We start from the raw sequence: 144,179 nt of genomic DNA, 5'->3' as shown, positions 1-144,179 counted from the left end.
TTGAAAAGAATGCATTCTTGGGGAACATGTTGGTCAGTATGTGCGGTGCACCTGCTATGGTGCAACAAGTCTTGTGCGTGATGTTTTCTGATTACAGGATATGCCCAACAGGGGTAGGGCCAGGAAACGAGTATTTCTTTTGTGAGATCACTTGAAGACTGTGCTGAGAAGAAGGATTTGTACCAAGGGAGTAAAATTCAGTCTGATATTTGCAATAGTGGATTACTTGAAAAGAGTACATACTTGGAGAACATGTTGGTCAGTATGTATGCCAAGTGCAGTGCACCTGTCATGGTGCAACAAGTCATTGACAAGATTCCTGTGCAGGATGTCGTCTCTGATTGTAGGATATGCCCAACAAGGGCAGGGCCAAGAAACGAGTATTTCTTTTGTGAGCTCACTTAAAGACTGTGCTGAGAAGAAGGATGTGTACCAAGGTAGTAGGGTTCATGATGATATTCGAGATAGTGGGTTGCTTGAAAAGAACGCATACTTGGGGAACATGTTTGTCAGTATGTATGCCAAGTGCCGTGCATCTGTCATGGCGCAACAAGTCCAGCTTCCTATGCGGGATGTTGTCTCTGATTGTCTATCTTCATATGCAACCAGGTGAATTTTGAAGGCATGTGGCTTTATGCAAGATGCTGATATGGGCATAAAAATTCACGCTGATATTGTTAGTCAAGGGTTGTTGAAAAAGATGTCGTACTTGGAAAATGTTGTGGTTGACATGTTTGATGAATGTGGTGCACTTCAAAGAGCACCAGAACTTCTCAAAAAGCTTTGTGTCCGCAGTGTGGACTCTTGGAACGCATTGATTTGCAGGATTTGGCCCACAAGGGCAGGGCTAGAAAGCTCTGGTCTATTTTCAGCAAATGCGAAGCGATGGCCTCTCTCTTAATTACAGGATTTTCTCTAAAAGGCGTTGGAAAACTCTAGGTTATTTTTAGCAAATGCGAAGCAAGGACTCTTGGAGAAAGATCTCATTCTTGGCCGTGTCTTGATTGATATGTATGCCAGATGGGGTGCCCCAAAGTTTGCAACTTTGTGTATGTGTGTGTGTGAGGCTATGAATGGACAGTAAGGAAGATTCAACAGTCCCTAAAACTAAGAATATCAGAAGTATTGCAGGTAATGGTAGGCATGATAGAAAAAGTGAATGCGACAGTCGACATGTTTGCAGAAGTCACAGACTGGATGACGATGGTAGAACTTATACTGGTGGCAAGGTGACGAAACAATGTAAGGAAGATCTAGAAGCTGATCCATCCAAGATTTTGTGTCAATTTACCCGACCAATACCAAAGATACACTTATATTCTGACTCTGATTTCCTCTAGGTGATCTCAAAAGTATTTAGATTACATCATGTACTAATTAAAGCAATTAATTTACATCATTTCCATTCTAAAGGTTGTAGATGAAGATGACAAGGGCTGAAGAATTTTTGTGATGCCCAACAAAGAGACACATAGACGATACACCACAGCATGGCAATGTGGAATGATACATGTCTTTATAAAACATCGGTAATGAGTTCTTCCTTGTACATTTGTAGTATTTTTACGATAAGAGAGCCCATCCAACATTGGACGAGAAGCATAAGTCCCCCTTCAGCACTTGAGGGGATAAAAGTGGCGGGGAAAGGGCACGTTCCCTAAGGTATTATTATAAATGTGGAGAAGGTGCCAACTCCACACCATACATACGTATGGTTTTTTTTTTTTTTTAATGGGCACAAGCATAACAAATACAAAATGCATCTCTCTCCATCTTTATCATAGTGTGTATATTTTCACCTCCATACATCTATTTAATGCAAAATCTCATTTGTGATGCGAGGTCATAGAGTTTTTGGCGAAAGCTTAGAGGAGAGATGCTACAAAGCCTCGATCAAGGCATACTAGCTCTAAAAATGACTATACTAGTGAGAGAAAGCACAAGAAAGCAAGTGTTGAATGAAAATAAGGCATGCAAGAAAGTGCACTCGTGGCAAAGGAACAGCCACAAGATGAATGCCACTTTATAAGTGAATGGAATTTTTTTCTAAGATCTCACAAGAATTTTAGAAAGCTCAAATAAGTTTTCAATCAACCCAAAATAGAAAAATACGGCTTACAATGGGTAGAAATGACATGCAAATTGTGTAGAAGGGCATGTGGATGGGCATAAGGGTGTAAAATATTCATTTGTCTCTTCAAAAATCCCAAAGAGGCTAAATCTTCACATTCATACTCCCAAACTTTGAACTCTTCCACCTCCTCTTAAAAATTCAAAGTTATTATTTTTAAGAAGGTAGGGATTAGTCTTCACTATATAACTCACTCATCCAAGGTTGGATTGCAAAACTTGTTTGATCAAAATTATCTCTTTTTAAGTTATTTGATAAAAATTAGCCGTTTTCAAGCTCTACACCTTTGTAGAAGAAGTCGAAAGCTAATTTGGGGAATATAGAGGTCATCTGATAGGATTATCAAAGACAATGAGAAATTTTTGAAGCCTTTATTAGTCTTCCATATACTACTCTGCTATGGAGATTCTTCTTATCAAGCTCATAACAAAAGCCTTATGGATTTCACTCATTTTGTCTACGATATACTTTTATTGATTTTCCTTGATGCTTTGAAGAAGAGGAGAATGACAAATGATTATCAAAGAATCCATTAAGTTGCTTGGGTTATGGAAAGCTTAGCGTCCATGGTCCTTTGTATACAAAAGCTACTTATTGCTATAAAGAGCTCCAAGAACATGAGTAATGAAAATCCTTTTGAGGGGTCAACTTTATGAAATCTGCCCCTCAATCTTGTAGCATCTCGTGTTAATAATCTTTTCTTTAATTTTGGTTATGAGAAGGCTATTATTATGTATGTGGAAATGATGTTTTGTTATTCACCCAAAAATCTAATCTATGCTAAGGTGAACTTATACCTAAGGCAAGCTAAAACTAATCAAGATTTCAGTGATACCACAAAATAAGTTTTTTCTCTCTTACACAAGGTAGAGAAGGGTCCTAGCATAAAGTTTTTGGGAGTAGTACACTCTTTTATTTAGCTTCTAATCTATTTTATTAAAGGAAAAAAACAAAGGTACTTAAAGATAACCATGGAGAATAATCCACCTAATGAGATTAATTGGCATAAAAACAATTTGAAGGAAGACAAAGCTTCAACACAAGGAACTCATGTGATAAGACATTTAGTCCAAAGGGTGGTTGAAGCACAATATAATCCCTCTTTATGCAAGGGTTGATGTTTGCACATGACATGGTTCTTACCACAAGGACTCCTCCTAAAGAACAAGGTTCTCCACAAGGGAGTGAGCATGTTGAGAGGCTTGTTGAATGAGAGAAACCGCCTTCTCAAGAATGACATTCTAATCGCTCTCCTAACTGCACCACAAAGAAGTGAAGATCTTCGTCAACAAGTGACAATTCTTCTTACAAGAGTGGGAGAAGTGAAAGAGGTCACTTCCATCAAAGGAGGAGAAAATATCCCTCGCCATCATTAAGTCCTCCTCCTTCCCACTCCCAAAAAGCTATCTCTCATGAAGCTATGTCAAGCGCAATGAAATGTCCTTCACGATGATGGGAAATGACATATCATGCATGGAAACAAGCAAAAAAAGTTCAAAAGTTCAAGGAGGCAAGAGCAACATCTTCCTTTCCTTTGATGGCACTCATGGTCATAAGGATGAGGCGCTCAACTTCATCGATGCCAGGCCTTTCGAGGAGAGACATTCACTAAGAAATCTAAGCTACACCATGTAGCTATGTACCTCCAAAAGTTTGCTCATCAATAGTGAGCCAGTATGCAAACCCAAGGGACCAATCCAAAGACTTGGAAGGAATATAGAATTGCTATTATGCAAGAATTCATGACAATCAAAATCAAAGACGATGTGCTTACAACTTGGCATTGTCTTAAGCTCAAAAAGGGGGAGGTGATTCAAAAGCATGTGGACAAGTTTTGGGATTTCCATCTCTCTCTGCCACAAATTTGAACAGGGCATGACCATGCTCGATTTGCATTATCAATAAGAAGAAATAATTAGCATTGATGAAGGTGATTCAAGAGCATGTGGACAAGTTTTGGAATTTCCATCTCCCTCTGCCACAATTTTGAACAGGGCATGACTGTTAGAAGCTGGACACACCCCACGGAAACTGAGTACTCGGAAGATTATCATTTTTTGTAATTATTCATTTATTGAGGAAACCCGATTTTTCACCTTGTAAATATTGGGGCTTAATAGAAGTTTCCAGATTGTATCCCAGTTTTGGTAGTTAGATTGAGTAGTTGGTTAATTTGGAACTTTAGGGTTTGAGAATTGTAAGGTATATATACCACTTTTTGACCTTAATGAAAAACCTTTTGTCATTTTGAAAAATATAATGTCTGTGAGTGAGCGTATTGTGTACGAGAGAGAGTGAGAGCTTCTTCTTGATGCTACGTGAGCATCGGTGGTCGGAATCGAGTGCAGAGAAGTGCAACGTGTTGCTCCCGACGAGAGCTACGCACCAATACTTACATTGCGCGCGTACTATCCGGTTTTGCGAGCTCCTTCTACGAGCTTCATCTGGTTATTTGGTGAGCATACGTTGTCCGATTTTGCATTGCAGCATATCCACGCGTTCACATTGAGTAGAGCTACACATTAGGCACTTTAGATTTTGGAAACAGAGACCTAAAAATTTCGGCCAGACATCCTATGTGATTTTGCACCGGGTGTTTTGGGTTGGAGTTTTAGTTCATAGACCTTAGGGAGAGCGACCTATTGGAGTGAGTAGGGTCTCCTTCAAGTTCTGTGGTGTTTCGAGATTGTTTGATGGGTGTTAGGCTCTAGAAAGCGTTGTAGGAAGTTTCCTCTTATGCACTCTTGAAGGCTGTGACTTAGACATTGGGTAGAGACCTCTGTAGGAATTAGCTAGGAGTCAGTCGAGTGTAGGTTGACACCTTGTACTTGCTTCTACGCGCCTATGGGTCGAGCTTCATCCTTAGCTGACAAATCTTGTTAGGTGAGTTCTCGTTGTGCTGACGTTCGTCGCGGAGTATCCGTCCAACATTGGCACCGCTGCCGGGGACGAAAACCTTAGGTAGGTGACCGAGACTAGTAGTCCTTGAGGATAGGGATTTTTGGCTTGCCAAGAGTCTCGTTTTGCATTTAGATAGGATCAGAGGGTGGAGGACTCTCTAGGTCTTAGAGGGAGTCTAGGGAGCGTGTGTCTGGCCTAGATCCTTCGACTTAGGTAGATTTAGGTAGACTAAGATAGTTTTAGGTATTAGTTGAGTTCTTGAATAGGAGTTGGAGTGGTAGAAGCGGTGAGAGGAGAGCTTGAGAGTCTGGAGAGGCCAGAAAGCAACCAAAACACCATTATCACCATTTCACATCATGAGTAGGAGTAGAGTAAGTAGGACATCATGATTCAGGATCTAGAGCACTTCATGCATATATACTTGCTCGGTAAATTCATCACAAGTTTGTAAAAGACGCAAAAAGACGCAAAAGTGTGTTTGAAAGCTGAAGTGAAGTCCAAAAGTTACTGCAAGAGTTTCTGATAGAGCTGCAAAGCATCAGGAGCATTTCTATCAGGAAAAAAATTAATTTCAAGCCAGGAGACATCCTACGCATTGTCTATAGGCTAATCTGGTGAGAATTTTGGGATTTTGAGTTGACCAGTGTGTTCAGAAGGTGGGGTTTACCCTATTTTCAACTAGAAAGTGAAAATTTGACCATATCTTGATAGGATAAGGCCAGATAGACTGAAACTGCCAGACATCCTACCCAAATTGTGCCAAAGCATTATTTTAAGACCAAAACCATATGATGGCTGCATGAGCATAACCTGCATGAAATATTGAGTGACTGAGAGGGGTTTCATCTCATTTGGGTGAGAAAATTTGGGTTCAAAGCGGACTTTAGCACTTTTGACTGAAAAAGGCAAGAACAGCTAAAATTGGGAACTTTTGAAATCCAAACCAAAATCCAAGCATACCACTGGGTTGCTGACATCAAGGGGAAGCTGTGGGTCAAGTCGGGGTCAAACAAGCCAAAAAGACATCCTCCTACACGTAGGATGTCTTCTGTGTGATTTTTCACTCCAAATCCAGATTTGAGCATACCAAAGTGATCAGCAACTCAACGGGAGCTTGGGTTTTGAATTTGAAGCCATTCTGATGAAAAAGACATCCTACGCGTAGGATGTCTAATGCAAGAAATTGAAGCCAGAGACTAACTGTGGGCATAGCAAGGTGTTCTATAGCCTGAGGCAAGCCTCCTAGTCAATTTTGGTCCAAATTGGAGTTAATTAGACTGATCAAGATCAGCACAACAGGCTGTCGGAACAGATTTCTGATCCATTGACCAGCTTATAGGTGTCCAAATCAAAAAGTAAAAATAGCTGTGGACTCATCACATCAAGGGGAATCCATAGTGCAAAACTCCAGGCAAAACAAAGTAGGAGACATCCTATGCGTAGTATGTCTATTGGGGCCTACGGAAGATAAAATTTGACTGAGCTTAGATAGTGAGATTCCATTTGGCTTAAGGGTTCCAGAACTTCTTTCAGAAGTGAATTTGGACCTTGTTTGTACATTTGACGGAGCAAAGACTGAATTCAGACTTTTTCACGTAAACTGACCAACATCCGAGGGAAGTACAATTCCAGATTAGCAGACCTAATCCAGAACATCAGCAATGTATAAAATACAGTAGTGGTTGAGATTAACTCTCCAGTTGTACCAATCATTACTAAGATAACCTCTATCAGATAAATGCTCTGATTCGATTGCCGAAATTAAACTCTTGTGTACAAGTATATTTGGCAACAAAGCAAGAAGTCGTGCGGAGACTGGTCCTTTGCCAAGTGAGTGGTTGGATTTGTGGTAAATGGCATTGATAAGTTTGATGAATTTAAGATCAGGAAGATAATTTTTTAGAGACCAAAAGGTGGCGGGTGACCAAGGTAGCTTAGTGTCCACCGAGGAGAGTGTAACTCAAGCAAGGCTAGATCCACTAGCACCGATTATTGAGGAAGGTAGTGATATTGATACTTCGTCAGACAAATCTTTCTTCATGATGGGTAGTCAACAGCCAGGAGGTTTCACCTATGACGGACCAATGCCAAGAGGAAGCACCTCCCTAAATCCTTTGATTGATTCCAAGCTCACTGTGATCTTCTTAGAGGGAACAAACTCAAGGGGAGCCCTAGTCTATTCTAACTATCGAGGACGCAAGTGCATTTGTATCGAAGAGAGGCCGGCACAGAGATTGGAGATAATTCGAGTCTATGATGATGGAGAGAGATTCCGAGACAAAAAGGGGAACCACTATCTGATAGTCAGTAACCCTGAAGATTACAACAGATATGGAGATAACGTGGCGAAAGGGGAAATGGTTTCAGAAGCTCAAGAACCACCACCAAACATTGATCGGCCTGGAGCTATTTTTATGTATGATAAGAAAACAACCAGGGTTCCAACTTATAATGAGAACGTGGGAATCTACAAGCATGAGAGTGAGGGTATAGTCGCTTACTTTTGCAGCAAAGAACCATACTTAAACGAATTGAGCAAAGACAAGGTTTTTTTACTTATTCTCTTATGAAACTTCTATGGGGAAGGATATAGTTTTTGTTGACAGGTACGGGCGAGAATACCAACGTATTCTACCAGAGGAGGTAGAAAAGGCAGCAATTCCAGGAGCATCAACATATGCCTCAGATGAAGTGCCAAGAGCCACCTACACCCCTAGCAAGTCGACGAATCTCTTTTCAGAAGATTATGACGCCACCTCACATTCTACCCGACCGCAGACGTTCAACAATCAAAACCAACCAGCAACTCAGCCATCATTGCAGGCATGGCTTCGAGAGAGTGCAACATTGGAACAAGACCGAAACCGAGATGGTTATCAAGCCGCACAAGGGCTAAGGGATTTGCAAGAACCACCACTCTATTCAAGGTATCAAGGAGAGAGTAAGCCAAAGACTCAAGGGTCAACAGAGCCTGGAAGACCGCCCATGGAACGAGTTTGAAGAGATGAACCATCTCTGGCAAGAACTGTTAGAAATTATGGCTTAGGATCACCATTGGGAGAGGAACCAGCCTACTACAGAAGACCTGAGGAGGTATATCGATTAGGACGTGGAGATCCAATGATGAGGTTTGTAGACCATCATAGAATTAGACATTCTCAAGTGCAAAAATAGGTAAACAAGAAAATACACAGGAAACAGAGACCCAAGAGATCATGTAGCAGTCTTTGTGCGTGTAATTAGAGCCAAAGAGGTGTTAGACTTCCCTACCCAATTTGCAGGGTTTGCACTAACCCTAGAGGATGACACTGCTACTTGGTTTGACTCTGTAGAGCGTAGAGACTTTGAGTCTATGGAGGAATTCTCACAAAGGGGGATAGCTCATAATACCGTCTCACAAATCCATAAATTCAAACAGAAAGATGGGGAATCTGTACGAAAGGCAGCCCTAAGACTAAAAAGATATGTTAAGTTCTATCATGTGGAAGAACTGCCAACTCAGTCCAGACTTATGCTTATATTCATCCAAGGACTAAGGAATGCGGATCTCCAGAAAGACTTACATATGAAGAGGAGCACGACGTTGAATGAGTTGACCAAGGAGGCTCTTTACCTTGTGGACAATTGTGCGGTCTACAAAGAGGGGGAGTTCAAGGATCTTGACGACGATTCATCTTCACAACAAAGTGGAAGCAAGTCTTCTAAGTCAGCACCAAAAGGAGAAGTAGATGTAAACCAAGAGCTGCTTGTAGATGAAGTGCTAAAAAAATTAACTTCTACGCCAAACCCTAGGCTAAACAGCCCAAGTGGTGTGCTATTGAACAAAAATGGACAAACCATGGAACAGAGGAATGTTATTATAACAAGGGATATGTGAGAGAGAGACCTTATGCTCCCCAAGCTCAGGTAGCGTCTCCTCAAGTTCCACCCATGCCTAGGTATCAAGCAGGCAACCTACCAGGACCTGTAGATGTAGAAAGACCACAGCCGGTGTTGGGGCAACAACCACCCCTACCAGGATTACGACCAGTCGGTATGAGATACACACCAACTATAATTGAATCAGAGGAAAAGGCTTTGGTACCTATGCATGCATATTATGAAGATCCCAACGGATATGCGACAAACTCTGCATATTATCCACCGGAAGAACCCTCGACACCAGAACCATGGAGCATGATAGGAAGTACAGGACCACCAACAACTGCACAGGCAGCAGGAGAAGGAAGATATAGATTAGATGAACGAACATTGTTGTTCATAGCCAATGGAGGCATGGGCAGACAGAGACATGCATACCAACAAAGGGGAGCTCAAGGAGCACCTCAACAACCCACGGGACCGTGCTACAAGTGTGGTGGAGACCATTGGCTAAGAGACTATCCTCATGATGAAATCATTAGAGTCAACGCATATTGCACCGAGTGTGGAGTTACTCATCTGATTCCCAATTGCCCTAAAAACCCGAGCAAAGGAGCAAAAACCACTTTGAATATGCTGGAAGCAGTGCCTTCCAGTGGAGGGTCAGAAAATGAAACAATCATACCTATTCAAGCGGTGGCACGAGCCCAACCCCAAAGAATGACGAACAAACCCATAATGGAAGAGCCAAAAACCGATGCCCAAAGTTTAGAAACGAAAAATCAGAGAAGCACTTGGAAAGCTAGAAAGGCGCGTATGAAAGCCAGGAAAGAACGAGAGCAAACAGCTCTATCCGAGGAGTTAAAACATACAAAGGATAGATTAAAGCGGTTAGAGGATCTAGTTAGCTTAAGTTCACACACCACGACAACCATAGCACCCAAGGAAATAGCAGAGCCCAAAAGTGCAGGATCAGGAGGATCTGTACTGGGCAGACAAGGTAAATGAGCAGTTGGATGCGCTTCTAAAAGCTTATGAAGCCAGACTCAAAAAGAACCAAACCCAAGAGCAAAGATGGATGGCTTATCCATATGCTGAAATAGAAAAACATAGGTTGGAAATGTGTAGAAGGATGATTGAAACAGCTCAATCTTTGATAGAAAACCCGCTTGGTAAACCTGCAAATTGGCATGAAGTACCAGCACCAACCCCTATCAAACCAACTTTAGAGGGACAAGTAGAGACGAAGGAAAGAATTGCGAATGCTTATGAGTCCGGGGGAGAACCTATCATAATGCCAAATACAACAGATGAGGCAAGTGACGGGTTCCAACATAAAACATTGACAGAAATGGGTAAGGACTGTAACGGTCTAGACGATCTGTGGAAGCAAATCCGTGAGGCCAACGAGGCTAACAGGATGAGTAACCACATGAATAGCACGAAAAAAGAGAAGAATGTGATCTTACCTCCTATTGAAGAATTTGAGGCAAGGTCACAAATGAACTTTGAGATACATTCACAAGGGGGAGACCAGGGATCAATTAGTTCGGGGCACAGCCAACCAGACTCGCTGAAAACTTTACCCTCTTACCTAAGAGAGTATGAAGCCAAGTCTGAAGTGAGAGCAATCCCATCTCAAAGACTTTCTTCTAACAAAGTGATGGATTCACAAGGATTGATTGAGTTATGTCCACCCCGGTGGCATGCACAATCACATTAGCCGAACTCCTAAGGTTACAACCAAACATGTGGACCACAGTAGGTAAATGCCTAGAAAAATTTGGAGTGAAAGACCCCACCTTGAGGCCACAGGAAGGGATCAAAGAGTTGGACAGGCCTCTACTAAACACTAGGCCAGTACCATTAAACAAGGTTGGAGAGTATTGCGAGGGAGAAGATGGAAACAACACGCTACCAATAGAATTCCAAGGAGTAGTTTCCAAAGCTATTCTTGACAGTGGAGCGGGAGTTGCTATCGCCACCAAGGAAATCTGAAAAAAATAGGGAAAACCAGCTTTAAGAGCTACCAGAATGAAATTGCAATTGGCAGATGGATTCATAGAGAAGCCTCTAGGACTCTTAGAAAAAGTGATTGTCACTTCGTGTGGAATCGAGTATGAGCATACATTTGCAATAGTCGATTTCCACAAAAAAAACAATTATGACATCATCTTGGGAAGACCATTCATGCGACAATTGAAGATGGTCCAAGATTGGGGTTACGACCACATATAGCTCAGACATGACGAGACAACAACTAAAATACACCTGAAAGACCATAGTTACAAAGATGTGAACCAAACACCTGTGGAAGAGTTTGATTCAGGTACAGTAGCAGGATCGCAACTCCCAGGATGGTTAGGGCAACAAAAAGAGCTATGGATGTGCGGAGCTTCACATTCTGGAAGCTTAAGAAGGGAGGAATGCGTCTTAGAAAGAGCGATTGAGGACAAGGAGTATATTCCGGAACCTTTCCCTGAAGATGCCTTGGAACCTCTAGAATGGGAACACATACTAACAACTTTTCCCTGAAGATGTCTTGGAACCTCTAGAATGGGAACACATACTAGCAACATTGGATGTCTGTACCATTACAGATAGTCCAACAATAAAATTTTGCGATAAGGATGGCTATGATGTGCTACCCTACTACATGGTAAGCATTATACCAGGAGGAGATGAGACGATAGAACCACAAGAAGGAGAAGAGTTTTATAACTCATCTGGACATCTGGAAGTAAATAACGATGCAGATAATGAGTGTTCAGACAACTCAAGTCAGCATGGGGAGAAAACAGAGAACATCAAGTTCTATGATTTTGCTAATTAGCACCATAGACGCCAATAACGCTATAGGAGAAAACGAGCAGGAACTAAAGCAAGAGAGAGCCTGATGCCTAGGATAAAAGGTAAAACTCACTATCTGATGCTTGTAAAAGCAGAGGATTGTGTAAAAGATCAAATATCAGGGAGATTCTCAAAAGTTTGAAGGGAAGGAATGCGAGAGGAAATAAGACAAGTACGAAAATCTAAAACAGAAACAAAATCATAAAAATCTCAAAAATTAAACAAAGAAACAACAAAAGGCCAAGAGCGGACCAAACTGGAGCGTAAACAGAAATACCAAGAACTAAAACGATCTTTACGTGAGATATGGACTACTAAAGAAGATAGTGATGGTAAAGGGGAGTCAGAAAAGGGAAACATGAATGTACCATCACACTATCAGAAATTTACCATCCAGGACAGAAAAATCATCATGACACCACCAGTCAAGGAAAGAACTAACCAAGAATCTTACGATAGGCCTGAAAATGCAAAAAGGATAAACCTCGCGGAACCGGGTAAAAAGCCTCAACCGGTCTATATAGCAAACGATTTAGAGCCTGAAGAAGAAGAACGGCTAAAACGACTTCTCAACAAATTTAAAGATGTGTTTGCATGGTCCTATAAAGACCTCAAAGGAGTTGATCCATCGATATGCCAACATAGAATTCCTTTGAAATCGGATGCAAAACCTAGCAAACAACGTCCTTATACATATAATGACACATTTGCTAAACAAATCAAAGAGGAGATTGTAAGGTCTCTGACCCCGATCAAAAAGAGCACCCTTGTACCATGAACTGAATATAATGGAATAAGTTACTATTTTTAGCAGTTTTCCAAATTCTGTCAGTGCCATGATGTTTAGAATGTTTTAAAGCTTTGAAATGTGAATTAAAATAATTTTTGTAAAAAAAATTCCAAAAATAGCAAGTTTTTGGTCACCCGACCCGTCCAGTTTTGATCGTCTCGAAAAACTGCACCCGTACCCTGAATTTAAAAAAAATGCATTTTCGAACCCCGGGGGCTGCTAAATATGGCAGGTACTCGGGCCAGTACGCCTTAGTTAGAGCTTGCTATAGCAATTTTCGGCATCAAAATCCGACTCGTATGACCCATTTTGACCTAGAATCAAATTTTCTCAAAATTGCCCGGGGAGGTACCGGGGGCCCGAGACTGTGTGGGAATAGGTTCCAGCCCACTCCGGATCAGCTTTAGCAGCTAGGGGGCGCCCTCTTGTTTTGTGGGAGTCCTGGGAGAGTTTCCAAGCCAGCAGCTCAGTCTTAGAACCAGTTAACCAAGCCAACTTGACACTTGGTGGGCAGGGAACTGGACTTGCCATGCTTAACTGGAGAAGCTCCTAAATGCATTTAGCAACCCAGATCGATTTTCAGCTTGAGGAGACCTATTTAAAGACCTGCACACACACACACACACACACACACACACACACACACACACACACACACACACACACACACACATATGCTCACACACACACACAGTGCACACACTCATACACCTACACACACTCTGGGAAGGTGCTGTCGGAACACACACCTTTTGAAGGAGAAGCAAGGAGGGAGGTGCTGTCGAATTCTCGCCTCAAGAAGCTCGATTAGATCAGAGAATCGAGAGGATTATTAGCCCTCAATCACGGTAACCACGATTTAATTAATGCTTTCTGCAAATCCTTTTTCATTACCATCTAAATTTCTCATCTATTATGCTTATTCCTAGTCGTAATTCTCTATGATTACTCTCTAAATTCTCCTTATCCATATTCTATTATATAATCATCATTCCATAGCTGAATTATCAGCCATTCATCACTCTCGATTAATGATTAGAACATAATTATCAGAATTTTCTCTCTCTAGGTAGCATAGTAATTAATCGGTAAGCTAGTAATTGTGTAGATTGGAGAGAATCACTCATTAACAATGAAGCTTAATTAAATTCATTCTCTTATGAATTAAGATGTAATTAAGGAGGAATTAATATGTCATTAAGACTCTAAGAATTGGTTTTCCTCACACATATGCCTAAGGTAAATCTGCATCGTCTATTTGCCAGGAAATAGTTTAATCATACTTAATTCAATTCTATAGTAATTCCAATAGTGAAATCCTAATTATTCTTAATCATGTAAGCCGAATAATTATCTTAGAGCCGGTTCCCATAGGATTATGTGCCATCCTTAATGATTGTTTTATGAAAGAAATCTAGATCTCTCATATAGGAGAAATTAATTGATGTCACTAATCTACCCATTGGACTGTTATGATGCTTGCGAACCTTAGCTCTTTCTTCAAGCTAATCATTTAAAGTAGTGAGAAATGGCCCCGGTTAAGAGGACGCGCTTCGGTGGTGCCCACGATCGCGAGGCAGGAACGAGTAATGTCAACGGAAAGGGGAAAGCTCCTATGGAGGAACAAATACCGGCCATCTCACGGGCCATCGATGAGGAAGTGGAAGAGGTAGATTATATTTTTATTCAAGTTGTTTAAATTAACATTGCATACGCTAGTTAGGAATGCTCATACCCCCAAACATGTTGGAGAAATCCGACGGAAACCTCGGCATTGAAATCATTGTACATTAAGTTCTAAAGTAGGAAGGTAATGTTGATGGGTATGCTGTTTGCAATAGGAAAGAATGTCTGCTAGGGAAAATTTAGCTCGACATGTTCATTTTATTTCCAATGTTGAATCAGTCCTGACCCCCCTACTAATCACAGCGGGCAGAGTTCCTCGTTAAGGACTCTTGAATCCACGACTTGCTTTCTATGCGGTGGATACACACGACTTGCTTTCTATGCGGTGGGAACCCACGTCTTGCTTTCTATGCGGTGGGAGTGTCCATGACGTGCTTTCTATGTGGTGGACATACCTAGTTGTATGGGCAGCTATGCGACAACGGGAGGAGTGAACTCTCGCTGGAGGGGGGATGTTGTACCTCCAGAACATTGGAACTTTTATGAATAAGTTTGAGTAGAATTTTTACTACAATTCCGTCTTGGTGTTGTTTGCAATACTGGTTGAAGGGCTGTATTAACGAACAATGTGATTCGGAATTAAACAAGGAATCTTTATGTTGAACAACCTTTGTGGTAGTAATTAGGTCACACAAAGAAGTGTGAGTGTGGGGGTGGAAAGTGGGGGCTTGGCTCAGGTTGCCAATGCCTACGAGATGGGTGGTCCTGATTGGTCGGGAACTCTCTGTCCCCATAGTGCTTACTTCGATATTAGTAATACTCATTGCCCCTAGAGAGGTGAAATCTCGAGAGTACGTGCCTCTGAAACATGGGGAAAAAGGCACTCGAGGTTTCTCTCCTCTTGGAAGGTGGGTCTTAGGATCGCTACATAGGTTAAATCACGCTTCCCCTGCGAGGTGGAGCTAGATCTCCTTGCTAGTAGGCTCGAACTCAATTCACTTTGTGATGAGAGATCGTCCGCTAGATGAACCCAGATCACTTTGTTTGCTTCCGCTATAGATCTAGTGGCCACCAGGTTTACCATCAGATGCGTTGGTGTGACGACGGGGTGGGGACCTCACAGAGATTGACAAGCTGATGGAAGCTGAATTCATCTATGAAATTGAACATACAGATATGGTGTCACCCATTGTGGTAGTTCCCAAAAAGAACGGATAACTATGAGTGTGTGTAAACCTCAAAAAGGTAAATGCAGCCACCATAAGGGATAATTATCCCTTGCCAATCACAGAACATGTACTTGAGCGGGTGGCTGGAAAACGGGCTTATTCCTTTCTAGACGGGTTTTCAGGATACAACCAACTGGCAATTGCAAGGGAGGATCAACACAAAACAGCGTTTGCCACAGAATGGGGAATTTATGCGTATCGAGTTATGCCGTTTGGCTTAATGCCCCAGCTACCTTCCAAAGGTTAATGACGCACGCGTTCAAAGAATACCTGAGAATATTCTTAGAAATATGCATGGATGATCTTTGTGTACACTATCTACTACGAGAGGAACATATTGACCATTTGCAAAAGGTCTTTGAAAAATGCAGGACATATCGAATCTGTCATAACCCGGAAAAGTGTATCTTTATGGTTAAGCAAGGCCGCATCTTAGGACACATTGTCTCAAGAAATGGCATAACCACTAACCTAGACAAAGTCAAAGTCATAGTAGACCTACCCAGGCCCACTAATGCCAAACAAGTGCAATCCTTCATGGGACACTGCGGATATTATCGAAGATTCATATACATGTATGCGGTCATCGTACAACCTCTGTATTGTTTGCTAGTCAATTTCGATTGGACCGAGGAGTGTGAAACTTCATTCCAAAAGCTGAAGGAAAACCTTATATCAACACCTGTACTTAAAGCACCGGATTGGGAAAAGATATTCCATGTTCACATTGATGCTTCTGCATATGCAATCGGGAGTATTTTGGCTCAACCTGGAGACGAAACAATGGATTTTCCAGTCTGTTATGCAAGCCGACAGTTAAACAGTGCGGAAAAGAACTACACAACCACCAAACGAGAAGGGTTAGGAATGATTTATGCTGTGAAGAAATTTCGGCATTATTTGCTCGCAAACAAATTTGTGTTCTTTACAGATCATCAAGCTCTTTTGTATCTGGTAAATAAACCATGCAATATAGGGAGAATTGTACGCTAGTTTATTATATTGCTAGAATTTGATTTCACAGTGGTGGTCAAAAAGGGTAAAACCCATCTACGAGCGGACCATCTTTCAAGGATACACAATGGGGAAGCTCCTGAAGGAGTAGATGTTGACATATCAGATGCTTATATTTTCAATATTGAATGATACCCAAATGGTCTCAGGAAATTGTTAGCATCCTTTCCTATGGAAGTAGGTTTGATAATACGAAATACAGATCCAAACAACAAACAATTCGACAAACAAAATACTTTCAGTTGATAGCAGGACGGCTGTATCATCTAGGATCAAACCAAACCCTACGATTATGTATAAATCCGGAAGAATGCGAGTGTTACCTTGAAGAAGCACATGTCCAGGATTGTGCATTTCATTGTTCAACAATGAAAACACACCAGAGACTGAAACAGTTAGGGGTTTATTGGCCAACTATGTATGCGGACACACATTCTTATGTTACCAATTGTACTATATGTAGTGCCAAACGACCAGTGGATCACGCGACATTGTTTCAGGTAAACATTGCACCTACATGGATTCAATATATCATTGATTTCTTAACCACCAGGATGTTTCCTGAGAACATAACAAGAGCACGGAAAAAATCTATAGAGCTGGAAGCTCACGACTTTCAGTTAATTGGGAACCAACTCTATAAGCGAGGAAAGGACAATCAACTTAGAATCTGTGCAAGTGAAAACGAATACCTGCTGATTCTAGAACATGCACACAGCAGAATAAGTGGAGGCCATTTTTCGGACAATAAGACAGCAAAAATTGTCTTAACCGCCGCAGGAATATGGTGGCCTACATTGCATATGGATGCTGACGAGTTTGTAAAGCGCTGTGACACTTGTCAACGAACAAAGGTGCCAATAAAGAGAGATGAGATGCCACTACCACCAATGATGGGAGCAAGGGCATTTGCAAAATGGGGAATTGATTTTGTGGGACCTATTTCACCTCCTGCATATCGCACCCATACCCAATATATCATTGTGGCTACGGACTATCTCACAAAATGGGAGGAAGCCAAGGCAACGCAAAAAGCAGATGCACGGACCACTGCACAATTTTTGTATGAGAATTTTTTTGTACGATACGGTTTACCAATAGATATTGTCAGTGATCGTGGGACACATTTTCTTAATGAAGTCACTGAATATCTGCTAGAGGAATTCATGGTCATACATAGGAAATCTGCTCCATACCATCCACAGGAAAATGGACAAGCTGAGGCCACAAATAAAACACTATGCACGGTTCTCACTAAAATGTTGTCAGAGTCAAGAACAGATTGGGATCAGCAACTTCACTCAACACTGTGGGCGTACAAGGTAGCTTACAAAACATCGATAGAAGCAAAACCGTACAATATGGTGTTTGGCCTAAATGTTATACTACCCATAGAGTTTTTAATTCCAACTCTACGAGTAGCGAAACACTTAGAATGGATAGGGCATGAGCTCTCTTCAAGAATAGATGATCTTAAAAAGCTAGATGAACTCTGCTTGAGAGCTGTAGCTTCAATCTATGCTAAAAAGAGAAGACAAAAAGAGTTTTTTGACAAGCATGTGCCCACTAAAGAATTCAAAACAGGTGATTATGTACTTGTTTATACTTTGAAGCAACATGCCAAGAAACTTAAAAAGCGAGGGATGGGACCCTTTGTGATTAGTGATCTATCACAAAGCGGAGCTGTCAAGCTTGCTACATTAGCAGGTGGAGAAATGCCCAATTGGATTAGTGGATGTCGATTGAAGAAATATCATTTACCACTCACACAGGAGATGCTTCAACAAATCCATCAAGGAAAACAACGAATGAAGGAGAAACAGAGAGTACGAGAAGAAGCTCAAGCGAAAGCCAAAGAACGCATTGCGAAACGAAGACTTCTATGACAACAACAACAAGGTGAAGCACCATTGTGAATCAATGCCATTCGACTAACAAAGTTGGATGAAGACACAGTGGAGCCCATAATTGTAGTCAAAGTAGGGAGCAATAAATTTGAAATCGACGGCATTGCTTGATTCTGGAGCTCAAGAAAATTTGATCTCTTACGGATTATACCAACAGCTCAAGTCCAAAGGTCAACTTCATCCTACTCCTCAAATGCTAGAAAGTAGTACATCACACTCGTTGAAAACATTGGGCTGGACTATATTGCATGTACAAGTACATCAATATATTTACCCACACAAATTTTATGTAGTCGAGGATGAATGCACACAACACCCAATGTTGTTGGGACAACCTTGGCAAAAAGAGTACAATGTCCAGATAGATTGGAACGTGAATGCAGTCAAAATTCAGCATGCACAAGAACAACAGGTAATAGCCTTTGCTCAGCAATACCGGACTAATCAGTTGCCAGCAATGCAATCACAGGAAAAAGAGCCAAAAGCACGAGTGTCACTAAAGAACAACATGATACCAAAGGTTAACAAACAGATAAAAGCCAACCATGCTAACTACATACATATGAAGTCATCGATTGCAATGCAAAGATCTAGGTTACCTAAACAAGGGAAACAAGTATGGATGCGGAAGGATAGAAATGCCATGGCAAACCAAAAACAATGCAACGAAAGAATTCAACCGAAGCAGATAGTTCAACCAAAAACCAAGGACATAAAACAGATATGGATCCCAAAGAAAAGGCTCAGTAATAACCCAAATGTTACTCACATTTGGATACCAAAACAAAAGCAAAAGGAACTCCCTTCAATACAAGAAACAACAGAAGGCAGACAGCTGCAGTTGAAAAAGGACAACCGACTTATGTGGATACCAATCCGCAACAACACAGTGGCAACAAAGGAAGTAGCAAAACACCTACACAAACCGGCAAAAACAAGCTACATGGAAAGCAAAATAAATACGGTCCACGGCCATTCCGGCCAAGCCAATCCTCTCCACAGAAACAACTACGGCTATATCAATAGTAGCAGCAAAGCAAGGGGCTTTTGAGAACAAGACGATCAAACAAAGAGCGGTGGAGTTACAACTCTTGCTGGCAAAGAAACTCTGCCAAACAAATCAACCAAAAATAGGAAACCTTGACGGCGAATGCCAATAAGCATCTTGCTTATACCCTTCTCTTACACATCATTAATTTTTTCATGCATTGACCGAGTATGCATTGTATAGGGCCATAGTAAACGGCCAAGCATTAGCACAATTGTTTCAACCCATGCACGGCACATACCCCATGGCGATAACTTGTCATCCGAGAGGACTCCGGCTAGGAGGGGGGGAGGCATTCTCAAATGCAGACTCAATGGCAGAAAAAGCAAAAAAGGGCATGATTTTTGACTATTTTAAGGGTTGTTGTTTGATTGCAAAACTTTTTGGACTAACCCAAGTACATATGCCCTTATACAGCATGTATCTATAAGTATATGGGGCCAAACGCCAAATCAAGCCCCTAGGTGTGTGTATATAAGTAGAAATAGCCAGTTTTCGGGCAAAATATTGGTAAAACAGAGAATAAAAATTGCAGGTGAGTGTATATAATGTTTGGCGGTGATGTTTGTGATTTATTATGATTTTTGGGGATTTTCTGGGTTTGATTTGCTATTTTCCTTTTAGTTTTGCTAATTTTCGGCAGAAAAACTTCAAAAATACAAAAAGCAGGTGAAAAACGGTCGTAATGATAAACAAAAAATATGGGGATGATCAGTGACTATAGGACAACCTATGGTACAGTGGGGGTGCAATTATGAGACTAGAGTGGAAAGCGTGTTTTAGCCAGGTTTTGACCGAAATGCCAATTTTTTGGTAAACAGAGCAAATGGAGTCCAAATCAAGAAATTGTTGAGCCTAAACCGCATCTCGCAAGAAGTTGGGAGCACGTGTCAAATTTCATGAAAAATGGTTCGGGGACCTCCATTATAAGAAATTTTCACCTCATTTTTAGCTCATTTTCACTGATTGACATTTGAGAGATAGCTTCTGCCACCTAGAGTGAGCGGAACTTTCAGCAGCTTCTACGACGCGCATGACTACCCGAAGGGCTTCAGACATGAGAGGTAGGCTCACCACCTTGAGCTTTTCGCGCATGTTTGTCGTTTTGTTGCGAAAACTAGCGTAGGGTTCACACACAAAGCGGGCGGTAGAGACCTACAAGTAGAAGCGGCCACCTAACGGCTAACCCAAAAGCAACGAGACTTCCTCGGCAGCTTACCCTAGCATAGGAGACTAGTCTTGGATGTCCAAAGGCAGTAGAAAACCATCGGAAAAAACCCTAATTCCTAAAATCCCGCAAGAGGCCACCAAATGGAAAATCGGCGAAAAGGCGCCCAAATGCTACCAAAATTCATGAGTAGGAGCATCTCGACATGCTCAACAAGTCTATGTGGCCCACATGACCAAAAAGTGACCTGAAGCGGCACTAAACTTCAGAAACGGCATCAGACACACAAAGCGTCAAATAGCTCTCGCAGCCAAAACGCATGTCCGTTTGCCACCAAACTTCACGAGCGACTTTCCTATACCATCAACAACCAAGTCCTATGGTGGTAGACCACCACAAATCATCGAAGATATGTAAACACAATCACGGGTGCTTCTAGAGCGACAAATTGCCAAAAGGAGCTCCGGTGAAGCCAAAGTCGACAAAAACCATACAGCAAGGATCCCCAAGGGATCGGGAAGCTATGAAGACCAATATCAAGAAATTTCATCATCGAAAAGTACTTAAAAAGTCAGAAAACGGCTCGAAGGCTTTGAAGTCCACACAGGGAGTTACTTTCTATCCATTTGACTTTTTTGTTGAAATTAGGCTTAAAAGGGACTCAAGGGGACTAAGGGCAGGCACTAGTGGCACATTCCATGAAAAAAATCACCAGGAGACATCCTACGCGTAGGATGTCTCAAGGGAATTTTTGGGCACAAATCCCAACTTTTTTCATCATACACATTTTCTGAATAGCCTTTACATGCTAGCCACCAAGCTTCATCCCATTTGGACCAACATTAACCTCATATACATGAAAAAACGCAAAGTTAGGGCATAGAGGCAATAATGGGCCATAGACCTACCAAATCTTGTTCAAATCACATGAAACTTGCACAACACAATCACAAGCACATAACCAATCCATCTGTGTACTCACCTACAAAATTTGGTGAAGTAGACATCCTACGCGTAGGATGTCTATTTGACATTTTTGGCCTGCAAAGGATGTTTGTCCATTCCAGATCCAATCACATCATCTTCAAGAGCTCATATACCAATTTTGAAGCCATTCTAATCATTTTTTACCCCAACACCTTCAAGATACACTTTTGGAGTCCAAAAACACTACACAGGCTCTTACAAGCATCAATTCTTGTTCAAATCAAAATCCAAGAGCATGGCCATGTTCCATAGGCCAAGGACTACCCACAGAACAAATCCCATGCCATTTTGATGAAATAGACATCCTACGTGTAGGATGTCTCCAGCATAATTTAGACCTTCTGTGCAAAGAGTGACATCATGGGAGCCAATACCATGGTGCAATGAGCCCATATATCAATTTTCAACCCATTTGGACATCACTTGCTACCTGTTATGGAATTTCTACCCAATTTGTGACCTAAAGCCTGAATTAGCCCAAAAAAATCCACTTTTTGATGCCCAAATCCATATCCAAGCACATAGCCATGTTCCATAGGCCAAGAACTACCAGCATGTCAAGTATCACCCAATTCTGATGAAAAAGACATCCTACGCGTAGGATGTCTAAATGGAAATTTTTGGCCAGAATTACACTGTGAGCACATGCACAAGAGTTTCTTTTAAGCTTTATTTTCAATTTTCAAGTCATTTGGATAGTTAAACTCAGTTTCTTAGCTAAGATGGAAAAAACGTTAACTTCGGACTACTGAGTGCAACAGGATCTATGGTAGCCGCGAAGTCACCGGCAAAGAAGAAAAGAATGACCATTAAGGATTACCTAGAAGAAGTGGAGCCCTTCATCATACCAGAAGAAACACTAAAGCCCACCAGCACATGGATCCAAGAAGATCTGCTAGAGTCCAACGACCTAAAGATCTACCAAGGAGTGTTCAAAGACACTGAAGGGAATGTGATCGAGCTACCAATGCTACTGTGGGAACTCAATGAGTTCGTAAGAAAACAAGATGGCCGGGTACTTGGAGAAGATTGATCTCCACAACTATTTTGAAGCTGTACTACCTGCCGGAATTGACATAAAGAGAGTGTGGGAGTTTGTGACGACCATCAAAGAGAATGGCGTGGCCAAAGTTACAGATCTGCAAGGCAGGCCAGAGAAAGAAATAGTCATCACCGAGAAAGTTGTAGCAGATGCACTAGACCTCTCCAACAAGGGGGATAGTGTAACTAAAAGAAGGGATGATGTCAAGGTGTACATCGAGAAGAAAAGTAACTACACTTTTGAAGATATTTCCAACCCAAAAGTGGCAATCATGAGTCAGTTGTACAACCAATACTTCCATATGCGTACGAAGGCCACAAAAGTACAGAATGCCGCCAGGAGCAATTGCAACGACATTCACTTGGGCAATGATGAAGAGCACTCCAAAGCTAATCAATTATGCAGCATATATACATGACAACCTAGTGAAGATGGGTAACAAGAAGCCCACATATATTGTGCCAGGAGAACTAATTAGTAAGGTGATTTATGGGGCATTGCACGCAAAAGGAAGATGGCCTGACCCCCCATCATAGAACGACTGGCTGAGGCTCAAAGAAGATAAGGAGGAGGAACAGCCCAAAGCACCAAGGGTTGCCACAAGGTTGAAAAGACGGCTAGAGCCTGCTGTTCAAGAAGAGCAGCCATATCAAAAGAAGGGAAAGAAATAATTTGTCCAAGTGTCGGAAAAAGAGACAAAGTCACAAAAAGCGGCAAGACTAGAGCGGCTGATGGAAAGCTTCAGAGCAGAAAGGGCCCTTAAAGGTGATTTGAGTGAACTCTGGAAGCCGTCTCTGGAAGCAATGTCGGGATCATCCCGAAGGGTGCAAAGGGACAGATTCGAAGATTACATTAACAATTTTGAGATGCTTGATGTCACATCAGAAAATATTCCACATGTACCTTTTACAGAAGAGGAAGTGGAGCAAGTACTACAGAAACTGCTAGACGAGCAGGAGGGCCAAGAGAGAGAAAGGAAGACAAAGGCAGACCGAGATTTAAAGAAAAAGCCTACATCTCTACCGGCCAACCAGCCCATCGCCCTCACCACTCCTTGCAGCCCTCCACAAGAAGATAAAGAGAAGGAAGACAAACACGAAGGCGAGGAAGAGTCCAAGAAAGAACAAAGCCAGGAGTGGGAAGAGGTTAAACCCAAGAGTGAGAAGCCAAAGCCACATGAAGCATATAGCACATTTCTGGACCTGCTAGCTGTAGGATACACATAAGAAGAGGCTGCCACAGCCGCATTCGACTTGGCAAGCACAGGGCCTAAGGAGCAAATGCAAAGCATCAGGTTAGTAGAACTAAAGGAGATGGCCACAGATACAGTGGACCTGCACCCGCCGTCCAACGATTGGGATGTGGTGATGACAAAGTTAACCGGGTTAAGAGCGCAGTCCATGGCCTCAAAAAGTGAGATGGCAACTCTCAAGGCCATTGAAGTGAAGATAAAGCTGGAAGTAGACTCTTTACAAAGACAAAGTCAAAGGCAGAAAGAGAGAGAAGCAGAGCTACAGGCCAGTCTGGCAAAGGCATTGCAAAGATGCCAGGAAATGGAAAAAGAAAATCAGGCACACCAGCCCAAAGAATGCAAGGAGTCGAAGAGGAGTGTAAGCAACTCAGAAAATCATTGATAGATGCAGAGACGGAAAGGGATAATCTGACCCTACAGCTGGCTGAGGAGTCCAAAGAAGTTGAAGCAATGAGAAACGCCAAAGAAAAGGTGGAGTTAGATCAAGAAGCTGGCCAGGATGAGGTCCTTGAGCTCAAGGACCGGCTTGAAGTGAAAGATCAAACCATCCAAAGGCTACGGGGCATCTCCTGACAGAGTCAGACTACTAGCTCGACTCACATCACTACGAAAAGCCAAATTTATGAAGAACAAATGAAAGAACTTCAGAAAGAGTTGACTCTAGAGAAAAAGCAACGATTGATGATGGCAGAAGGGGCAATTGTTATGCAAACACGAATGGAAGAAGAACAAAAATCCAAGCAAGAGGAATTAGAAAGTATCAAAAGAAAGCTCGAGGAGGCGGAGAAGATAAACGCCGAGTTGAACGACCTCCTCGTGAACATGGGAGAAGAAGCTGAAACAGAAAAATAGAAACTCCTAAAGCAGATTGAGGAGCTGAGAGGACAGGAAGCTTGAGAGCAAGAAGACACAGGGCCAGCGGCCACTAAGGGCATAGATTTAGAAAATGTGGCAGATCCAGTGGACACACCTATGCAAGAGGAAATCCTAGTAGGATCCTCTCAAGAGCCACAAGATCTGACACAGGAAGAGGAAGAAAAGCTGTGTAAAGCAATAGAGGTGGAGACCAGAGAGACGACTAAGGAAGCCTTGGAATGGGAGCAGAGGGTTTTCAAATCCATGACCATCTAGAAGATTGACGCCAGCAACCTCATGCGCGAATGGCTACAGCCCTCTCTCCCATATCCTTTGCTAAAGTATGAAGCTGCCACCATCAATAAGAGGATTAGAGAAGAGCCGACAGTGACGCTCTACAACGCAGATATCTCCCAACCAAAAGGGGCCAGGTTAATAGTTGACTCTCATCCAAAATGGAGGAAGGCGTGGCTGACTAAGTACCCACTGTACCTAATCCATTTGGTAGAGGCACCCAAAAACATCAGAGACAACCTAAGCTTTTGTCCTCTACCAAGGATCGAGACGTGGAAGGCCCAAGAGATATTACAAAGGAGCCAACCCACTTGGCTGAATTATCCTAAGTTGTCGGGCTTGAAGGCAAGTGAGAGAAGTGTCCAATACATGGTGAAAACCCTAACGGGCGCCATCAAATTGTTTATTGGCTCACCTGACCTTACGTGCATCATGATGAGAAAAATATGCTAAACTCTTTTAGCAGTATTTGAGATATTCAAGCAAGGCCAGGTGACAGACAGTATCTTCTTCTTCCAAAATACTTACAGATGTGCCTATGATCTGTCTGGTCAGCTTTCCAAGGAGATGATACGTGCGTTGTATCAAAGGATAATGTTTCTGCCATCCTATCACCTCCAGGCCTTTGAAGAAGCGTTCTACACCGGCTTCTTCACCGTAAACACTGATATTTTCGGCCCAACAATGATGAATCTACATGCAAGATATGAATCGCTGATCAAGATGTGCGAAACCATACAATGAAGAAGCAGCTCAATGGCCATGTCGGGGACGACATAAGCAAGGAGGGGAGGAGTGTTAGAAGCTGGACACACCCCACGAAAACTGAGCACTCGAAAGATTATCATTTTTTGTAATTATTCATTTATTCAGGAAACCCGATTTTTCACCTTGTAAATATTGGGGCTTTATAGAAGTTTCCAGATTGTATCCCAGGTTTGGTAGTTAGATTGAGTAGTTCGTTAATTTGGAACTTTAGGGTTTGAGAATTGTAAGGTATATTTATCACTTTTTGACCTTAATGAAAAACCTTTTGTCATTTTGAAAAATATAATGTCTGTGAGTGAGCGTATTGTGTACGAGAGAGAGTGAGAGCTTCTTCTTGGCGCTACGCGAGCATCGGTGGTCGGAATCGAGTGCGAAGAAGTGCAACGTGTTGCTCCCGACGAGAGCTACGCACCAATACTTACATTGCGCGCGTACCGTCCGGTTTTGCGAGCTCCTTCTACGAGCTTCATCTAGTTATTTGGTGAGCATACGTTGTCCGATTTTGCATTGCAGCATATCCACGCATTCAGTAGAGCTACACATTAGGCACTTTAGATTTTGGAAACAGAGACCTGCAAATTTCGGCCAAACATCCTACGTGATTTTGCACCGGGTGTTTTGGGTTGGAGTTTTGGTTCATAGACCTTAGAGAGAGCGACCTATTGGAGTGAGTAGGGTCTCCTTCAAGTTCTGTGGTGTTTCGAGATTGTTTGATGGGTGTTAGGCTCTAGAAAGCGTTGTAGGAAGTTTCCTCTTATGCACTCTTGAAGGCTATGACTTAGACATTGGGTAGAGACCTCTGTAGGAATTAGTTAGGAGTCGGTCGAGTGTAGGTTGACACCTTATATTTGCTTCCACGCACCTGTGGGTCGAGCTTCGTCCTTAGCTGACAAATCTTGTTAGGTGAGTTCTCGCTGTGCTAACATCCGTCGCGTCCAACAATGACCATGCCCGATTTGCACTATGAGATAAGTAGAAATAATTAGCATTGATGAAGGTGAGTTGACTGATGATTTATTAGCATCTTTTTGGTTAGCAAAGATAAGACAACGTCGATGAATGTGAGTGGGATATTGAGAAAAAGATATCTCGTATATGATAAAAAATGAGAGGTGGATAGAGTGTTTATGGTATCAAATGTTTTGATCACAAGTGAGATTTCATTTTCCCAATTGATACTACAAAGTTTGAATGTAAAAAATTAAAAGGTTTTTTTTAGGCATTTTGCATGAAAAGAGTTACCAAGATCAAGAAACTTGCGGCATCAATAAAAGATCATCAAGGACACCATGTTTTCCACCTCAATATCTATTGGCCATGGAGAAGGTTGCCAAAGGTGATGAAGAAAAATTGTGAGTTCTACACAAGATCATGTATCATCTCTAAATTGCACTACTTGGCCATGAACTAGCAAGAAATCCGTCTCTTTCCCAAGGCCTCCTAACATGGGCTTGCCACTTTTTGCGCCTTCCTTCTTATGGTACCTTAGCTTATCTTGGTGAATTGGTGTTTACTAATAAGCTTTAGAAATATACCAAGTTGTGACCCCGTACAAAGTTGCAAAGCTGGCCAATAATGCAATAAATTGTTTATAATATAATAATATGTATATTCTACACATAAACCACTTGATTTATAATAATGCAAATTGATTGAGATTCCCAATGGGGATCATGCAAAGGACGTGTAAAATCAGGGGGTATTTTTTTTAGTACTCCCAAAGGTGATTGACTCTCTCTCTCTCTCTCTCTCTCTCTCTCTCTCTCTCTCTCTCTCTCTCTCTCTCTCTCTCTCTCTCTCTCTAGAGAGAGAGAGACATCTCGCATGAGCTATCTCAAAGAGGAGGGGAGGAGGAAGGTAGTTGCATGCAGTGGTGTGCAAAAAATTGTTTCTAAAATTGTAGAGAGGAGCCGAGCAGAGGGCCACTACGAGCTGTAGGAGTAGCTTGGTGAGGAAAAAGTACAACACTAGCAAGAAATTAATGAGGGAATAACGATGTATGCAACAAAATAGTGTAGAGGGTTGATGGGCAACTAGAAGAGGAGAGAGGTGACAAGAACCGGTCAGAGGTCGCTACTAGAAGAAGGGGGTTGATGAGGGTGGATTTTGTAGAAGAAAACCAACAAGCAGAAAGGGGACATAATGGCATGTTGAGAGCAAAGAGGCATATGTTGTACAAAATCTAGCAGAAAGAGAACAAGCGGCTATTGAAGGGAATCGACGATCAGCATCAGCCTGTGTAGAGCGACGACGCCAACAAGTATGGTGAGATGAGGGAGCCCTGTGCAATATGGTGCAAGGCAACGGAGAGACATACTATGCACATGCATGAACGTAGCTGATTGATCCAAAAAGTGAGCACATGCAATCTGATGGGATCGTATAAGCACCTGACATAGTCCTCAGAAAGCTACAAGGGACATAGAGAAACATGCAAATCAAGATGATACAGAGGGCTACCAGCTAGTGAGGACTGTTAGGAATTGGATCGTGCTAGCTATGGTGGATGAAAGAGAAACATAGCTTCAATGTGTGAGTGCGTGTGCAAGCAAGGTTATCACTCAAGTGAATTAGGTTCCAAAATAGAATTAGCTTGGACTCATAAACACAATCTTGAGTATTGACTTAGCTTAGCACAAGCTCACCATAGACAAGTATGTAGTGCAAAATGAAGTTGTTGTTTATTCATTCATGAAATGAGCTTTAAGTAGCTCTACAGCCTTGCTCCATAGTATGTGGGATAAATCCACTCTCCTCTCCTTGACTCACACCTTAGGACAAAGCTCACACTTTACAAGGACAACTCTTGCCATCAACGTAGGCATTCCCAAACATTGACAAGCAACAAAACATGGGACTCGAGAGTTTCTTTGCATCAATAACATGGATTCTTTGTAATTATTAGGAGATGAGACTCATGAAGAAGAGAATCTTTTCAAGAACGAGCGCAAGGTAGTCAAGCTTGTGTACTTCGTTGCTCAAATTTTCAAAACATAAAGTGTCTAGACAAGTCAAAGGCATATTGATGATTATCAATTGTTTATTGCATGTGCATGACCGAATATGTGCATCTCTTCTATTGGTTGTGTTTGTGAATGTGGCTAGCTAAGGATCGGGTCATGGTAGGCTGCCCAAAATGCTGTAGAGCAGTGCACCTGCTTCCCCTCATCCTCATGGCTGTCCAAGCATTGGTGTCAACGGCAAAGCACAAAGTAGCAACATCGCTTTCAAAGCCCAACTTCTTGTGTCAACATTGTAGCAAGCCACAATCTTGGGATCCTGTCATCCTCTCCACGTGTGGCCATGTCTATTGCTAGCCTTGTCCCTATCCGCTCCTCTCCACAACTAGCTATTCTTTGTCCAAGTATTGCATCCCCTTTTGTTCCAACTCTTCTTGCAAGGCAATTCCCATCTTCCACGCAGGAGAAGGTGATGATGATGATCAAGGTGAGGATGAAGATACCCATCTTAAAGCTCCACTTAGATTAACCTCTCACACCCTCCTCTTTAACTCACTTCTCCCCAAGTTCTCCCCTTATTAATTTGGAAAAAGATAGAGAAAACAGTAGCAAACCTCTGTAGCATGGAGGGAAGTAGCTGAAGGGCTACAAAACGATGTTGAACATGAGCCTAAGTTGGAAAAAGAGGAACAACATAGAAGAATTGGTAATGATAGACATGATAGTATAAGGTAATGCAAAAATCAACACGATGAAAATATTTTTTAGCAAACAATGAAGCAATACCTGTGCGCATCTACCGCATGTGTCGAGCTAGGGACTTGACTAGCACCGTGTGCGAGCCACAAAGAGCTGCAACAACTCAACTAGGCTAACCTAGTAATCTCAAAGGGAGCAAGGGTGTGTCACTCATCACTCTATGCTCACCACAGTGAAGGATTCCTTGCCGCAAAGAAGAGTGAGCCGCCTCCACCGCGCTCAACCGCCTTGCCGCCACAATGCTCAATCACTCTCTCTCTCTCTCTCTCTCTCTCTCTCTCTCTCTCTCTCTCTCTCTCTCTCTCTCTCTCTCTCTCTCTCTCTCTCTCTCTCTCTCTCTCTCTCTCTCAAGCATACACACACACTCGTGAGCATACAACGGTGAAGGAGATGGAGATAAGGCAATAGCACTCTTCTTTAGATTGCACCCTTTAGAACGGATTTAGGTTACAATGGCCCTTTTATATGCGTTTGGCCCATTCACACATAGGCGCCCACACTGGCCGGTCAAAGTAGAAATACTATCAAATGAGATATGTGGTGCGCCTCTCATCGGAGATCACCCAAGCACCTATAGGATTGACAAGCCCGGCCCCTGACTCCAAACAATGTGATATGGCATCCGTGGGTGTTAACTGAGCTGACGTCCATTTGCAAAGGTCCGAACCAAGCAATGGGGATTGTTGGACAGTCACCAAGCCTCCTATTCGTCCGGTGCTGACTTCACTGAGTGGACGTTTGCTTGTGATGACTTTAACACCAAGGTCAACACCAAGCGATGGGGAGCATTTGGCAAGCCTCATATTCGCCCGGTGCTGACTCCACTGCATGACCTGTAATCACAGCAACACAAGGGTCTCCATGGTTGGTTAACAATACCCAAGGGCCCTTGGAGTAACATGTTGTGCTTGGAAATTCTTTGTTCGATATGTATGCCAACTTTAATGGTGCCCTTAAAAAAGCACAAAGTGTGTACCTTGGCACATGCTCCCCAGATAAGAACTTCATGATGCATCAGAGAGAAACTTTAATGGTGCCCTTAGAATACAAAGTTAATATTGATTGAGCCATTCTATTGTAGTGATTGTGTTGGAGCTTATGAACTGAGAACTCTTCACTACAATAAACCTTACATTGTCTATAACATAAAACATAAAGTTACCTTTTCTTCTTTTTAAGTTGAATCTATCTGTTGCATCTCTACTTGGTAAGCCTAAGGAGGTTTTTTTGTATTTGTCTTCATGCATGTTCTGTGTCTGGCAGAGATGACATATATTCACAATAGTGGATGTTTCAATTTCACAAGCACGAATCCGTTATCTGCATTCAATTCCACATGCCTATGTGTTTGCTTGGTGCAACACATAAATGCTACAGGGCAGGGCATGACTTTCGTTTCTTATAATTTTTGGAGAGACCATATTGCCAACTCTCCACCATACTTTTGTATGGTACTTATGCATGAGGTGCACTGTATATTTAGCATTTTCACTATATATTGTAAGACAAAATGTTTAACTATTCACATTGCTTTTATGTAGCTTATAGTATGTTGATGCTTTTTGTGTTTTTTGAGTTTGTCAATGCTTCCTTAAGTTTAGTTTAGCTACTTGTTTTCCTCAATAGTACATGCTCAATCTCGATCATCATATCTATATATCAAATAGGCTATACATCTTCTTTTCTCATAGTTGGACAATTCAACTTATGTACTGCAATACTCGATGCACTATGTCATGTTCACTTATTATTCCTAGGTGGTTGATGTAAATCTACATATGTCCTTGTTTAGAAATGCATCATATATATTGTAGGGCAACATTCTCATCTGCATAATTGTTCTGTAGCACAAAGACAACCTTTTATCCCAACGTTTTCCTCCTCATATGTGTTTTGCACCATGGTTTGTGATCGACAACCAAGACCCTCCAACTATGACAAGACATAACTCTCTCTCTCTCTCTCTCTCTCTCTCTCTCTCTCTCTCTCTCTCTCTCTCTCTCTCTCTCTCTCTCTCAAGTTCTACGAGAAATAAGACAAAATTGAGTGTGCTTGATTTAGAGTAATAAATACACATGCAATTCTTTTTTAAAAGTTCACAAATTGGACCATTTTACGAACAACTATAGAGGTAATCAATCATCATACATGTGATTCTTTTTTTAAAATTTACCAATGCATTTTTACTTGTTTATTCAGTGCTAGATGCTTGATGTTAATCTGCACATGTCCTGTTATGTTTTATAAATGTTCTATAGCAACTCCCTCCAAGCAAGACTAGTTACTTCATTAGCATGCATGCACATTCAAATCTCTGTCTCATCCTGCATCCACGTTTTCAAACGGGAAAAAAAAAGTCTTCGTTAACAGCAACTCGTCTATACCAATAAAAATGCATCGTCATTGTCATCGCAAACAACTTTTTAAACAATTTGGATTTTCAGCAATGTGAAGCGAGAGCCTCTCTCCAGATGCAATCACTTATGCATGCATCTTGAAGGCATGTGGCTCTACGCAAGATGCTGATATGGGCACAAAAATTTACTAGTATATTGTTAGCCAGAGGCTGTTGAAAAAAGATGTCGTGATTAGCACTGTCTTGGTCAATATGTATGCAAAGAGAGGGCCTCTCTTCAGATGCAATCACCTATGCTTAACAAAAACTCACTATTATATTGTTAGTCAAAGGCTGCTAAAAAAAGATGTCGAGCTTGGCGTCTTGGTTGGTATGTATGCAAAGAGAGGGCCTCTCTCTAGATGAAATCACCTACACTGATATGGGCTCAAAAATTTACCATTATATTGTTAGTCAGAGGCTCTTGAAAAGAGATGTCATGCTTGACATTGCCTTGGTCTATATGTATGCCAAATGTGGAATGATTGAGAAAGCACAAAAAGGGCATGAGGATTCCAATGCTTCATATTTGACATGAGGACAAACATGGTCTCTTGCATTCACACAAGCCTTTCATCTGTCCAAGTTCTCTTCACAGATAATTTTTCCACTTTGTTGGCACTTCTCCCTCTCAATTGCAGTTGTCTATCTGGAATGTCTCCTAGAGTGCTATTACAGGATGATATGCTCAGCAAGAAGAATTTCAACCCAGTCAGTAGGATATACAATGAGCTCCATGAAAGCATAGGAAATTCTTGACGGGCTTCCTATCCTAACGTCATCACTTGAAACACCTTGATTGCGGAATATGCTCGATGTGGCTGTGGCCAAATGCATTCACCTATGCTTGTACCTTGAAGCTCTATGGCCTTATGAAAAATATGTAGTGTGTGGCAGTGCTTTGATCAATATGTATGGCAAATTTAATGCCCTTAAGAAGTACAAAAGGTTCTTCATGACCTCTCTGTCCAAAATGTGATTTGTTGAAATGCGTTGATTGTTGGATGTGCCCAACATGGCTATGGCAAGAGCTTGTTTTCAATGGATGCGAAGGGGAGGCCTCTCTCTAGATGTAATCACCGGTTATGCTTGCACCTTGAAGGCATGTGGCCTTCTAACATGGGTGACAAAATTCACAATGAGATTGCAAGTTGGAGAAATATGTTGTTCTTGGCTGTGCTTTGGTTGATATGTATGCCAAATGTGATGCCCTTACAAAAGGACAAAAAGTTTTCTCTAGAATGTTGTCTCTTGGGGAGCGCAGATATGCCCAACATTTCTTTAGCAAAAAATCTATGGGCTGATTTAACTTAATGCAAAGGGAAGGCCTTTCTCCAAGTGCATTCACCTAGGCTTGCCCCTTGAAAGCCAATGGCCTTAAGCAAGACGTTGACATGGGTGAGAGAATTCACTATGAGATTGTTGGTCGGGGGTTGTTGGCAAAAGATGTCATGCTTGGCAATGGTCCAATGTATCCCAAATGTGGAGCCATCATAAAAGCATAAAAGTTCTTGATGGAAATCCTCTTTGGGATGTCATCTCTTAGAGCTCGTTGATTGCAGGAGATGCACAACATGGCTCTTGCAAGGAAATCTCTTGTCTGTTTTAACCATATGAAATTGAGGTTCCCACTAGACGAAGTCCCTTGAGTGCTCCATAGGAGGATATGCCCAACAAGGTCGAGGAAGCTCTAAACTATATTTGTGGGATGCAACACGAGGGCAACTCCCAAATTGCAATCACTTCTCTCAGTGTGCTCAATGTGTGTAGTCACTTGGGCCTGTTAAATGAGGTCCATTGATTTGTTATTCCCAACATGGTTGTGGCAAGAAAGCTCTGGGCTTTTCAAACCTGATACGAGGGGAAGGCCTTTCTCCGGATGCAAGCACGTATGCTTGCACCATCTCGAGAGTGTGTGGCCTCACACAAGACCTTCACCTGGGTGAAATAATTCACGGTGAGATTCCTACTCAAGGGCTCTTGGAGAAATTCTTTGGCTGATATATATGGTGCCTTTGTGAAAGCAAAAAAATTTCTCGATGAGATTTTTGTGCGAAGTGTCGTCTATTGGAGTGCGTTGATGCAAGATATGTGCAACATGGTTGTGGCAACAAAGCACTGAGATGTTTTCACTAGATGCAAAGATAGGCCTTCTTCATGGCTAAGATGTTTTTGCCAGATATGTCCCACATGACTTTTGCAAGCAAGCATTGAGATGTTTTCGCCAGATGCAAAGGAAAGGACTTTCTTCAAACGCAATCACCTATGCAGTCATGGGGGGCTGTTGAAGAAGCATGGCAATGTGTTGGTTGATATGTATGCCAAATGTGGTGCTATTATGAAAGCACAAAAAGAATTTCTTGATGGGATTTCTCTCTTAAATGTTGTCTCTTGGGACAGGTTGATTGTAGGATATGCCTAACTTGGATGTGGCAAGGATGTGGTCTCCTAGAGTGACTTGGTTGTAGGATATGCCGAGCAAGAGGAAGGTGTGAACTTGTTGGATGCAACATGAGGTTGTGCTTGGAATTGGTTTGGTGGTGCTTTGGTAGATTTGTATGTCAAATGGAAACATGAAAAGTTCTTGATGGGCATAATATCGGGAATGTCATCACTTGCAGTGTGTTGATTACAGGATATACACAACAAGAGGAAGCTTTGAACTGTTTTTGTTGGATGCAAGCGGGTTTTGCTCGACATCGCTTTGGTGGTGCTTTGGTTGATATGTATGCCAAATGTGGTTCCCTCATGAAAACATGAAAAGTCCTTGATGGGCATAATCTCCAGAATGTCATCACTTGACTGCAGGATATGCACAACATGGTTGTGGCAAGGAAGCTATGCGCTATTTTAACTAGACGTGAACTAAGGGATTCTCACCATACAAAGTCTCTTGGGGTCCTCTTGTAGAGGATATGCCTAGCAAGAGGAAGCTTTGAACTGTTTTTGTTGGATGCAAGAGGAGGTTCTGCTCGGCACTACTTTGGCGGTGCTTTGGTTGATATGTATGCCAAATGTGGTGCCCTTACGAAAACATGAAAAGTTCTTAATGGGCATAATATCCAAAATGTCATCACTCAACATCGTTGTGGAAAGGAAGCTATGGATATATAACTAGACGTGAACTAAGGGTTTCTTGCCATGGAAAGTTCTCTTGTAGAGGATATGCCCCGTAAGTTGAACTCTTTTAGTTGGATGCAACACAAGGGTACCTCACAACTACAATAAATTTTCTTATTTTGCTCAATGCACATTGTCACTTACCTCTGCTCCATTTGGAGCCAAATGCTTTTTGATAGCATGAGAAAAAATATGGTGTCATACTTTCCAGAGAGCTCTACAGTTGCATGGTTGACCTTTTCAACATTGTTCGTGGTTGTTTGAGTACTCTAGACAATGCCATCATCCAATTATTCTCTAGTTTGGATGGCCCTTATAGGTGCTTGTAAAAAATGGGGAAATGTGGAGCTTGGGTGATTGGCCTTTGAGCATGCAATAGAACTAGAGGTATGTAAAGCTGCATCATATGTGTTAATGAGTAACAATTATGCATCTATGGGCATGCAAGAGGTGGCACAAGACATTGAATGCATGAGCATTACGAGTGGTGTTCAAAAGCAGCTAGATTGTAGCTAGTGGACTGATGTAGTGGAAAGGATCATTGATTTGTTGACGGAGATACCAAGAATATGCAAAACAAGGGCATGCTGAGGGAGCTCTAAACTGATTTTGTGGGAGGTGCCCTCAGTGTGATCAATGCGTGTAGTCACTTGGGTCTATTAATGAGATGCTTTTGGATAGCATGCATGAAAAATATGGCAATGTACCATACAAAGAACACTACATTGGCATGGTTGACCATTTCAGGCAGCAAGACATTTTGACAAAGCCACGAGAGTAATCACGTCAATTGACCTTTAATCATTCAATAGAATTAGAAAAATGTAATGTTGCAACATATGTGCTAATGACTAATACTTATGCAGTTGTTGGCATGTAGAAGACGACACAAAACATTGAACGCACAAGGATTAGAAATGGTACTCGAAAACAACAAGGACATAGTTGTCGGACTATTGCAAGTGAAAAGGCTCATTGATTTGTTGTTGGACATACCGAGTATTCAGAGGCAGACAAATCTAGTTCCACGAGGCAACGGTCATGTTGGTCCTCCACCAGTGCAAAAGAGCCCTCTCAAGTTCACCCTATCATAGTAGAGGAAAAGCTCACACATCTCTCTGGCTCGAGCTTCACAACTGCAAAAGATCATTGCAAAAGAGCCCTCTCATGTTCATGGTGTCGCAGTAGAGGAAAATCTCACATCTCTCTCAGGCTCGCAGCTTCACAGTAGCATAAGCTCACGACTTTCTCGAACAAAAAAGAATTTTGTTTTTGTCATATGCAATCTGAGACCATTGTTGAGCTTCCCTTTTATTAGTGTGTGATTTATGCTTCAAATTTTACTAACAACTTTGAAACTTGTAAGGACATTAAAGAGGAACTCATTGCCAAAACATGGGGAACAACTTGGTTACCCTATGCAGAAGTAGCTATAACACACGCAAGGAATTGGTGCTTGACGGTGCTTTGATTAATATGTATGTCAAAATTGAGACCCTAATGAAAGCACAAAAAATTCTTGATGGGAATCCTTTTTGAGATGTTGTCTCTTGAAGCCTCTTGATTGCAGGATAGGCCCAACATGGCTGTGGAAAGAAAGCTGAGGGTTGTTTTGACAAAATGCACAAAAAATGCCTTTCTTCAAACACGACCACCTATGCTTGCAACTTGAAGCCGTGTGGCTTGTGGCGTTGTGTGAGGCTTGGTGAGAGAATTCATGATGAGATTGCTTCTCAGGAGCTGTTGGAGAAACATGTTCTAGTTGGCAGTGCTTTCGTCGATACACATCCCAAATGTGGGGCCCTTATGAAGCACAAGAATCTCTTGATGATAATTTTGTCTGAAATGTCATCTCTTGGAATGTGTTGATTACAGAATATGCCCAACATGGGTATGGCAAAGAGACTCCGTGTTGTTTTCCCGCGATGCTTAGGGAAGGCCTCTCTTTAAATTCAATTACCTATGCTTGCAGTTACAAGACCACCTATGCTTGCACCTTGAAGGCCTGTGACCTATGCAAGATGTTGACATGACTGAAGAATTCACGATGAGATTGATGCTGGAAAAAAATGTCATTCTTAGCCGTGCTTTGGTCAGTCATCGGGTTTGTGTATTCGTCTTTTCTTTGCATCTCTTAGACTCATGTTGTCACAGCAAAGGAAAAGCTCACACCTCTCAGTCTCTTGGGTTGTTGCCACAAAGTTTTGGGTTGGTTTAAGGGAACGCCTCTCTCCAAACACTTCCTCCAGTATGGTTAGCTCTTTGATAGTATGTTGCCTTACACAACACCTTCACACAAATGAAAATCCATGATGAGATTGCAAGATGTACTAATAGGAGCAGACAAACGGCATGTCGACACTCATTAGAGCTTCAACCAACAACATCATGTTGGTTACGATGAATGACAAATAAATGTCAAAATAGAAAGGTATGTAAAATACTCTAAATTCTTTACTCATTACTAATGACGTGGTGAAATGAATGCACTAAAAATTGCACGTTGCTGTGGGAATGGCACGTTCCTAAAAATTGGGGAAGACTGTGCAATGCAAGGAGGCTTGCATGTTTTCTTTTTTTGAACATCATCTAAAAGCAAACATATTTCAAATGATACATGTCATCACTTTATATAAATTCTAATCCTTCTTATGGTCCTTTGTGTGAGGTACATGGCTTAGGGCATCACGATCATAGTGTACTATAGACGCTACCAATTAAGAAACAAGAAAACATGCTTTGAAAGGTAATAAGCTCTCTCTCTCTCTCTCTCTCTCTCTCTCTCTCTCTCTCTCTCTCTCGCTTTCTTTTCTTCTCCAAGGAAGTTTACTCTTGTTGAACACACAATAAAGCAAGATTGAATCAAAGAATTAATACAATCTAAAAACCAAGGAAAATTTTATACATATAAAAAATGGGACATGAAGATTGTGGCGTTCTAAACAAAGCACAAGCTATCTCTCTCTCTCTCTCTCTCTCTCTCTCTCTCCAAGCTCTTCTCTTCTAGGTTCTTGTTTACGGATGTGTACTCTTGACGTATACTCTTGTTAATTGTTTGGATGAAAACAAAATGGTAAGTACAATCTTGTATGTATGACAACTATGTACACGATAGTGAGATTGAATTAAACAAGTGATGAAATCACGAGGCCTGCCTGTAAATGGCCATCTACAATAAACTAACTATATATATTGTATTGATGACTCGTGATTATAAGTCTCCTTCCCATGATTCAATGCCAATCCTAGCTAGTGACGGGTATGTGCTATTATCCTCAATGGTCATGGGTATTTTCAAAATAAAAATCTCTAGACTAAAGGTTCAATAGTCCCTCCAAGGTTGCACGCATACTATGCACAAGCTCAAGTGTCAAGGCCTTTAATCTTGCAAGCAACACCACGTTCAATCCCATCCTCTCTTTCCTCCACTGGGAACGGCCTCTTTTGTTCTCCACCCACACACACTCTGCGCTTTGCCTCTCGAAGCCGCTCCTTGACACAACCTAAAACTGCCACAACCTCAAACTGCAACCATTCGTCCAACAAAAGACCTCCTACGTGGGTTTGTAGGAGGGAGAAGGTTGGGCTCTAGGGTAGGTCAAAAAACCATAACCGTGGCCATATGCAGCCAAGAGTGAGAGGCATGTACTTACCATGCCCACACATGGGAGATCAACAAGAGAAGGGGTGCCATGAGCACCCCTCCTTTCCCTATTGTCTGAGTTAGTTTTGACAAAAGAGAGCAAGAAAAGCGTGAACATCTGTGTCCTTGTGACGAGAGAGAGAGAGAGAGAGAGAGAGAGAGAGAGAGAGAGAGAGAGAGAGAGAGAGAGAGAGAGAGAGAGAGAGAGAGAGAGAGGATATGAGCACTTTCACCCATTTTTCGCTACCCACGTGAGAGAAATTAGCCATATGTGGTTGTAAAGGACGTGGCAAGAATTGATTCATGAGGAAAAAATGAAAAGTTTTCGAGCCCACCTTCTATGCAGGTGGCCTCACCCCCCCGAACGCTGAAAGCGTTCACTCACTTTTCAGTGTGAGTTACGGGGAAGGTATGAGCGTAGGACCAAACGAGCTCTCTGATGTTCGATCTAACCCCCAGCGGGACCGTCTTGCTTGCTGTTTCAGTAGCAGTGAATATGTATTCTTTTTGTAGTGTGAATTTGAGTGTTTGAGGACAAAGCTCAACTCAGGGTAGGCCTTGAGCAGTCTGAACTCGCCCTGAGTGCTCCCTATTTTCAACTTTCTAAACATCTAGCAGATTAATACATCAGCAAGGCCGATTGCATAGAACTTTACAAGCAAAAAATCAATAGAATAAAAACCTCTCTCTCTCTCTCTCTCTCTCTCTCTCTCTCTCTTTGTGGAAGCAACACACAGAGAGAGTGGTACGATAAGTGTAGTCAGAGGCTCTTAGAGAGACACATTTTGCTTGGTGGTGCTTTTCGTTGACACGAGGGAAGCATAAGTGATAGCCTTTTGACATGTGTCCCCCTTTCCCCTTTTGTGAGAGCTTTAGATATTTAATTAATGCAATTAAACTCTCATTAGACCCCTTTGTCTTTTGGCCAATAGGAATCAGGCAAGCCATTGGGATGCTGAATGCTCATTGGACCCCTTGGGAGACTGTCCAGTCTTCTAAAGAGCTTAATTTCTATTGGTTCTTTTATCAAGTGTTTTAAAATGAATTAAACTAAATGTACTCTAGCCTAATTCTCATTGGTCCACCTCTATGGCCATCCAATAGGAATTGAATGCATCTTGGGGGCAACTGGCTTAGGGAGTTGACATGTGTCCCCTATTCCCTTTGTGTAAAGGGAGCCTGTGAGTGTGTGTGTGTGTGTGTGTGTGTGTTTCTCTCTCATCCCCTATTAAAAGGGCTCACCCCCTCCTCTTTAGGAGTCTTTGAAGACTTTGTATACACTACCAAGTATCCAATTTTCCTAAGCAATGACCATTGGACTTAACCTTTGAATTTTGGAACCTTAGCATTTTGGAAGTCTTAATGGGTTGAACCTTAGGTCTTTGAAGCCCATTGCTTGCACATTGCTCTTCTGCAAATGGTCCCCCTTTGGATCCCTACTGTGACCAGTCTGCTAGCCTTACCAATAATGTAGCTTTTTCTCCCCTGGTACTTCCCCATATTAAATGATCAATTTAACATGAGAAAATCATTTAAGAGAATTAGATATTAGTTATTATGACAATGTGTCTCAGCTTAATATTGTGTCCTTTTTAATTTCAAAAATGTCGATTAAGGGCAAGGGGAAAAGGAGAAATTCCATCCCAAAATAGTGTAAAAATAACCTAATTTTCTAAAATATCCTCTTGACAAAATCAAGGAAAGGAATTTTGTATGTGATTTTTCTCGAACAATGATGGCAAGGGAAATTGAAGGGGTGCAGCCTGCAAGACATGCACGCTAGCAAGGAATATGGATTCTGGAACGAATCCCAACGTACATCGATCTCAATCCATGTGCTATGTTGCATCTCTCTCTCTCTCTCTCTCTCTCTCTCTCTCTCTCTCTCTCTCTCAGGAGGGCATACATTTGGGAGTCGACAGGCTTGAGGGGTAGCTAGGTGAGGCATGTTTTGCGTAGAGGAAGTGGTATCGGTAGACAGAGGTTGAAAATTAGATGCGGGAGCATCTTTGTAGAAAGCAAGGCCCCGATGACATTATCAAGGCGGTAGTGAGGGTGTGTCCTCATTGCCTTGCCTACATCAAGAACATATCCTTTGCTCTCTCTCTCTAGACTCTGGCCAAAAGCAGTGAGTCCTCTTTTGATCACAGAGTAGGGTTAAACGCCTTGGCCCTTACCTCACAATTTTACACTCTACTCGTCGTTGGCTGCAATACACTGAAGACCACCTTCTTGTCAATGGGATCATGTGTGCGTTATTGAGCAGGGTAGAGAGCTTGCACTATTGAGCATTTCCCTTTCCTGAGCCATTTGGGGCCACTAAGAAATCTCATAGGCCGAAGATCTACACTGTACATATTCATATATTATTTTGATACCATTTATTTTCGAAATCATAACTCTACTCATGGTTCTCAACAGGCCATATTTTCTTGTCTTTGTAATAAGTATCTTGCATCTCTTGTAGCCAATAAAGAATCATTTATTTTTTTGAAAAGAACCTCCTCTTTTTCATTAGCAAAAAGGGGAGGCATCACTAAGGCTTCACCCCTTTGGGGTTGGCTAAAAATAGTAGATCCACATTTGAATACACATGCAGCTAACGAAGCACTCTAGTTTCTCCTTCTCCTTTCGAATCGAATCTCGTAAGAAACCATGAGCGTTGGGACAACGTTGAGAAGCTCACAATCACCCGTGACACTGACCAGCTCTCCGTCTGTTTATGTTGAGAGCCGCAAGCGAAGCTACTTGCCGGGTTCCTCTTGTGACAGCCTTAGACTAGTAACCCATGGCACCTGCAATCGCATTTACTCATCATTACGTGAGCCGTTCAGCCGTAGCTCACACTCAGCGGATGGTGCACCTTTCTCGTCAGGACTTCCAGCAGCAGGTCTCCTACAAGGGGCTGCTGGATTGTTGCTAATTGCAGGCACGTTGGGAATGGCAGCTAAAATCATGTGGCAAAAAGCAGCGCAGGTCGCTTCGTTGCCGCCAACTTATGAGGCTATCTTGGAGTTCCCATTCGCATCTGGTATTACGATTGGTACTGTGGTTCGCATCAGAGGTGTGGATGTGGGTTCTGTCATCAATGTGAGACCTTGCTTGGAAAGGATAGATGCCAAAATACAGGTTGGTTCCTTGTATGATAAGTATCAACAAGAATTTAGGGGCCCTGATTGATGTTGGTCATGAAGGTAATTGGCTTCATTTGTGTCAAATAATTTAATCATGCAATCCAGATATTTCCTCTGCAATTAAATGTTGCAATGCATTTTAAAACAAAATCTTTATATATCTCCCGATTGCTTGTTCACCCCCTCCTGAATTTTTTTACTTGTTGCTGTTTCAAGCCAATGTTAAGTAATCAATGAATTTTAGAATGAGGTCTTTTGAACACTAAGATAGTTCACTAATCTGGTGTGATAACACAAGCACAATGTGCCTTGTTGCTAAATTTAGAGAAATTAGCACAGACACACGAAACGCTTGCTTGTGGAAGTAAGAGCTCGGTGTTCTCAGAATTTCATTCTGAGGTCATCTCGGCCACCGTTCGGTTTCGACAAAGGTCTGCGCAGGCCATTTTCGACTACGTGGTCTCGACGGGTGCAGATCCGACTCTGCAAATTTGGAGTTTTTCGGCCTACGACTGCAAGTGCTGAGGATATCGACACTCCCAGAGTGTTGATTTGTGGCTGTCTACACATCGAAGGACGGTTCACAGTTCTTGGAGGCGTGTCACATACGACACGGGCGCATCTACACACAGACTGTAGGCGATATCCACTAGTTCATCAGGTAGCTTGTGTTTGTTGTTTGATATTCCAGATTTCATCCTGACATTGCAGGTACTTCCACATGGGATGTATTGTCAGAGATGATGTATGTCTGTTGAGGGTTTGCTGGCTGTGAGTCACGCAGCAAACAACCGCCGCAGCGGTTACAGCATACAGTGGGAAATTTGTGGATGTATGACTTTGTGGGAAATCTATGTACTGTCAAATTTACTGCAGCCTTTGTTGAGGGTCGAGTGAGGTTTTATTGAGCTGGGGGATTCTTGAATGTTGAGATCCTTTCGGTGATACAGGTCTTGGAGCGATCCCTCGAGCACCCTTAGATAGGCAGCTAGGATGTATTGACTGTGAGTTAGACAGTTGGGATTGCATCTTTGCTTTACTGCCATTGAGGCATTGTCGCAGTCTATGCTTATAGGACAGTGACAGGATAGTGAGAGACAGTACAGGTGCAGGACAGGTTTACCCGCAGCTTACAGTGTCAAAGAGACAGTGTTTTTTGAGTTGTTTTTTGGTCTGTTTTTAGTACACTAGAGCCATTTTACAAAGGAGATTGTCAAAATTTCTGCAGAATCTGAAGCTTTCTTGGTTCAATGACAGGTTGATATTGGTTCAGAGGTCAGTTTACAGGGGAAACTCTGCCGAATTTTTCCTAGAAAAGTAAACTACTGTGAAGCGTAGCTATGGCTGGATCACAGGACACTGCTCTTTACAATATCAAGAAGCTGGATGGAACCAATTTCCCATTGTGGAAGAAGCAGATTTGGCACGTGTTGGTACAAAAGAACTAGATAAAACCTATAAAGCTCAAGGGGATAAAACCAGAAGATATGGACGAAGATGAATGGAGCGAAATGGATGAATTGACACTTTCTACCATTATGCTGACTTTGGCAGAAAGCGTTTACTTCAATGTAGCAGACGAGATGTCGGCTTATCAAGCGTGGTTAAAGCTGAGTGATCTTTATGAGAAGCAGAGTGCAGCTTCACAGGTATACTGGCTTAAGAAGCTTGTTGACTTGAAGATGAAAGAAGGGACACCTATGTTCAATCATCTGAATGAATTCAACACAATCTATAGTCAGTTGTCAGCTCAAGGTGTCAAGTTTGATGAACCTGTTAGAGCAATGTTCCTGTTGATCACATTGCCGAAAAGTTGGGACACTTTTCGCACAGCTTTGAGTAATTCTGCATCTCCAGATGGTTTGAACATAGCAGGTGTAGAAGGAAGTCTGCTTACTGAAGAAACCAATAGAAAGACAATGGACAAAGGCAAAGGAACAACCTTAGTTGTCAGGGAAAGGACCAAAGAAAAGTATAAAGGTGGAAAGAGGAATCAGTCTCGTAGCAAGTCCCGCATTGCTAAAGGCAAGAGTGACATAGAATGCTACCATTGTGGCAAGAAGGGTCACATGAAAAGAGACTGCAGAGAATGGAAAGCAGAAAAAGGCAAAGAGAAAGCTGAAGACCATGGTGAGAAGAACAAGTCCTCAGTGAAGATTCAAGAAATAAATGTGACAAACACTGTTGCAGAGGATAATAGTCTAGTGTCAGGAGACATCTACTTCTTGAAGAATACAATGGACTCAGCTCTTCTTACAGCATCTGATGGAAATGCACTGAGTGACTGGATTATAGACTCATGGGCATCACTTCATGTGTCTCCAAACAAAGAGTGATTTACTTCTTATGTGACCACTAAAGATCATGTTCGGCTAGGCAATGGGCAGACATGTGAGATCTTAGGTGTTGGAGATGTTCAATTGAAGTTTCAGAATGGCTCTTCTTTCACGCTGAAGAATGTGAGAGATGTTCCCGTAATTACAAAGAGCTTGATCAGCACAGGTTTACTTGATGATGCTGGCTACGTCACCACTTTTGGAACGAACATGTGGAAGATATCCAAGGATTCTATGACAGTAGCACATGGAGTAAAGTCTGGAGGACTTTACATGATTTATGTATCAAATGTCTCTAAAAATGTAATCAATGTAACCGAGCAGCCGAACGTTTCTTTGTGGCATAGCCGGTTAGGACATATGTCCAAGAAGGGAATGGAAATCTTGTCTCGTTCTGGTTATTTGCCTGGCTTTTCATTTAATGATTTTGAATTCTGTGAACATTGTCTGTATGGTAAGCAAACATAGCAGCCACATAAGCATAGAAGCAGTAGAAGAGATACACAGTTGGCACTTGTTCATAGTGATTTGTGTGGACCTATGTCTAACCTATCTCTAGGAGGAGCTTTTTACTTTATGACATTTATAGATGATTACTCGAGGAAAGTATGGGTTTACTTTCTCAAGCACAAGGATGAAGAGTTTAGTGTTTTCAAAACGTTTGTGACACTTGTGGAGAATCAGAGTGACAAGAAGCTTAAATGCTTACGCACCGACAATGGTGGAGAGTATGTTTCAAAGGCCTTTCAGGACTTTTGTGAGTCAAAAGGTATAAAACGTGAACCTACTGCTCCTTACAATCCTCCTCAAAATGGTGTTGCTGAGAGGATGAATAAGACCATACAAGAGAAGGTCAGAAGTATGTTGTCTAATGCACAACTGCCAAATGGGTTTTGGGCTGAAGCTGTATCAACAGTTGTTCATCTTGTAAATAGATCTCTTAGCAAGGTTTTGCAGAAGGATTCAGTGCCAGAGATGGTATGGTCAGGCAAAATGCCCTCATACAAGCATCTCAGAGTCTTTGGCTGTGAGGCATATACTCACGTTCCAAAGGAATTTAGGAACAAACTTGAGCCAAAGAGTAGAAAGTGTATCTTTCTAGGCTATGGTAATTCTGGTGAGATGGGGTACAGACTTTGGGATCCCGAATCCAGAAAGGTTATCCGCAGCAATGATGTTCACTTTAATGAATCCAAATATCATTCTAAACTAGAGAGGGTTGAGGAGATTAGAAGAGTTGTCTTTCAAGAAGATGAACCTGCACGTGCAAGACAAAATGTCAGGGCTCAAGAGGAGCAAGGACAGGATAGAGTGGAACCACAGGTTGTGGCTGAGCCTGAGCCACCTATTGTGCGTAGATCTGGACGTGTCACGCGACCTCCTGATAGGTTTGTTCCATCTATGAACTATGTCATGTTGACTGATTGCAATGAGCCTTCATGTTACAAGGAAGCAGTGCAAATGAAGGACTCCGGGAATTGGCAATTGGCCATGCAGTCAGAGATGACAGCTCTGCATAAAAACCAGACATGGAAGCTAGTTAAATTACCACGGGGCAAAAAGGCTCTACCCTGTAAATGTGTTTACAGGTATAAGATCACCGCTCATGATAGTCAGCCAAAGTACAAAGCAAGGCTTGTTGCCAAGGGCTTTAAGCAAGAACAAGGCATTGACTTTGATGAAGTCTTCTCTCCGGTGGTCAAGATGACTACATTGAGATGCTTTCTTGCATTGGTTGTCATTTTAGATTTGGTGTTGCACCAAATGGATGTCAAGACAGCGTTCTTGCATGGTGATGTAGATGTGGAAATTTACATGCAGCAGCCAGAAGGGTTTGTTGAGAAAGGCAAGGAAGATTGGGTATGCCAGTTGTTAAAGAGTCTTTATGGCTTAAAACAATCACCGAGGGCATGGTACCATAAATTCCACAAGTTTATGCTTTCTCAAGGCTACAAACGTAGTGAGTTCGATCACTGTCTATATACAAAGAAGGCTAAGGATGGCAGTTGGCTGATCCTTATTTTGTATGTGGATGACATGTTGATTGCTGGCAAGTACTTGGAAAAAATTTCAGTTTTGAAGTCAAAGATGGCAAAATCGTTTGACATGAAAGACATGGGTGAGGCAAGTCATATACTTGGTATGCGCATTGAGAGAGACAGATCAAAGAAGTTGATTTGGTTATCTCAAACAGAGTATATTGACAAGGTTTTGCAACGTTTCAATATGGAGAAGGGAAAGGCATTGAGTGTTCCATTGCCACCATATGTGAAACTTAGCAAACAAGATTGTCCTGTGTCTGAGGAAGAACAGGCTGAAATGGATAAGATTCCATATGCGTCTGCAGTGTGTAGTTTGATGTATGCAATGATTGCTACTCGCCCAGACATTGCATTTGCAGTGGGAGTAGTAAGTCGATACATGTCAAACCCAGGCAAGCAACATTGGGAGGCAGTGAAAGGAATATTGAGATACCTGAAAGCTACAAAGAGTATGCGTATATGCTATGGGAGTCAGGAGCTAAGTGTAAAGGGTTTTACAGACTCAGATTATGCAAGTGACTTAGACAACCGAAGGTCTACGTCAGGGTGTCTTTACATTGGCTGGTGGAGCAGTATCATGGCGTTCTAGATTACAAGATTGTGTTACTCAGTCTACTACAGAGGCTGAATATGTTGCAGCATCAGAGGCATGCAAAGAATCAATTTGGCTTAATCGACTAGTAACAGATTTGGGAATCAAAGAAGAGATGCCTGTGTTATATTGTGATAGTCAAAGTGCTATACAATTGGCTCGCAATCCAGTTTATCACTCAAAGACAAAGCATGTGGATGTGAAGTATCATTTCATCAGGGAAATGCTCGAGGATAAGCAACTTCAGCTTGTCAAAGTTCACGCCACAGAAAATCCTGCTGATCTACTTACAAAAGGACTTCCCTCAGAGAGCTTTGCGCATTTTCGCAAGCAGTTAGGTGTAGGGTAGTACATCACTCCTCTACATCTCTTGTATATTAGCTTGTATAGTAGCTTCTCTCACACTTAAAGTACCACATTGGACTTTAAGTGGGAGGTTGTTGGGGTATAAAGCCCAATGTGGTCGCCCAGGTAAGTGGGCGGGCCGTTAGGTATGTACACATATTCTTTTGTAAAAACCTAATAAGAACTCACTATGCTCTACACATTACAGTAGAGCGAGTTCACCATATCGTCGTGCTCTTCTTCTCGCACTCTCTCTCGCGTCGCACTTCCGCTCGTTCTCCTTCAGTAAGCTCAATTGGTAAAAGATACCAGAAAGAAGCGTTGTTTTTTGACTCTCTTTTTCTGTTAAATTCAAGATGATCAGTGGATGGCAGGCACACAACATATGTGGCTGACCATTTGGCAAAAAACACTAATAAATCTAGGATTGCAATCACTGGCCTGTGGACCTAAGAGATGTGGGCCTAGAACAGGCTAGACCTTGGCTAGACAACATTTGGCGGGAGCACCCTTGGCGTTGTAGCTTCCCACTCTCCACATACCGGCTTATCACTAATGGGAGATCTTATCTTGTACTTGGAGGATATTTAGTATGGTATCAGTTTTCATGTTTCATCTTCAGCTTAGAGTCTAGCAGTCTAGTATAGCACTTGTATAACCAGTTAATTAGTCTTGACATAACATACTTACCCTTGCAACATCTAGCCTCGGTATCCCTTTGTATCTGAGTCACAATCCTTGGTTTGGAGCTGAGCATGCTGTCAGCCAATCTCTTGTACTTGGTTCTGTGGAGAGATCTAGATTGGCTTGTGCATCTGTAGTGCGTGTGTAAACTGAGTTGCTTCCGTTCATCTCTGTTGTTGTATGGCCTCATCAGTCTATTCTGTTTTGTTGATTGCTGTCATGCCAGTGTGAGACTTTGAGTTTACTGCTATGAGGTTACTGTTAGAGTTACATCTTCAAGCTGGTGGTGACTCTAGTATCTTCTAAGAGCAGTTTAAGGAGTGAGCTGTTTTGTGGTTATAAGGCCATATCTATATCTTTTGTCATGATCCCCGGCCGTATCTGAGGTAGATGTACCTTTTTAGCGGTATCAGTCACGTGTTGTGCCCACCGAGTAGGCTGGCATGAGGTGCCCCCTGTTCCTAGGGTTTCCTGGGTCAGAGTCTCTTAGTTTTGCAGTTTTTCCATGATGTGTCCGGCCAAAGACCAGATTTGGTCCTCGGAGCCTGGTTTGTCAGTTTATCACTTATAGTGATGAGGTGGATATTTATCAGTGGGCGCTCCCATTTATCTGGGTGGTGGGATATTATACCTGAGTAGGGAAGATTTGTGGGGCCCTATGAAGGGACCCTTGCATCTTGAATTTTTTCTTATTCAGTCACTAGCAGATATTGCCAGCGTTATGGGCTTACTAATGTGCCTCTCTCTCTCTCTCTCTCTCTCTCTCTCTCTCTCTCTCTCTCTCTCGACTTTTACACAGTCCGAGATCACTAGGCTCATCCGTCCAGCTCACAGAGGATGGTTTTGTGACAAGGCCCAGATACATGGAGACCCACTTATCTCATGGGATACAATGCGCTATTGGCCAGATACGCACTTCTTCACACTAGCTTCGGATGGAGATTGGTAGATATAGCGGAGTACCAACAGAGGCCAGGACATGCTCCTTGTGTCACATGGAGCCCGAGACAGAGTTGCACTACACATGCCACTGCCTAGTATACTATGAGATACGAGAACGCTTCCACTGCCTGTTCAGAGAGGGCTTGATGTGAGGAGAGGCCAGCGAGTCTGAGACTCGACATCCGGAGGAGCTACTACCACAACAGAGCCCACATTCTCCTCGCACCAGAGGCACGCTGATCAACCGAGCGACCGAGCTAGGGAGATCCAGACGCCCACGACTACGGAGGACTACACGGAGGCTGCATTAGAGGATTCATCACTTTGGCCCGACATGCACGACGCCAAGGTAGACTACTGACCATGGAAGAGATTGATGAGATCCGCCAGCGACCGATGCTCGATTTCGTGTGATTTAGCTCTTTCTGAGGATACACCCACACTGTGTTATCTTAGCCCCCCCATTCACTTCACCCCCTACCCCCTACTCATATCCTACACAAGCCCAGCTAGCTGCTTAGCTCACATCTAGCAGCTTAGGATTCTATAGTATTTTATTTTGTTAATCAGACTTTTGTATCAGATCCACCACATTGTGACTTTCTAGTCTTGTAAGTCACTTTGGCCTTTTGAAGACGTTAATATAACATTTTATTTCATTTCATCTCTCTCTCTCTCTCTCTCTCTCTCTCTCTCTCTCTCTCTCTCTCTCACAGACGTTAATATAACATTACCTCGTCTACTACGAGATACGAGGCCGCTTCCATTGCTTGTTCAGAGAGGGCTTTGGACCACTCTCCAGAGTCATGCGGTACGAGGATCAGAGATGCTTGGGTTTGTTTTTGCTCGAGCTGCACAGACATAGAGAGAGCCTGATGAGAGGAGAGGCTAGCCAGTCTAAGAGACAGATCACAGACTTCTTTAGAGCTGCCACTGGACACCCGGAGGAGTTACTACCACAGCAAAGCTCGTTGCCTCACACCAGAGGCACACTGATTGACCGAGCGATTGAGCCGGGGAGATCCAAACGCCCACGACTGCGGAGGACTACACAGCATCGATGTAGGCTGCATCAATCACTTTGGCCCGACATGCATTACGCCCGGTCAGACTATTGACCATGGAGGAGATTGATGAGATCCGCCAGCGACCAATGCTGGATCTCTTGTGATCTAGCTATCCCAGCTAGCTGCTTAGTTCACACCTAGCAATTTAGTTTAGGATTCCATAGTATTTTATTTTGTCATTCTGTCATTTTGTCATCTTGTTACTCTGACTTTGTACATTCACCACATTGTAACTTTCTGGTCTCATAGGTCACTGTGGCCTTTTGAAGACGTTAATATAACATTACATTTCTCTCTCTCTCTCTCTCTCTCTCTCTCTCTCTCTCTCTCTCATTGTCACAATTTTGATGACATGGAAACTTGCCAGGGTTTTGGATATAGAAATAACCTCCAGGCGGCCAGAAATTGAGGATTTAATGGCTGATGATGTGGCAGCTACTGCCGCAATTTGTGCTGCAATTTGTGGAGCTGCCACGTGACAGGCTGTACGGACAGCAGGTGCACATTTCGGGCAGCTTTTCATGTGGCTGTTTTTAGAAAGTAGTAGTGCTTTTGGGGGCGCCCAGTGTAGGGGCCCCTTGAGTGCCTAGAGGGAGAGTCTTGCCAGGTCATTGCATGGTTGTAGATTGCAAAGCTCATCCCTTTGGCTTTTGTACTCTGTGATTATCAATAAAGAAAGAAATATTGAAAGGGACGCTTGATTATGGGGCCAACGCACCCGGAAGTGGAACTCGGTCGCTTCGTATCGACCCTTCTCTCTCTCTCTCTCTCTCTCTCTCTCTCTCTCTTCAGTTCCAGTGTTCAGTTTGTTGCAGTTTCCATTCATCTGCTGCTGTTGATTTCTCGATTGGGTGTCCAAGCGGGTTTAGCTGCGCACTTTGTTTGCAAGTGTTGCTGCCCGAGGCTTGTGTTGGGCAGGTGTTGCGCGGAGGCCGATACGGAGGAGATCTGTCTCGGAGATGTGAGATCTAGTGGCTGCCCATTCTCCAGAGGATGTTTGCAGACTTGATTATCATCCCATTCACCTTTTCCATTGCACCTTTGACATGGCATCAGAGCTATGGTTTGCTCTTGAGTCGGAATTGTAATATATGCGAGTTTGTTGTGCTGATTTTGCATGTTGAAAAGAGGCATATTGTTGGCTGCTGCTGTTTTTCACTCTCCTAGGGCTAATCCGGAGCAGTTGTGGGCTGATTTGAGAATTCCTCTTCATCCCAACCCGTCCTAGCCTCGTCACATGCCCAAGTTTTCATCACAAAGTTGAGGGGTGATGATTCTATCTTGAACTCGGTCTAAGATGAAGTACGAGAAGAGGAAGTCAATGATGGAAGGACAAGTCTCGAGGAGTGGGAAGATTCGTCCGAGTTCTACTCTAGCGTAGGTGATTAATCAATCAAGATCCCTACCCTTTCTACCTTCCCTAGTGATTGGCAATGGCATGGAGACAAGCGTTCCATCCGGAGAGCGACTATGACGGCAATCTTCGACTCTTATGAGTTTGGAGGGTTTGTTAGAAGCAACTTTAAAAAGCCAAAGGATTCAACATGATCAAAGCTATGGGATTGTGTATTATCCTTAATAGTACATCATCTGTCATAGTCACATCCGAGTGATGGAGGACGCGAAGCAGATTTGTGTTCTGCCTCATTATATGATCGAGTTTCTTTGATGAAGTGGATTGCTTTGGAGGAGGTGTTGCAGACCTTGGATGAGAAATAGACATCCATGAGGGACCATATCACCAAGATGCAGGAACTTGGATATTCCAACTTTTATTCTTCGTTGATTATGAGTGGCCGATTGAACACTATCACGTGGGACGAGATATTTCCAATGGTATTGGAATAGGAGGAGCAATTCAATGGAGGGAAGAAGCCAAGCTTTGGAGTGTTGTTGGCTCACTGCTCAGTGCTACAGCACCCCTCCCTCGCCATCCCCCCCCCCCCCCCCGCGCATCCTCCCCGCCCCCTGCTCTGTCTGCCACTTGCCCCCCTGCATTATCTCCCCCTTCCTTGCTCGCTCCCTCCCCCTTGTGTAGGGTGCAACGGAAGTGTTTAAGGATTTAATTCGGATCCAGTTCTCCGCACAAACACAAGGGACACTTTACTTCACTTGAAAGAATTGAACCGAACTGAATGAAAGAGAGAGATAGGCAAAGAGAGAGAAAAGAGAGACGACACCGAATGTCGGGTCTCAAACCCTCAAGGTCCCCTTGCTCTGTTTCCAAAGCAAGTACTTTCTTTATTCTTGCACAATTCTAGTACAATGACTAAATGCTGAGATGTTGATGCTAATGGGTATTGATGCTACTAATGCTGAGTACTGCTGAAATACTGAAGGGTACTAAAGGTACTGGGGTAGTGCGGGTACTGAGGGGTACTGCGGGGTGCTGAAGGTACTGATGGGTACTGAGGTGCTGATGGGTTCTGTGTGGACGACAATGACGAGGAGGAGGAGGAGGTATTGATGGGTTCTATTTCGATGACGATGATGCCGACGACGAGGTACCGTTGGGTTCTATGTGGACGACGACGACGACAACAAGGTACTGCTGGGTTCTATGTCGACGATGGTGACGAGGTACGGCTGGGTTCTATGTCGATGAGGATGACGACGACGACGAGGTACTACTGGGTCTTGCGGATCCTTATGCTGAGCTAGGCGAGGGCCGAGCCAAGGCACAAGGGGTGCTAGATGCTGGGGTACTGTGTTGACGATGACGAGGCTACGGTTGAATGCCAAACTGCTAGCGATGTCGATGGCTAGGATCTGCAAACATGACAAGGCCAGGGCTGAAGTCTGTTGGCACTTCAAAGCTGAAAACGCTGGCCGTCTTGGTTGAAAAATGTTGGCCTTTCTGGGCTGAAGCGCCGAGGTAAGTCCGAGGGAAAAACGATGGCCTTTCTCCTCCTTTTGCTTCCTGCTTCTCTAGTGCTCCCCATGGGCTGCCCTATTAGGTGCCAAAAGATGGGTCCAGCAAGCATAAGGCCAGCCCTCACGCCTTGCTAAATGAAATGCTGAAAATCACTTAATAAATCAAGTGCCATGCTAGGGGTGGTTCACACGCGGCAACACACCTACATGCTAAAATGCGGTACTGTGCAAGAGAGGGTATGCAACTATGATCGGCCTGCTAGAGGCTCACAAGGGTGCTAGGCTAGGTCCTCAGCTAAGACTCATGCTAGACTGTAGTAGAAGCATTTCCACGTAGCGCAAGTGAAGTGCGCACGTGACATCCCCCCCCGGTTAAAGGTGAGGCACAATTTCCGAACTTCTATCTTTGGATTCTTTCTGTACTGTTGATGCTGACTGCTTCTGATGCTTGTGGATGCATAACCGATGAAGATTCCTCCAAATGGGTGGATAGTGCGGATGTAGATTGGCTGCGATGTAAACACCGTCCACACGAGTTACTAGGTAGCCTTACTACTATCGCAAAATACCAGCCTTGGTGCTGACTGCCTTGCGAGCAAGTACGACCGCTTGAATAGTCTTGTCGTGAAAACATTGCGGGTGAAGCTGAAAGGTAAGGGTGCTCGGAGGTATTTCCAAGGGTTTCTTGTCGACGGAAGTGAATGTACGCTACATGCGAATGTGAATGCGAATGCGAAAGAGGGTTAGGGATCCTGTCTCCAACTCCTTCCATATCCACATAAGAGGCAAGTAGATCCTGGTACTCAAGATCTAGGTTTTGTGTATCCGATGTCGATCTTCCTTCAAAGACATGGCAATGAAGAGGGGAGCTGGTACTGGATGCTTGATACTGAGGGTGTTTGAGAGGCTAATAAGTCCGGGGTAGGGAGGTGAAGCTTCTTTAAGGAAAAAAACTGGGAGAGGTTCTTTGGGTTCTTGGTTTTGCTTGGGTTCATTGGGTTCTTGGTACTTCCCTTGAGTTCGTGAAGCCGAAGCACATAGAGCTGTGATACCAATGTCAGGTGCAATGGAAGTGTTTAAGGAGTTAGCTCGGATCTAGTACCCCGCACAAACACAAGGGATACTTTACTTTATGCCACAAGATTGTGACAACCACTATATATATTTGCTGGTTTCTTTTCCTTGATTTTTATTTAATTTTGGGATCCTTTTGTTAAAATCACAAATGCTCGGACATTGCATGGCCAGTGTGAAACGGCCGTTGGTCGAGAGATTCAACCGTAGTCAGGAAGGGCAGGAGATGGTCGGGCCAAGCGGCATTGAAATCCGAACAACAAAAGGTTGGCTAGGCTCAGTTCAGAGTCATTTAGGCCCCTCGGCAAGACTTTTAAGTTGGTGGGTACAAGGAAATTAAACCAAAAGGAGTCAAAATGGACACTTGGCAGTAGGGAAGCTGCATGCAAGCCAACACACACTTTTCCAGAAGCCTTATCGAAGAGGGGGTGCCCAAATTTGAGTTGGGGGCTGATTTTTGGACTACAGAAGTGTGCTACACAGTGTGGTGAGTAGTGGGTGTAGGTGATCATAACTTTAATGAAAAGCTTGCCTTCTCCCTTGCTCTATGTAGCGCGATGATTTGCTCTCGCACATCTCTCTCTCCCTTTTGCACATTCGGTAATGCCCCACTAGTTGGGCTTCTCAGATGACCATGTACGGTTCTGGGGATTTTATGCGTGTTTGCCAAGGCAAGAGTCTTCTGTACAGGAACCGGATTAGCTAATTGCTAATCCCCTTCAGGTACGCACAGTACCATCGCGAAGAAACGCGAAAACAGAGACTTTTCTCGCGTGAATACTCGTCCAATTTACAGGGGAACTGTCCCATTGAAGATGCGAAACAGAAAATTACAGCCTGCTGTGTTTTTCTACAGGTGTAGGGTTTCACACCTAAACTGCAAGGTGATGCCAGGGGAGCCTTGGAAGAGCCTTGGGTGCTTGTACAAGAAAATTTAGAGAGATTTCCCACTAGGAATCTCGTCTAATACAAGGGGTAAGTGACCCTACAGGTGCGGGAGCTCGAGGGCTACCCACAAAAGTGACCGGCACGCGAATTGAAGCCCAAAACAGAGAATTACAGCTTGCTGTAATTTTTTGCAGGTTTAGGGTTTTGGCCAATTTTGATGCCTACAAGTCCCAGGAGCTTCAAGGAAGCTAGGGAATCACCGTACATGTGTTTTGGTGCAAATATGCATGGACATGGTGGTCCACTCTCCTATTAAGAAAAGAAGCACCGACAAAGTGGCTGAAGTTCAAGAGACTCTTTATTTCTTCGTGGCTCACTCAAGAATACACATGAGAGGTAATTACTGACTGGAGTCAATTTCAGATAGTCAAGGTAGAAGCTTTGGTTACCTACTGTGAAATATTATGGGATTTTTTTCTACGTGCTTCATCCTTTAAGAAGATCAGTTTCAAGCAGCAAATCGAGCGATTCTGCTGTGGATTGCCTAAAGAGATACGAGACTTGTATGTTACAGAAATTTGAGTCCATACAACAGTTGATGGGACATGCTAAGCAAGGTTTTGCTATGCATTCGGGTAACTTGACTTATCCATCAGAGGAACCTTCAACAAGTCATTTCAGAAGAAGAGGACAGAAAGATACATGACCTCGACTGACAGAAGAGCAGAAAGATGAATATTTCAAAACAAGAAAGTGTTTTGAATGTGGGGAACAAGAACATATATCTGCACGGTGCCCCAAAAAGGCACAAGAATGAGAATGACTCACATATTAAAAATAGAACTGGGCGAGGAGATACTCGTTCTAGGAGAGATATTAGATAGAACATTACGGATGAATTGGCATTATTTTACTTTGTGAATTTATGAATGATTAATTTTTAAGTAGGACTTTTTGAAGATGACTTTGATTTATGTATGAAACTAATGTTTTATGGAAGATCCTCCTATTTGTGAACAGATAACAGGATCGAGAATGAGATGATGATGAATTCGGAGCAATGACAGCTCCAAAATGAACCTGATAACAATAAGAATCATGATAAGTGATTGAATGGAATTGTCGTGAGCGCATCAAGAGTTCCCGAGGGATGAGATGGCTACACAACTAGAACTAAATGATTGAAACACTCTGTTTAGTATGAACTGAGTGTCCGATTGATGGATTGGAACTCTCGAAAATGATTACTCACACATGACTGTGTTTGAGTGAAGATGGAATGATTGACGAAATGACAGCAACATTTCGGTCTCGAGAAATCTATGAACATGATCGCAATATGGGAATAGTTAATCTGACATCAATGAGGTTGTCACAAACTGGTGACGTGGCAGCCATTTGGGCCGGACAAGGTATTGTGGCTTGGCCCTGGACATGGGGGGCTGCCCAGCGCGCGCGCGCGCACACACACACACACACACACACCCTCTTCTAGGAACCCCCCCCCCCCGCTAAATGATGACGTGGCTGCTCAGTACACACATACACCCACCTTGTTGGTCACAGACTGAATGCTGACGTGGCCTGTTGTACTGACAGCTCCGGAAAACGCGGCGCCATTTGCGGGTAGGCACCATGTGGCAGGGCGTGCGGACAGCTTTTGGGACAGCTTTTGGCTACGTAGAAATTGAAGGCTGAAATCTATGCAAAGCCTTCTTTATTTTATGCAAGGCAGTATAGAGAGGGCCTTTGCTTTAATTTACTAAGCCTTGTGAGAGACTAGCTTTTAAAAATTTACAGCTTTTGATTTTTAAAGCTTTTGGGATTTGCTTTAGCATCCCTTGTAAACTCTTTAAATACGTGGGCAGGCTTCCCACTTCTCAGAGTATCTGGACGCAGAGTCTGAGAGTGAGAGCCTCCCACTCGCATTGTACTTTGAGTTGCAGATTAATACAAAAAGAAATACCGAAAGGGGCGCCAGTCTTTGGGGCCAATATCTCTAGGCACGGAACTCTGCCGGGCCAGTGTCGAATCAATTGTGAACTGTGAAATGTTTTGAAGTAAACTCTTGTAGTGTCGTGGTAGATTCTCGACTTGGAGTGTTCAAGTCTGTTACAGTGGTATCAGAGCACGGCCGATTTCTCTTCTACGGGAAATCCGACCCCTTTTACGCGGCACTTATGGCTTCAGATAGAGAACAGTCGACTTCCTCTGCATCCGGAGATGCGGGAAGAGATCACAACGAAGATTCAGGCGAGGAGTACGGCCCGCCTCGGCCTACTCAGGTGGAGATCGAAGAGATGGAGCGTCGACGAATTATCGGCGATGCAACAAAGATGATGCTAAATTTTGCGAAGGACCTGAAATTTGCAAAATTTATGAGCCAGACCTCCTTCGACGAGGTGCATGCACAGTGGCGGCAGACCACATAACCACCCCTCAAACCGGCTCTCAAGAAACCTCCTACTCTCAGGATGTACACAGAGCAAGAATTAGAAGAGGTGGTTGATACGAATTGCTCAGTTTTTTGAGGTGCAGAACAAAGCTAAAAAGCATGACAAAAAGCAAAAGAAAGGCGTTGACTTCCCGGATTATTTGGGTCGTCAGTCTACATTTGAGTTGGCAAGAAAACAGAAGAAGCATGTTCGATTTGAAGGAGTACCCAGTTCTTCTTCTTCTTCTTCTAACTGTTCTTCTAGCTCTCCTAACTCGAGCGAAGAAGACAGAAAAGGCAAAAAGCGAAGCAAAAAGCAAAGCTTCGGAAAGGGCAAGAAAAAGGCAAAGAAGCCTAAATCTCACCCAGTGGTTGACAGTTCTACAGAGGACTCGTCTTTAGATAGTTCGGACTATGATGACAACAGCTTTTACGCAAAGAAGAAGAATTTTTATGAAGCCAACCAGTATGATTTTTTGGAAGATAAAAGCAAGAAAGTCTGAGAGTTTAAGGAAGGTGGGTAGTCAATAAAATTTGACACGTTTTCTGGTTATAGAGATGCTTCGAAGGCTTTGTCTTTTATACAGCAGTTTGACATAGCTTTCTTAAGAGGGCGTTACTTAGAGCACTCCAAGATTTGGAGGGCTGCCTCTTACTCTAAGGGGAATGCTCGAACTTGGTGGTCCACGCTTCTATTAAACAAGACAGCGCTAGTTAAATGGCTGGAATTCAAAAGGATTTTTATTTCTTCTTGGCTGACTCGAGAGTATGAACGTGACATAGGAACTGCTTGGAACCACCTTCGGATGACCAAGAAGGATACAGTGGATGCTTATAGCGAGAGATTCTGGAGCTCTCTCTACTCGCCTCTTCATTTAAGAAGATCTCGTTCAAAGAACAGATTGAGCGGGTTACCTTGGGTCTTCCTACAGAGATCCGAGATCACTGCTTAGAACAAAAGTCAGCTTCCATTCAGGAGCTGATGAGTCATGCGAAACGGGTTTTGCCATTCACTTAGGCAGTTTGACCTACCCCACATATGAGATCATAACGCAAAGGGCCGAACAGACTTCGAAAAATGAAAGTAGAAAGAGGAAGAGCAACCCAGAAAAGAAAGAAAAGGATGCACGATCCAGACTCACTTGTCAAGAGAGGGCTCTCTACATCTAGGAGGGGAAGTGCTTTGGATGCGGGGAAACGGGGCATATCTCCGTGAAGTGCCCTAAAAAGGCATAGAAAGAACAGAACGACAAGGACGTTGAGAGGCCTGAGAGTTCGAGAGCAGCTGAGGAACGTGGAAGAAAAGGCAAGATGAAAACGGGACTGGTTCCAGACTGCGTGGGTACTGATCCCAGCACGATGGACGAGAGTACAGAACTTTGCCGAGCTTGGGGCAAAGTGAAAGACCAAGAAGCCTTGATCTTCTTTGATGGAGGAGCCAAGGCCAACTTCATTTCATCGGAATTGGTGGCGCGGCTCGAGATCACACCCGATCGGATGGGACCACTTGTAGAGGCAGTTCTAGCAGCACCCGGCAGGGACGTAGCCATTACACGTGTCATTGGCAAACTTCGGTTGCATTGTCAGGGGTATTTGGGGCATGAGGACTTCTACATAATGCCTTTGGAAGGTTGTGATGTCCTCTTGGGAATTCCCTGGTACCACAGCTGTGGTCGACTATCGGGCGAGGAAAGCGACTTTAACCGCAGAGAAGGGCAGAACCATTGTACTCAATGTAAAACTTAAGGGCGAGTCTGTCCCTATTGTCTCAGCTTCGGCTATTTCAAAATTAATGAAATCCAGTCTGTTTGTTTACTTGATCTTTTTGAAAGAGTTGAATGATGAGGATAGGACAAATATGTCTGAACTTAATAAAGAACGCCAAGATTTTCTCCGCACTCATGCCGATTGCTTCTCAGAGGGCTTGCCAGGCGAGTTACCACCCGCTCGTCCTGAAGATCATACTATTGATATGATACCTGGAAGCACACCACCGAACCGACCACCTTACCGTGTGAGCCGAGCCCAGAACGAAGAAATTACGAACCAAGTGAAAGACCTCTTGGAAAAGGGTCTTGTCCAGCCTAGTATTTGCAAGCGTAATCGAGGGCGATTACAATGCTTTTAAGAGGGGGGTATGTCACAAACTGGTGACGTGGCAACCATTTGGGCCGGACAAGGTGTTGTGGCTTGGCCTTGGATATGGGGGGCTGCCCAGTACACACACACACACACACACTCTCTTCCAGGAAACCCCCCCGCCAAATGATGACGTGGCTGCTTAGTACACACATATACCCGCCTTGCTGGTCACGGACTGAATGCTGACGTGGCCTACTGTTGATGTGGCCTGCTGTACGGACAGCTCCGGAAAACGCGGCGCCATTTGCGGGTAGGCAGTCACATGGCAGGGCATATGGACAGCTTTTGGCTACGTAAAAATTGAAGGCTGAAATCTACGCAAAGCCTTCTTTATTTTACGCAAGGCAGTAGAGAGAGAGCCTTTGCTTTAATTTACTAAGCCTTGTGAGAGGCTAGCTTTTAAAAATTTACAGCTTTTGATTTTTAAAGCTTTTGGGCTTTGCTTTAGCATCCCTTGTAAACTCTTTAAATACGTGGGCAGGCTTCCCACTTCTCAGAGTATCTGGACGCAGAGTCTGAGAGTGAGAGCCTCCCACTCGCATTGTACTTTGAGTTGTAGATTAATACAAAAAGAAATATCGAAAGGGGCGCCAGTCTTTGGGTCAATATCTCTAGGCACGGAACTCCGTCGGGCCAGTGTCGAATCAATTGTGAATTGTGAACTGTTTTGAAGTAAACTCTTGTGGTGTGGCGGTAGATTCTCGACTTGAGTGTCCAAGTCTGTTACAGAGGTCCAGTGTGGATCTAGATGCGATTGCTAAATACGTTGCCAGGAATCATGGTCCTAGATCAGAATGGATTCTATTTGATATGATCTGAATGTGATGTGACGGTCGTCTTTGTACAAGTGCTGGATTTGTGTCGTCTAGTGGCTTATGTCTGATTTTGCAGGCATAATCGAGGGCTATTACAATTCTTTCAAGAGGGGGGTATGTCACAAAAGGATGACGTGGCAATAGGCTGTACAGACAGGGCTGGAATTTACACTGACTGGTGCCACGTGGCAGCAATACCTATTTCTGCATTATGCGCTGACATGCTGACGTGGCTGTTGTACGGATTTCCGCAAATTGCGTTGATTGCTTTTGGCAGTTTTTGGGACTAGATGCTTTTGGATCAAGTTGCTTTTGAGTTTAACTGCTTTTGGGACATCCCTTCTAAGAATATATAGAACTCTTGGGGCCTCACTCTGCAGAGCATATGGACGCAGAGTGTGAGAGCAGAGGTCCTACGGGTGTTGTAATTTGCTCAAGCATTAATATAACAATAAATACCGAAAGGGGCGCCAGACTTTGAGGCGAATGCCTCTGGGCACGGAACTACGCCGGGCCGTGTCGACTCAAGAGTCAGGATCTTGCATGTTGTTGGAGGTTCAGGGAGAGGGTCGTCTTCATAGAGTCTCCGTAGAGGCACCACAGGTGTCTGAGTGCTGTTTTCAGAGAATATGAGATGTGTAAATCTGTGGGAGGACTTGTGTCATAGATCCCGACCCGGCAGATATTGAGTCAGGACATTGGCAGCTTTGGACTTGGGAGAGCCGTCCTTTGGTACGAGTGCAGTGGGACCCGAGGGAGTGGTTTTGGCGGGATCCTTTCTCTTCAGCCGATCACCCAGGGATCCCTTTCTTCCAATACACAACTCATTGGGGCACCACACATTGACAGCACAGAGAGGCTCGCCGCGTTGCAGCACTTCATTGGCAGGAGGAGGGTCTCACAATAGAGTTCTTGTCAGGGTTCTGGGAGCGCTTGTGGGACAGCAGACATCCAAGGAGAGTCACCAAGGTTTAAGTGGCTAGTTGTGCATAGAGCTACTGCAATTGGGAGTTGGTTGGTACACAACGGTTTCTTGGCAGTATGTGCATCCTGTGGCCACCCATTGGAGAGTCAATGTCAATTGTCTGTGGGACTGTTACACGGCACAGCAGGATTGGCTTCGGATTCTTTGGCTGATGCCAGCCATTTCCACAGCCAGCCAGTACACTTGGGGTGCTGCAGCTTGGTCCACACTCACGGACCAACGCTTCGTTTTGAGATGGCTTCCATCAGTAGGATGATAGTGATTTAGGAGGGCCGGACTTCAGCCTGTCACAGAGCTCATCCCCCAAGAGTGGTGCAGTGATAGAGAGTGGTGTTGGGAGCTCGTCTGACACTTTGGTTCATCTGGCGGGCCCGTTGCTTTCGCATTTTCGAGGCTCAACTTGTTCCACCAGTAGAGACTGTTCGTGATATCTGGCTGGAGCTGATCCATACACTCAGAGGTCAGTTTGAGAGACTTCAGGCCAGGTCCGACCGCATGCGGGAGCGCCGCGAGGCCTTCCTACAACTTTGGCGCCCAAGGCTCTTCTTCACCATGGTCCATGGCGTGCCTAGATGGCATTATCGGCCATCAATGTGGCTGTTCCCTCCTCCCATCTCGTGATTTAACCTTCATTGTACATATCTTGTCTTTTCAGTGGGAGAGTCTCCCCACGTTTTGATGTAGCCCTCTATAGCAGAGGCCGTTTGTAGCCCTTTGGGCAGTATTCTTAGTAATGAAAGGATCTTTTTCTTGGAATACAAAAGAAAGAAGTCAGGCTCCGAAGTCTTGGCCGGTTCTTCCAACAACAACAAGAAGCAGAAGGGTAAGAAAAAAGCAACAACAATACCAAGAAGACGGATGCTAAAAAGAGGCTTTGAAAGATGAGAAGCATTGCAACCATTGTGGAGAAAAAGGTCATTATTGGCGGAAGTGTCCAAAGCAAGTTGGACAGGGTTCTACTCCTTCGGCTGCATGATGTGGGGTTTTGTTCTTGGTGGACATTGTTCTGTTTACTTAAGTTGTCTGTCTTATCTCTCACTTTATAGGATTGGTGCTATTAATCATGGTAATTATATGTTTGGCTTTGCAGGTCATGGACTCAACATCATACATTCCTCGCAATGCACTAGTTGAGGTTAATCAGTCTGGGCTTGTGGGTGAAACTATAATCGACATCACACCTGTAAGCCCTGTTCCACGACCATCCGTTGGACCATTGGACCCTGGTTGTCCTTCTGAAGGCCTTATTGTATGCGATAAGGAAAGAGTAAAAGGACAACAAGGGGTAAGCATGGATGATCTCATGCGCTTGTGTGGGAAAATGGCCAAGAATACCAAAGAATCTGATGTCAGGGACTTTATAAAAACTGCTGAACATTTAGGAGATGTTGTTGGCAGCTCAAAGCTGCTGCTTGAGAAGGTATGCCTCAGTTTACAAAAGCTCTTTAAGGAAAATTGTTATGTTTCTGTGAGAAAATCATGCTGAATATGTTTTTCCTGCCGAATAATTTTGTGTTTGGTGTTTACTATAGCTGGAGAATTTTGCAGAGAATGTTGAGCCTGTTGTGAAGGATCTACAGGATCGCAGACTTTTCAATAGTTTAACTGAGCTACTCAAGCAGGCATCCGCAACCGTGCACAACTTGAGGTAATGGTGAAATTTGGCTGCCAACTTTAAGTTTGATTTCTGCAAATGAATAAAGACAAACTTATCTGAGTGCATAGACAAGTTTCTATTTTAAATATGGACTTCGCTGTCCCCACTCCCTTTCAAGATAATGTAGAGAAAATTAGTTCAAAGTCGTGCATGTCTTTTAGTGGTCTGCAGACCATGGTATATTTTTTCCTTAAAAAAAGAAAAAAGGAGCTGTATTCTGGTACACACAGACCTCGAGCATCACCCGGAGGAAGTACAGGGCTATAAGAACTTGCAGTGTGTGGAAATCAAAGGAATGAAGAGAGGAGAGCAGATATAGGAGACAAACAAAGAGAGCGATGGCAAGATGATCCAAAATATGTTGGAAGCCATAAAGCTTCAGTGGTTGTATCAAGATAAGCTTGATACTCAGCTTCGATAGAAGAAGTGGTAATTGTGTTTTGCTTTTGACATTTCCATGATATAAGACCACCAAAGACAAAGCAATAACCAGTAATGGATTTCCTTGTGTCAACACCAACCCAATCAGTATCGCAGTATCCAACAAGAATATCACCTCCATAATAATGAATAACATAGTCAATAGTGCCACGAATATATTGAAGTACTTAATGAGCTCCTTGTCAATGAGAGAGAGAAAGAAACAAGAAATGTTTATTAATGTCTCTCAAAGGCCAAGGTGGCCCATGAGACAATCAAGGTAAGACATCTCCTCATAAAAGGTACAAATATGAAATCATCATCCGAATTAATGAAAAAACTCCTCATGGGCATAAGCTTTGTGAGTCCAACTCATTCCAATATCTTCATCAGTGTGTGCCTTGAGAGGGAGAGATACACCAGAAGACGTCGTGCATTGCTCTCGCGATGACATGCGATGATGGCTCAAATTTTCTGGTGGTGACGAAGTTGTGCATGTCATCCTTGTGGTTGTGGACGTCTCAATCTGCAAATAGCAATAGCCCTGTCCACTATCATCCTTCTGGTGGGGCGTCTCTTGCGTTGCAAATTTTGGGTAGGCAAGTGGACTCTGCTGGAACTTCTAGAGCTGCTGGAGTGACACCAAAAAAGTCTGTGAGGGTGTTGGTGGTCTAAGCTGTGCTGCTCTCTTATCTCAGAGATCGTACTTTTCTTTTGACAAATAAATGGAAGTCTTAGCAGTGAGTGGACTATGTTGAAGCCAAAGAAAGGACTTGAGAACATATGACACAGCATTCAAAACTCAACACTGCTATCCCTTCCTTTTCTATACCTAACAAAAATACATAAGAACCACAAGCTCCTCATCAATGAAGCCTTGACAGCTTGCTGCCTCTCCCCATCCCCTGCAGCCCCCGCCTCCGCCTCCGCCGCACCCCCCCCCTTCCTCGTGCTACTCCCCGTCTCCCCCCTTCGTGTTTCGCGTTCCCCCACCCCTGATACGCGGCTTCCTTATCCTTTAGCTCCCATCCCCCCTTCGCCCTCGCAAGTTGTTTGTGGCTGTTTTCAGCCCGCTGGTGGCCTACATTGATGCCTCCGTCCCCTTCTTTGTAGAAGACACAAAATGGCGGCCCCTACTCCATCTCAGAGGGACTCTACTAAAGCCCCCTCGTTCGACACCACGGAGCTGACTCTTCGGCTCTCTTTCGCCATAAGAGCAAGCGACCTTGATGGCCGAGGCAGAACGACTCCAAGCCACCTCAGTCATTTGCAAGATTGTTGGCACACGGCCTAGCAGAGGTGAGGTTTGGGAGTTGCTCCAAGCCCGACTCCTCACCGAAGTGGGCAAGATCATGGACATGCAGATTCTCGGGAGGGGCTATTACCAGATAGAGTTTGAGTCTCAAGAGATGGCAGTCAAAGTGATATTGATGAGCCCGCTAGGTATCTAGGCAGCTCGAGCTTACTTCAGAGTGGCACCACGGCTTCAACCCGACTTTAGATGTGCTTGAGCAGGAAACAAATCTTCCTATCTCAGTCTGCTTCCTAGGCCTGAGGCATGAATATCTTCCTTTACTTTCTGGGATTGATTGGGACGGTCTTGGAGACCCCGCTCACTTCAGCATTAGTTGTGGCCAAGGCGGCAAGGTTACCCATTGTGCAGGTTCTTGTTCGAGACACACATACACTCCCGAAGGTGGTTTTACTGCCTTGGGTGAGTGGTGGTTGGATCAGATAGAGTGTCGAGTATTTGGACCTCCCGAGCGAGTGTTTTCATTTGCAAACAGATGGGCCATCTTGCCAGGGCCTGTCCATGCAAGAGAGCTCGACCAACTCCACAGCCTTAGGCCGCTAGGGCTGGCCCTCCACGGAGTTCCGAGGTCCCTCAAGCCAGGGTTCCAGAGACCCCCAGAGATCCAGCTTCAGCAGCCACAGATAGCAGATCGAGGAGGGATGACACCAGGTCTGTGGCCGCCATCGACTAGGCAAGGCACCTCGCCTGGGTGGTTGTCATACTGTTCCTCGACAGGAGTGGGTTTCTACGTGAAACCGCTTCGGACCTCTCCAGCAGGACTGCACAGTCCCCCTCCACCTCTTGTGTGTAGGAGGACCCGCCCATCTCTTCCATCCCCCCACCCCCCCACCCCCCCTTCCCCCAGCCTTCTCTTGCCCACCGCCACCTCCCCAAGCTTTCCCACACTTGACATCCCCCTTCCCCCAATCCCCCCTTCACCACCAGTCTCACCCTCATCACCATCAGCCTCCCCTTGCTCTCCTTCAACCGATGGATCGGAGTGCATCCCTGCTGCACGCTGCTCCTTGGGTAGCTCTTTTGTTGCGAGTAAGCTAGACCGGGAGAGGAAACCCTTCCTTCGACCTTCCCTCTTGGTTGAGACCTCGGCCTTTGGGGCTATTCTAGGGGGTCCTCTCCAATTTCGGCATTAGCAAACGGTGGAACCTCTTCAGCTACGCCTTCACTCATTTTCTTGGCGACCCCCATGCTGACTTAGAGGTGGCTTGCTTTCGGGTTCATGTCCAGTTTCTTGCGGCACGTGGTACAGATGCTCTAGACTCTGCAGTGGGATACTCTTTTCCACTTTGTGGTTGGGATCAACAAGATTGGACCTTGAATTCGACACTTGGTTGGTTGTAGACTCAGGTCCTTAAGCTCTCCTATCACACAAGGGACCTTGGGATCACTAATTTGGTACAGACCTTATGGCCGCTGGCCAAGTTCACAGTGACATTGCCCAATGCCACAGGGTGCAGACACATTATTGTTCACTTTTTTGTAGATGGGCAGAGGATGTGGCTCAGAGGATTAGGCAATCATCTTGGGCCTTTGTGGGGCATGTCGTTTGTCTCGGGGCTGTTCGGATACGGATTACTCCCCATCCAAACCGGCCTTGAAGAGTGCTCGCTTGGGTGCTGCAACAACATCGGTTTCTCTCACTGACCCTATGAGGATTGTCTCATGGAATATCTAGGGCCTTGGAGGCCCACAGTTTGTGTGCCATCGGGGTCAGTTTAGACAAGAGCTTCAGAGATGCCTTGTGGGTGGACCTATTGATACTCTTATGCCACAGGAGCATCATTTGTGTGAGAGCCGCATTCATTGTTGTGGACATGTTTTGTGAGGCCGCTATAAGACATTTTGGTCAGTTGCCTTTGGAAATGGCACTCAGGGAGGTGTATGTATGACTATTGTGGGCTCATGGCAGCAGGCCATTGTGGGCAAAGGTATTATTGTGCAATGGGTCACCATGCAAGTTCAAGGTAGCCTTGTGGGCTTCTTGAACATTTGTGCGCCCAATCATACGAGTCCACGGGCTGAGTTTTGGTCACATATTGTGCGGTCCTTGCCTCATGGAGAGCAGTGTGCATTGGGGGGACTTCAACATGCTGTAGTGTCTTGCTATGCATCCCAGAGAGGATTTTACTGGATACAGAGCTCAGAGAGCAAGTTGTGGCGCTTTGGACAGAGTGTTTGGATACGCAGGGGGACCCTGTTGCTAGAGCAGCCATTGGCCTTGTGGAGCTTAGACGTTTCTTCCTCCAGCTTGCTTGGCTGCGACCAGGGAGGAGGAGAAGCGACTCCAACGGGGCATTGCCTCCTTACATCGGATGCAAGAGCGCCACCCAGGCAACCCTTAAAGGGGGAGTAGATGCAGCAGGCTCGGCAGGAGCTGATGACCATGGAGGAGCGGTGTCACGAGTTTACCTTTCACCGTCAGGCTTCTCAGTGGACTCAGGTGGGCGATAAGAGTTACTCGTGAGTTTTTTGAGATTTCTGGTCCTCACCATGTGCACATCAGTGTTGGTCAGTTGAGGAGGTCCTATGGGTCTGTTGCTACACATCCCGAGGATATGCGCGCAGGACTACTATTGTGAGTTGCTTTCAGTCGAGCGTCGAGATGTATGCAGAGAGCAAGTGTGGACATAGATGCCTTGTTTAGTCATTGAGGAGATGCGCCAGAGCCTTGAGAGCCCGCTCTAGCGAGAGGAGCTACTAGAGGCCCTCAAAGAACTTCCTAGGGGTAGTTGCCTAGGGGATGATGGTTTGACTCCCAGCTTCTTCTTGGAGTATTGGGAGGTGCTTGGTCGAGACCGTTGTAGTGCTTATCAGCACATTCTGCACACTGGGGAGATGCCAGACAACATGAGTGAGGGATTGATCTATCTTATCTCCAAGGAGGGAGGCTCCTTGGACGAGATTCGATAGTGGTGACCCATCACCATTCTCAACTCAACCTACAAAATCTTAGCAAAGGCTCCGAGTTTGATAATTTAGCTGCTCCTTGAGAGCATCATACATAAGACACAGACAGGCTTTGTCAAGGAGCACAACATCCTTGACAACATTTTTACCTTTTGCGAGGCGACTGTCCTTGCACGTCTCCGAGGAGAGGATCTTGTGGTACTCCTCCTCGACTTTGAGAAGGCGTATGAGTTGACTAGGGTTTCATTGAGGGCACTATGTTGTCAGATGCATGGATTAGGGGAGTGTCAGCTCTCTAGAGGTGTGCGCACAGTTAGGTGTTGTTGGTAGGGGGAAGAGGGGAACGCCTCATGCTCACACGATCAGTTCGATAGGGCTGCCCTCTTGCCCCTTTTGTGTTTCTCTTCTATGCTGAGGCGATGAGCAGGTTCTTGACCTCACAGGAGGTTGGTTTGCATGGTCTGCAGCTGCCTATTCAGGGAGAGGAGCTTTTTGACGTTGAGTTTGCTGATGACTCAAGACATTATTTTGGTGGGCGGGGAGGCCAACTTGCACAAATGTGAGCAAGCTCTTGAGGTATTCTGTTGCACGTCGGGAGCACTTATAAGTAGTGGAAGACAGTGGCTTTTTAGGTTGGTAGTGCTCCCATGCACGATTGGTCGCTTGGAGAGGGCTTTAGGTGGATTCCTCCAAGGACACCAATATGCTACTTGAGCTGGTAGGTTGGTTTGGATTTGTCTCAGGAGCAACAAATTGCTCCCCTCCTCCTTTCCATTAGGAGGAAACTGCTCCACTAGAGTCCGGCATGGCTTTCTCTTGCTGACAGGGTTGTGGTGGCCAACAAGGTGTTGTTGGCTACTATGTGGTACATCACATCTTGCTGGATTTTCTCGAGCTCTTGCATCGGCCAGCTAGATAGGTTGATTAGGAACTTCTTGTCGTTAGAACGAGACACAGTTGGCTCGGGCCAAGGTCTCCTGGCAGGTCATCACTTTATCTTGCTCTCAGGGAGGGTTGGGGATCATCGACCCAGCACGGCAGAGTAGAGCCCTCCTTGGAAAGCTTGTGGCTAGAGGACTTCTTCCAAGGGAGGATCCCTGGAAGGAGTTGTTGCTACACGGATTCGGGCCCGGCGATTTTCACATTGATGTGCAGAGTTGGCCTGAGCAGGAGATGGGAGGACCGCTTTGCTGCAAGCCCGCGGAGCAGCTGCGGGGTGGCCTTGAGCAGCACCAATCCACATGCATTGAGGAGCGTTTGAGGAAGCCACTTGTTTGGAACCCGATGGTTAGCAAACAGCGAGGCCACATGGTTGGTAGTAGACCTCATGTCTCTTGGGGTCCCATGGAAGAGGGTCGAGCCCGTTTTCTTGGGGACTGGCTTGTAAAAATTTTATGCCAAATATTGTTTCTTGAAAAGATGTTATTTTCTGCATTTTAAAATGTCGGTAATTCTCCTTGTATAATCTGTTGGTGATCTAAGACTTTGGAGACTGTCTTTTTCCGATTATATGTCATTTATTTGGGCTTTGGGTTGTATAGGATATAGTTATCCATTTTGGCTTATATTCTCACTGAAACCGGCCCGTAGGGCGATAGACTTTGGCTTTCACCCGAAATTCTTTACTTTACTTTAGGTTTTCACACACAGAGAGAACTTTGCAAAGGTAACCTGCGATGGGAATTAACACTTAAAGCACACACACGGCTCGGAAGCTAGAATGCCCCGAGCAGACGTCGACAACCTGTAGGCCCCAAAATTGGCGCCCCTTTCGGTATTTCTTTATTCTTTAAGAGGGTAAATCACAAAGAAGAGTCCTGGGAACTCTTTACCTGTATCCAGCTAGATACCACCTGTTCTGGCAAAATTTCGGAAGCATAACAACCTCAAAACTTGCCCGAAACCAATTCCCTTGCTGGAACTCACTTCCACTGATATAAACCCTCTGTTTTCTGCCCAAAAACAGTAAATACAGCATGCTGTATTTACTGGTTTTTGCCCTGTTTTCAGCCCTAAACAGTCCTTGAACTGTCCTCTAACTGTGGGGCACTGTTCCCAATGATTTTGGCATCCATATGGCTGAAAAACAGTCCAAATTCAGCGCATAACCAGCGCTGAAAACGCACCTATACCGTGAGGTTATCACCCTCACCGGTGTGCTTTTGGAGCAATAGTTAGCTACTCTTGTTCCTGCTCAGAGAGGCTCTTGCTTCCGCAAAAGCGCACATGACCACACAGCTGTACATGAGTCAAATGAAGAGCCCTCTTGAGGGGCATCACATTACTGCACGTAGGGAAGAGAGAGAGCAGTGTAAGGTGTGCAAGACATAACTTCTTGCACTACACTGTACATGAGAGGGAAAAAGCGTGCAGTCAATAGCTCTTAACATGTGGAAAAAACTTGCAAATGAGCTCTCCAAGCTAGAAATTCAGGGCTACCTCTTGCTGCGTGAGGAAAGTTCATGAAAATGTGCCACTTGGCATGTTTACAAGCAATTTCCCGTTTCGGGGTTGCCGCTTAAAAATCTCCTGACTGGTTGCCCAGTTGACTTTGCAATAGAGTTCTAAAATGTTCCACTTGTCATTCCGGAGGTAATGACGCCAACAGATTTCATGGTCCAAAATAGTAGTTCCCTAAATTTTGGGGGATGCCTCCGTTGGACTCCCACTGGTCATCTGACCATCTATCCCCACTGGGGCCGCATCCTAAAATGCAATGTAGCCCAGCTGTCGGGTACTTTCCTTTGGTGACCCCACCTTGGCATTGTGCCTTTATTGAGTTCACTTCCTAGTACCCACCAACTTGCAAGTGCGATGGGGGGACCTACATGATCTTGAACTGAGCTTAGACATCCTTTTACCATACGAGTTCCAGTGCCGACCAACTTCCCGTCTGCGGGTGAAACTACCGTTCACATTGGACATACAATGTCCGACCATTTGTAATTTCAAAAAGAGGGTCTCAAAAATTAAACAAAAATCATTGGAAAGAAACCAACAACTAAGGTTAGCAATTGCCACGTCCTCGTGACATAGTTAATAGTTGTCACGTTCTCGTGACATACCCCCCTCTTGAAATCGCAAACGTCCTCGATTGCATACCATAAATACATGCCATTGATGATCTTGTGTTGTTAGCACTCTTTTATCATCCCATGTATCTGCAAGAAAGGTCGTAACACATAGATACAAATGACTTAATGAGACCTTCATACTTTTGTCATTTTGATCTATTACACTGTATTCATATGTACATTTGATATGCTAGCTCTATCATTACCCCTCCTTTGCACATGTTGGGTTGGGGCATAAGTAGGTTGTAACCCAAAGGCTTCAAGGTAAAGCTGCAATACATTTGGTGACTTTGACAGTTCATACTCTTCCATAGGAAACAACCGTTCCTTGCCCTTCATCTTCTTTAACCTTGCCTTCTCAAACTTTAACAGAACCCAATCACTAGGTGATAACAACAATTTACAACGGTGACGATCAGCATCCTTTTTCTGCTTTGCCCGAGTCTTCTCCAAGGCAACTTTAATTTTCTTGTACATTTCATCCATGTCTCAACGTATCAATCTGCCTCAAAGATCTTGTCCTTTGTATGCAAAATGGGAGGAACCGCCACCTTCAACAATCTCAAAAGGTGCCTTGCCAGTGACGAATGCACCGTATTGTTGTACGCATACTCAAGCATAGGCAAATACTGTTGCCACTTGCCCTTATCGTCTGACACAGCATTTTAGTAGATCCAAGATAGTAGAATTAGCCTCTTCTGACTGTCCATCAGCTTGTGGATGAAACGAAGACGAGAACTTGAGCGTAGTGCCCATGTTCTCAAACAATCCTCTCTAAAGCAAAGTTGTCATGCGAGGATCATGATCACTGACAATCGATTGTGGCATACCATGGTACTTGAACACATTGTACATGAATAAACGTGCCATCTGATCAGATTTTATCTTCTTCCTAACAGGGATAAAATGGGCCTCCTTACTGAACCTGCAAATAATGATCCATATACCATCATTTCTTGTTGGCGTTTTTGGAAGATCAAAGATAAAGTCCATAGCAATGCTTTCCCTTGGCTTATTTGGAATGGGCAGCGGTTGTAACAACCCTGGTGGCTTTTGCCTGTCAAACTTGACCTTTTGGCAAATCACGCATGCTCGCACAAAGGCATCCACATTTCTCCTCGAAGTAGGCCAATAGAACAATGTCTACCGCTTTAACTGTTGCATCAATACCGCGATGCCCTGCATACGGTAGGACACGACTTTCTACCATGACCTTATGTCGCAATGGCCTAGTGACACAAAGTCTGCCATGCATCATCGTAAAATCATCTCTGAGGAGGTAGTAGCATACTGTTCCTTCATGCATCAAGCTCATGATGATAAGGAATTGGCACAGCTGAAATTTTTAGTACCTAGTTGTACACCCATTATTGGGCACTGACGACGTTAGTGGGGATGTCGTGGTATTTAGTCAATACTATGCATGATGGAGTTGATGGTCATATTGTCTTGTACTTTCCTTTAAGGGTGAATCTGGGCTTATCTTGGATTCACCTAAGTATATATATAGAAAGAATGTTTGCCCATCGCATATGCTTTTCGGATAGCTTTGACTGTGTCAAGAATTATCGCAAGGTCTGATGGTCTGTTTGGACAACAAAATCAGCACCTAAGAGGTAGTGCTTCGAACTAGAAAGCGCATGAATCATGGCCAAGAGATCTTTCTCATAGACTTGCATTGTCTTCTCTGGCCCTTGCAAAATTCGGCTTAGCTACTACCCGTCCATCTTGCATTAGCACTGCTCCGATGCTACTGCCACACGCGTCACATTGGACCACAATGACTTTCTGAGATCTGACAAAACAATTACTGGATCTGAAGTCAACTTTTCCTTTTAAGAGATTAAAGGCTGAAAACTCTTTTTGTGTCACGTGACACATCCAACCCCATGTGTCCGTGGACAAGCTATAGCATGACCAGGGTTCTGTTCAGTCAAGTCAGTCTAATAGAAAGTAATCTGGCACCTTTGTGAGTCTGTTCGCAAACCGTGCATGTCCAGACACTTAGAGTAGATGCCTATCCTCTGGTTGCACACAACATTATCATCAGATTTCCATCAGAACCCATCAAGAGCATTTTTATAGTGCATAAACCTATTTTCTCTATTTTTGACATTTTTCACTTATTATTTTTAAATGACTTTTGTTGGAAACTAGGTAGGGCAATTTTGCTAAGTTTGTATATATAGAAACCTAGCGCTAGCACTTTCTGGCAGAAGAGGCAGCAAGAGCACTTGCTCAACAGGCACCTTCTCAGGAGAACTCCCCACAGCAACCTAGCGTTTTTGGAGCAAGAAGACTTGGCGTTTTTCTTCAACAACAATTTAGCGTTTTCAGCAAGTGAAACCGGCCCGTGGGGCGGTAGGCGTTGGCTTTCACCCGAAATTCTATTTTTAGATACACACAGAGAGAACGTGCAAAGGAAACCTATGACGGGAATTAACACTTAAGCACACACACGGCTCGGAAGCTAGAATGCTCCGAGCAGACTCCGACAACCTGTAGGCCCCAAAATTGGCGCCCCTTTCGGTATTTCTTTATTCTTTAACAGAGGGAATAAAACCTGTGATCTCCTACGATCTGCCCCGCATAATCGAGGCTGAGAAACACCTGTTCTGGCCCGATTTCGGCAGCATAACTTTACTAGGACGCTTCACAGTCAGTATCCCCACGCAATAGATGACTTTCCCGACGCATACAGACACTTTGCAAAACATGGCGAGAATCTGCAGCACATTGAATTCTCTGTTTTCTGCCCCAAAAATGCGCCAGATCACCTCTACATCGGCCCCCTCACGTCCTCGAACCTCCTGGGGGTATTAGGACCGTTTAGGGCCGAAACCCTAAACCTGCAAAAATATACAGCAGGCTGTAATTTCCTGTTTTGGGCTCCATTTCGCGTGCCGGTCGCATCTGTAGTAAGACCTCGAGCTCCCACACCAATAGGGCTACTTGCCCTTTGAATCGGACGAGATTTCTCATGTGAAACCTCTCCGAATTCACCTGTACCTGTGGGGGATTAGCCACTAGCTAACCCAGTACCAGTGCAAGAGGCTCTTGCCTCGGCAATTGCGCATGAACCCACACAACTGTACATCAGTTAAATGAAAAGCCCTCTTGTGGGGCATCACATAAGTGCACGTAAGGGAGAGAGAGAGTAGTGTGTAGCGTGCAGGGCATCACTCCTGGCACCACACTGTACATAGAGGGAAAGGAAGCACTCCATAGCTCTTAACCTGTGGCAGTTTGCATAATGAGGCCGCTCCCAGCTTAAATTTCAGCGCTACCTCTTCCTTTGTGAGGCAAGTGCATAGAAATGTGCCACTTGGGGCATTTACAAGCATTTTCCCGTTTTGGGTTTGCCGCCTAAAAATCTCCCTATTTGGTTGCTCGGTTGACTTCGCGGCAGAGTTGTAAAATGTTTCCCTAGTCATACCGGAGGTAATGACGCGAACACATTTCACGGTCCAAAATAGCAGTTCCCTAAATTTTAGGAGATGCTTCCGTTGGGCTCCCACTGGTCTTCTGACCATCTATCCTCATTGGGACCGCATCCAAAAGTGCAATGTGGCCCAATTGTCGGATATTTTCTATTGGTAGTCCCACCTTGACTTTATGCCTTTATTGAGTTCACTTCCTAGTATCCACCAACTTGCTAAGTGCGACGGGGGGACCTATATGATCTTGCTCTGAGCCTAGACATCCTCTTACTATAGGAATTCCAGTGTCGACCACTTTCCATCTGCGGGTGAAACTACTGTTCACATTGGCCATACAATGTTCGACCGTTTGCTACTTCAAAAAGAGGGTCTCAAAAATAAAACAAAAATCATTGGAAAGAAACCAACAACTAAGGTTAGCAATTGCCACGTCCTCGTGACATAGTTAACAGTTGCCACGTCCTCGTGACAGCAAGACAGACCAGCCTTGGCGTTTTTGCATTGGCAATAGCTTGGCGACAACAAGAAGTAGCAGATCCCCTAGCGTTAGCAGATTTCCCCGCAAGATCATTTTCAGCCCTAGTGTTTTTGCATCTGCAAGACACCTCAGCTTTTTTGCAGATCTTCGCGACGGAATCAGCCCTAGACTCTCCGTTTTCAGTTTTCAGTAGTCAGTACCCGCAGTAGAACCCCCGAACCTCGTAGATCTCACCTTCCTGTAGCAGATCCTCGCCGCACGGTCAGATCCATCGAAGTTTGCAGCTTCAGTCCGGAAGACGCAGATTTCAGCATCTGCGTTTTCAGCGCGTCGTCGTCGCATCGTCGCCATCGACATCGTCACCGACATAGAGTCAGAATTCAGCAGATAAAGAATTGCAGATTTCAGCCCTTGACGTTTTCAGATTTCATCCTGTCTCGTCGCCGTCCTCATCGTTGTCGACATTGCCGGCAAGTCCAAGCATTGTAGAGATTTGTGCAATCATAAGTAGACCGCTCTCGCCATAGAGATTGGGGCCTTCGGAGGAGGGTTTGACAACATTCTGGTGTCGTATTCTTCTCTCTCTATCTCTCAGTCTCAGCACCTTCACGCATAGTGTCTATTCACTTTGTTTGTGATCACTTGCACTCTCTCATTAAAGAACAGAAGGCTCTCCCTTCCCTAAGAAAAAGGAACCTTGAGCACAGCTCGGAGCACTCATCTTGAGCAAAGTTCAACATTCACTTCCGCTGCACCTTACATTGGTATTAGAGCTTTGGCAGTGTTCTGTATCATTCAAGGAAAGAACCACAAGAACCACATAATTTTTTTTGCTTGTTGTGGTCGCACGTAACCCAAGATCTTTTGGGCATGTCGATTCCTAATCTTGTTTTTGAAGAGTGACAAGAAACCCAAGAAAGAAGGGCTTGTCCAGCCTCCCCTTGTGCCTCTTTTCACTCATTGAGAGCGGACCATGCACTTAGCGGCGGCCAATTGACGTGAGGTGGAAAAAAGCAACCTTGATGTGAGTGCAAGGCCGCCAAGGGGTGTGCCCGCGGAAAAGAGCAGAACTCGGGTGAAGAGAAGATCCTTCTCTAACATAGATTGCAAGCGAAAGAAGAACCGCAAGAACCTCAAGAACCGCAAGAACCGCAAGAACCTCTAGACCCTCAAAAACCCCAAGACCCAAGACCCCCAAGAATCCAAGTTCCTCGTGAACTTAAGAACCCACAAGAACCCACAAGAACCCACGACTTCAGTTAATGGTCATCACTCGAAGCGGAATGGATACTTCGCTTGGAGGTGTTGAGCATGGGAATGGCGAAGAAGAGTTTTCCTCACCAGGAGGTTTTTCTGACCCTTCCCCATCTACGCCAAGGATTACACTAACTCCTATTGAGGCTTTCGACACGATGATGATGGATAGGAAGTTAGAATGCGAAGCGAAGAATGCAGAAAGAAAAGCAGAAATCCAACGTGACCACGAAGATAGAATGGCAGCCATAGAGCATGAGCACAACGAAAGGAAAGCCGCCTTGTTCTGATTTTTTTCTCAAGTGCAGGCACAGATGCAAGAGATTCGGGAAAAGGAGACTCTCTCAGTCTCTTCTTCTCCAAAGCATGACACACAAGATTTGCATGATGATAAGCATGAAGAATTGCATGACAATGACAAGCATGATGATTTGCATGATCAAGATGTGATTACTCACAAGCATGATGATTTGTAGGAAAAAGATGTGATTACTCACAAGAATGATGATTTGCACGAAAAAGATGTGATTGTTCACAAGGATGATGGTTTAGTTGATGCTTTTTTTGGTGAAGCTAACCTCATTGCAGATTCGATCAATCAAGAAGAACCGATCTTGGCTTTCGAGTCAAGGTCCAAAGAACCCCCTCATCAAGAACCGAAAAGAACCGATCTTGCTCTTGAGTCAAGGTTCAAAGAACCCTCACAGGAAGTACTATGTGTTCGAATGATTAGTTAGCACGCATTGTTCGAGTGTTTCATTCGTGATCGTTTCCTGTATTTTAGTCAGCGTCTATATGTGATTCCTTTTCCTAGACATGCCATATTGTTTGTTGAGCACGTTTCACTCATGAATGAGCACGGAGGTATTCGGATTTCTCATGAAAAGCTGAAAAGTATGCATTTAAGGAAGTCACATTCCATGTCTCTTCCGTGGCATGACACAGTTGTAGAAAGAGAACAAGAAAGATTGATCATCAAGTATCGGCATTTCCATTGTGATTTGCCGTAGTTGATTGATTTAGATCAGCAAGTCAAGATTCAACACCATTGTTTGTGTGTGTTTGATGAACGGTTTGACACTCTGTCACTTTGTTCATCTACATTGCATGCATAGTCTTTTAGGAAGACTAGATTTTTTCCAGTCACTTTACATGGAATGGGTATGTTCATGTTTTTGTGTTGGAAGTGGTTTCAGGAATTTTCAGCCTCGGAGATTCTTGAAGAAGGTAGACGCATGACTATAGACAAAGTGGAAGCATTGAAGATGACTTTGTGTCGCTTTTGGCACGGCCCAAAGAAGAAGACTTTGCGGACCTTTATGAAGTTCAAGTATCACACGACCCACACATCAGAGTGCGTCGGCGAAGAGTCCTTTCCAAGATTCTGGATGTTATTGGCGATCTCCCTCGACGCCATAGAGTTCGGTACCAGTATCTCACTCTGAAAAGGAGGGGATGTCACGTGACACATCCAACCCTATGTGTCCGTGGACAAGCTACAGCATGACCAGTGTTCAATTCAGTCAAGTCAGTCTAGAATAGGAAGTGATCTGGCACCTTTGTGAGTCTGTTCGCATACCGTGCATGTCTAGACACTTAGAGTAGATGCCTATTCTCTGGTTGCACACAGCATGATCATTAGATTTCCATCAGATCCCATCAGGAGCATTTTTACTGTGCATAAACCTATTTTCCCTATTTTTGACATTTTTTACTTAATATTTTTAAGTGACTTTTGATGGAAACTAGGTAGGGAAATTTTGCCAAGTTTGTATATATAGAAACCTAGCGCTAGCACTTTCTGGCAGAAGAGGCAGCAGGAGCACTTGCAGGCACCTTCTCAGCAGAACTCCCCACAGCAACCTAGCGTTTTTGGAGCAGGAAGACTTGGCGTTTTTCTTCAACAACAACCTAGCATTTTCAGCAAGACAGACCAACCTTGGCGTTTTTGCATTGGCAACAGCCTGGCGACAGCAAGAAGCAGCAGATCCCCTAGCATTGGCAGATTTCCCCGCAAGATCATTTTCAGCCCTAGCGTTTTTGCATCTGCAAGACACCTCACCGTTTTTGCAGATCTTCGTGACAAAATCAGCCCTAGACTCAGCGTTTTCAGTTTTCAGCAGTCAGTACCCGCAGTAGAACCCCCGAACCTTGCAGATCTCATCGAAGTTTGTAGTTTCAGCTTGGAAAACGCAGGTCCTCGCCGCACGATCAGATCCATCGAAGTTTGCAGTTTCAGCTTGGAAAACACAGATTTCAGCATCTGCATTTTCAGCGCGTCGTCGTCGCATCGTCGCCATCGACATCGTCACTGACATAGAGTCAGAATTCAGCAGATAAAGATTTGCTGATTTCAGCCCTTAGCGTTTTCAGATTTCAGCCTGTCTCGTCGTCGTCCTCATCATCGTCGACATCGTCGGCAAGTCCAAGCATTGTAGAGATTTGTGCAATCATAAGTAGACCGCTCTCGCCATGGAGAGTGGGGCCTTCGGAGGAGGTTTTGACAACATTCTGGTGTCGTATTCTTCTCTCTCTATCTCTCAGTCTTAGCACCTTCATGCACAGTGTCTATTCACTTTGTTTGTGATCACTTGCACTCTCTCATTAAAGAACGGAATGCTCGCCCTTCCCTAAGAAAAAGGAACCTTCAGCACAGTTCGGAGCACTCATCTTGAGCAAAGTTCAACATTCACTTCCGCTGCACCTACATTTTGGGTCCGTTTGAAAGTGACCTCTTTCTTTTGCAAAGCGTGAAGAGGTGATGCTATCTCTGCAAAATTCCTGATAAACCTTCTGTAGTAGGAACACAATCCCAAGAAGCTTCTGACATCGTGCACAGTCTTCAAGTCTGGCCATGTCTTAATAGCTTCGACCTTTGCGGGATCCATTCTGACACCATCCTTTGACACTATGTGGCCAAGAAAGTGGATCTCTTCCAAGAAGAATTCACTTGTCTTAGGATTGACAAGTAACCTGTGACTGCGTAGCTCTTCGAACATATAGTCAAGTGACGCCTATGCTCCTCTTCATTCTTCGAATAGACTATCATGTCATCGAAGAGTGTCCCAACAAACTGTTGATGCAAGCAAAAAATTTGGTCCATTATCTTGTTGAACGTGGCAGAAGGATTTGTTAGACCAAACAGAATCACTAAGAACTCATAAAGACCAAATGTTGTTCTAAACGCAATCTTGTGCACATCCTGTGGCCTTATACGAATCTGATGGTACCCTCAAAAATCTGATGGTACCCTCTCTTAAGGTCTATCTTGCTGAAAATTGCAACACCCTCTAAGCGATCGAGAATATCATCAATCCTTGGAATAGGAAACCTATTCTTAATGGTATTCTTATTCAACGTACGGTAATCAATACACATGCACCATGAGCCATCCTTTTTCTGTACTAGGAGCACTGGGGAGCAAAAGGGTGAAGAACTAGGGTGGATCAGCCCCTTCTCTAATGACTCCTCAACCTGGCCCATAATCTCTTTCTGCTGCAGCGCGCTAACCCTGTAGGGAGGTCTATTTGGTGGGCTACACCTTGGCACCAAATCTATCCGATGGTCCTCAGGTCTCTCTGGCGGTAATTGCGACGGTAATGAATCAGCAAAACAGTCACTGAACTCTCGCAAAAATGCTAACCTTTCTTTATCTAACAAAGGTAAATTTGACTGACAATTATCTTAGACATCACGTGCAAAAATCAAGTACGCAGAAAGATGATTCTTTATTATAGAAGTGATAGCCGAAGCAGATACAATAGGGAGAGACTCCCCTTTGAGCTTTACATCCAAAACATGAGTCCTATGCTGAAGGGTGATCGTCTTGCCGAAGGTATCCAACACACCATGTACTCTGAACATCCACGAAATTCCAAGTAGTGCATCACACTAATATAAAATTCTTATGTGTCTACATATAACTGAAGAATTGTTTTGTATTTTTTAATGATTTCTCCAAGCTTGGTACCTAATTCACAAAACATCATGTGGGTCTCTTGGATAGACTTATGGTGAGAACTTGAACGAGTAAGATTAGACAAAGGTGCATCCAATTTACTGCCACGCAAAGTATGCACCAATCATTTTGGCATACCTCTGGCCTGCTCTGTTCGCGGTCAAGCCAAACAGACGTCCTTCGAGTCGATCCCTTCTTCCCTAAGCCTAAAATTTTGATGTATTCTCATTCTTTTTTTGGAAGCCTTGTAATTATTTTGATAATCTTTGATTAAAAGGTGGACAAGCCGTGAGAAGCTAGTATAAAGTCTGTAATGAGTCCGAGTCCTGTATGGTCGGCCACTGGCCGAGAGAGCCCTAGGTATAAAGTCTAAGTTGTAAAGTGGGAAAACACACTTATCATATGGTGGCCGCTTAATAAATTATGGCCAGTTAATAAAGTCCGGCGCGGGTGTACTTGGCATCGTAAAAAAAAAAAGAAGACCAGCAAAAGAAGGCAATGCTTCAGCCAACGATTCAGCAGTCCAGCGCTTCAGCCCAGCGAATTGCGCAAAGGGACATGGCTCTCTGCGAAGAGGTGGCTTTTCACACGAAGGGGCAGCCAGCGATTGGGTGCAGCCAGCAGCGTTGCAAAAATTTAGCCCAGCAAAGCATACGCCAAGGGTGCGAGCACGAAGGGGTACGCCATCGGGAAGGGGCACGAACACAAAAGGTTCAATTCAGCCCTTCGGGTTGTGTGGGGAAGGGTGCTGCGAAGGGACACATCGCCTTGGGAAAGGGTGCAAGCAAGGGAGAGTTGGGTGGCCTACTGCCGGGTCAATGCTCTTTCGCATGAAAGGGTACACGGAGTTCTCCGGGTTCGCCGCGCACACACATCTTTGTTCTGTCTTTACTTATAGAATTGGAACAGAAAAAATTTCAAGTTACCTCATGCTTGTATGCACATGCGTACCACCTTTCTTTTGCTTCCATGCAACTCCAGGAAGGGAGGGAGAGGGTAGCGGCGAGGGTGAGAGGCTCACATCCTTTGGGTCCCGAGAACCATAAGGATTCTAGTTGCTAATCCTTCATTAATTACTTAAACTCATGATTAAGACTTAAGAAACTTGAACTGTACTCAGAAACAAGACTTAGAAGACTTTGTGTTGATTGATTGAATGACTGCTTGAAACTGAGTACAATAGGCTCCTTATATAGGAGACGAAGAGACACAAATGAAAAGACACGTCTCATGGTGAGGAGACGCGACTTTAGACGTAAAGACACATCCTTTCGGCGAAGAGCTACAACCATTTGGCGAAGAGTGGCACCCGTAGAGCGAAGGGGTGTGACCAATCGTTGAAGGAGTGTGGCTTTTGGCGAAGAGGCACGTCTCTTGAGCGAAGGGTCGTGACCATCTAAGCGTAGGGGTCCTCCTTGGCATGGCACTTCGCGTATCTGCAACTAGGAGTAGATGTAATACTGTAACATAGTCACAATTGTGACATCTCCGGTTCTTTATTTGGCTCAAATTTTTTTACAGAGTTTAGCGACGAGTTTGCATCAGCTTCTCCCGACTATTTACCTCACACCTCGCCGGCTTCCCCTCGTTATTCCCTTTGAGAAGTAGCCATGCTGACATCACAGGATGGAAGTCAAGCAGAGGACAACTTGGCTGTTCTCAAGGAATAGATGGGCGTACTTACGGCCAGCCTCACGTCCATTTCCATTCTCTTGGACTAGATGCAGATGCAGACCTCTTCTCAGCGTCACCACACTACTTTGCGGACTCCACATGCAGCTTCTACATCACCTTCTTCATAAGCCTCTGCAGACAACAACGAAGACCCAAATCCGATAGCCGAGGTAGTTAATCATGAACTACAATTACTTCATAAAATCTTTAGTGCTGCTCAGAAAAAGAAACTTGATGTTAATTTGCCGGAGCCCTATAATGGTCGCCACGACAAACGCGTGCTGGACCAATGGCTGTTTAAGATGGAAGTTTATTTGTCCAATACGGATTTGGCCGAGAGCAAAAAGGTTGCACTAGCAAGTTCTCTACTGAAGGACACCTGTGGCTTTCCTTTGGTGGCAACGACGGGTTGCAGATAATAAACACACCCTTCATGGGATAAATTCAGGCGCGCAATTCGCAAGGCCTTTGAGCCTGTCAACGTGGATTCTCATGCCCGGTCTTCTCTCCGCCACCTGAACCAAATTGGTTCCTTGGTTGCGTATATCACAAAGTTCCAAAGGTTGACTCTAGAGATAGAGACCCTCAACCCTTTTGATAAACTCCACAGTTTTGTCGATGGGCTTGAACCCACCTGAAGGATGATGTGCACAAATACGACCCGACGACACTGGATGAAGCCATTGCCTATGTGGAACGCCTTGGTGATAATCGGCGTACTCAACGGAATTTTCCTCTTGGAAACCGATTCTCCAATAGTGCTCGTCCTTTCCAACGTGATCGCAGAGGACGCTATACTCAACAGCAACGTTCATCTCAAAGCTCTTACCAATCTTCTGGACAGCCCTTCTCCGGACAACAACCCTTCCGACCCCGTTTTTCTGGCCAAGCATCAATCTTCCAAGCAGGATTCTCTTCCAATGGTAATCGGAATGGAGGCAGATTTCGGCCAGATCACTGTCGAAATGGCCGCCGAGATTTTCGGCCCAATCCCTCTGCCGGACAAGGAACCTCTTCATTGGCTCCCTCCACCTCTCAGTCCAATCGCACAGGATTGTGCACAATATGTGGTGGTTCACACAGGTGGTATGAATGTTTCAAAGCGTCCAAACCCTTCCAACATTCGATTATGGAGTCATGCCCAGATGCAGAACACTGTCCACCTCCTGTACTGGACAAAGGCAAACAGGCTATTCGTGCGATTCGGGTTTCCAAAGTGGTCAGGGCATTGATGCTGAATGCACACAATCGAACCTCAGTTCCTATTGATCTGTCCAACCAGGTTCTCAGTCTTCTTGGTTTTATTGGTCAACATCGAATCAGTGTGCTAGTGGATAGTGGATATTCTACAAATTTCGTGAGCACTTCATTAGTAAGCAAGCTTTGCTTACCAACACAACAGAGTTTGGAAGCTTTTCAAGTCGAACTTGCAGATGGATCATTTTTGGAGTGCAGCAGGAAACTTCAGCAGTTACAGTTTTAGATTCAGGATTACCAGGATCAATTAAATTTCTCAGTAATGCCCTTGTCACACTACGACACAATTCTTGGTTAATCTTGGTTGTACTAGTATGACCCTGTTATTAGCTTCAAAGATCATTCCATTCGGCTGTATCATGATCATCGAGAAGTGGAACTCCGTGGTCTTTTTAATGCAAAGCCTATCACATTGGTCTCAGCTTTACAAGTTAAACGTTTGGTCCGCAAGCGTGATTGTGCAACGGCCTTGGTTATGTTGCGCGAAAAAGCAGTTGAAAATGAAGAAAAGTCAGAATCCTCACCATCACCCATTGCTTATTTGCAACAGCCCTTCTTTCAACCATTCTTGAACTTATTTCCTGATGAGCTTCCAACTACACAGCCTCCTCGACGTCCCATGGATCATGCCATTGATTTAATCCCAGGACAATCTCCACCAATTCGAGCTTCTTATCGAGTTTCGTATTCGGAATCTCAAGAAATATAGAGTTTCGTATTCGGAATCTCAAGAAATATAGAGTTTCGTATTCGGAATCTCAAGAAATATAGCGGCAGTTGGAAGATTTATTGGATAAGGGTCACATTCGTTCCAACAAAAGTCCTTTTGGAGCCCTAGTTTTATTGGTCAAGAAGAAAGATGGTTCTATGCGACTTTGTATTGATTATCGTGCTCTCAATAAGCTGACAATAAAAAACAAGTTCCCTTTGTCTCTCATTGACGAACTCTTTGATCAGTTATTGGGTTCAAAGGTATTTTCAAAGATTGATCTAAAGTCGGGCTATCACCAGATTCGCATTCGAATTCGAATTGGCGATGAGTGCAAAACAACAAAATATGGCCATTATGAATTTCTAGTCATGCCTTTTGGGTTAACCAATGCCCCAGCTACCTTCATGACTTTGATGAATGAGATCTTTGGCCCTCATTTGGATAAATTTGTGATCGTGTACCTCGACGACATCCTTGTCTTCAGCAAAACCATGGCAGATCACAGAGAACACTTGCAGATTGTTTTTGAGATATTACGTACAAATGTGCTGTACATTAACAAGAAAAAGAGCGAATTCTTCAAGGATCACGTGGAGTATCTTGGACATGTGATCTCGGCTACAGGGATTACAGTGGACCCCATGAAGATCGAGGTCATTGTAGATTGGCCTTTACCTCTCATTATTTCAAATGTGTGTTCTTTCTTGGGACTTGCCAATTTTTATTACACCAAAGTTCACAAGTGTTCGGATATTGCTTCTCCTTTGACGGAATTGACAAAGAAGGATAAGCTACATTGGACTCTTGAAGCAGACAAGTCGTTCACTGATCTTAAACATGATTTGACGACGACACCGGTCTTAGCAATAACAGATCCTACTCAACCATTTGATGTGATGACAGATGTTTCTGATCAAGCGTCAGGTGCAGACCTTTTGTAGAATGATCGCGTCATAGCTTTTGACATTCGGAACTTTTCAGCAATTCAGATGCGATATCCAGTATATGACAAGGAAGTTTTGGCTATCGTGCATGCTTATCGCACTTGGAAACATTACCTTCTTGGCGCAGATTCAGTGGTGCAAATAGATCATCAGTGTTTGACGTATATTTTCACTCAACCTATGATGAATCCTCGTCAAAGAAGATGGGTTGAATTTTTGGCAAATTCCCACATGGTAATTCAGTACGTGCTTGGTTTACAAAATGTGGTTGCAGATGCTTTGAGCCGCATGCCTCGAGCAACAAATTATGCCATAAGTGACCTGCAAATGGAAATCCCACCTGTTTCAAGAATGAATACTTAATAGATCGTGATTTTGGAGATGCGTTTTGAGCTCTCAATTCATCTTACCCAACTCCTGCAGAAATGAACATGTTCGTAGCATATACAATAGTGGATGAGTTATTGTATTACATGGATCGTATTTGTGTACCTCACAATACACAATTAAGGAAGATTTTGATACAAGAACATCATGACGTTCTTTTTGCTGCACATCCTAGAGTCAATAAAACATATCGGCTTTTGTCAACAATGTATTTTTGGCCACAAATGCAAGCAGATGTGATAAAGTTTGTAAAGGCTTGTCACTCATGTCAGATCATGAAAGCTTCTCAACAACTTCCTCAAGGTCTACTTCAACCTTTACTTGTACCAAAAGAAAGATGGGAAAGTATAAGCATGGATTTTATCACCACCTTGCCTTGCTCACCCAAAGGCAATGCTCAAATTCTAGTGGTGGTTGATCGGTTTTCCAAAATGGTGCATTTCATTCCTTGCAAGAAAATAGTTTCTGCCCTGGATGTTGCGACACTGTTTGTACAACATATTTTCAGATTGCATGGATTGCCAAAATCCATCATTTCAGACAGAGATCCGAAGTTCACCGGACATTTTTGGATTTCTCTTTCAAATCTCTTGGCACCAATCTCTTGTTCAGTTCACCTTACCATCCTCAAACAGATGGTCGAACAGAAAGAGTGAATCAAATTCTAGAAGAGATGCTTCGACATTACATTCAGACTCGTTTAGCATCTTGGGAGGATTACTTGCCCCTTGTGGAGTTGAGTTTGCTTATAACAAATCTCCTCATTCAGTGACTGGAATGACCCCATTTCAAGCAACATTTGAACACACTCCTCTTGTGCCTACGAACTTTGTCCTTTAACACAAAGTAGCGTTAGCAGATTAGTTGGTTCAAGAGATGCAAGATGTGCTTATACAGATTCGAGATAAACTAGTTCATGTTCAACAAAAATACCAGAAGCATGCCAATAAGCATCGTTGCTATGCAAGATTCAAAGAAGGAGATTTGGTTATACTGTATGTGGCACCCCATCGCTACAAAACAGTCAAATCAGTCTTTCCCAAGTTACGACCTCGCTTCTATGGACCTTTCAAGATCATCAAGAAAAATTCAGCTGTCAGTTGGAACTTCCACCTTCATGGAGAAAGATACATCCGACTTTTCACATTTCTTGGCTCAAACAGTATATTCAAGGAGATTCGCCTGTTGCAAACTTATCTACTTATGTAGGATTCAAAGAAGGAGATTTGGTTTTACTATATGTGGCACCCCATTGCTACAAAGTTACGACCTCGCTTTTATGGACCTTTCAAGATCATCAAGAAAAATTCAGCTGTCAGCTACAAGTTGGAACTTCCATCTTCACTAGGAAAGATACATCCGACTTTTCACATTTCCTGGCTCAAACAGTATATTCAAGGAGATTCGCCTGTCGTAAACTTATCTTCTTATGTACTAGAAATGGAAGATGAACATATTGTTCTGGTTCCAGAAAAGATTCTCAATGTTCGTCAGAAAGAAACAAGACGAAAGATTACAACTAAGTTTCTTGTTAAGTGGATAGACTTGGATGAGTCAGATCCTACTTGGCAAACAAATGAAGACATGCAACAATACCCTCATCTACTCTGACAAACGACATATTTTCATTTGGGTTTTATTTGAAGAGGGGGAATGTCACGATTGTGACTAATATACATCATATACATACACTCATAAATGTAGATAGGCGAAGTGCCAAGGAGGACCCCTACGCTTGGATGGTTACGATCCTTCGCCCAAAAGACATGCCTCTTCGCCAAAAGCCACACTCTTTCGACGACTGGTCACACCCCTTCGCTCTACGGGTTCGACTCTTCGCCCAATGGTTGCAGCTCTTCGGTGAAAGGATGTGTCTTTACGTCTAAAGTCATGTCTCTTCACCAAGAGACTTGCCTTTTTTCACTAGTGACTCTTCAATCCCTATAAAAGGAACTTTTTGTACTCAGTTTTCATACGAGTCTCTTGTCAGAGTTATCTTTCTAGTACTAGTCTTGTGCAAAAGTATAATAAATAAATATGAAGTAATATACAGTTCTTCACAGGCGCGTCTTGGCCATTGACATTTTGCGTCATCAGTGCCATATCTGGCTGTTGTCCAGAAAAACCAGCCATGCCAAAATTACCCTGTGGCACCCCAAATTGGCCTGGTTGCTCTGAAAACCCTGCTCCTGCTGCATGCTGATGCTACCATACATGGGGTTTAGCATCATGCCTTGCATACCCCCAAACAGTGTTCCTGGCATGGCTTCCAAGGGCATAACCAACCATACTCTGGAACACAGATCCACCCCCGAAATACCTAGGATGTACCGTGGTGGTGGAAAAACTTGATGCATTGCCTGGTAAACAGTTCCCTGTCCATTTAAGACAACATGTGGGTTCTGAAAGGTGGCGGGCTGAATTGGCAAAGCTTGTAGAATAGGCGTCCAAACCACCTGTTCAAGGACGTGAGGAACCTGTTTTGGAGCTCCCGACTCCGCAACACGTGAGTGCTCCCTATCCTGCTGGGATACATGAAGTACTTGGGTTTGAGCCTCAATAGGCTCTGCTCGCGGTGTAGGTTGCCTTGTTTGCTGTGGCACTGGTGGCGCTTGCAAGAACTCCATAAACCTTGGGTTCTGCACGAGTTGTGAAAACACATTCACTGTGGCAACTAACTGAGTCTTGAACGCATCATCCTCAAGTTGCCCAATCATAAAGCCTTGTACTGGAGGAACATTCACATTGGGAAAAGGTATTGACAGGGGTGGCCATGAACTCTCGCCAACCTCAAACACCATAGGAATTTCCTGCCTGTCGTGCGGAGAGGAACCCTCTTCCATAATGCCTTTCCCTTTGTCGGCCATAGTGTAATCCCGCGTTCCTATACTCTGTGTCTTTACCCAAAACAACCGAGGCTCACTTCTTGAGGAAAAACTGATTTAGTCTCGGTAATGGAAGCATGAAACCGTCCCGTAGGGCAGTAGACTTTGGCTTTCACCCGAAATTCTTTACTTTACTTTAGGTTTTCACACACAGAGAGAACTTTGCATAGGTAACCTGCGACGGGAATTAACACTTAAAGCACACACACGGCTTGGAAGCTAGAATGCCCCGAGCAGACGTCGACAACATGTAGGCCCCATAATTGGTGCCCCTTTCGGTAGTTCTTTATTCTTTAAGAGGGTAAATTACAAAGAAGAGTCCTGGGAATTCTTTACATGTATCCAACTAGATACCACATGTTCTGGCAAAATTTCGGCAGCATAACAGCCCCAAAACTTGCCTGAAACAAATTCCTTTGCTGGAACTCATTTCCACTGACATAAACCCTCTGTTTTCTGCCCAAAAACAGTAAATACAGCACGCTGTATTTACTAGTTTTTGCCTGTTTTCAGCCCTAAACAGTCCCCAAACTGTCCTCTAACAGTGGGGCACTGTTCCCAATGGTTTTGGCATCCATATGGATGAAAAACAGTCCAAATTCAGCGCATAACCAACGGTGAAAACGCACCTGTATGGTGAGGTTATCACCCTCACCGGTGCCTGCTTTTGGAGCAACATTTAGCTACTCCTGTTCCTGCTCAGAGAGGCTCTTGCCTCAACAAAAGCGCATATGATCACACAACTGTACATGAGTCAAATGAAGAGCCCTCTTGAGGGGCATCACATTACTGTACGTAGGGAAGAGAGAGAGTAGTGTAAGGTGTGCAAGACACGACTTCTTGCACTACACTGTACATGAGAGGGAAAGCTTACAGTCAATAGCTCTTAACATGTGGAAAAAACTTGCAAATGAGCTCTCCCAGCTAGAAATTCAGCGCTAGCTCTTGCTGCATGAGGAAAGTTCATGAAAATGTGCCACTTGGCACGTTTACAAGCAATTTTCCGTTTCGGGGTTGCCGCTTAAAAATCTCCCGATTGGTTGCCCAATTGATTCTAAAATGTTCCCCTTGTCATTCCGGAGGTAATGACACGAACAAGTTTCATTGTCCATAATAGTAGTTCCCTGAATTTTAGGGGATGCTTTCGTTGGACTCCCACTGGTCATCTGACCATCTATCCCCATTGGGACTGCATCCAAAAATGCCATGTAGCCCAACTGTCGGGTACTTTCCTTTGGTGACCCCACCTTGGCATTGTGCCTTTATTGAGTTCACTTCCTAGTACCCACCAATTTGCTAAGTGCGACGGGGGGACCTACATGATCTTGAATTGAGCCTAGACATCCCTTTACCATATGAGTTCCAGTGCCGACCAACTTCCCGTCTGCAGTGAAACTACCGTTCACATTGGCCATACAATGTCCGACCATTTGTAACTTCAAAAAGAGGGTCTCAAAAATTAAACAAAAATCATTGGAAAGAAACCAACAACTAAGGTTAGCAATTGCCATGTCCTCGTGACATAGTTAATAGTTGCCACGTCCTCGTGACACTCACAGATGTGTAGGTGCATCTTAAAAAGGGGCAATCATTCTTATTTACTTCTGTTGACTAAAATGGACTTTATGATGATGGTATGTCGTTTCATTTGAGACACGTTACCTTCAATTATGTGATGCCTTATGTAAGTCGTATTTTGGGTGTGATGTCCTCCATCCATTGGATCATCTTGCATCTGGCTGCATGAAGTTAAGTTCTTGTATGGGTTGTTTCGAATGAATGATCTCGTATGACCCTTTTCACTAACCAACTCGCATCTTGGATTGGCTATGTTATTTGGGGAAGTTTTATCTAATGGCTAGAAATTTAGCCTTCATCATGCCTCCACATAATCCACCTCTACTAGGTAGGCCCAATGATTTTTTCACAAGTTCAAGTGACTTCCACATTGCCACTGGAAGCGCAAACAATTCATTTAGTGTTTGAAGTAATTTTGTTTCTTGTTTTGGCTTCATTGAAGCAAGCACTCTCAAGAGTCTCAAGAAGATTGTAAAGGGCTCTCTCAAATCAGTACTCCCAGCACCAATGTCTAATAAATGAGCATAACATGTTCCTGCTTTGTATTTCTTTCAGCGATAGGAAGTAGCAATATGCAAGGCTATGTTGGAAAGTAAATGATGGTTTCGACACCTTTTCTGTGCACGCGCGCACGCGCAGGCACACAGGCACACACCATGTACACGTATAGAGAGCACCTCCGCATTGCATGCATGTACATGCACCTACTTCTCTCTCTCCCATAAAAAGTTGACAATTGTTTTCACTAGGTGGAAGACGTGGTTGATGTGATATCTAGTGAAGTTTTTTTGGTAATTGTGAAGTTTGGTCCAAGGTTCTTTACCAGCTACTATTCAATAACAGTTTATGATTGTTTGTTATTTACCTTGAAGGATGTCCAAACTCACGTTGGAACATAAAAGATCTTTTTCCAACTCCATGGCCAATCTTGCAGCAACATTGAATGATATGGAGGTATGATCAATTGTGATTTCGCTTATTTGTTTCACCTCTGTGACTTGATATAGCTTCAGCAACTAGTACAGTGTCCTTCTCTCGTTCAGGTTTTTGTTTGAAACAAAGAAAACATCCCTCTTGACCAAGCTCTCAAAAAGGACTATTTTTTCTTGTCTCTGTTCTACCAGATCTAAGCTTTATAGGAGCCTTAGCCATGGACTTTGAGAATTAAGGCAGTTGTTTCAGAGATATTGATAGAGAAGAAGGGGAGAACTCATGATTGCCTGCCAAGAGAGAGGTTAGGCAGAAAGGAAACGGCTTACAAGAGGAAAAGTTTTACAAGTCAACATCTCAGAGAATAAGCTAACATTATCACATAGATTATGTTGCAAAGTATCAAATGATTTCTAAGACGGACATAACATGGAAAGGGTTCATGGGAAAAAAGTGTCTTCTTTTTTTGCAAGAAAAGAGATCCTTCCATTAGTTAATGAAAACTGCCCGAAGGCTACAATCCACCTTTACGAAAGAGGGCTACAACAGAAACATAGGGAGACTCTCCCCGTGAGAAAAAAAAATGTACAACGAGGGCTAAATCACGAGATGGGAGGAGGGAAAAACCTCACAGGTTGCGAGTAGTGCCATCTAGGCACACCGTGAACCATGGTGAAGAAAGGCCCTGGGCGCCATAGTTGCAAGAAAGCCTCTCGGCGCTCCCACATGCGGTTGGAGCTGCCCTGAAGTCTCTCAAACTGACCCTTAAGAGTGTATCAGCTCCAACCAGATGTCCCGAACAGTCTCTGCCGGTGAAACAGGCCAAGCCTCAAGATGCGGAAGCAACGGGCCCGGAAAATGAACCAGAGTGTCAGGCTGCAAATGAGCTCCCAACACCACTCTCTGTCACTGCACCACTTCTGAGGGATGAGCTCTGTGGAAAACTGTAGTGTAGGTCGACCCTCCTGGAGTACTATCATCCTGCTGGTGGATGCCAACTCAAAGTGGAGTGCTGGGCTGTGAGAGTGGACCAAGCTGTAGCACCCCAAGTGTACTGTCGGGTTGTAGAGAGGGCTGGCATCAGCCGAAGAACCCGAAGCCCAAACATGATGTGCCATGGGGCAGTCCCACAAACAATGTCTCTGACTCTCCACTGGATGGCCACAGGCCGCACATGCTGTCGAGAAGCCGCTATGTACCAACCAACTCCCAACGGCTATAGCCTTGTGCGCTACCAGCCAATGGAACATAGTAACTCTCCTCGGCTGCTTGCTGTCCCACAATCGCTCCCAAAAAACTGTCAAGAACTCAGCTGTGAGATTCTCCTCCTGCCAGTGAAGTGCAGCAGCTGGGCGAGCCTCTCTGTGTGTTGTCAGTATGTGTCGCCCCAAACGAGCTGTGCTGGAAAAAGGGAGTCCTTGGGTGGTCGGCTGAAGAGAAAGGATCTCACTAGAACCACTCTCCTCGGTCCCACTGCACTCGTGCCAGAGGCCGGCTCTCCCAAGCCCAAAGCCGCCCGTGTCCTGACTCAAGATCTGCTTGGTCAGGATCGATGACACAAGTCCTCCCACATATGCCCACAACTCTAATCCTCTGAAAACAGCACTCTGCAACCTGTGGCGCCTCTACTGAGACTTTTTGAAGCTGACCTCCCTTTGAACCTCAAAAAGCATGGGGGGCACTGTCTCTGAGCAAGCCCTAACTGCAATGAGGACCTCTAAGCGCATGGAGGCCCCCATCCACCTGGGAGCTGCGGCCTCTAAAGGGGCGTGCCACTCAGCTGGGATAGCCTCTGTAATATCCTTACACATGCTCTGTACCCCCCTCATGCCTCGTAACTGGCTGCTCTGAACCTCCTCCGGGAGGTGTAGCAAGTCACCGAACGTGCAAGCTGGATCCTCTGCCATGGGACCCCAAGAAACATGAGGCCTGCTGGCCACCAAGTGGCCTTTGTGTGTGCTAACCATGGGGTTCTAAACAAGTGGCTGTCTCAAGCGCTCCTCCATGCAAGTGGAGGACCTAAGCAGACTCGCGGCAAAGCGGTCCTGCTCATGCCAACTTTGCGCATCTCTATAAAAATCCACCTGATGAACGGGCTCTAAGGGCCGCCCGTATGAGGAACTCCAGCACGAATCTTATGTAGCAACAACTCCTTCCAGGGTGTCTCCCCTTGAAGAAATCCCCTGACCACCAGCTTCTCAAGGAGGGCTCTGCTCTGCCGTGCTGGGTCGATGATCGCTAGCCCTCCATGGGAACATGGTAAGGTGATGACGTGCCAGGATACTTTGGCCCTGGCCAATTAAGTGTCGCACCTAGACCACAAAAAGTTTCTGCTCAGCCTCTCCAGCTGGCTGATACAGGAACTCCAGAAGATCCAGCGAGACGTGATGGACCACATAGTAGTCAACAACACCTGGTTGGCCACTACAACTCTACCAGCCAAATAGAGCCGTGCAGAACTTCAATGTAACAGCTTCCTCCGAATAGATAGGAGGAGAGGGGAAGTCTGCTGCTCTCGAGATAGATCCAGGCCAACTTGACAGCCCGATATGGTATATAAATCCCTGGGGGAATCCACCTGAAGCCCTCGCCTGGTGACCAATCAAGCGTAGGAGCATTGCCAACCCAGAAAGCCATAGTCTTTGTCCAGTTGATCAGTGCCCCTAATGCACAACAAAACACCTCAAGAGCGTGCTCACACCTGTGCAGTTTGGCCTCATGGCCCTCCAAGTACATGCCTGATACGTCAGCAAACTCAGTGTCAAGCAACTCGTCTCCCCTAATAGGGAGCTCTAGACCACGCAAACCAACCTCCTATGAAGTCAAAAATCTACTCATTGCCTCAGCATAGAAGAGAAAGAAGAAGGGAGTTAGAGGGCAACCCTGTCTAACCGAACGCGTGAGCATGAAACATTCCCCTCTTCCCCCTACTAAGAGCACCTGACTGTGCGCACATCTGTAGAAAGCTGACACCCCCTCTGATCCAAGCGTCTTAGAAGCCCATCTGCGCAAGGTGCCCTCCAAGAAATCCTAGTCAACTCTATGGTAAGCCTTGTCAAAATCGAGAAGGAGTATCACAAGATCCTCTCCTCGGAGACGTGCGAGGGCCAACGCCTCCCAGAAGGTAAAGATGGTGTCAAGGATATAGCACTCCGTGACAAAACCGGTATGAGTCTCATGAACATTGCTCTCAAGTAGTGGCTGAATTCTCAAACTCAGAGCCTTTGCTAAGATTTTGTAGGCTGAGTTGTGATGGGTTGCCACTGCTGAGTCTCATTCAAGGAACCTCCCTCGAGAATAAGGTAAATCAGACCCTCACTCAAGCTATCAGGCATCTCTCCAGTATGCAAGATGTGCTGGTAGGTGCTACAAAGATCTGTACTCCAAGAAAAAACTGGGTGTCAAACCATCCTCCCCTTGGCAGCTACCTCGGGGAAGTGCCTTGAGGGCCTCATGGAGCTCCTCTGGCTGGAGAGGTTGGACCTACCCATGATGCTGATGTGGCTACTGGCGGGAGGCGGACGAGTGAGAGCAGGCTGCAGGACCATCAGCGTGGGCTAGAGGCTAGGCCTACCTGATTTACCATCTGCCAGACAACCTACAGGGTTTACCTTATCCACTCACGAGTTGCTGGGTGGGGGTGAGAGGTATCTCATCTTTTTGTATATAAAATTCAATTTACATCATTTATCTTCTTCATCATAGTGGTTATCAGTGTCTGTCATTGAGTCTGAGTCTAGAGTCACGCGGCACGTGGACCTGCACTATCTAGCCTCGACACCCCCTTGTGTCTGTGTAGCACAGAATGTGGTCTGGAGCTGAGTGCACAACCAGGTCGGGTCTGGTACTTTGGGTTTTTGTTGTAAATCGAGGCTTGAGTGAGCAGTTCTTGTGTCGTCTCTATCGCTAGTCTCTGTGTTCTGTTTTTTCACACAGTTTGAGTTATCACATTGCACTACATGTTATTGGGCTCTTGAGTGAGACTCTGAGCATACTGCTCTGAGGCTACCTGCTTCACGCAGAGCACCAGAATAGATATCTTCGCTACAGTACTACATCCTCATGTCTTGAAAACTCTTCATTAACTATGCATCCGTTTCTCAAAAGGACATGAACAATATTTACTTGCCTGCATATTTTCAGTTCCCTTAAAATACATAAGACGCTTTGTTTCTAGGAAGATGCAAGCTTTCTTGCCCATTACTTTCTCTTGATGAGGACCTTTTGTCCGTTTTGAGAGTGAGATTCTCAAGCTCTGTTGTGATGCCTGCCCTATCATCAGAAGATATAGTATAGGTTGAAGGCTATAATTTGGCCGTGTCCAAATTGATCACACATAGTTTCTCAAAATTAACATGATGTCGTTCATGATTCAGAGTACATCGGAGGAGCTTACGAACTTCTTTAAATCTGGAAAGAACCAGAAAAATATGAAGCATCTAGTTGAGTTGCTGAGTAGACTAGTTGATGGATGATACCAGGCATGTTCAGGAATTTTGTAATTCAGGTAGTTTCTCCATTAAAGCAGTCATATGGCTGCCTGAACTTGTTCCTGCATTCACATTAGAATCTTTTTGGACGAGCCTATATGCGAGACAAATATTTTCGTTGTGTGCAAGTAATTCTGACATTTTATTTTCCCTGAAATTATTGATTTTTTCCTTCTGAATGAGAAACATATCGGTATGGTGTCATTGGTTTCAAAACAATGCTGTGAGCTCATGTGGTTTTGAAACCTGAAACAGGTAGAATGTTTATGAAGAAATGGCAGGAATCAGCAAAACTGCATACGAAGTTGTAGAGTCTGTCCCAGGTCAAAGAAGTTTTTTCATGGCTTGCATATTAAAACCAGTGACATGGTTCACAGTTTTCTGAAGCTTTTGATCCATATGATTCTTTATATGCATCTTTTTAAGTTGCATTTATAGATGGAGTACTTTTGGCTTCTATTTAAATGCCCTTTTAAGGACCTACACATTTTGCAGGGGGAGAGTGGTAGATTTTTACCTGTGCTCTAACACACATCTGATTAGTTTTAGACATGATACTTTACGGAATTATGTTAATAACTTTGTTCTGAGGCAAGCTGTAAAAAGTATCATTTAAGCTTGCTATCAGGCAACCCTCAAGTATCTTGCTGATAGGGAAGCAAGTGCTAGCAACATTCGACGTATTACAATTAGTGCACCTTGTAGAAAGAATTGGCATTATTGTAAAAAAACCAGAATTGTAGGCGTGGTGCCAAATTTATGGCCGTCTTTTTTAATGGAATGATCTGGATAGTCAGACACCCCCTCATAGATATAAGATTTTCAATAGAACTAATTAATTAGTATATCTTTTAAAAAGACTCATGAATATAGGTTCATATGTACAATGTGCTCTGTACCGTGCAAGATGGTAACCCATCACATGGCTCTCCATTTGTAGCTATCACAAGGAAAAGGGTTGAAATTGATTATCATCATCTAATTTTCTGTCGCCACTCTGAATAACATGCATACATATGGATGTACACATATAAATTTGAGGTTTGTTGCAGGCTTCTTCCGTTTTTTATATCTGGCTCTTGGGGTGAGGTGTCTTCTTTGTCAAGATCCAGAGGAGTGGAATAGCAAAGTCTTTTCAGATTTTTTCAGATTTAAAGAAGTTCGTCAGAGATTTTTTCCAACTAACACTTTCAAAACCCTCTTGTAAGTTGGATTAAGGATTGTATGCTTCTCCTCATCTAGGATAATTCCTCGTATGCAAAAGACAACTCTTATGAATTTAAGCAATGGATGTTCCTCTTCTGCTCCATGGACTTCCTCTTGTGGTATCTAGGGGCCCTTCTAGGCTCTCTAAATGGTCCTCCTTTTGTACCTCCTCCTCCTCCATCTTTGGCATGAGCTTGGTTTGGTGTCGTTCGAACTCCATGCTACTTACCCGATCACTATCATCACTTGATTCAAACTCATCCTCATATGTATCTCTCAACTTCTCACATGCTTTTTGCAATTTGAAAACCTTCCTCCTATTAGAGCATGAACTATGTCTCCCCCCTTTATGTTCATCAAATCATCCATATGCACTCTTACAGTCATCCTAAAAGTCTTATAACTTCTCAAATGCTCTCTTCATTTCCTCATATGATGAAGCTTTATGCACTTTCTTGATGATTTTTTGAAATTTTGTGTACAAGTCAAAACATACACCACCTCTGTATCGCCTTTTGGACATTCAACAACAAATGGACATGCAACTTGTGGTCATAACTAAAACAAACTACACATTTTTCTTCTTCCCATTCCTAGCCCCTAGAAATGATGCATGACACCATTTTGAGACCGAGTAGGACATTGATCCGGAGACTCACGCATGTTGTCTCAGAATCCAAACCATGCCACTAGACAATTGCTCTGGTAATGTTAAAAGTATTCTCATTTAAATGTTCAATTTATATGGTTGGTAATGTTGGCAAAAAGTTAATAAAGTCAACCTCGCCCGCTTTTTTGACATCAAGTCGTAGTTAGCTTAATGTTTGATTTTCCTTCAATGCATCTCATCTTTGGTGTGAGGTTTGATGGTGTGGGAATAAATCTAGCATAAGGATTTTATTTTGATGCACAAACTGCCTTCATTGAACAATGATGTTACTGTATAATTGGGCTATAGTTGTGTGAAAATTTTCTTATGCCATCAAATTAAATGAGACAATGTTAAGAGACAATAGGGAGTCTATATGATGTGTGTGTGTGTGTGTGTGTGTGAGAGAGAGAGAGAGAGAGAGAGAGAGAGAGAGAGAGAGAGAGATGAGCACTTTGATTAGGATGCTTTTTTCCTTGTTTCTCTTTGATTTACAAGGAGTCAAGATCCTTCTCCTTGCCTCCTCTACATCTCAAATGGCAGATCACGCCCTCCTAGCACCCATCTTCTCAGCACCCTTCTCTACTTCCTTCAATCTGCCATAAATATTGGGTACCCCAAATCCATTCTCACATGCTATTGTAGGAAAAGGAACGGTGTCCCCTCAACTAGGAATACGGTTGAAGAAGAATCTTGAGAATGTAATCTTAGTACTCTAGCTCACTAACAAATCAGCTAGAGCCATGATAGAGAAGGGCCTCAAAGTGGAGTTCGAAGACCAACAAGGCCTTGTCAAAGACCCCAAGAACGCATGCAAGGACATAACCAAAGGCCAAAAGCAAGGAAAGCTCTACAATTTGGGAAATTCACCATTAACTTTTTTAGCCATAGGTGATGGGAACTTAGCCATGGTTACACCCACAAAGCTATGGCATAAAAGGTATGGACACCTTAGTTTCGACAACATGTACATGTCGAAGAACAAAGGGATGGTTTTGGGCATTCTTTTCGCTGAAGGGTGTTGTCTTGAGAAGAAATCTATGAGAAATTTCTAAAGTAGCAAGTTTAGGTCACTTGGGAATAAGTGACTTAATTGATTCATGCAAATGTGTGTGGGTCATCCCAAATAATTTTTTTGCGTGGGAAAACATACCATGTGAATTTCTTTCATCATTTTACTAGAAATAATTAGGTTTCCTTGATCAAATCCAAAGCTGAAGTGTTGGCTATTTTCAAGAGCTTTCACATGGTGGTTGAGATTGCTAAACACATGGTTGAGGTTGATGCTTAGAAGCATATTTTTATCTCTAGGCTAGGGAGAGAAAATGTTGGTTTGAACCTTGAATAGGCCACAAAATTAATAAGAATGTCAATGCTAGGGATAGAGATGTATAACAAGCTTTAGAACATTCACAAGCCACTAAGCTTTGTTTAGGGTTTTGATGGATCTTTTTTCAATAACAAAATGGCATATACATGGTCTCAAAATGGCATGTTTATTACTAGAAGTTCGTGTACAAGATAGTATGGGTGAGTAAGCGTCAAAAGCATTAGAAATGCTCACGTTAAGAAACATTTGTTTTCCATGATAAAATGGCTTGAAAAAATGATCCAAGAGTTATGATCACTAGGTCTCATAAGCAGAACACAAATTACCCAAAATTGCATGCATCAACTGTATTACAAGAGATGGGACCCTAGAAAGCTCTACACTAACCACATATTCTCCCAAAATGGAGGTCAACACCAAAATATGGGGAAAAAAATTATTCTAGGCCACAGTTGCCAAAGCATGCATTCAAATTTTATGAGGTTCAAATTAAATCAAATAAATCTCTCTCTCCCCCCCCCCCCCCAAAAAAAAAGAAAAAAAGAAAAAAAAGGTCAAGTAGCACAATATTCAGCCTCCTTTGAGCCCGTGTGTTTGTGTGTACCTAGGTGCATGCAAAGCATGCGTGACTAGTCATGATGTGCTTGCAGTGCTCTTGAAGCACTTGTAGAGCTCTATATTTTTCTTCGATTTCTTCTTGCTATTTCCTATATGCAGCCCAATAGTAGCATGATAATAAAAGGGTTTTAACTTCTTTGTTATGTTTGAATAACCGCATGAATTTTTTTGTATCTTTTTCATCTAGCCTCTCTCAATCTCCATAGGGCTAGCTAATTTGTGTAATCATATGCTTTTGAGAGTGAGGCTAGCACTGCATGATTTTAAAGACAAATTCAAGATTTGAATCACAAAAATTGTAAGTTATCAAGACTTCAAGGTTTGTGATTGTTCTAGTGTCCCTAGAGCCCTATCGTTAGTTGGGACAACTTATTAGACATGCCACATCATTAGTTTGTGACATACCCCCTCTTGAAAGAATTGTCATCGCACTTGATTCCTCGTCTGAAACAGACAAAGTCCATAAACTAGTTTAGTAGACACCGACTCTAAGTACCAATGCAGTAGACAAACACAAATCTAGCACTTGCCCAAAGACGACTTTGTTAGTGCACATTCACATCATATCAATCACATAAAAATTGATTCGAGATCTAAGACCATGATTCCTAGCAACATATTTAGCAATCGCATCTAGATCCACACCGGATCTCACTGATGTCGGATTAGCTAATTCTTATTGCGATCATGTCTATAGATTCTCAAAACGAAAATATTGTATTCATTTTGCTTGTCAATCCTGCACTCAAACAAAATCACATGAGAGAGTACACATCAATCAGATTCAAGTTTGGGAGTTCCCATTTTTAGTCTCCTTATATATAAAGTCATACATCAGAATACTGTCAGCACAGCAGTATCCCTGAAATCCAAAGGGAAATCAATGACTTTATTTCATCTAGGTAATTTGTGACAAAGGAGCAGAGTGACTCCCCTCTTGTGCTAATTGCGGAATCTTTCGGAATAGACGTAGCTAAGCCGAAAGCCTACAGGTAAAGTTCCAAAATCTGAGGAGTATCTGCTAGGTCCTCCTCCATCCACTTTGCATCCAATGCCGGATAGTTCTTGAATTTCACTAAGAACCGCCGAATCAATTTACCTTTTACTTTTCTTTCTTTATGGGCCATTATCTATTCTAGAACGAGTATCTCCTCTCTCTCTTCCACTTCAGGTTGCTCATCATGCTCCCCGTCAATTGGCACCTCACCCTTAACGGTTTTCAAGAGACTCATATGAAAAGCATTGTGTTGCGGGCAAATCACATCACCTATAAAGCTCGTAGATGCGTGAGCGCGTTTACTCCGTTTCGTGAGGAATGCTTGGCGTTGATGCGTAGCTCTTACCGAGCCTAGCACGATGGTGCAGTTGGATCTCCAATGCGATGAGCAAGTGGGGAGTAGCACCAAGATGAAGCTCACACACTCTCTCTTTCTCTCTTTCCGACGGAAGCTTAAAAGTGATTATGACTCTAAAAGTTCTTTTTACAAAATGACCTAGGTACCTTATATACTAAGGCTACCATAGGTTAAACCTAAAATAGACTTGAATGGATCAAATGGCTTTGTATGTACAATCAAGAAGTGCCATTTCACCTCGGTTTCTGCAACTAGACTAACTACTCATTACACATGATGTTTTTAACCATAATCTGTAGCATTTCATAACTCTCAAGAAATAAGACTTTGATACGGAAATTGAGTTATGACGTGTTGTTGACCCACGGTTCAACACTCCCCTCCTCCAAAGTCATGTCTTCCCTGACATGACCTGGTTGTCAATGTCGGTGCGGTGTTTGTTGTCGTTTTTGCCTTTGTTTGCTCCGTTGCTTGTACTTTTGTCAAACCACAACAAGAACTCTGATTCATGAAAATCATAATTGATGAAGAAATTTATGTCCTTCACATCCAAGCCCTGAGCTGCAACATTTGTTGCTGTCATTATAGGGCTATTGCCAAATATAAATTCAGAGATAACCCAATCTTGTTCAGCTTGACTCTTGTCATCATGGATAGATGAAGCTCCATCCATCACTTGCTCCAGCAAATATGTCAATTCTGAGTATTTGTGATTCTCAGAAACAACTTCTACAATCTGTAGAATTGACTGATTGGCTTTTAGATCTCGTGAGCCTCATCAAGGACAAGATATGTAGCCCTGCGAAGGTTGGTCTGTCTACCATTTGTGTATGCTCTTCTTCATTGGTGACTCCTTTGTTCCTGCATCAAGGTGATCAAAGTCCTATTTTCCAATGTTAGCTTTGTGTGCTTTGTAAATCATTATAATGCTTCTACTTGATACATGACTTAATTAAAGCCTGACAAACCCCAGTTAATTCCCCAAGTTATTAACTTGCTTCAAAAGGGATTTATCCGACATCATTTACGATAGATGACCATCTATGAGCTATCATTGTCCATTTGTCCCCAAAACTCATATACATGATGTACAAGGTATGCAAGTGGCTATCATTGCTTCAACTTTGGAAAAATTGCATCTTTGGCTAGCTAGGTTTTAAAAATAAAATAAAAATAAACCTTAGCTTGTATTCTCTGTTCATAGCCTCCTGACAAAGTTTGGGTTGATTTGGACTTGTATTTGGCTTTACAAGATAACTTTTTGGATTTCAGTCTCTAGAATGACTGATGGGCATCGCTGCTGGCACCTTCTGGTTGCTAAACACATGTAGAAGCAATGATGATGATAAGAATTTGGCTTGACCTTTGGTTGCTCTTGCAGACATCTATCACAATAGATGACTTGTAATGGAAATGGCTTATGAACATTGAGGATAGCGGAATTAAGAGAATTATAGTGAGAATTTTTATGAGAGTACTTTGAGAACATAGAGGGTGAACTTAATTAGTAGTAGCAACACAACCATTATACTTAATTAACTTGGCACGAACAATACTTTTACAAGAGAGTGAATTAGAGAACCTGACAACAGTTAAGGACCGAATTAATGTGGAGCCGATCCCCCCTCCAATAGGCTTTTGTAATAGAGAGAGACTTGGTACAATACAATCTTTGTGTTCCTTTTGTGACCTAGGTGGTGCAATGAAGATGGAAAGCTTCATGCATCATGAGCATAACATAAGCTTTGTAAAAGCATTAACCATCCCCGGTCTCAGTCCCAAAGCCTCAAACACCTTCAAAGGTGGAGAGAGCTAGCGGGGAATGAGGGTAGGGAACAAGAAGAAGAAACATTCATAGAAGAAAGAAAGAATTCCCCACTTATCATCACTCTTTTTGCTTAGCATAGCATAATAGCATAGTAATGAAGTGGACAAGCTTAAGCATTGAAGCATGGCTCTTGGTTGGATTTGCATTCCATAGCCAAGAGTGTTGGTGTAACATTTAATGGCCTAGTAACTTGTTTGTAGCAAAAAATAGCATGAACATAGTGAGCATTTCATTAGAATAGATTCCTAATGAGAATAACAAGAGTGCTTGGGTGGAGAGAGCAACAAAAAGTATAACACCTAGTTAGATAGCATGAACAATACTTCAAAAGAGAGAGAAATTAAGCAATTGAGAACATTTGAGGACGGATTTGCATGGAGCCGGTCCCCCCTCCAAAAGGCTTTGTATTATGGTTTCTCCCATCAAGAGAGACATTTTACAATACAATTCTTTGTGTTCCTTCAATACTAGCTAGTGCAATGAAGATGGAAACTTCAAGCACTAAGCAAAACACTTATCAAACACAACATCAATTCCCTCACGGTCTCAGAGCCAAGACCTCACACACCTTCGAAGATGGTGAGAGCTAGCAGGGTATGAGAGTAGATTGAGAGGAAGAAGGAGTAGTCTTACGAGAAAGATGTACATATTCTAACATAATCACTCATATTAGCATAGCTTAGCTTAGTAATTAGCATGGTAGAGGAGATGAGCATGCATTGAAGCTTGGCTCTTGGTTGGATTTGCATCACAAAGCCAAGAGCTGTTGGTGTAGGTCTCTCTTCTCACAAGCTTGGAGTCGGTGGTAAGCTTTCCATTAAAGCTTGAGAAGGAGAGAGAGAGTCTTCTTGCTCCACACATAGATTGTGTGTGTGTGTGAGTGTGTGTGTCAATAATGCCTTGCAAAAATCATCCCCCTCTCTCTCTCTTGGTCGACCCCTCTTGCTATTTGCTCATGCTACAACCCTATTGGACCTCCCCAGGCCTAGCCAATGGAAATTAAGCAGCATAAGTGATAGCCTTTTGACATGTGTCCCTCTTTCCCCTTTTGTGAGAGATTTTTCTAATTAACTAATGCAACTAAACTCTCAATGGACCCCTTTTTCTCCTGGCCAATAGGAATCAGGCAAGCCATTGGGCTGCTGAATGCTCATTGGACCCCTTAGGAGACTGTCCAATAGTCTTATAGAGATCTTAATTCCTATTCGTTCTTTTATTAAGTGTTTTTGGATTAATTAGACTAGATTTACTCTAGCCTAATTCTTATTGGTCCACCTCCAAGGCCATCCAATAGGATCTTTCCCCTACACAAGCTTCCCCTTGTGTACAAGGGAAGCTTGTGTGTGTGTGTGAGTTTCTCTCTCATCCCCTACTTCTTGGGCTCGCCCCCTCCTTTGTAGGGCTTGAGAAATAATTTTAGGACACACACAAAGCATCCAATTTCCCTAGGCTTTTGACCTTTGGACACAACCTTTGAATTTTTGGAATCTTAGCATTTTGGAAGTCTTAATGGGCTGAACCTTAGGGTCTTTTAAGCCCATTGTTGCACCTTGCTCTTTTGCAGATGGCCCCCCCTTTGGATCCCTACTGTGACAGGTTTGCTAGCTTAACCAATATTCTAGTTTTTTCTCGCCTCGCACTTCCCCATATTAAATGATCAGTTTAACATGAGAAAATCATTCAGGAGAATTAGATATTGATTATTATGACATTACCAAGGGAAGCTTGTGTGTGTGTGTGTGTGTGTGTGTGTGTGTGTGTGTGTGTGTGTGTGTGTGTGTGTGTGTGTGTGTGTGTGTGTGTGTGTGTGTGAGTTTCTCTCTCATCCGCTACTTCTTGGGCTCGCCTCCTCCTTTGTAGGGCTTGAGAAAGACTTTTAGGACACACAAAAGCATCCAATTTCCCTAGGCTTTTGACCCAATGGACACAACCTTTGAATTTTGGAACCTTAGCATTTTGGAAGTCTTAATGGGCTGAACCTTAGGGTCTTTTAAGCCCATTGTTGCACCTTGCTCTTTTGCAGATGGCCCCCACTTTGGATCCCTATTTTCTCTCCTTTGGATCCCTACTGTGGCCGGTCTGCTAGCTTAACCAATATTCTAGCTTTTTCTCCCTTGGCACTTCCCCATATTAAATGATCAGTTTAACATGAGAAAATCCATTTAGGAGAATTAGATATTGATTATTATGACATTACCTCTCTCTTGAAATCATAGTCGTCCTCGACTACGGGGTAGAGAAGACAAAGCATATTCATTAGTCCTTTTTCCTAGCGGGTAGAGGATCCCTATGTTACCCTACGACATCATTCCAGAATGGATGACTAGTCCATTTGGCGCTTGAGAACGTAAGTTTCCGCAAGCATGTTTGCACATTAGTCCTATCAATCTTCCATAGTAGAGCGACAAGCTCTACTTGGTGTTTGGGAGACGTCGTCTCCGCAAACTTGATCTAAGCATGCATACTACTTCATTTTTGTGCACAATAAAGAAAAAGAGAGTCTTATAAGACAAAAACTTTGTTTGTTTTTAACATTTGTACATTTGCTTACTCTAGGGAAGCATTGTAAGCATGGACAAGGTTTAGGTTATCCTTTAATTGTATGCCTTGCATCCATCTAGCATATTCAAAAGGATAATTCTTAAACTTTATAAAATATCGTCGGATAGTCTTACCGCCTCTTAGTACCTTGTCTTCATGTCGGAGAATGGGCTGGGGCTATAGCACCTCTTCTTGGTCCTTGATCTCTGGTGGGTCTTCAATAGTAGGTTCTTGAGGTGGCTCTCCTTTGTAAGGCTTTAATAGGCTCACATGAAAAGCATTGTGTATGAGCCAATGGCTGGGAAACTTGAATTGATAGGCCATCTCATTGATTGGCCTAAGAATCTGTAAGGGACCATAGTACCTTTTTGCTAACTTAGCATAGTACTTTTGGTGTCCCGTAGGATTCTTGTACATTTAATGGCCTAGTAACTTGTGTGTAGCGGAAAATAGCATGAACATAGTGAGCATTTCATTAGAATAGATTCCTAATGATAATAACAAGAGTGCTTGGGTGGAGAAAGCAACAAAAAGCATAACACCTAGTTAGATAGCATGAACAATACTTCAAAACAGAGAGAAATTAAGCAATTGACACCAGTTGAGGACCGGATTTGCATGGAGCCGGTCCCCCCTCCAAAAGGCTTTGTATGATGGTTTCTCCCATCAAGAGAGACATTTTACAATACAATTTCTTGTGTTCCTTCAGTACTAGCTAGTGCAATGAAGATGGAAACGTCATGCACTACGCAAAACACTTATCAAACACAACATCAATTCCCTCACGGTCTCAGACCCAAGACCTCACACACCTTCGAAGATGGTGAGAGCTAGCGGGGTAGAGAGTAGATTGAGAGGAAGAAGGAATATTCTTACGAGAAAGATGTACATCTCCTCACATAATCACTCATATTAGCATAGCTTAGCTTAGTAATTAGCATGGTAGAGGAGATGAGCATGCATTGAAGCTTGGCTCTTGGTTGGATTTGCATCACAAAGCCAAGAGTTGTTGGTGTAGGCCTTCCTTCTCACAGGAGTAGGTGATAAGTTTCCATTAAAGCTTGAGAAGGATAGAGAGTCTTCTTTACTTCACACATGAGATAGTGTGAGTGTGTGTGTCAATAATGCCTTGCAAAAATCATCCCCCTCTCTCTCTTGGTCGACCCCCCTTGCTAATTACTCAGGCTAGCATTCTATTGGACCTCTCCAGACTTAGCCAATGACAATTAAGCAGCATAAGTGATAGCCTTCTGACATGTGTCCCCCTTTCCCCTTTTGTGAGAGCTTTAGGTAATTTAATAATTCAACTAAACTCTCATTGGACCCCTTTGCCTCATGGCCAATAGGAATTAGGCAAGCCATTGGGTGGCTGAATGCTCATTAGTCCCCTTGGGAGACTGTCCAATAGTCTTCTAGAGAGCTTAATTCTTATTGGTTCTTTTATTAAGTGTTTTTAAATAAATTAAACTAGATTTACTCTAGCCTAATTCTCATTGGTCCACCTCCAAGGCCATTCAATAGGATTTGAGTACACCTTGTGGGAATCTGGGCTAGGGAGCTGACATGTGTCCCTCTTTCCCCTTGTGTACAAAGGGAGTTTGTGTGTGTGTATGAATTTCTCTCTCATCCCCTAATTCTTGGGCTCGCCCCCTCCTATGTAGGGCTTGACAAAGACTTTTGGGACACACACAAAGCATCCAATTTTCCCTAAAGTTGACCTTTGGACACAACCTGAATTTTGGAACCTTAGCATTTTGGAAGTCTTAATGGGCTGAAACTTACGGTCTTTTAAGCCCATTGTTGCACATAGCTCTTTTGCAGATGGCCCCCCCTTTGGATCCCTATTTTCCCTCCTTTGGATCCCTACTGTGCTGGTCTGCTAACTTAACCAATATTCTAGCTTTTTCTCCCCTAGCACTTCCCCATATTAAATGATCAGTTTAACATGAGAAAATCATTTAGGAGAATTAGATATTGATTATTATGACATTATGAAATCATAGTCGTCCTCGACTATGGTGTAGAGAAGATAAAGCATATTCATGAGTCCTTTTTCTTAGCGGGTAGAGGATCCCTATGTTACCCTACGACATCGTTCCAGAATGGATGACTAGTGCATTTGGCGCTTGAGAGCCTGAGGCTGCCGCAAGCATGTCTACACATTAGTCCTATCAATCTTCCATAGTAGAGTGACAAGCTCTACTTGGTGTTTGGGAGACATCCTCTCCACAAACTTAATCTAAGAATGCATATTACTTCATTTTTGTGCACAATAAAGAAAAAGAGAGTCTTATAAGACCAAAACTTTGTTCATTTTTAACATTTGTACATTTGGTTACTCTTGGGAAGCATTGTAAGCATTGACAAGGTTTATGTTATCCTATAATTGTATGCCTTGCATCCATCTAGCATCTTCAAAAGGATAATTCTTAAACTTAATAAGATATCATCGGATAGTCTTACCGCCTCTTAGTACCTTGTTTTCATATCGGAGAATGGACTTGGGCTGCAACACTTCTTCTTGGTCCTCAATCTCCGGTGGGTCTTCAATAGTTGGTTCTTGAGGTGGCTCTCCTTTGTAAGGATTTAGTAGGCTCACATGGAAAGCATTGTGTATGAGCCAATGGTTGGGCAACTTGAGTTGATAGGCCATCTCATTGATTGGCCTAAGAATCTGGAAAGGACCATAGTACCTTTTTGCTAACTTAGCATAGTACTTTTGGTGTCCCGTAGGATTCTTGCCCGTCGTGTGCCTTAATCGAGCCTTGGGAAATTTGAGTAAGACCCAATCATTTTCCTTAAAGGCTTGGGCTCTTCTGTGCTTGTCAGCAGTAGCCTTTTGCCTTTGCTGTGAGAAAGAGATAGCATCCTTAATCTTTGGAAAGATTCTTGTAGGTCTCGGCTATACTCATCTGCAGCTAAGATCTTCCCGTGTACCTTAAGTAGCAAGGGACTTTTTGATCTCCCTTATATTACCTCAAAAGGTGATTTTCCCGTGGAAGTATGTATAGTGTTATTGTATGCATACTCCACTAAGGGTAAGCACTTCTCCCATTGGGATCTTTGATCTACTTCCGTTACATAGGCTTTTAGTAGATCGAGGATTGTTAGGTTAGCTATTTCACTTTGGCCATCCGTTTGCGGGTGATAGGCCAAAGAGAAGTTTAGCCTTGTTCCTAAATTCTAAAGAGACCCTTCCAGAAATTACTGGTCATTCTAGGATCTCTATCCAACACTATGGACATTGGAAAGCCATGGTGTCTTTTTGACTGGTATAAAATGAGATTGTTTACTGAACATGTCTACTATCGTCCATATTCCCGTATTCCCATGGATAGGCTTAGGCAATCCAAAGATAAAATCCATGGATATGTTCTCCCATGGTGAATTAGGGATTGGCAAAGGTTGAAGCAGTCTAGGTTGCTTCCCTCTATCAAACTTCGTCTTTTGGCATACCACACATTTAGAAACATACTCTTGTATGTTTGCTTTCATGGTAGGCCAATAGAAATATGTTTCAATCCCCTTTAGGGTAGACTGAATCCCTATATGCGCTGCATAAGGAGGAGCATGAGATTCATACATAACTTTCTCATGTAGTGAGCTAGTAATGCATAGTCTATTGCCATAGAGAAGATAACCATCTTGTAAAGTAAACGGTTCTTCTGTCTTCCCTAGTGCAAGGGCTGAAATCACATCTCTAAAATTGGGATCAATAGCATACTCATCTATCATAGAAGATAGATCATTGTGAGTTGCTATGGAAATTGCATTCACTCTCGGCCGTCCGGAGAGTGCATCGGCTACTTGAGTATGCTTGCCAGCAATGTGAGAAATATGAAAATGAAATTGCGAAAGGAAATTTGCCCACCTCATTTTTTTGGCGGAGATCTTGGTCTACATCATGAAGTACTTAAGACTTTGGTGATCCGTTCGCAGAATGAAAGGAGTCCCCAATAAATAGTGCTTCCATGAGTCCGAGGCATGTAGAACTGCAAGGAGTTCCTTTTCATATATGCCTAGAGCTTGCTCAACAGGGTCGAGCCTTCGACTTTCATAGCCTATGACGTGCCCTTCTTGAAGCAAAACAACTCCAAGGCAATCACCACAAGCATCACATTGGACCTCAAATGGCTTTGAGAGATCCGGTAATGTAAGCACAGGTTGAGAGATAAGCTTTTCTTTAAGCTTTTTGAAAGTATTGTTCTCCTTGGCAGACCATGTGTACCTAACGTTTTTCTTTGTTAGGTCATGTAATGGTCCTGCCATTAGTGAGAACTTTTCTATGAAGCGTCTATAGTATGCGCACATACCTATAAAGCTTCTTAACTCATGAAGATTCCTTGGTTTAGGCCATCCTTTTATTACCTCTAACTTTGATGGATCCATTTGGATGCCATCTTGAGAGATAATGTGACGTAAATACTGAATCTCTTGTAAGAAAGAGATTCACTTTTCTTTCTATTAACATAAAGTTTATTCTCTCTTAGAACTTGAAATATTAACTGGAGGTGTTGCTTGTGTTCGTCTAATGAATTAGAGTAGATGATGATATCATCAAAGAACACTCCAGTAAAGGTTCGGTGAGGCTTGAATAGCTTCTCCATCAAGAAATTGAATGTGGCTGGTGCATTGATAAAGACAAATGGCATGACAATGTATTCATAAAGACCAAACGTAGTGCGAAATGCGGTCTTTACAATGTCTTGATCTACTATCCTTATTTGATGATAGCCACTTTTTAGGTCAATCCTACTGAAGTAGGTGGACCCTTGTAGCTTATCAAATATGTCTTCTACCCGTGGAAGAGGAAACCTATTCTTGATAGTGATCCTATTTAGTGCTCTATAGTAGACACACATACGATAGGTGCCGTCTTTCTTTCGCACTAATAGCACATGAGAAAAAAATGGAGAAGAGCTAGGCCTAACCATGCCCTTCTCAACTAACTTATGCACTTGCCGCATAATCTCCTCTTGTTGATGTTGAGAAACTCATAAGGAGGTTTGTTAGGCGGTGAACTTCCTGGAAGAAGTTCAATTGCATGGTCATCATTGCCTCGTTCAGCAGGCATTCCAATAACAACAAAGCTAAGGATAAGCGAGTTTACAAAGGCCAAAACAAACTCTCTCCTTAACAGCTTGAGTGTTATCGCAAGGATAACCGTTGTTTCAAGTGCGGCGAGCAAGGGCATGCGTACCGTGCTTGTCCCCAAAAGAACACCTACCATGAGCCTCCTATAGCTACCTTGGTTGGAATCCAAGAAGAGGAAGCTCACCACAAAGGATCTCCTCTATGCCATGCTTGGGGAAAGGTAAGAGAACATGATGCTTTTATTCTCTTTAACCCTGGTTCTACTCACAATTTCATATCCACAGAGTTGGCTACCAAGCTAGGCATCCAAGCCTATGAGATGCGAGGTGTCCTACCCGCAAATGGTTCTTTCAAGGTGAGAATCTTTAACAGAAATCATGTACACGGAAATAGAGCTCTTTATCGACTTGTTGAAAGCTCGTGTATGTACAATGGGTATAGTGTTACCCATTTCCTTAGCATCTATATACATATCTTTTTCCCTGAACTTAAAGGAGATTCTCCTTTCAGGGAATTTGACATTGGCAGCCATGCGATCAAGCCATTGTCTGGCGGAATTTTGAAAGTGCATAGCTACATGGCGTAGCTTAGAGGACTCCGTGAAGCCCTCATCTCTGAACGCCGCATCAAATTTTTGGATAAAGGCCAAGACTTTGTTCGTAGCACCAAAAGTGCCATGATAGGAAAGGAAAGAGATGATCTTCCCTCCCTCTTTGAATTTCTTGAGCTTGGACAACCTCTTCCATGCGGCATCGGATTTCCTATGGCCTCTTCTTTTTCATGGTTCAAAGGTTGCACCATCACTTTCTTCAGAAGACAAAGAATTTGAGGAAGACGGAGAAGAGGGTGACCTCTTTCTGGCCTTTTTCTTTCCTTGATCTTCTTTGTCTTCACCATCACTTTCATAAGAGGAAGAGGATCAAGGAGATGGAGAAGAGGGTGTCCTCTTTCTCGCCTTTTTCTTCTCTTGCTTTTTGTCATCCCTCTTTGAAGTATGGTGTGGAGAAGTATGCGATGGTCTTCTCCGTTTTGGAGGTGATGGAGAGCGTTTAGCCCGCCGTCTTCGTGGAGCCATCTCCGCCGTGGTGGCGGGAGACTCACTTCTTTCTCGTTCCTTCACTCGAGGCTCTTGAATTCTCTTTTGAGAAGGAGATGCGTCATCAAGGAGAAAGTTTCTAAGCCATTCATAGGGATCCTCTTCTTCTTCCCGAATCGGAGAGAGACCTCTTTTGGAAGTCTCACAAGGAGGCTTCCTAGGTGTTCTCTCGTCGTGGTGGGGAGCTTGAAGAATCCCATGAGCACGAAGCTGCCGTTGCACTTCACTTTGGAGGGATGGATTGCCCATGGCTTGTTGAAGCCTAGAAACAAGATAGTTAACAAGCATAGGGGCATCATTAGTAGCTTTCTCATTAGCAAAATCAAAGTTATCAACATTAATTTCACTCTCTTTACTATTGTCAGCCATTCTAACAACTTTTAGGTGTAAACTTTTTAGGTGTAATTTGGCACTTCAAGCCCTAGTTGCTACTCCTCTTTACCCCTTTAGAAAAAGCACTCAAGCTTCTGTACTCGTGGCTCGAATACCATTAATTGCAAGGAATAGAAGAGAGGGTCATTCAACACCAAAACAACACCGGCTCCTGTCAAGCTTCTAATAGCTCAATAGTGGTTAAGCCGTAGGCAAGCCCCGTAGGACGCCACTATTAAGACCATAGCTCTCGACGGTGATGCCCCGTTAACTGCACAAAGGCAAGCGCACTGCAAGGCTGAAAAATCTCTATTCTACTTACTCACATGCAGTTAATAGTACCAACCATTTCTAGCTAGCTTGAGGACCTCCCTTCTTGAGCAAGAAAAGAGAAACCATGTGCTCTGATTCAGATGTAACATTTAATGTCCTAGTATCTTGTGTGTAGCAAAAAATAGCATGAACATAGTGAGCATTTCATTAGAATAGATTCCTAATGATAATAACAAGAGTGCTTGGGTGGAGAAAGCAACAAAAAGCATAACACCTAGTTAGATAGCATGAACAATACTTCAAAAGAGAGAGAAATTAAGCGATTGACAACAATTGAGGACTGGATTTTCATGGAGCCGGTCCCCCCTCCAAAAGGCTTTGTATGATGGTTTCTCCCATCAAGAGAGACATTTTACAATACAATTTCTTGTGTTCCTTCAACACTAGCTAGTGCAATGAAGATGGAAACTTCATGCACTACACAAAACACTTATCAAACACAACATCAATTCCCTCATGGTCTCAAACCCAAGACCTCACACACCTTCGAAGATGGTGAGAGCTAGCGGGGTATCAGAGTAGATTAAGAGGAAGTAGGAGTATTCTTACGAGAAAGATGTACATCTCCTCACATAATCACTCATATTAGCATAGATTAGCTTAGTAGTTAGCATGTAGAGGAGATGAGCATGCATTGAATCTTGGCTCTTGGTTGGATTTGGATCACAAAGACAAGAGTTGTTGGTGTAGGCCTTCCTTATCACAAGCTTGGAGTAGGTGATAAGCTTTCCATTAAAGCTTGAGAAGGAGAGAGAGTATTATTTACTTGACACATGAGATAGTGTGAGTGTGTGTGTCAATAATGCCTTGCAAAAATCAGCCCCCTCTTTCTCTTGGTCGACTCCCCTTGCTAATTACTCATGCTAGCATCCTATTGGACCTCCGCAGGCTTAGCCAATGACAATTAAGCAGCATAAGTGATAGCCTTCTGACATGTGTCCCCCTTTCCCCTTTTGTGAGAGATTGAGGTAATTTAATAATTCAACTAAACTCTCATGGGACCCCTTTCCTCCTGGCCAATAGGAATCAGGCAAGCCATTGGATTGCTGAATGCTCATTGGTCCCCTTGGGAGACTATCCAGTAGTCTTCTAGAGAGCTTAATTCTTATTGGTTATTTTATTAAGTGTTTTTAAATAAATTAAACTAGATTTACTCTAGCCTAATTCTCATTGGTCCACCTCCAAGGCCATCCAATAGGATTTGAGTACACCTTGTGGGCATCTAGGCTAGGGAGCTGACATGTGTCCCTCTTTCCCCTCGTGTACAAAGGGAGCTTGTGTGTGTGTGTATGAGTTTCTCTCTCATCCCCTACTTCTTGGGCTTGCCCCCTCCTATGTAGGGCTTGACAAAGTCTTTTGGGACACACACAAAGCATCCAATTTTCCTTAAAGTGGACCTTTGGACACAACCTTTGAATTTTGGAACCTTAGCATTTTGGAAGTCTTAATGGGCTCAACCTTAAGGTCTTTTAAGCCCATTGTTGGACATAGCTCTTTTCCAGATGCCCCCCCCCCTTTGGATCCCTATTTTCCCTCCTTTGGATCCCTAATGTGGTCGGTCTGCTAACTTAACCAATATTCTACCTTTTTCTCCCCTGGCTCTTCCCCATATTAAATGATTAGTTTAAGATGAGAAAATCATTTAGGAGAATTAGATATTGATTATTATGACAATTCTTGCCCGTCGTGTGCCTTAATTGAGCCTTGGGAAATTTGAGTAAGACCCAATCATTTTCTTTAAAGGCTTGGGCTCTGCTGTGCTTGTCAGCAAAACAGCCTTTTGCCTTTTCTGTGAGATAGAGATAGCATCCTTAATCAGCACGGGACTTTTTGATCTTCCCTCAATTACCTCAAAAGGTGATTTTCCTGTGGAAGTATGTACAGTGTTATTGTAGGCATACTCCACTAAGGGTAAGTACTTCTCCCATTGGGATCTTTGATCTACTTCCGTTACATAGGCTTTTAGTAGATCGAGAATTTTTAGGTTAGCTATTTCACTTTGGCCATCTGTTTGTGGGTGATAAGCCGAAGAGAAATTTAGTCTTGTTTGTAAATTCTCAAAGGGACCCTTCCAAAAATTATTGGTCATTCTAGGATCTCTATATAACACTATGGACATTGACAAGCCATGATACTTGAAGATTTGTGAAATGAAGAGGTTTTCCATTTGATGGGCTTTGATAGTATTTTTGGCAGGTATAAAATGATCTTGTTTACTGAACCTGTCTACTATCGTCCATATTCCCGTATTCCCATGGATAGGCTTAGGAAATCCAAAGATAAAATCCATGGATATGCTCTCCCATGGTGAATTAGGGATTGGCAAAGGTTGAAGCAGTCTAGGTTGCTTCCCTCTATCAAACTTCGTCTTTTGGCATACCACACATTTAGAAACATACTCTTGTATGTTTGCTTTCATGGTAGGCCAATAGAAATATGTTTCAATCGCCTTTAGAGTAGACTGAATCCCTCTATTCACTGCATAAGGAGGAGCATGAGATTCATACATAACTTCTCATGTAGTGAGCTAGTAATGTATAGTCTATTGCCATAGAGAAGATAACCATCTTGTAAAGTAAACGGTTTCTTTCTTCCCTAGCGCAAGGGCTGAAATCACATCTCTAAAATTGGGATCAATAGCATACTCATCTATCATAGAAGATAGATCATTGTGAGTTGCTATGGAAACCGCATTCACTTTCGGCCATCTTGAGAGTGCATTGGCTACTTGATTATACTTGCCAACAATGTGAGCAATATGAAAATGAAATTGCGAAAGGAAATTTTTCACCTTGTTTGTTTGTCGGAGAGCTTGGTCTGCGTCATGAAGTACTTAAGACTTTGGTGATCCGTTCGCAGACTGAAAGGAGTCCCCAATAAATAGTGCTTCCATGAGTCTGAGGCATGTAGAACTGCTAGAAGTTCCTTTTCATATATGCCTAGAACTTGCTCAACTGGGTCGAGCCTTCGACTTTCATAGCCTATGGCGTGCCCTTCTTGGAGCAAAACAACTCCAAGGCAATCACCACAAGCATCACATTGGACCTCAAATGGCTTTGAGAGATCCAATAGTGTAAGCATAGGTTGAGAGATAAGCTTTTCGAAAGCATTGTTCTCCTTGGCAGAACATGTGTACCTAACTTTTTTCTTTGTTAGGTCATGTAATGGCCCTGCTATTAGTGATAACTTTTCTATGAAGAGTCTATAGTATGCACACATACCTATAAAGCTTCTTAGCTCATGAAGATTCCTTGGTTTAGGCCATCCTTTTATTACCTCTAACTTTGATGGATCCATTTGGATGCCATCTTGAGAGATAATGTGACCTAAATACTGAATCTCTTGTAAGAAAAATTCACTTTTCTTTCGATTAACATAAAGTTTATTCTCTCTTAAAACTTGAAATATTACTTGGAGGTGTTGCTTGTGTTCATCTAATGAATTAGAGTAGATGATGATATCATCAAAGAACACTCCAGTAAAGGTTCGGTGAGGCCTGAATAGCTTCTCCATCAAGCGGTTGAATGTGGCTGGTGCATTGGTCAAGCCACAAGGCATGACAATGTATTCGTAAAGACCAAACGTAGTGCAAAATGCGGTCTTTACAATGTCTTGATCAACTGTCCTTATTTGATGATAACCACTTTTTAGGTCAATTCTACTGAAGTAGGTGGACCCTTGTAGCTTATCAAATAGGTCTTCTACCCGTGGAACAAGAAACGTATTCTTGATAGTGATCCTATTTAGTGATCTATAGTCGACACACATACGATATGTGCCATCTTTCTTTTGCACTAGTAGCACCTGAGAACAAAATGGAGATGAGCTAGGCCTAACCATAGCCTTCTCAACTAACTCATGCACTTGCCACATAATCTCCTCTTGTTGAGCTTGAGAAACTCTATAAGGAGGTTTGTTAGGCGATGAACTTCCTGGAAGAAGTTCAATTGCATGGTCATCACTGCCTCATTTAGGAGGGATCTCACAAGGGATGTTACCCATTTCCTTAGCATCTATGCACATATCTTTTTGTTTGAACCTAAAAGAGATTCTCCTTTTAGGGAATTTAACATTGGCAGCCATGCAATCAAACCATGGTGCCCCTACGATTACATCCTCATGCTTGAGAGGAGAGATAAAGAAGTCCTCTTTGTCCACATAGCTTTGGACATGGAGCCTCAATTTCCCTATTAAGGGAGTGACTGAAGCTTCTTGCCCCTTGAAAGCACCGTTTGTGGGTAAAACATCTCCCATCTCATAGGCTTGTATGCCTAGCTTGGTGGCCAACTTTGTGGATATGAAATGATGAGTAGAACGAGGGTCAAAGAGAATAAAAGCATCATGTTCTCTTACCTTTCCCCAAGCATGGCATAGAGGAGATCCTTTGTGGTGAGTTTCCTCCTCTCGGATTTCAACCAAGTTAGCTCTAGGAGGCTCATGGTAGTTGTTCTTTTGGGGACAAGCGCGATACGCACGCCCTTGCTTGCAGCACTAGAAACAACGGTTATCCTTGCGATAACGCTCAAGCTCTTCAGGAGAGAATTTATTTTTGCCTTTTTAAACTCCCTTCTCTTTAGCTTTGTTGGAGTTGCCCTTAGGAGACTTTTGGACATTTTCCTTCCCCTCAGGCTCATTGGAACCCTTGTCTGTGGGTTTAAAATTTCTTTTAGCCCCCGTTTGGAAATTGATTCGAGAAGCCACCATAGTATGGTGTATAACCGTCGATATGGTGCTGGCCTTTGGGAGTTGACATACTCCGCCATTTCTTCAGTTAAGCTCGCACATAATTGTTGCTTTTGCTCTCCAAAATCCAACTTTTTGAACACAGTGGCTTTGAGTTGTAGGTCCCAAAACTTGTCCACATATTTGTGAATGGATTCATAGGGAGAGAGCTTCAAGCTTCCCCATTCGGTCAGTACTTTGTCTTTGGCATCAGTGGCCAAACACTACTTCATAATGGAATCTCTTAAAGCTTTCCATGTTCGTGGAGCTTCACCGTTGGCCCGTAGGCTAGACCACCATTGTCTGGCAGACTTTTGAAAGTGCTAGCTACATGGTGTAGCTTAGAGGACTCCGTGAAGCCCTCATCTCCAAACACCGCATCGAACTGTTGGATAAGGCCAAGACTTTGTTCATAGCACCAAAGGTGCCATCGTAGGTAAGGAAAGAGATGCTCCTCCCTCCCTCTTTGAACTTCTTGAGCTTGGATGACCTCTTCATGAGGCATAGGATTTCCTATGGCCCCTTCTTTTTGATGGTTCAAAGGTTGCACCATCACTTTCTTCAGAAGTGAAGAATTTGAGGAAGATGGAGAAGAGGGTGACCTCTTTCTTGCCTTTTTCTTGCCTGGATATTCTTTGTCTTCACCATCACTTTCATAAGAGGAAGATGGTAAAGAAGATGGAGAAGAGGGTGTCCTCTTTCTTGCTTTTTTCTTCTCTTGCTTTTTGTCATCCCTCTCTGAAGTATGGTGTGGAGAAGTATGCGATGGTCTTCTCCGTTTTGGAGGTGATGCAGAGCGTTTAGCCCGCCGTCTTCGTGGAGCCATCTTCGTCGAGGTGGCAGGAGACTCACTTCTTTCTCATTCCTTTGGTAGAGGCTCTTATGGAAGGAGACACATCATCAAGAAGAAAATTTTTGAGCCCTTCGTATGGATCCTCTTCTTCTTATCGAATTGGAGAGAGGCCTCTTTTGGGAGTCTCACAAGGAGGCTTCCTAGGTGCTTTCTCGTCATGGTGGGGAGCTTGAAGAATCACATGAGCACAAAGCTGCCATTTCACTTCACTTTGGAGGAATGGCTTGCCCATGGCTTGTTGAAGCCTAGAAACAAGATAGTTAACAAGCATCGGGGCATCATTAGTAGCCAACTCATTAGCAAAATCAAAGTTGTCAACATTAATTTCACTCTCTTTACTATTGTCAGTCATTATGACAACTTTTATGTGTAAACTTTTTAGGTGTACTTTGGCACTTCAAGCCCTAGTTACTACTCCTCTTTACCCCTTTAAAAAAAACACTCAAGCTACTGTACCCGTGGCTCGAATACCATTAATTGCAAGGAATAGAAGAGAGGATCATTCAACAGCAAAATAGCTTTGGCTTGTGTCAAGCTTCTAATAGCTCAATAGTGGTTAAGCCATAGGCAAGCCCTCTAGGACTTCAGTATTAAGACCATAGCTCTCGACGGTGATGCCTCGTGAACTGCACAAAGGCATGCGCACTGCAAGGCTGAAAAATTCCTATTCTACTTACTCACATGCAATTACTAGTACCAACCATTTATAGCTAGCTTGAGGACCTCCCTTCTTGAGCAAGAAAAGAGAAACCTTGTGCTTTAATTTCAATGTAACATTTAATGTCCTAGTAACTTGTGTGTATTAGAAAATAGCATGAACATAGTGAGCATTTCATTAGAATAGATTCCTAATGAGAATAACAAGAGTGCTTGGGTGGAGAGAGCAACAAAAAGTATAACACCTAGTTAGATAGCATGAACAATACTTCAAAAGAGAGATAAATTAAGCAATTGACAACGATTGAGGACCCGATTTGCATGGAGCCGTTCCCCCCTCCAAAAGGCTTTGTATTATGGTTTCTCCCATCAAGAGAGACATTTTACAATGCAATTCTTTGTGTTCCTTCAATACTAGCTAGTGCAATGAAGATGGAAACTTCAAGCACTAAGAAAAACACTTATCAAACACAACATCAATTCCCTCACGGTCTTAGACCCAAGGCCTCACACACCTTCAAAGATGGTGAGAGCTAGCGGGGTATGAGAGTAGATTGAGAGGAAGAAGGAGTAGTCTTACGAGAAAGATGTACATCTCCTCACATAATCACTCATCTTAGCATAGCTTATCGTAGTAATTAGCATGGTAGAGGACATGAGAATGCATTAAATCTTGGCTCTTGGTTGGATTTTCATCACAACGCCAAGAGTTGTTGGTGTAGGCCTCTCTTCTCACAAGCTTGGAGTAGGTGGTAAGCTTTCCATTAAAGCTTGAGAAGGAGAGAGAGAGTCTTCGTGCTCCACACATAGATTGTGTGTGTGTGTGTGTGTGTGTCTGTAAGAGAATAATGCCTTTGAAAAATCAGCCCCCTCTCTCTCTTGGTCGACCCCTCTTGCTATTTGCTCATGCTGCAACCCTATTGGACCTCCCCAGGCCTAGCCAATGGAAATTAAGTAGCATAAGTGATAGCCTTCTGATATATGTCCCCCTTTCCCCTTTTGTGAGAGCTTTTGCTAATTAACTAATGCAACTAACTCTCATTGGACCCCTTTGTCTCCTGGCCAATAGGAATCAGGCAAGCCATTGGGCTGCTGAATGCTCATTGGACCTCTTAGGAGATTGTCCAATAGTCTTCTAGAGAGCTTAATTCCTATTGTTTTTTATTAAGTGTTTTTAAATTAATTAAACTAGAGTTACTCTAGCCTAATTCTCATTGGGCCACCTCCAAGGCCATCCAATAGGATTTGAGTACACCTTGTGGGCATCTGGGCTAGGGAGCTGACATGTGTCCCTCTTTCCCCTTGTGTACAAGGAAATCTTGTGTGTGTGTGTGTGTGTGTGTGTGTGAGTTTCTCTCTCATCCCCTACTTCTTGGGCTCGCCCCCTCCTTTGTAGGGCTTGAGAAAGACTTTCAGGACACACACAAAGCATCTGATTTCCCTAGGCTTTTGACCTTTGGACACAACCTTTGAATTTTGGAACCTTAGCATTTTGGAAGTCTTAATGGGCTGAACCTTAGGGTATCTTAAGCCCATTATTGCACCTTGGTCTTTTGCAGATGGCCCCCCATTTTGGATCCCTATTTTCCCTCCTTTGGATCCCTACTGTGGCCGGTCTACTAGCTTAACCAATATTCTAGCTTTTTCTCCCGTGGCACTTCCCCATATTATATGAGAAAATCATTTAGGAGAATTATATATTGACTATAATGACATTACCAAGGGAAGCTTGTGTGTGTGTGTGTGTGTGAGTTTCTCTCTTATCCCCTACAATTATGGCTCGCCCCCCCATGAGTAGGGATGTTGGTTGACTGTAGGAACACCTTAAGCCCCTCAAGCACCTTAGTCATGGAGTACCTTAAGCACCTTAGTCATAAAGCTCCTCAAACACCTGATCAGCAAGCACCTCAAGCTTGGGCCGAGTTCCCACCTCAAGCACAACCCTAGCTTGCCTAAGGTCTAAGTACTTTTACACTAACTATTGGAGGTCTTTAATGAAGCTAACCCTAAGGTCCTTCAAGATCCATTAGCTAGCATTTCTCTTTGATAGACCATCTCTCATTTGGACCCCTTTTACTTTGGTCCCATGTTGAGATAGATCCATAAGAACATGTCTATATTCTAACCCTTGTTCCCATTTATTCTCCCAAATTGAATGATTAGTTTAATTTGAGAAAATCATTTGGTTTGGTTAGATATTAGATTTTATGACATAAACTGAACTGTCATTTTTGCACCTTTTGTTCTTGTCAATATCGTTAGTCCCTTTTGTTTATTAGGCTTCCTTAAGTCACATACAAGATAGAATATTTACAATATAAAGCTCTACTTCTTGTATACAGTCTTATAGCTGCATGAAATGTATGATGGCAAATTTACACTTGATGGGTGCTTTCATTTAGTCACATCATCACCAACTTTTTTTGCCTTATAGGCCACCCCGGAGTTTGATGACCATTGTTAATCATCTTTGGCCTCATGTTGTTGTTGAAGGCTGATCAGCATTCTTTTCTTACTCTGACAATATAGTCTTGTGCATATGTCTTGTGAGACATTCCTCATGAATTTTTCTCATTTTTTTGTACCTGCCTCTCTTTGTACTGCTCAGGCATCTCTTCAGTCTTTTCTTCGTCTGGATTATGGAGTTTTTCCTTCTTCTTTTTTCCGATTTTTTTTTTCAAAAATAACAAAATAAAACCAAAACTCAACTCAACAAAAAGAAAAATTATTCGAGTAGAATTCTAAACACTATGTACACAATACACATGTCCCTTGGGGCTCATAAATGGCTTTTGTCCCCGTAATCCTCTTGTAATGCTATTATGAGGGCATGTACTCTGTATTCTGTCAAAAACTATCACAATCAAATGCAAAAGTTCAATACAACTCACAAAACATTGCCCTCTAATATTCATAATATTAGGTCTGCATTTAAAATGCCTCCCCCCCTCCTATTGGAGTCCTCCTTGATGACATGGTATCGCCAAGGGTATGTGTTGTGCTTGGGAAATTAAAAATTGTGTCAATGCAGGCCTTGTAATGTAGCCCTATTATGCATACACAGTCAATGCATGTAAAGAATTTATATTGTGCAAGATGTGGGTAAAAGAAATTTTCTTATGGGCATTTGCTGATGAGGTTTCCTATTCTCATCAATGTGATGTTCTTTGAAGCTCGTGTGCCCTTGCTTTGATTGAAGGCTGTAGAGATTTTTTGAAGGCTTACTTATTTGTTTGTGCTTCTTTTAAATCCACTTTAGCTTTGTTGTTGGTTGTCGTATTCAGTATTGTTCCTCAGAAGTGGGTTATCTTCTAACTGTATTGTAACCATAGGACGAATTGAAATAATTCAAGTGGTGGTATAACGACAATAGTTTTATTGGTTTCCTTTGGGACACACTTCTTCATGAGTAGTGACTGTTGCATTGATGCCACTCGTTTGGGAACCCATACTTGTCCCTGCTTTGTTTGTGTTTGAAGAGACTTCTTGGGGATCCACCTTGTCTTTGTGTGCATCAGTAGTAGCGGTCTTTGCTTTAACCCTTGTATACTTGGTTGAGGACAAGGTCGAGACTTTGAGAGTTGATACTTTAACCATTTTGGAATCCAAATAAACTCTTGACCTCTTTGTGCTTGAATCAACTTCTTGGGAACCTAGGTCTGATTTGCGAAAGCTTGCAACTTTGTGATTTTCTAGGTCTTTCTTGCATGCTTTGAATGTTTTCCTTTTGGTGTTAAATCTTGTGATTTTTCATCAGAGATATTCATCTTCTTGATCCATACCTGCTTCTGACTGAACTGGCTCTTTGGTATCCAAATTTGTCAAACTTTTTGGCTCTAACTTGTTGTTCTTTTCTTTTGGCCTTCTTTGATTGTTACGAACACTGCTAGTGAGGGTGATGACCTGAGTGACTGGTAGGGCATGTCATAAAAATCATCACTGTCGTTACTATCCTCAGTAGGGTTGAATTTTGGCACTTTCCCTTTGTGGTTTGGCTAGTTATGGAAAGTTATAATCTATTTGCTTTTGGATTACTGTTTCTTGGAGGACTTTTCTAGCCAATTGATTAGTGTGTTGTTAGCTCGTTGACATGGTTGTGTTCTCCTTGGCTGAGTCTTTTCTTCATGTATAGGAGCCACGTGTGAGGATGATTGTTGTAGTTGCGTTTGAAGTTGCGGAGCGGAGCGTGGGTCGACTCTCTCTCTCACACACACACACACACAATGAGCTTACACAGTACAGTACGCAGAGAAATGTTAGAAGGGTTATCTCCCAATAAACTTAGTATTCACAAAGTATAAGTTAGTATATACAAAGAGTTAGAGGAAAGTGAGTTAGGCGGGCGGCCAGCCATATCCGCATAAGAGGCCGCTTGGGCTTTAATCCCAACAACCTCCCACTTAAAGTCCAATGTGGCACTTTAAGTAACTGTAAATCTATGAACATAAATGTACAAAGATTTACATGGCTGCCATTTATCCAATGCCCAATAACTCACGACAATGCACAAAGCCCTCTCCTGAAAGTCCCTTTGTGAGTAGATCAGCAGGATTGTCCTTGGTGTGGATCTTCAGCAGTTGTATCTGCTTGTCTTCAAGTACTTCCCTAATGAAGTGATATTTGACATCAATATGCTTAGTCTTCGAATGGAACACTGGATTCTTTGCCAATTGTATAGCACTTTGACTATCACAATATAACTCTGGCATATCTACTTTGATTCCCAAGTCTGCAACCAATCTACCAAGCCAAATAGCTTCTTTGCATGCCTCATTTGCTGCAACATACTCAGCTTCTGTAGTAGACTGCGTAACACAATCTTGTAATCGAGATCGCCATGATATGGCACCTCCAGCCAATGTAAAGACATAGCCAGATGTAGATCTCCTCTTATCCAAGTCTCCTGCATAATCTGAGTCAGTGTATCCTCTGACACTCAAATCCTGACTACCATAGCATATGCGCATACTCTTTGTATGTTTTAAATATCTCATGATACCTTTCACTGCCTCCCAATGTTTCTTGCCGGGATTTGACATATATCTGCTAACCACTCCCACTGCAAATGCAATATCCGGACGTGTAGAAATCATTGCATACATCAAACTACCCACTGCAGACGCATATGGAATCTTATCCATTTCAGCCTTTTCTTCCTCAGACACGGACAATCTTGTTTGCTAAGTTTCACATATGGTGGCAATGGAACACTCAATGCCTTTCCCTTCTCCATATTGAAACATTGCAAAACCTTGTCAATATACTCTGTTTGAGATAACCAAATCAACTTCTTTGATCTGTCTCTCTCAATGCGCATACCAAGTATATGACTTGCCTCACCCATGTCTGTCATGTCAAACGATTTTGCCATCTTTGACTTCAAAGCTGAAATTTCTTCCAAGTGTTTGCCAACAATCAACATGTCATCCACATACAAAATAAGGATCAGCCAACTGCCATCCTTAGCCTTCTTTGTATATAGACAGTGATCAAACTCACTACGTTTGTAGCCTTGAGAAAGCATAAACTGGTGGAACTTATGGTACCATGCCCTCGGTGATTGTTTTAAGCCATAAAGACTCTTTAACAACTGGCATACCAAATGTTCCATGCCTTTCTCAACAAACCCTTCTGGCTGCTGCATGTAAATTTCCACATCTAAATCACCATGCAAGAACGCTGTCTTGACATCCATTTGGTGCAACACCAAATCCAATATAGCAACCAATGCAAGAAAGCATCTCAATGTAGTCATCTTGACCACTGGAGATAAGACTTCATCAAAGTCAATGCCTTGTTCTTGCTTAAAGCCCTTGGCAACAAGCCTTGCTTTGTACTTTGGCTGACTATCATGAGCGGTGATCTTATACTTGTAAACCCATTTACAAGGTAGAGCCTTTTTGCCCTGTGGTAATTTAACCAACTTCCATGTCTGGTTTTTATGCAGAGCTGTCATCTCTGACTGCATGGCCAACTGCCATTTTTTCGAGTCAACCACTTGTAATGCTTCCTTGTAACAAGATGGTTCTCCGCAATCTGTGAGCATGAAATAATTTAGAGATGGCACATAACGATCAGGTGGTTTGGAGACACGCTCAAAACGTCTCACCACAACTGATTCTGCCTCTCTAGCCACTATAGGCTGGTTCTGAGCCTGACCATGCTGTCTTGATGTGCTAGCACTAGGTCCATCTTCCCTGAAGACATTTCTTCTGATCTCCTCTGTCTTCTCTGGCTTAGCGTGAAACTTGGCTTCATTGAAATGCACATCATTGCTACGAATAAGATTTCTGGACTCAGGATCCCAAAGCCGGTAACCCATCTCGCCCGATTCTCCGTAGCCAAGAAATATACACTTCTTGCTATTTGGTTCTAACTTATTTCTGAACTCCTTAGGAATATGGCTATAAGCTTCACAACCAAAGACTCTGAGATGCTTATACGAAGGTGCCTTGCCTGTCCATAGCATCTCGGCCACTGCACTCTTATCCAAAACCCTACTAGGAGACCTGTTGATCAAATGGACTGCTGTAGCCACTGCTTCCGCCCAAAATCCATCAGGCAACTCAACATTTGACAACATGCTTCTGACCTTCTCTTGTATGGTCCTATTCATACGTTCTGCAACCCCATTCTGTGAAGGATTATATGGTGCAGTAAGTTCCCGCTTAATCCCTTTTGTTTCACAAAAGTCTTGAAAAGCTTTGGAAACGTACTCTCCACCATTGTCAGTTCTCAAGCACTTTAGCTTCTGACCACTCTGATTCTCCACCAGCTGCAAGAATGTCTTAAAGACCTTGAGCACCTCATCCTTGTGCTTCAAGAAGTAAACCCATACTTTGCGAGAATAGTCATCTATGAATGTACAAAAGTACGTTGCTCCCCCTAGTGACAAACTAGGCATTGGTCCGCATAGATCACTGTGTACAAGAGCTAACCGTTCGTCCCTACGATTCCTCTTTGATCTGTGCGGTTCCTGTGTTTGCTTCCCATAAACACAATGCTCACAAAACTCGAAATCTTGAAATGAAAAGCCAAGAAAATAACCATAATGAGAAAGTATTTCCATTCCTCTTTTTGACATATGTCCCAACCTACGATTCCACAATGACACACTTGGCTGCTCAATCACATTAATTACATGGTTTTTAACCTCTGAAACATGTAAAGTGTACAGAGTTCCTGACTTGCTGCCATGTGCTACAATCATCGAACCTTTGGAGATCTTCCAAGCGCTGTTCCCAAAAACTGTCACATAACCCGCATCATCCAACTTCCCTGTACTAATCAAGCTCTTTCGGATTGCTGGAACATGTCTGACATTCTTGAGCCATAAAGAAGAGACATTCTGAAACTTCAACTGCACATCTCCCACTCCAAGTATGTCACAAACCTGCTCATTGCCAAGTCTGACATAATCTTTAGTAGCCACATATGATGTAAACCACTCTTTGTGCGGAGAAACATGTAAAGATGCCCCTGAGTCAATAATCCAATCACTCATAGCATGTCCATCCTTTGCAGTCAAGAAAACAGAATCAAGATTGCTTGTAAGGAAGATGTCACCAGCTGCTATACCAGAATCACTGTCTGAACCAGATCCTGTGACATTCACCTCTTCAATCTTCACAGAACTCTTCTTTTCATCTTGCTCAGAACTCTTTGTTTTTCCTTTTTCTTGTTTCTACTTCGTACAGTCTCGCTTCATGTGACCCTTCTTGCCACAATGGTAGCATTCTATGTCATCCTTTGACTTCGAATCACAAGACTTACTTTGGTTTTGTGCCTTCTTACCCTTCTTCTCTTTAAACTGTTGTCTCCCTCGAACGACCAAAGCACTATTGCCTTTGCCTTTGTCAATGTTCTTCCTGTTCACTTCCTCTGTGAGCAAGCTGCCTTCTACATTGGCACTTGTAAGACCTTCTGGTGTGACAGAATTACTTAACGCTGTACGAAAAGTATCCCAACTATCTGGCAAAGTGATTAAGAGAAACATAGCCTTCACTGAATCTGGAAAGACTATCTCCTGTGCTGTTAACTGGCTGAAAATTGTGTGAAATTCATTCAGATGATTTGACATGGCTGTCCCTTCCTTCATCTTCAAATCCACCAATTTCTTGAGCCAGTAAATCTGAGAAGCAGCACTTTGTTTCTCGTACATACCACATAGCTTTTGCCATACGCCATACGCTGTAGTCTCTTCTGCTACGTTGAAGTAAACATTTTCTTCCAGTGTCAGCATGATTGTGGAACAAGCTAACTCGTCAAGCTCTTCCCACTCATCTTCAGCCATACCTTCTGGTCTCTCCCCTTTGAGCTTCAGTGGCTTCACTTGTTTTTTCTGCACCAAAACCTGCCAAATCTGCTTCTTCCAGAATGGAAAGTTTGTGCCATCCAGCTTCTTTATGTTGTAAAGAGTCTCACTTTGAGAAGATGCCATATCTGCCAAACTGCTTACTCCTGAGAAAAATCCGGCAGAGTTTCCCCTGTAAACTGGCCTCTGTACACAGTAAACAAGCTGTAATCAACAAGCTGAACACCTCTCCTCAGGAACTGTCAGTATTTTGAAAATTTTTGACAGAGTCTCCCCTGTAAACTGAGCTCTAGGAACCAAAAGATAGCTCAAAAAACAATCATAATTAGCTGACCAGTGACAAATCTAAAAAATCTCTGTAATATGCTGTCCTGTAAGCATACACTGTCTCCTCTCTGGGCGATGACAGAACCTGTATCTGTCTCAAGCCTGAACCCTGAACAATGCCTCAACGGCCTGACTCATAAGATGCAATCCAGTGTCTACACAAAGTCATACATCCTAAGGGATAAAAGTCGCCGAAGAGGATGCGTGTAGAGGGGAACTCCAGCAACCTAATCCACCTCACACTGGGTAACCCAGCCCCCAGTGCTTGGCTTTAAAAAACCTCACACACGACCCTCTCAGATGGCTCAGCAAACTGCCCAGAACTAGCATACATCCTATAATAGACCAATCACTGTCCTATGACTGCTGCGGCGGTCTGTCTGCTAGCGTGACTCACAACTAGCAGACCCACAATCACAATACATCAATCTGCAATACATGCCAGTGGTGTCAAGCCGTCCTATGGCCACACCTCCCCTGGAACCTGGCAAGCACAAGAAGTAACAATGCAGACTGCAATATATATATCTGATGATATATATGTGTACCTGGTCTATAGATGATGCTCTGAAGACTAATGAGTGATGTATGTCGATGCCGATATTGATGTCGGCCACCTCCTGCTTGCCAATCTACACAAGACGGATTTCTTTGCGGCTGAAATCTATCTTCTGCTGTAGTGCTCAGAACGAAATTCTGAGGGCATAAACGGCTTCGAAAGGGGGGTAAAACCCCAGGTCACCTACTGGAAACGCTCCCGGAACGTCGAGTGTGAATTTTCGAACTCTGGATCCAGAATCTGTCGGAAAAGTGCGCGCGCACGATTGCGCAAATCCGCACTGAACCAAGGCTCTGATACAAATTGAAGTCGCGGAGCGGAGCGTGGGTCGACTCTCTCTCACACACACATAGTGAGCTTACACAGTACAGTACGCAGAGAGAACTGTTAGAAGGGTTATCTCCCAATAAACTTAGTATTCACAAAGTATAAGTTAGTATATACAAAGAGTTAGACGAAAGTGAGTTAGGCGGGCGGCCAGCCATATCCGCATAAGAGGCCACTTGGGCTTTAATCCTAACAGCGTTTCCACCGAGGATTTTGAAATTCACTTCTGATGTATTTTATTCTTGTAGCGTTGACATTCGTTCCTGGGTTTTTGATCTGGACAATCATAAATTTGTATGTTAGTTAAAGTGTCGCTTATGTCACCTGCTGGGTTGTCTAGGTTTATATTCTTGGTATCTTCTTGAAGATCCAAGTGTTCTACAATGTCATAGAACTCGTCTTCTTCTTTGTCTTCGTTTTCCTCGATCATACTCATTGCAAAGTAAGGAATGATATCTAAAATATCTTTATCATAAAACTTTGTTGTTGGACCATCTTGAATAGCACACACATCTAGAATAGCCAAGATGTTTTCCCATTTGAGTGGCTCTAAAGCTTCCGCATGAAAGAGTTCTAGGATATAATCCTTATCTTTGATTTCCCTTTCTGGGATACACTCCTCTCGTTTTAAGCTTCCACATTGTAAAACTCGACACATTCACAATTCTTTAGGCTTACCCAACCATGCTGGAAGTTCTAATCCTGCTATAACAGCGTAATCAAACTCCTCCATAGGGGTTTGGTTCACGTCCTTGTAACTATGGTCCTTCAAGTTTATCCTTGTCGTGGTTTCCATACGTCTCAAATAGATATGTTCATAATCCCAATCTTGGACCTTTTTCAATTGTCTCATGAATGGTCTTCTTAGAATGATGTCATAGTTGTTCTTCTTGCCGAGATAAAAAATAGCAAAGGTATGCTCATACTCAATGCCGCAAGAAGTAACAATTTTTTCTAGCAGTCCTATGGGCCTTTTTTTGTGTCTGTTTGCAAGTTGTAGTTTCATCCTTGTAGCTCTCACTATTGGTTTTCCCCATTTTTTCCAGATCTCTTTTGTAGTTCTTTTTTGGCACCACAACAATTGGTGATACCCAATCTGTGTGTTCTATCTCATAGATAAACTCTACTTCCTTGAGTTTTTCTATCTCTTCTATGATTTTTTTGGCAAAGGTCTCACTATACGTATATGGTCTTTGTGTCGACTTGGCTTGGTTGGTCTTTAGGAACTTGGCTTGGCATCATCTCTCGTAGGGATGGTATGCTGGCATATTGTAGGATCCACTCGTTTGAGATCTCTATATGACCATGCAATTCTCTATATTCCTTCAACATCCTTATGAGAATCTCTTCTTCTTCTTCTTGTAACAGATCCATAGCTATGTATGCAGGTCTCGGCTCTTCTCCAAGCTCTGCTAGTTTGATTCGTGTCGCATTTTTAAAAACTTCATAGGATTTCCTTGATTCTGTTGACTATCTTAATGGTTGCTCGACCACAATCGTGCGCTCTTGCAAAGTGTATTTTTTATAGTGAGATGGAACATTGATTTCTCCATGTTTATCAGTATTGGATTCCATTTGCGTTGTCCAGATCTCTTTCAAGGTCCTTTTAAACTCTTAGTATTTAGCCTTATACTCTGTTTTTTTCATTTGAGGCTCTTTCCCCTCGGTTGTTTCAACTTTGTAAAATTTTGGTTTCTTTTGGGTTTGTCGCTCTTTAAGTGCCAATTTGGGATACCTTCAAGTTACTTTGTCTTTTATAAAATCCATGGCATTTACTTTCATTAAGAATTGAGTTTTGATATTAAACGGCTGTTTTGTGATGTTGTTTCTCAAGTTTTTTTCTCGCTTCTGGTGGTATCTTTGTTGACGTCTCCGATGTTGATTTGGAAACTCAAGGAATCTTTTTTCCCCTCCTCGGAGTAGAAATTTGGCCCTTACATGCTCTTTTTCTTAGTCCAATTCTTCCATTGTAATTGTCTCTTCTTCCAACTCATCCGTGGAATCATAGTAGTGATCCAAAAAGACCTGCTGCTCCTCACTCATCTCCATGAATACCATTTGGATAGGGACTATGTCATAGCCTTTTGCATCACAAAATTGTGTAGGTGTTGATTCATTAACACATACATCCATTGTGGCCAGGATGTCCATTCAAAGGGTTTGTTAGGGAATGGTTTCAGTATATATTCCATGTTATTCACTTCTCTATCTAAATCGTAGTCTTTCCTTTGCAAACTCCCTGACTGAGAAGCCCCACACATCCAAATTGGAGTGTCTTTATGTATCCCTGAAGGTAGTTTAGTCTTTGCACATGTCTTAAAGTCTAATTCTTGTATTGGTGTCCTCAAGACATCCCTGTAGGAATGATCTTTCAAGTATACTTGGGTGATTGCCCCTATCTCTACCTACTTGTTTCAGGTAGAGATAATCGTTGCCCCAATATTGAACTAGTTGTATTTGTCTCATAAATAGTCTTCCCAAGATGATTTCATAGTTGAGTTTCTTTCCAAAATCTACAATGGCAAAAGTGTGTTGGTAGGCGATTCTGCAAGAAGTGACTATCACATTCTCAAGTAAGGCCATTGATTTATCTATGTGTTCATTTGTCGATTGCAGTTTCATTCTTGTTTGCCTGATTGCCAATTTTTCCCACGCTTCCCGAATAGCTTTGGTTGCTATGGTAATGCCTGTGCCACTATCTAAAATAGCCATGGTAGTTATATTATTGTACTATATTGGAAGGGTAGTGTTTCCCTCATTCCCTTCACAATAGTCCCCTACTTTATTTATAGGTAATGACCTGACAAGTTTAGTATGTGTCTTTGTTTTGCAATTTTTCCAAGTTCATTTGAGAGGCTTCTTTTAGCCCCATCTTCCCCATGGTGGCTTGTATATCTCCCCACAACTCTGGTTTTGATCTCAGTAGTTCTCCCAAAGTGATTGTGTACTGAACTGGTGCTGACATAATGGATTGTAGTTTAGCCATATCCACGGTTTTTCTTGGCCTTTCTAGTTTTTTTGTTTTGCAGACCATTGATTTCTCTTTTTCTTCTCCTAAGTAGGATGGTAGCGTCCGCAAAGTTTCAGCTTTTGAAAAGCCTGATTGCTTGGATCCCCAATCTCTATATAATGATTATTTATCCGATTCCATGGGGAGCCTCTCAAACAGAACTTTCTCAATTGGAGCTGATTCAAGGTTATTCCCATCTTTTGCTTCTCTAACCCTTTTCCATAGGAATTTTAGCCAATCTCCTTCAACTATTGGCACCTCGTCCCATCCTCCCTCATGATCAAACTTCCATTTTAGGTGATGGTGCTTTATCATTTGTCATGTTTCCCAACTCATCCTTTTCTTGAACTCTTTCCTTCATGGTTTCAGTCTCATTTTCAGCCGGTTTTCCCGCAACCCCCTATTGTGGATTCTGTTTTTCCATCATGGTTTGTGTGATTTGCACAAGGTTTCTGTAAGCTTCTAGTCTAGCTGCTTCCATATCTAGTGTTGGATAATTTTTCCATTGATTTTCCAAGGTTTGACCCACTTTCAACCCAGCTTGGAAAGCCTCCAGAGCTACATTGATTTGTTTGTAGATTCGATTGACCAGTACTAATCCAATCAATTTTGATTTTGGTTCTTTGAATTGTGTTGAATGAGTCTAAATTTTTTCTTCTGTTTCCTTCCGTATCTTCTCTTCAGTCTCTTTTCTCTATTTTTGTCTCTTAAGTTTGTACCTCTTGTGTCTTTCTTTCTTGGAATTTTTAGACGATTTACTGGATTTGTCAAATCCACTTGTGTTTTTCTGCGTTCTCCATGTCCTGGGCTCTAGTCATCATTTGAACAGGAACTGTTGGTTCCCCTTATGGTGAACTACTTGGCATGATTTGATTTATGTTTATAGTAGTCCTTCCTTTTTTAGTTGGATTCCTAGGACAATCTTCAGGAAAATGTCCTCCCTTTTGTCCACATGCCCGTGCATTCTTATCTGATTAGGGACATTCATTCTTCCAATGATCATCCGCTCCACAATTATGACAATTTCTAGTTTTTAGTTTAGGCATTGGCTTGACCATTGGTGGTCTCGCCTCCTGACTCTTTGCAATAAAGTTAACAAGTGTTGTTTTAATAGGTTCTTGAAACATCGGATCTAGAGGGACTGGAGTAGGTTGGCTCTACCACTCTTCTTCTATCCCCATTGTTACAGAGCTTGTCTTAGGATATGGAGTGACAAGTATTAGAGCTTGCTCATCCAACTGTCCCTCGAGTAGCATATACTTGACTGATACAACATTATTCCCAGGGAGTGGTTGTTGTTAGACCAATACTAGCTGTGGTTAGTCTATATTCATTGTGGCAATCTATGCATGGGTGCCACATTTGTCCGGTAGCAATACATGTGTTGTCTTTGTGGCCTAATTGGTACGTACTGAACATTCCCATCATATTTAGGCTTGTAGTAACACTCATTTGTCTCATGATTTTGTCCATTTTCCTTCAATGGCACACCATTTTAATTAGCTTTGTGGTTGTCCTTGATTTGGTCCCCGCATTGGGCCCCTCAACAACATCCTTTGCATGTTGATCATCATATTGTTCATGCACTTTAGCATGTCCTCTATAGAACTGGGAGATGTCGCAACAGTTGGTCCAAATTTTGTTGGCACAGTGGTTGTTGTTTTTTTGCTTTGTGTGTCTTTAGCTTTACTTTCCTCATTATAAATCTCACAATTATCACTCAAATCAATCGCGTCTAGACTACATTCTTCCCAAGTTATATGTTTTTTGTTGTACAAGATAGCATGTAATTTCTTATTTAATAGTCCTTCCAAAAATAATGAGATGAGTCTTTCCTTGGTTGGAATTTTCAGCTCCAAACATATGTCTATACATTGCCTCATTCGACTCACACTATCCCTTGCAATCTCTCCCTATTTTTGCGTGAAACTATAGTTTGTGCTACCGTACTGTGCTTTATCCCCATTTTGGAACAAGTAGCCACAAATATTTTTGCCAAGGTTGGCAAATCGGTTATTGTTTTAGGTGGTATGGTTTGAAACCAAATCAAGGCTTTGCCTTCCAAAGTCATCCCAAACCCCTCAAACTATGTATGGAAAATTTCATTATAACCCTAATAGACCCTGGGGATTGAAAAATGAGCAAAATATCCCTTCTAATGAGATTTTTATCTTCAATGTGCCGAAGATAAATCTCTTCCAGATTTTAGCATTTTTTATTGTTTTCTTCACAGATTGATTTCCCACAAGTTTTAGGATTTATCCACACCCTGGTTTCAAGTTCTAGCCCGATTTGACTTTTTCTTGTTGATTTTCTCTGAAGTCTACGATTTTTTTCAATTTTGGGATTGACCAAGCCTTTCAATGATCCAAATGTTTTCAAAGTCAATAGGGATAGTCTAAACAAGTTGGTCTATCAACTTGGCAATTAAATTTCTCAATTATAGTCTCAAAAATCTTCGATGCACCGAAGATAGATTTGACAAATTTTTTGGTTTTCTTCATGCACCTTTGACAAGATGCACTCCTGATGGTTTTCTACTGATCCTACTCCTATTGGACATAAAAAAGAGTGCAAAAAGTAAAAAATGCAACTTTTCGTCGCAAATCTCTACTTACTATCTAGGTAACACCCTTACCAATCACTAGCCAATCTCAAGGATCCTATACCTAGTCCGTCCTACTAAACTATGCTCCCGAGGTCCTTATCAAGTATCTCTACTCTCAAGCACCTCTCAATCACGATAAAGATAGAAAATGTGTTACTCTAGCCAAAACTAGAGGAAGTAATGGAAATTCAAGTCACTGTTTTGGGTTTTTCTCTAGTCTAGGTTGCCTTGTCCCGCCAACGGTGCCAAAATGTCGGCTGACTGCCAATCCTCACGATATTGATGCTAGCAAGGCGAGAACAACAAACATAAAATGTCAATCCATGGGACGTAGCTGACCCGACTAGTGTATGGAGGCTACAAGAGAGATAATCTCTTGGAAAACCCAAGTCTATGTTGCTCGTGCTTATCTAAGCGTGTGTCAGACACCAAAAGCTATTTTCTCTACTGCAACATTATCCAGAAAAATTCGTGTAGCTACAAGTCTCCGAATGAAATGAAACTTAATACCTAGCAAGGGCAGAGTATCCTCTACACTCTCATGTGCTCAAATATTGTTTCCGACACGCGGACAAAATTGCGCATAAGATAAACATCCCATTTTAGGGTTGTCAATCTTGGTCTCAAAAGAGCTCCATAGCTTCCTCTAGATGTGCTCTATCTATTCCTAAGGTCAAAATCCAGTTTTAGTGCATGTATTGTGTATAGGGAACAAAAACAGCTCGTACACGGGCACGACTAGAAGTAAAACTTCATCGCGTGAAACTTACATTAAAAGAGAGAGCTTTCACCTACAAATGCATTGGTATGCTCAAAACAACAATGTAATACCGTACGCGAGAGAGACCAGTGATTGGAGAAACATTCGACAATTGTTGAACTGCTGTAACAATGCTTACTCTTTATTATCCAAATTTTTTGGTCTTAAAGTTACAAAAATTGGCTTTTATACCTTAGCCAAGGTGTTCAAAGGGATTCCTCACTAATTGGAACTTAGTATAAGATTAAGAGACTGCATAGAATTACAAACGTGGAAGCCATTGGCCCCTTTAGACTCACTGGTACTCAATAACATTACGACGGCTTTGGACTTGCAAGATTTTTCAATAATAAAATGGGTTTGATTACAATGATTAGGCTTGAAAGACCTTCAGAAACAATCACCTCACACTAGCAAACCACCATTTTCACACAAACCAATGCACACATGCCTTGCACTGGACCACCATACCACACTCACAAACCACCATCATCTGTCTCAACCCTCTCAACGCACACACCAACACTCTATCTCACTCTCTCCACACATAGGCAGCACCAGTTCTGGGGGGCACACACCTCCACACTGTCGACACCGTGGACACAAGACAAGAGCAGGAGAAAGAGAGGGGGGAAGGGGAGAATTGGCACTAAAACCTGGGAAACTCATGGCTTGATCTTGATTAAAAAGGCTTTTTGCATCATCGCAAATGCCACTCTATGGCCGGATTAGCAAAACAAAACACCTCCTTCAGGTTACACATACAAAAGTTGCTCCCAAACTGCCAAAAGACCCCCCAAAAATGACCAAAAAGTCTTTTTATAGAGGTCTCAATCCATTTTTAGAAACTTTAATTTTATTGGCCCTTTTGGTGCTTTATTTGGCAATTTTTTGACAAGCTTGGCACCACTTGGTCGACTCCATCTCTCCCTCTTTCATTCCCATCAAGCTTGGGGAGGCACTAGAATCAATGCTCACCCTTGCCTCCAATAAAAAGGGGGCCTTATTGAGGCTCCATGTCATCACTTGCATCCGACAGACAACGACCGCCACAGGTGTCACCAAAACTAGCACTAGTGCAATGCCCTATGAGCCCGCCACATCATCACCTACATCAAACAACATTCCAACGATGATTGCCACAGGCATCACCAAAACCACTTGACCATGACCACCAGGGCCGTTGGTAGCTGCCGCACATAGCAACGTGGATGCCCGTCATAGCTCACCATGCCTAGAGCTCTCTCTCTCTCGCTCTCTCTCTCTCTCTCTCACACACACACACACACACACACACACACACACACACACACACACACACACACACACACACACACACACACACACACACACACACACACACACACACACACACACACACACACACTCACTTCCTGCATCAAATGAAAGTGACATGCCCTGGGTCTTATACCTTGTGCTACCAACGATTGATTCAGCATGTGGGCTTAATGCCGTCAAATGGCAGCTCCACGATGATTTACTCCTCCCAACTAAAAAAACCTCACAAGGTTACCACTTGAAACGTCCTTTTTTTCCTAACTTCAAAGAAAACCCATTTCCTGCTCACTAGCCTGGTGCCTGAGCCACAAAGCTATGTCAAAAGCTTGCCTTCCTTGCTCCAAGTCACCCAATCCTTGCCACATTTCAACCAGTTCAAGTCCACAAACCAAGGCCATGAAAACGAGAAAAAATCATCTAACCCCACTCCACCGTCAATTGTTCGTGACTTTGATTGGGCATTTCTTGCCGACCATGCCTTTGATTGGTGAGTCGTCAACTCCTACCAACTTCATGCAATTCACAGTACCTTTTGAAACCCTGAAAAGCCTAGAAAAACACCAGATGGCACGCCTACCCAGGCGATAAAAAAGGCACACAACTAGCCCTTGACAAAACTTCAATCTATCATAACTTGCCATTTTAAGCTCTGATTGACAATCGAGAAAGACCGGCGGATACCACAACTTGTGCACTTCAATCGTATCCACCAACATCAGCTCTGGTCACTTGTCTGTACTTTCCTTATCTGTCAGTGATTTGCAAAGCCCTCCAAATTTGAAATGCCATAATTTTCACTCTAGAGCTCCTTTTGAGGAGCCCTTTAGACCGGTATGTAGAACATCTTGAACACTACATTTTAGAGTATAGTCTTACCGCTTTGGACACCTTGACTTGCTATGTTGAACGGCCCATTTTGAACCCTTCTTGGCCTAAAAAACCATATTAAGCATACATCCCTGCTGCCCTTTGCCTGGCTTTGATTGGGCATTTCTTGCCGTCCATGACTTTGATTGGTGAGTTTTCAACTCCTACCAACTTCATGCAATTCACACTACTTTTGAAACCCAAAAAATCCTAGAAAAAAACCAGATGGCATGCCTACCCAGGTGATAAAAAAGGCACACAATTAGCCCCTGACAAAACTTCAATCTACCATAACTTGCCATTTTGAGCTCTGATTGACAATCGAGAAAGACCGGCATATACTACAACTTGTGTGCTTCAATCCTATCTACCAACATCAGCTCTGGTCACTCGTTTGCACTTTCCTTGTTTGTCAGGGATTTGCAAAGCCCTCCAAATTTTAAATGCCATAACTTTCACTCTAGAGCTCCATTTGAGGAGCCGTCTAGATCGGTATGTAGAGCATCTTGAACACTACATTCTAGAGTATAGTCTTACCACTTTTGACACCTTGACTGGCTATCTTGAATGGCCCATTTTGAAACCTTCTTGGCCTAAAAAACCACATTAAGCATACATCCCCGCTGCTCTTTGCCTGCCTAAGACCTTCATACCTACTTTAGCCCTTTAGCTTGCACTTGTAGGCACCCATAGCACTGCATTGTACTGCTTACAACACCAACCAAATTTAGTTGCACCATCCTTGCCCAACCCCCTTGTTGAACATTCATGGTCAACCACACACATGATTATTGAACTCTAAAACTACTACACCAAGCAATCAACCAAGTGAACTAAAAATTCACAACCATATATACAAGGTATATACAAAGCCTCATCTCTACTACATACTATTTCTTTTAGGTGGGTTGCCCGACCCCCTTGGTTACAATATGGTGCACATTAGGCACTAGACCTCTGTCAAAGCATAGCTTAAGTCGCATACACCATTCACCATGTGCTTAAGAGGCTGACCATTTGCTCATACCAACTAATAGGTCCCATTAGGAAAGCCCTTGTGCACCTTATATGGACGTGTCCACTTCTTCTTGAAACTTTTTTGGAAAGTGAAATCCATGTAGCTTTCATACTTCATCCCCAAGTTGCCTTCTTATATCTTCTTGTTTGGTAGGTTCTGATTAAACTTTGCAACTTGCTTCTCCTACTGCTTCACATAATAATATGTTGTTGCCTCCATGTCCATTTGCAAGGCTTCAAGGCTAGCTATATGATATTGCTAGACCTTTTAGTGAGTGCGATTGACTCGCCACATACCCTTCAAAATGCCTAGTTTGCATGCACTCGCAATACTGCCTCCTTCCCATAGACCTGCTCAAATGAAGTAAAATTGTAGCCACCTGTAGGATGTCTTGTACATGCATAAGCACTGCTCTATATTAGCCTCCCACTTCAGTTACTACTTGAATACATACTTTGTAAGAATCTTGATGATCTACCCCTTGGAATTCTCTACTAAACCATTACACTAGGGGTGATAGGGTGAAGCCTAACCGATACTAAATGCCCAACCTATCCACTAATGCTATGAGGGCCATGCCAAGGACCACATGCTACACCATCTCCAAATGGATACACCATGATTCCTAACATCCCTCCCGCTTGAAACAGATACCAAGACAGGACTCCTGTTTGCTCTTTGATGCCAACTCAAGGGGGTGATAACATTCACTTTTATCATATGGAACCCTTAATGAAAAAACACTTTTCCTTAGCAGTTCAACTTTCCAATCCAAGTCATCTAACTAAATTTGAACTCAACCTTCCAAGGTTAATTGATGGGTTATCTCTAATTCACCCTTGGTTCAAGGTTACTAACACTTTTTTCTTGGTTATGACCAAGCTTAGCCGTCAGTGTGTTCCTCTAAGATGAGTGTATTTACTAACTACACAAATTCATCGTTCCCAAGTTTGATTGCTGCTCCAAGGTCGGAATCCATTTCCCCATTCTTGACTTAACTTAACGGCCGGACAACATAGATTTGGGTTCAACTTTTTGGCCAACAAATCAACCCTCCCACCAAACCAATAGGTAAATGCACCTTTCCAAGGTAGTACTATGATACTAGAAAATAGTATTCCAAACATGTCAAACTATATTTCAAGCATTTGAAAGAAGCATGCAAACTATTGCATACCCTTGCAAGTGTGCATTTATCAGGGCATTCTCACCGTTTTTCTTTTTAGAATATTTTACTTCTTTTTTCCTTTAGTATTTATAAAGATATCTAGTTATCTTTCAAGCAGTACATATAGTTCTCCAGGCATATATACTTTTTTCCTTTAGTAATTAAAAAGATATCTAGTTATCTTTCAAGCAGTACATATACTTCTCCAGGCATATATATCCCTATCCTCATCCCAAGACTTGGGTATCGTGTCTCCTCTGCCACATGTGAGGTGGCTCCTTTACACAATTTCCAATTATTATTTTTCTTTATCTTGTTTAGAAAAGGCTTACAAAAATAATGAACTCTAGGTTCTTTTTAAATCAATCATCCGAGAAGTAGAGCAAAGGTATGGCCGATGAGGACAATTGCGGAATAGCCCATTTACGTTCCTAACCTTTCCAAGGTTCTTTATTTTTAAAAAAATTAGAAGAGTTCCTTAATTAAATCACATCCTCCTCCCTAATCCAATCCCTTCTTGGATCCATTTTCCTTCCTCCTTTTCCCGTCGGCATCAGACCTACCAGGACCGAGCCAATTTCCAGACGCATTTGCAGGTCTCACCATCCTTCGGTCGAGACTCACTCCCATCCAATCCCTTTTCTAGGACATTGAATGAACCCGAGATCAAAACATAAACCAACGGTTGTCAATCCTAGCCAAAAAGGACCATCCCCCATAGTATCCCAGAGGTAAACACCTGTTCTGGCCTTCTCCAAAGATGTAAGAAAAAGTTTACACTTAATTTTTTAATGTTATGCTAGGGCTATCCATGTTAAGCCTTCTTGGTAAAGTTTTAATCCTTGTTGAGATTTAAATTAGGTTCATTGAGTTATAATCACTTAGTTCCTACTTCCTTTTGATTTCTACTCAAAAAAGACCTCAAGAAAACAACGAGTGTCTTGGACGTTAAGGTTTTGTCATGATGTAAGTTTCAAGTTAGCCCGTCTTGAACGAATCCCATTTGTTTTCCTTTGCATCACTTGCCATCCATGGGGCATCTCCATGGAAGTGATGGGAGTTTTATGTTCAAGCAACATGGTCATCACTTCCATGAAGCTATCCCCTTACCCCCCCCCCCCCCCCCCCCCCCCCCCATATCGCAATTGCAAGACAAATTTGAAAGCATACAAACTTGAAAAGAACAATGCATATGCTCTTTATGATGATCTTTGTTTTAGTGTGAGCCATGAATTGCAAACAAAGAACTTAAGAGTGCACCAACTTGCAATCGTAAACATGTTTTGAGGGATTATGCAAGAATTGATGCTTGATTGTGTAAGAGTAGAACCATTCAATGAATGATAGTGCGACAGTAAAATGCGAAGTTCCTAAGAGTGGGTATGCTAGTTTAGTGAAAATTCTCATGCAATTGAGTATGAATGGTTAACAAATCCTTCTTTGATAGGGGATTTAGGCATACCTGGCAACCATGAAGAGGATTAATTATGTAGCTAGGAGTGATTTAAGGATTTGGGGTTTTCTAATTGACAAGAGGGGAGGGAGGATAACCCTACTTGGAAGGGATATCCTCTTTCAAAGAGAACTCATTTAGCTAAATGATAAAATTCCCCTTCAAAAACTTAACTCACTCTTGAGAGAATTAGATATTAACTTAATTATGTCACTAAATCTTTTACACACATAATTTATGAAAAATCAAGAAAAAGTTGTAAGCCTTTCATGAGAGCATTTCTTTTGGAGAAATTATAATTCCTCTTTTGAAAAATAAGGTTAGTTCCAAAAAAACAATCAAATCAATAAAAAGGTTTATTCAAGAGATTAAGGGATAATTAAAGATGTCAATAACCATTCTTTATGCATAATATCTAATTAAATATGCTCTCCAGTCACTTATGGTTAAAGGGAGTGCTTTCTCCTCTCTCTATGTAAGTCTAGTAATCTAAAGATCTTGAAATAACATCGTGGTTAATTGTTTGAAACATGGTTAGTTATGATCATTAATGGAACATAGCTAGAAAGGAAAAAACAAAATTAAGAATTTTTTCTTCTTCCGAAGCAATTAAAGAGTAAGGCTTTCTTCTGAAAACATGAGAGCTTAAGCATGAACTTAAGTAAGCATGAAAATTAAATCACTTTCAAGCAAGTGCAATAGCATAAAGAGAATAAGAGAATGTTACTTAGTGTGTGTGTATGGTATAGTCCTCCTTGCTTTGGATGTTGTCGGCTCTCTCCCTCTTCACTTCACTTGAAGACCACCAATTTTGCTACTTGGATTGAGAGAAAGGAATGAGATAAACAAGATTCAAGGTACGGAAAGCTTGAGGGTTAGGAGAGAGGATAGGGAGAGTCTAATGGGAAGAAGAAGATCAAGTTTTTAACAAATTTTTTTAGGATTTTGGACATGGCTTCTCTTGGAGATTTTGCTAGTGGTTGCATAATTGTTTTTCTACCTCTTGTCTAGATAGCCACATTCAAAATGACCATGTCTTCCACAACCCCAACATACTATATTTTCTTGTTGACTTGTAATATTTTGCTACACATTTCCACAACCTCTTGGACTCCCCCTGCCTTGAAAGTTTCCTCAACCACCTACGTTCTGAACCTGATTGTTATTTTGCTATTGTGCTTGGTGTTTGCCTCTTCCTCGGCCTGGTCCATGACCTATGCCACATCCAGTTCCTCTTCCTCTATTGTTGAAAAGAACCTGTTTAAAATTGTTTCCACCCTGCATAGAGGAGTCTTCCTCAAGTTCCTTCTCTTCCACAATCAATAAGGACACCAAATATATAAATGAGGGAATGTTCTCTCAAAGATGGGTGACAACATGCTTCCAACCATTCACTGAGCAGCCTACTAAAAATAGTCAGTTACCACTTGTAGACTCAATTTGCATACATACACCTACCAAACAATATCTGTGCACACTGCAATTGAACAAAAGCTTTCTGCACCACTGATATATAGATCTGCAGAATCTCGAAGCTTACTAGAATTTCTACAAGCGAACTCACTCTAACTCCAAAACAAGGATCAAAATGTGCTCAACATGGAAATTTGGCTGCACACTCTGTCCAAAGGACTCTATAGAACCCTGAGATGCACAGTCTCCCAAAGAAGTTACCTCAATTGGAGATCATTTGATGGATCTTGAGAAAACCAAGGTCGTTTCCTAGGCTACTCCTTCTTGCTGCTCCAAGCTCCTCAAACACAACCAAGCTCTGATACCATGACAAAAAGTAGAGAATGAGCAAGCTTGAGCTCTTGCAAGTGTGCGTGCACACTTGCAAGTGTGTGTGCACACACACACACACACACACACACACACACACACACACACACACACACACACACACACACACACAAATATGGAGGAGAAAGATTACTTCTTCTTCTTCATTAACGCAAGATAAGAGGTCTTCAAAACATAAGAGTAAATACAACATAAAAGGAAAGTAGTACAACGGTCTAGTGTAAACCACTAGTGAAAGTGAGGTGAGTAGATAAGTCTAATAGGTAGACCAACTTGGTGTAGTATACTATAGTATCATTAGCAAAGATATTTGTATCCACCAAGGGGCACCAGTGATGATGACTATTGGTGGTAGTCATCCAGGGGTCGTACATGTTAAGCTTGACATCCCAACAAAAATCAAAGGGCCAAATGCTACCACAACAACAGATATTGGCCAATGCTTATGAGGATTTAGCCACAACTTGAAGAGAAATAGATGAACATAAAGGTGTAATAGAGAATCTACAACAATCAGTCTTCACAGACATCGTCAAACAAGCATATACTCTAGAGAACCAGCTGGCAGTAACTAAAATTCAATTGGTGAGTGAAGAAGAGGAATTCATAGCTCAACAACGCATGGTCAAGAAGATTAAGGACAATCCTTGACTGACCGGACTGGTAGACACCGATGATACACCTTCATTACAAGTGCCAAAATTTTAGAGCTGGAAAGAGCCGTCAAAATTCAAGAACATATGTGGCAAGATGCTATTGTAGCAACACTGGCACAAGAAGAAAGTCTTCAAGCAATAAAAGATGCTCCTAGGAAAGAAAATGAAGACTTGAAATCTTTGATAGCCGCCTTACAAGAAAAACTCAATTGCAAGTAGCATGATTTTACCCAAACAGATGATCATGGTGACGATCAAGGTGGATAGGGAGATACACAGAGAGATTATAATGCACAACAGGGATAACCATAGACAGAGAAAACCAAGTCATCTTTTAAAGTAACACACAGTGCACCCACTAGTGGTCAATACATAGGGAAACAACAAACTACCCAAGAAGTACATGAAAAAAGTACCACTCTAGAGATAGAAGAAGGGGGTACAAAAAAGCCCGTGGTGCCTAAAACTCTAGCTAAAAGAACACACCACTTGATGTAACATGCCATCAATAAAATGAAGGAGCAAGTTGCACGTACAGAGGAAGAGCATTGGTAAAAGGCACTCGAATGGGAGATTAGAATTCTCCATTTAGTTAATCTGTAGCTCCTAAAGCCAGTGAAAATCAATAGACTAGTTCACTTTCTCACTCCCACTTCCTCTGATAGAATATAAATGTCTTTGTAGGAAAACCTCCATTGAGCAAGAAATGTCAGAAGCTCAACTAAGCAAGCGGTAACCAAAGTACAGAATGGCATGGCTTGAGAAGCATCCAGAGTGGAGAATTCAGATGATGAGGGAACTGGAAAGGGAAAAAAGCACTAGAATGGGAGATTAGAATTATCCATTTAGTTAATTTGCAGCTCCTAAATCCAATGACAATCAATAGACTGGTTCACTTTCTCACTCCCACTTCCTTCATAAGATGTAAATGTCTTCGTAGTAGGAAAGACTCCATTGAGCAAGAAATGTCAGAAGCTCAACTAAGCAAGCGATAACCAACGTGGAGAATGGCATGGCTTGAGAAGCATCCAGAGTGGAGAATTCAGATGATGAGGGAACCTTACCACTGAAAAAAGATCTCACTTTTTGTCTTGTACCCCGAGTACAAACTTGGATTTGACACAAAACATTAAAAAAATGACACCGCCAGCTGGCTGAACTACCTAGCTCTAGTAGGGCCCAAAGACAAAGAAAGACTAGATGAGAAGTATATGCTTAATACTCTCATAGCAACAATCTAGCAGTATGAAGGACTTCCCAATTTGTCTTGTCAAATGCTTAGGAAAACATGCAAGATGATGGCTGCCTAGATCACAATGTACCACAAACCATGGATCTCAAACACTCCATGGTTATCATTCTCGGAAGGAAACAGAGGTCTAGTCTACGACCTCAGTAGGCAGTAGATCGAGCAGAATCTACATGGCTTCTTTGCACGCCTAATGTTCATGCCATCCTACTTCATGAACACATTTAAAGAAGCATTATATATAGGAATTTTTTACAATGAATACCACTCTCAATGACATCCAGGCGAGGTTAGTTAGTTACCATGCAATGATACTTTACCAAAATGACAACATCAAACCATTTGCCCTAGAAGACAGAGAGCTAGCAAGAGCATATCAAGAAGGATTATAAGAGCAAGAAAGGTGCTACTTGCAAATGAGACCATTCATCTAACGACCACCTCAATTTTGATTCATGTCAAGGATGACATGCAATAGGTAATTAGCTAAACTAATTATCTGTACTTAAGATAATTATCCCAAATGTCTCATGTTGTTTTCCATCTCTGGTAGTTACTATGTAGTTATATAAACTAATTAGCTAATTTTTCTTCTCAAATTATAGTCAAAATCAGATAATACTAGCTAAGGTAAATAGTTAAACTGATTATTTGTACTTAAGATAATTATCCCCACTTTCTAATAGTGATTTATAGCTATGACAACTATTGTATAGTTATCTAAGTGATTTAGCTAATTTTCCCCTTTAATTTATACTTAGAAATATATAATTTTAACCTAATTAATTAGCTAAACTGATTATTTGTACTTAACACTAGGTTGGTAATGGGACACTTTTATGTCCTGGGACACTTTTATGTTCTTTTAAGTGACCATTTTCCTTGAATTAGGTCAAGAGTTTCAAAATGGATTTTGAGGTGCTATCTGTCTAGAAAGTTGTCTCATGAGCTGAAAAAAACTCGACATTTTTTTGGAATATCAATTCCATCTTTAACCTTGTCCTTGCATAACATTTCACAACCTAAACTGTGTGAAAAAACTGGTCCTATTTTTGGCTTTTTTCAACTTTTTGCAACTATACCACTCTAGAATTCATGCTTGTGAGGTCTATAATGCTAGAGAACTATCTTTAGTAGTCCTCAACATGTCCTGATGCTTCTAGGGAGAAATAAATGTTAAAGTTGTAAGTTATGAGACCAAATTACAAAAATTGTAAAATCCTATTTTTTAGCCCATTTTAGCTCTTCTATGATTTTTTTGGTGACTTTCATGATATCCAAATGCAGTTTTGATTTTCTATGTCCCATATTGTAACATAAAGCTAATATTCCTTGAGTTTTGGGGCACCTAATACCCTATTTTTCATAGTAGACAACGATGGTTGATTTTTTCAATTATAGAAGAAAACGAAACATTCTAGTATATCAAGTATAGCTTTTTCAATATTGTTAGTTTCTTGTGACGACTACATGCATTTTGTAGGTAGTAACCATATCTAGTCGTAAGGATCAAATTTGGCTAGATATTGAATAGTTTCTATGGGATTCTACAACTCATAATGTTGAACCCAGTTTTTTCATGTTTGCTGTATTTAGCACTTCATCTTTGTCCCCAAGATTCCCCTTGGTAAGAGATGTATTATTCTTTTGACATGCTCCATGGCTCCTTATGAACCTAAAGGACAATAGGGAACTAAGAAAACATGCATATATTATTTGTATTGAGCGTGGCTATAGAAACTTTGATGATAGGTTTGCAGAATGGTAAAAATTCAATTTTTTTGTACCTATTTCTT

The 144,179-nt window shown here is 42.8% G+C and overlaps 1 protein-coding gene across 7 annotated transcripts; it reads left to right on the top strand.

Moving 5' to 3' along the window:
• The first annotated feature begins 41,191 nt into the window (after positions 1-41,191).
• On the top strand, positions 41,192-95,619 carry LOC147456664 (protein TRIGALACTOSYLDIACYLGLYCEROL 2, chloroplastic-like). Of its 7 annotated transcripts, XR_015188469.1 has the most exons (7): positions 41,192-41,729; positions 62,045-62,374; positions 62,487-62,602; positions 89,764-89,845; positions 94,198-94,328; positions 94,567-94,634; positions 95,364-95,619. XR_015188469.1 is itself a non-coding variant. In XM_086515091.1 (6 exons), exons 1-5 carry the CDS (start codon positions 41,256-41,258, stop codon positions 94,294-94,296), a joined length of 1,101 nt encoding a protein of 366 aa, XP_086371217.1. In that variant the 5' UTR covers positions 41,192-41,255; the 3' UTR covers positions 94,297-94,328; positions 95,364-95,619. The 7 variants fall into 7 exon arrangements, 5 of the variants coding, with proteins under 5 accessions (XP_086371217.1, XP_086371215.1, XP_086371218.1 ...); XR_015188470.1 differs by lacking the exon at positions 94,198-94,328; XM_086515091.1 differs by lacking the exon at positions 94,567-94,634.
• Positions 95,620-144,179: the final 48,560 nt, after the last annotated feature.

Source organism: Adiantum capillus-veneris, chromosome 6, assembly GCF_014529385.1.
Source record: "Adiantum capillus-veneris isolate H3 chromosome 6, ASM1452938v2, whole genome shotgun sequence".
Classification (NCBI taxonomy): Eukaryota; Viridiplantae; Streptophyta; class Polypodiopsida; order Polypodiales; family Pteridaceae; genus Adiantum; species Adiantum capillus-veneris.
The sequence above is the reverse complement of the archived record's forward strand: the minus strand, read 5'-3'. Positions and strand labels throughout refer to the sequence as shown.

What these genes read in the sequence shown, in the direction of transcription:
- LOC147456664 (XM_086515091.1), top strand. Translation starts at nt 41,256, where the DNA reads ATGAGCGTTGGGACAACGTTGAGAAGCTCACAATCACCCGTGACACTG. An exon ending in GCAACCGTGCACAACTTGAG is followed by an intron (nt 62,603 to 89,763) that starts GTAATGGTGAAA and finishes TTTACCTTGAAG; the next exon opens with GATGTCCAAACTCACGTTGG. An exon ending in CAACATTGAATGATATGGAG is followed by an intron (nt 89,846 to 94,197) that starts GTATGATCAATT and finishes TTCATGATTCAG; the next exon opens with AGTACATCGGAGGAGCTTAC.